The 110,257-nt window shown below is 39.8% G+C and overlaps 1 protein-coding gene and 1 long non-coding RNA gene across 3 annotated transcripts; one reads left to right on the forward strand and one right to left on the reverse strand.

The window, feature by feature from the left end:
- Positions 1 to 46,497: 46,497 nt before the first annotated feature.
- LOC308068261 lies at positions 46,498 to 56,047 on the reverse strand. The gene is made up of 2 exons (XR_013929916.1): positions 54,654 to 56,047; positions 46,498 to 54,107 (listed from the first exon to the last, which is right to left on the reverse strand). It is a non-coding gene; the product is annotated as an uncharacterized lncRNA (long non-coding RNA).
- A 130-nt stretch (positions 56,048 to 56,177) lies between these two features.
- Positions 56,178 to 108,807, forward strand: CLINT1 (clathrin interactor 1). Of its 2 annotated transcripts, XM_080398553.1 has the most exons (13): positions 56,178 to 56,364; positions 79,868 to 80,035; positions 83,778 to 83,882; positions 84,544 to 84,640; positions 86,135 to 86,243; positions 87,140 to 87,304; positions 91,273 to 91,447; positions 96,685 to 96,928; positions 97,465 to 97,546; positions 101,890 to 101,967; positions 105,347 to 105,639; positions 106,355 to 106,559; positions 107,041 to 108,807. In XM_080398553.1, exons 3-13 carry the CDS (start codon positions 83,791 to 83,793, stop codon positions 107,400 to 107,402), a joined length of 1,902 nt encoding a protein of 633 aa, XP_080254679.1. In that variant the 5' UTR covers positions 56,178 to 56,364; positions 79,868 to 80,035; positions 83,778 to 83,790; the 3' UTR covers positions 107,403 to 108,807. The 2 variants fall into 2 exon arrangements, with proteins under 2 accessions (XP_080254679.1, XP_080254678.1); XM_080398552.1 differs by lacking the exon at positions 79,868 to 80,035.
- The last annotated feature ends 1,450 nt before the right edge of the window (positions 108,808 to 110,257 follow it).

Below are 110,257 nucleotides of genomic sequence, written 5' to 3' on the forward strand. Positions count from 1 at the left end.
GACTCTCATGCTTTTTACCTTCCCTGACAACAGCGTTTTCTTTCCAGAGTGCTCACTCCTTCTGAGTGCATGGTGAGTGCACTGGAAATGCATACAATAATCCTACTGCATTGATGAAAGGGGCTGCAGGAACCCCCCTCCCTTATCTTGACTACAGCCCTGTCTTGAAATGCACAGCATGAAAAGCATCTACCTGGGATCTCAGGGAAGCACTCAGATGTGGCAAAAGAGGACCCTCACTCAAGAAAGACTGAAGATGGGTTGCAGGAAGGAGGTCAGCTCTGTGCCATCTAGCTAAGGACAAAAAAAACCAATACTTGTAGCACTCCTCTGCTCACCACAGCTCATCTTTGCTTAGGATGCAATGATCCCTTACAGACCCATCCCAAATGCAAAAGCATATGGTTAGGACAATCACTGTGGCTAATTGCACACACACACACACACATATGGCTCAGTGCTTTGGGACATGCCCACACCCCACCATCAGCCAGCTGGGGGAGTAACGTGTCAGTGAGGTTCAGATGAACCAGTTCATTCCATCCCATCACGACAGTGGACAGCAGGCTGCTATGAAACAGTCCCATCTCTGAGACAGACAGCCACCTTGGCTATAATTAAAGCTAATTATTCAAAGGCACCCTGTCCATGTAGCACTGCTCAGAAGCTCCCTGCATGAGCATGTAGGCAGCAGGGCTGTTTTTCTTCATAAAAACTTATGAGGAACGCTGTGCAGATTAACAGATTTAATGACAAAAATTACCGCTTACAACACTGACTTCAAATCAAAGAACAATATCTGCAGACAGATATTTTCATGGTTTTCATAACAATTCATTATAGGTGGCACCAAGGGATTATATTTTTATTTCCCTTGTGTCATTTCTCTCAGACTCAGGTTCATTTCTCTTAATGAGGCAGCGGAAGATAAAGGGCAGTGAAGGCTCCTCCAATGCCTCTGCAGAGTGTGAGGAGTTTAGGGGCAAAGTGATAACTGATCCTCTAAAGATAGAGGGAGGGCTTGGAAGGGGAGGGGGAGAAGAAGAGTGATGGGGTGGGATGCTCTCTGCCATAATGAACTAAAATTAAGACATAAATTCTCCTACCTTTGTTCTGACCAGATCTAACAAACGGGATTCAGCTTTTTCATGAAGAATGGATCAGTAGCAAAATTATTAGCTAATTAATTGTAAAGGGAAGGGAAAGAAAGAGGGAGGAAAATGCCTGAAAGGACAGGACTGAAAATTCTTCTTGTAGGCTTTCAGAATAGGAAGGAAGACCCTGAGCCTGGAAGCTTCTACGCAGACAACGAGGCCCTTTTTCACATGTAGTTTGGGATGGCAAGGCAAAGATTCAAACAAGAAGGAATAAGAACTAAGCTGAGCTCGAAATGGGCTCCGGGATTCCCCCTGGTAGTACCAGGCTCGTTAGAACCGAGATGATGTTCCCAGTGGAACTGGATGGAAACTCTCCTGTGAAATAGTTTTCTGTTGGAACATAGTGTGGAGACAGCACAACAGGGCCCCTGGGAGTGGGGGACTCCTGGCACAGCCTCAGGAGACCAGGCAGCTGTTTTGTTTCTAAAACCAAAAAACATCAACCCAAATGCTTCAAAGTCTTCTGAGAACAAAACAAACTGAGAACTGGCAATTCCAGTCCATGGAAAGCCTTCTCATTCCTGAGTTTTGTTCCAGCATTTGTTCCAACAATTTTGGTTTCCCGTGAGTGGGGCAATCTGCATTTCAGCAAGCTCTGCCCATCAGTTAGGGCCTCAGGGGTCCCAGCATTTGTGGCTCAAAGGGACTAAAAAAGAGAGCTCAGGGTTTCTTCTATTCTGGAGATCATATTGGCAGAAAAGATTCCGTTTGGACCTTCCAAAAGTGGAACAAAACTGAAATTGGGGCTATCAAAAAACCTCCAGTAAAGGGAATTGCTTTCTTTCGGTCAATTCTAATTCAGATCTTTCTGCTGCCTGCTGGAAGTAGTGCTTTCCTGAAAACGAGCATTTCAAGCACTGCTACAGTTGGGCAAAAGCCTGGGAGCCTGGATGGGTAAATATATCTGACAAGCCATAGAGACAGGAGACAAAAGGGCTAGACAGGGGAAAGGAGAAACCAAGGATAAATGAGATACAGTTAGTGGCATTCGTGTGTGTTTGGCTGTGGTAAAGGCAATCTTGAGAAAGAGGAAAGAAGTATTTTTATCGTAGCCCCTCTCTCTCTCTACTTATTCTCGGCTCCCAACTTTTCACCCTCTAAATGAAAAAGGAATAGCCATCCTGTTGAGATGGGTAGGCTAGACTGAAATAGAGACTTGCTTTATGAAGTAAATAACTACGGAGTATTTAGCCCACACTGTTTCTACCTCCTTCAAATGATGAGGAATCCTTCATGCCTTGGCAGGGCCCTGAGTCACACAAAGAGGTGTTTCACATCTGCCTTCCTGCTCTGCAGCAGCACGGGGAGCACAGACTTGCAGACTGAAAAACATGGGGCTAAGGACTTCCAAGGTCCCTTCCTGTCCTATCTCCAATGAGTCAGGCTCCAAGAAAGTACAAAGCTGACCTTCAAAGAAAATTTTACAAATAATACGTATATGTATTTATATATATATATATATATATATATATATATATCTCCAGTGGGTAATTCTTTGCCTTCTTCTTCCCATATTTTTCAGTCTTTTCACTTGAAATCAACAGGGCTTGAATCATCTCTCTCATTTAATGAAGGCTGAGCTTCTTGTGGACTCACATGACAGCAGGAGGTGCTGCTCACTGAAAAGCCCAGAATGGTGGGAGACTTTGATAATATCACGAGAGTTGGTAACACGGACAGAAGACTTTGAATAAAGCTGTCTGACCTCCTTGGCCCAAGTGCTTTTACAGCCAAGCAAAACAATTTCTCTGGACTCTAATGAATAGACTTCTGTCATTGTTCATCATAATAATGCCCCGATCCTGGCAAGATTACCTAGATGCTACCATAATCCTGCTAATAAGTGATGATTATAAAACACACACTTGAGGAAAAAGAAAGGTAGAATTTGGATCTTTTGCCCCAGTCTCTTCCCAAAGGAACGCAGGATAATAAATGATTTCTGACTGTGATATATGACAAAGAGCCTTACCACATCAGAGTCTGCTACAGCAAAATTCAGCCAGCTCACTCAAGTTTTGTCCATAAAAATACTACTCTATTCAGTGCGAGAGGCCTGATAAATGGGGGGGACCATACCAAAGACATCTAGGGAGATTATATTTTTTTCCTTTCTGGGGGAAACAGCCCGAGACAGAAAAATAGATTAATTGTTTTTGTAAAACAAGCATTTTTTCAAGCAGCAAAACTTCCCCACAGTACTACAGAAATATATGATTCTCCTATTATGTGTGACTTCCTATCCATTTTCAGCTAGTGACTTCTGCTTTCTGGCAAAGTCCAGTAGCAAATATTTTACCCACAAGCAAAAAAAAAGTCAAGTGGGCTAATTATGACATTTTCTTCTTGGAACAGAGCATGTGTAATGTACCTGCTGTCACGCTCCCTCTAAGCTGATGTCTCTTGACTGCAGAAGGTACTGCAGGCCAGTTATCATAGGGCAGGTGCTCAGAGTTCCTGTTTAAAACATGAACATGGGGGGGGGGTTGCTTCAGAATTTGGTCCATCATAACCAATGAGGGATGAGCAGAGTTTCTCATGCTTGCTTTATGTCTTGTTTAAATGTAACTACTGCTTCCAATGCTAACATAAGAGGACTGCTTCATTCAGAAGCATGAACGACGTGTTAGGGAGGTAAAATTCTTGCTGTATTCTGTAGTCTTAAAAGCAGGGGATGAGACTGGTGTATGCAATGAATAAAGCAGAGTTAAGATCAACCGACTGGGAGACCTCCACAGGTACAGCATAACGAGATCTGGGCAAATTCCAGCCCAGGAAACATTTAGGTACTCATGCAAGAAATGTGTTTCTACTGCACCCGTTATTATTCATTCCTGCTAACAATACATGTGTCACCTCATTTGCACACCACAAGTAGCTGGTGTGCAGCCTGAATTCAGAAAGCCAAATACGTATTTTGCAAAAAAATCTTGTTTTCACAATAAACTTATCAGCAGCTCAGCCACCTCCCAAGCTAAAAAAGCCGCCTTCTTAAGACGAGAGCCTTTCTCTTCCCACTGGATTAGATTTCAGTGGGAGCTAGGCCAGGAAATTGCTTTTATTTATATTCTCCACCCCTGGCAAAGTCAATGGCCTCATTAATCCGCTGATGGGCCAGCACCACGATGGAAACTAGAGATGCGGCAGGAAAGAGTGCCAGAGGAATTGCCGCTTTTCTTCTCTCCCCAGCCTTCACCTTGCTCCCACCCTAACCTCACCTTCAGATCCCTCCTGACAGCTCTCAGAGTGCTTGCCACCATCTCCTCCTTTCCACCTGGTTCCCTACCCTTCTTGGAGATAGAGGGAAGAATATAGCCCCAAATTCCATGGACACATCACATCTGCTAGGATGAATTGGAAAAGGTTGAAACTAGCACATTGCCTCTGGGATCAGGCCCAAATAAACCTTCACTTTTTTAAATGCGCAATAAAATAGTAACACAGCCTGTAGAAAATTAATTGCGACACTGACTACGGTGAATCCAGGGAACATTGTCTCTTTTTCAGACCACAGCTTAGATTCTTGCTGAACCCCTGTTGGAGGGGCTGTTACCCTTTCACTTCTTTTCAACACATCTTTCTGTGTTAAAAGTGTTTTTGACCATGGGTTTTAATACTGTGACTGGCTTCACTTTGACTTTTATTTTCCATATAATCTGTCTTGCAGTAGAGGGACCATTAACCAGTCAAACAATGTTCAATCCCAATAACATTATCGCTTAAAGGGAGCACGGCAAGAATTTCTGCTAACTAGTGGGCAGTAAATTTACTCTTCTAATAGGTTCATCCTTTATTAGGTATTTATTTCAGGAGGTTAAACCATAATTAGATTGCATTAGGAAGCCAAAAAAGAAAAGAATGGAGATTCCAGCCTGGGAATTTGTTTTATTTGCTCCTCAGATGTCCAAAGAAATTCTCAGCACAATCTGTATTCCTCCAGATAGGGGGTTGCACAACTAAACAGCTCCAATGTTTCTGCCAGGAGTTTGCATTTGTCTTTCCTGTACAAAAGTTATTGCCAAGCTGTAATCTTTCCCTGAAATACAGTGTGTGGAGCCAACGCTGAACCCAATTTACTGTGGCAGATGAATATAGCCAAGGTGGTGGTCTGAATGTTTGGCCTAAAGGCACAATCCAATTTTCAACTGTTTCAAAGCTATTATGTCAAAGACTGTTTGCATAAACATAACAATAGCCGAGATCCCAGGCGGAGGAAGGCAGCGGAGGGAAAGCCTGCCCTCTCGTGCCTTCTGCCGGCATGTGCCTGCGAGCAGATTTACAGCCACACGGAAAGTTTCCTACGTGGTTGTGATGGGAAGAGTCCGAACTACCGGAGAAGACGTGTGTGCAGGCACTGCTGTACCCAAAGTCCATCGCTGTGCCCATGCTTGCAAGCGAGGACTGTGTGCATGTGCAGAACTGAGTGCCGCCTGCCTGTGTGGAAGTGGATGCAAACACAAGCACATCATTTTAGCTGCAGGCACACACATGCACACACATTTTTTCACATGCACACGTGTCTACACTGCCGAGATGCCGATTAGGGAAAAAAAAAAAAAAAAAAAAAAAAGTAGATTCTGCCAATGATGTAAACGGGAGAATGTTAATGACTTTTTAAACTTTTCTCAAGCTTGAGAAACAGATGCGATTATTCAATTCATTACAAGAAAAATGTCTTGCAGCAGCATGCATGTGATGAGCTGACTGATGATGTGGGAACCTATGAGAAAGCTGTTTCCCTTATTAGAACTGGAGGATTTTCAAGACAATGTTCTATTTCTCTTTCCCGTTATATACACACATCCATGCTTTTTTAAATAATAGAAATCCGGGCTAAACCTTTAAATCCTTAACGAACAAAAGCAAAATAGCAGACCCAAAGATTCTGTAACCTGCATGGCTTTACACATGGACTAGAACTTTCCCCAAATCTGCCATGTTCAGTGTTTGGATTTGGGCCAAATATATAGACTGGACTGAGTACTGAGGCTCATCTCTAATTTAAAAGATGGGAAGAGGATACACTTATCAGTTTTCTGGAAGGTAGCTGGAGCAGGAAAATCGTTAAATGACAGAAGCTGCCAAAAATACACTTCCTCTGCTTTTAAAAATCCTCCTTATATAGAACCGTCAATGCACAGGGCTCATTAAGCCATCTGGCAAATTATTTTTTCTGATGGAGAGAATTCTCAAGGCCTCAAACCTAGAACAATAGAGGATTTCACTGCAAAACAGATTTGCAGCGTTAACGTCACACATCCCATGGCCATTTCTAAGAGTCTAAGTTCACTGGGGTCCAGCAGTTAAGATGGGGTTGAAGCAAACATCAAGGGACACAACCCCAGAACCACCCAACGACAAAGTCCTCATCCAATATCTGATCTCCAGTCAAAGCCAGCATTAGACAGTACTAACAAATATGATAGTGTGAAGTCGGATGTGTGCGACAGATACTGAATAACAGGGTTCAAAAATTAAAATTCTTTCTAAACTTGGATGCCTAGAGTCTTAGACCAAAAAACCTAAGTTTTTACATCGTTCCAGATTTCCATTTTTGCATTGACTACTGTTAGAAGCACACATGTTTTCTAGAGCTGTGAATGGACATCTCCATCACCTTTCTACATGGCCGAGAACTCTCCCTTATTTTTGGCAGATTAACAAAGTACGTCTCATAGAAGTGGACTTTTTGCTATCAAAATATCAGCAGTCTGAATAAAAGAAATGCAACGCATCATTATTGCAATTTGTTCAAACAGCCCAGTGATCACACAAATACAATAAAAAGATAAACAAAAGCATTTATCGAATCAAAAATAATAGATAACAACTGCAGAACATGACGGGCCTGCCAGGGTTAGAGTGGGTGTTAGAACATGGCATGTAATCAGCTAACAGAAGGCAGCCCTCGCCCTAGGAAGCCAGTTGCCTCAAAAAGATGAAGCAGATCAAAGCAAAGCAACAGATAGACAAGTAAGCAGTATGTTAGAAATATGAAAATAGTTCTTCTCTGTAAGTAAAAGCACATCATCTATTTCATCATATATTTCCTTCCAGAACCAAGGTAGGATTTGTAAATCTTGTCTTGTACTTAAGAGGCACACAAGCTTACTGAGATCAACAAAATACTGGTACAATACAGCAAGGTGTCCTCAGGGTTTTCCTTGCCTGTGAAATGGGACAATGACAACTGAGATAATTACATTTTTCATAGGACATTGTGATGATTAATTGGTTATGGAAGGAGCACAGCATACAGAAATTAAGAAGTAGATATTTTTATGTGACTGAAAAATATTTTTATATCTCTGTAAACACTGCCTGACATTCAGAAGTGAGAGCAGCGACTTTTTGAGCTATGCCCTGAATAGTCTCCTCAAAGAGAGATTCTGCGTGGAAGAGCTGCTCTCAGCCTGCCCATACAACCTTACACACACATGTAAACCCACCCACTACAGCTGCTGCGACTTGCATACATAAAACTAAGCATGAACACAAGCCTTTGGGAGTTAGGGGTGGTAAGAATCATAGGACAGGCGCTGAAAAGGAAAACGTGACACTGCTTTTGCCCAACTCAGTAGCAAAACTAAGTCTCCCAACTCCCAGCCTGATGCTTCACCCACAAAAGCATCTGCCTTCCAGGGAAGGGCTGTTGGAGCAGAAGGAACTACGATGCACTGAAGCAGCAGTGGGAATGGCTGGAAGAGACAGCTGAGAAATGGTTTAATGAAGACCAGCTTTGTTAGATACTTTTCTGCATCTTGTTGTTTTAAAGATGTATTCCTGTTTACATTGTTTCAGTTGCTGCTTCGTCCTTGGCTTTCCTGGGCTCACTGTTAGATCCTCTTGTGGAGACCAGGATGTTTGGAATTGCTGTTCTGCTGCTGTGACTCAGATGTTAGAAAATGCCTAGGCATAAACAAAGCCCACAACCTTCAGAGGCTCTCCCCCAAAGAGGGTTGTGACAGCTCGAGAAAGACATCCAAAGGAAGTTCTCAGCTCCACCATGACACCTTGGGCGCACCACCGTCAAACAGGGCATGTCCATATCCTCAGCATCATTCTCTGAATGGATGGGAGGTTTTTTGCAGACCGAAGTTTCGGTACTTTGCTGAGTAACTAAACCTCACATGTAAACATTTTGCTGAATTGCAAATTGATTGAATGCAAAGAAACAAGAAGCAACTGACTGCAGGAGGGAAAATACACAAAGTTGGTTTTTTTTGTAAAAGCCTTATTGTAAGACTGACAAGTTGTATTAGAGTCTCACATGACTGAGACTCTACAGGCTCCTGCCCTCATGCATGTCCCTTGGATGGTAGTTCAGCTCAGGGGGACAACTCCAGTGAAAGCAGAACTGAAAGGATGTGGGTAAAGCCACAGAACCAGGACTGGTTCTGTGTAATCAATAGTTCTGCCATAATTGGCTTCATGCTCGCTGCCAAGTCACTTCACTCTGCTTTTAACACCCCTTTGTTTTTAAGGGGTGTTAGCTTTCTGAAGCACGGCTATGTCTAGACTGGAGGAACCAAGAATATTCTTGAGCTTCTTTATCCATGCAGGCCCTGCTCCAGTCTCACTCCCTTACCCTGATTTTCAAAAGCATGGGTCAAGCAGGAGTTAAGACACAAAGCAACAGACTCCTGACCTAGATAGTGGAAGAGGCAGCCCCTCAAAAGCAGTGGCCAACACCAGGAGGTCAGTTTAACAGTCATAGAGACTCTGGAATGGAGAAAAGGGGAAATTAATAGAAACTTGAGGATCCTGCAAATCCACGATTTAAACCACTTTAAAACGAGGATAACATCTGCCAACGAGGTGCAGACACTACAGCATCCTGTGTGAAGACAGCAAGCCCTAGCTTTGTCTCATGCTGGTATTGCAAAGCTTCCTTAACATTTGTGAAATGGCTGGAGAGCCTCTTATGAAAGATGATATTGGACAGCAAAGTAGCATTGTTCATTAGTGTTAGAATTAAGCCTGCGTGCTGACAGCAAAGTAGATGGAATGAAAAATGTCAAAGTCTCAAAAAAACTGCAAAATTCAAGATGCATAAAGGGAGCAGCCTGCTTTTACCCTTCCCCCTTCTTCCCATCACGCTCAGATGTAATAACTTTCCCTAGTTCCGTGGCTCTCACATAGCTAATGCTGCGTTTGGTTGCTGGAGTCTTTACAGATGCAATGCATTAGCAAAGCCTGCCAGTCGGCATCCTGTTTTTCCAATCACTCTTCTGAAACTCCTCCACTTTTCTCAGAGGTTTTATCAGAAAGATGTTCCTCTGAAACATTTCAGCAAGGGGATCTGACAGCTCTTCAAACACCAGCTGAAATTCATTTGTTTTCCACTGCTTCCTGTTTTTACAAGTTCATTAGTGTTTCACCAAGATAGACTAAAGATTAGAAACTTTCACCAGCCATGCTGGATCCCTGACATATAAAGTCATGGGGGACTGTCTAAACCTCCACATTACATATACAAATACATGGCCTGTGTGCATGAACATGCATACTGTATACATAGGCCTAAACATACATACAAGCATGTATCAAAAACATGTGTGCAAGAGCCGGGTGTTTAAAAACCCCTTACACTGTCCCTGCATGTATCAAGGAATGCATGTAGCCGTGATGTGCGTACATACACACACCAACACACATACAGAGGAAAAGCAAAGGCCTCATTGTAGCCAGCCTGACACTGAGCCATTTTTCCAAATGGAATTTCTGAGGCCAACAAAGTAAATAAGTGCCTAAAGTATCTCAGCTGTGGTCCCTAGGTCAAGGCTGCTCCCAGGACAAGCAGGAGGCAGAGAACATTCCTGAGGACTCACAGGAGCTGAGTGTTGGAGCTCAATGAAGAAGGCGCTGTGTGTGCTCAAGCATCCAGGCTTTTAGCATTATCTGTCTGGTACATTAATATGCTAATTGTAAGAGAAGAAACGTGGAACTAATTCCATGTATCATTCATGTAAGAGCATCTAGGTAGCAGTGAGATACAGTTGTATCAAAACAGACATAATCACATTACTTTTGATGTATTCTAGACCAGGAATACATAGTATGTTCTCCTATTTAAATAGGTTAACAGGCTGTTTAGTTACAACAGCAGCAAGAAAATTGAAATCTATTTCTAATTTTCACACAGAAGGTGCTTTCTCTTGTATCCCTGAAATGCAGCCGGACAGCTTCTTCTTATAAATTGCACTCGTGAAGAAAACAGCAAGGAGCAAGAGAGACAGTTTTCAGGTTAGTAAATCTGTTTATTTCCAAAGCCATAAAACACTGTTTTGTTGTTAGCAATAATGATTTAACAGTTGGCACTTATACTGTCCATCTTCTGTTTAGTTTTTTTTATTATTTTTTATTACTACTTTCTCAAAATCTCCTATAATCGATCAATTCAGAAATTACGAGAAAAGGAAAAAAGGTGAAGGAAAGCACGTCTGCTTTGGTCTAGTGATTTTAAACAAGCCTGATGTGTCAGCCAACAGAAAGTACTGTTGATATAATCATGAAAGGCACTGGGTAACTTACTGTACTTTTACATTAAACTAAATTTGTATGATCTGGGAGCTGGAGCTTTCTAGTTGACTGCTAAGAAAATGTCAAATAACATCATATTTTTAAGCGGGTTCTGAGGCTGGTGGTGATTTACAGCCAAATGTTTATGACAGAATCAAAAAGCCTTCTTTTTGTTTGCTTTTTTGTTGCAGGTCAGCTTCTATGATTTCAGGGCTCCATCACACAAATAAGACCAGCCTGGCTTTAAAAATGGTTCCCCGGATGACCAAAACATGAAATTCCTTTAAAATTGTCCTGAGCCCTTAACACCACAGAGCCATTATTAACTTATTGCCAGAGACTATAAAAGACAATATTATTGCTTGGTTACACATTGTATTTGTTGTTTTGTCTTCTGTTTTTAAGAGAAGTAAAGCAACTGCTCCATATCAGCCTCATTTGGAACTATTTGCCATTTCATGCTATTATTAAAAGTAATGATTACTTTTAATGACTAATGAATACTCTATTATTATTTAGCTCACTACAGTGTTTGGTGTCTCCCTGTGTTTCCTCCAAAGTCTTTTGACCTGCCAAACAGAGCTGGAAACATAATCAAGTGTTTTCATGCTATTTTCATTACTGCTCTCTCCCTGGCTGTACCAGCACTACTGCAACAATATTTTATTTGATGTGTTTTACCTTCACCTTCAAAGTTTTGCTGAGACCATCACAAAAGGACACTAGAGGGAAAAGTATTAAGCAAGCTAGCAGAAGTTTCCTAGGCTAGGGGAAGGAGAAGGCCTACTGTCTGTTCAAGCAATGGGCAAAGGTGTGGATCATCACCAAGTTTATCATAAAGATAACAACCATCACCATCACACATCAGTGTGGTGTTTTTTTTCATCTGGCATCACTGAAAATTTTATCCTGACAGCACAGCCATGTAGCAAACAGACTGTAAGAACTTTGGCACACCACAAGCAGTGCAAGAGTATTGATGTTTTTGTTAGTCATCTGTTCTGTGAAAAAAATGCAAGTGCCTAGTCTGCAAAAGAAATAGCAAACTTAACCCTCCTACCTGTTGCCTTTGTCTAGTTCCAGCCAAACTACTTCATTATTCATGACCTACATAATACATGTAGCATGTTAGATTCTATAGACAGGTGGAGAAGAAAGTAATACCAGAGGACGCCAAGTTCACTGTTTACCTCTTCCTGGCTTTTTAGGAAGTTCTTCACAGAAACAGTGGGTTCCCTATTAACACAAAGGATAGGATGTGCTGCCTTTTGCAGAATGTACTGGCATGGTTACCAAGAGAAAAAAATAGCCTTCAGCACTGAAATAGATCAAAATCTGTTCTTAAGTCAGATTGTTAAGACAAAACTCTACCTAGTGGTTTCATCTATTCACTAGCTGTTGTAAATGAGCAACGTATCATATTCACTTGAAGATAGTCTTTTTCAGTCTCCTGGGCTCTTAAGAAATAAGTATCACCTTGGGGCTGGTATCCTTGAATCTGAGTAAAACCAATAGAAACATGGGGGAAGGGGAGGGAGAATGGTAGAACTAGAAATGATGGCAAAGTTAGCATGTTTGGAAATGATTTCTACTGTTTCCCTTTGAAAATCCCCAGATATTTAATGTGGAGTGTTATGAGTGTATAAATTACCTTTTGGAAGGAGTAAGCTTTAATGATGTGCTTGACAGAGGGGAAGCACAGGGGCATAGGAGAAGCCATCTGGGAGCGGAGCACAGCATGACTTCAAAGAAAAAAAGCCAAGAGCTGAGAGTAGGAAAATTCATCAGGCAACTTGGCCAAGGCAATGGAAGGCAGTGGAAAGAGATGAGAGAATGGAGACAAGCTTCAGTAGATCTTCTGCATTGTTTTTCTGTTGCTACTGACCCCTCCACCTCCTTTCTCTCCAAGCCAAGGCAAGGTGAGCCCGTCTGGTGTCTCCAGCCCAATTTTCCCCCCTCTCTTAACACCATCTGTGAATCCACACTCCTAATGGAGTTTCCAGATGTTCGTGTCATTCTGGCATTTGTGTCATTCTGAATCTGCTCTTTCAGTTCTGATCTCTTGTGTCTCTGCCATGGCATTGCACATGCATCAAAATGTCACACTACACAGCAGAAAGCACAAGAATCTTACCTAGATCAAAGCACGCTGCAGTTAGGGATAACTGAGCCTTCATTACTAGTGTTCACACAAGTAGTACTATCTCACAGATAGCCACAGACATGCTAAAGTATCTGTAGGGTCTATCACCTCATTCCCTGACAGCCTTTCATACTGGTCAACTTTCAGTGCACACCTCAATTATCACTACCGAGATGACCATTGCCTGGAACAGTTTTCCAGTAAACATAAATAATTCAACATACAAGACACCAGAAGGAACAACTTTATCAACTTGGAAAAAATTTCATTTAATAGGTGACTTGCACCTACAACTTCCATGCTGTAATCAGCAAAGTTATTGCACATAACAGTATTTTAGGGACCCTCCCCGAGTCTGCACATGCACTGCTTAAGCCAGAGCTTCTCCAAGACAGACCACAGGCTGGACATCGCTATAATTAACATCTACTGGGTTTAAAAACAGAACAATTACAAATTTGTTTCCTCAGACTTACGAAAATTTTCTGCAAGTGTCATTCAGGTGCATGTTCCCATCAGGACTTTAATAGGCTTGCTTTGCTCAGCAGCCATTCAGTGCCCTCACCCTTCCTGTTTTCAAGGTACTGCCAAACTACTTTGGCAACAGGTTTGCAGTAGACACTGCCTACAAGGCAGGGGTTTTTGAACCACAAAAGGCTACCATAGGAACCCTTAAATATCTCACTGTCTGTTTTACTAAAAGAGAACAATGTTTTGAGTTTATTCTGGCCTTTTAAAAGAAGAAAAAACGTAATATGATTTTCTGCTGCTACTCTAAGCAAGTATCAATGCTGCTGTAGTAAGGACTTGACCATATAGCAAAGCAGCACAAAATAAAGGGGGATGAAAATTTAAAACATAGTACCCATTTCACAAACTCCTGAACTATGACTGCCTTTCATGTGGTTTAAATTAATCCACTTGTAAAGCAGATCAACCCAAGTTGCACAAAGGCACTTTAGTACAGAAGAATATCCACTCTGGGAGTTAACACAGAACAGTTACAGTGCCTAAAACATACCCCTAAACTTATTCTGTACTAACTTCCTGCTCAGATAAGCCCTAAGAGTGAACTTTTTGCTCCTGATTTTCCCTGTGAAGCTATGCAAAACCCGGGATGGTGGGAGCATGTGCCTTGGAGAACAGGGGTCAGAAATAGAGAATTTATTCAATTGTTTTCTCATTTAAATTACAAAAAATAAAAAGTTCCCTTAAACTCCCAGCCAAGGAGGAAAGTAACTTGGCAAACAGATTTCTTCTGAGTTCTTTTACTGGAAAGATTTATATTTTGCTCACCACAAATACACAGAGCAGACGTATAACACACTACGTATTTGCCTGTGCTCTTTGTAGCAGAAGATTTTGGCAGTCTTTTCTAGGGTAAGGTTTAGAAAAATCACACTGCCAGGGGCAACCTGGTCACTGTAAAAGCCAAAACCATATTTAACTAGATAAGTTATAGATTCAGGCAGTTGTGATTTCAGGCCAGAAGGTACTACTGATCACCTGATCTAGTCTCCTGCACAACACAGGCCGTAGGGCTCCTCTAAATTAAATTCCACATCAAGTCCAATAGCTACAGCTGAATTCATGTATCTTTTAGAAAGCCATCCAATTGCTATAGAAAAGTTTCCAGTAATGGAGAACATACCACATCACAGAATGCCATATGTCCAGGATTTCTTGGACAACCTCACTGCGTGTGCTGTTTACACCCCTTTGTGCAAGTCAGAAACTTTCAGAAAGCTTCAGACCTGCTGTTCCCATGCAGAAGGTACTGCAGCCCATGTCTCTTAAGAGGTCAGCCTGCCTTTGGATGAGAGCTACCACCTACCTAGAAGCACTAGACAAATGCAGCCAAACCTCAGCTCAAGAAGAATTAGAGTCATTTCATTTTCCGTGCTCTGCAGAGGACACTCAGAAGAACAGAGATACACAATATCCTAATCATAGCCCTTAGTACTTCTAAAAGGAAATTATCCTACCTGTTAAAAGCATCTTAGAAACACCTTGAGTAAAGGCAAGTAAAAGCAGAAAGGGAAATTTAAACCCTCACTATGGTAAAAGGTTCTGACAAAGCCCCTGGCCTCTCTCCTTCCTTTTTTTAAGCTGTTTCTCTCACAAAGCATCTCATCTGCATCGGGCAGATTATGCCCTACTGCTGCCTCACCCCTTCACTCTGCTGTGAGCAGATTGTCTACCCAAAGGCATAGTGTTAACCTGTTCGCTGCTGACCTGTTGGGCTAATTTATTCTTTGGGGTTTGGGGCATACAGAAAGTGCCATAAACACTTGCAAAAACTCAGTTGAAAGCAGGAAAAAAATCATCATTTCTTGAAGCTATGCTGCTAGTGGCAATAAATTTTGCATGTTAAGGTGCATTTGTGTGTTCTGTGGAATACCGAAAGGAGGAAACTTCAATTGCATGACCATGATTTAATTCGTTTTGCACTTTGTCATGCTAAATTTTAGTGCCTCTCTTGAGACTTCCTGTTCTGCCTTGAGAGCAAGGACCTAATAATTGTTGAGCTTTACCTGCTTCATATAGTTACTCAAAAGTTTGACAGGGTAACTATCACCAGGCTTTCCAAAATGCCTAGTGGTTATGAGGACTTCTATTCTGAGGGCTCAAAACACTTAGTGAGTTTTCAAGCAGAGTTCAGCATTCATTTCCTGAAATGCAGTAATTTTTCAAGTATTTCCAAATACAATTTCTTTCTGGACAAAGAAGTCACTTTGGATGTCTCTCTCTAAGTGTCTGTCCTCAAGATAGTTGGTTTAAGGAGGGATGGTTCCAATCCAATTAGTAATGGCATAAAGCTGCCCTCTGTGGGAATTGTTCTCAGCTTTCACTGAAGGCAAAATGAAGACTTTGAAAAGGTGCATTCACTGAACATATACCTTGGCTCCTGTGGTAAAGCAGTAGCAACACAACTGTGCAATCCCTTTCCCCTTTATATTCTGTCTGCACCCAGCCCAGTGAAGTCTTCTGGTTTGTTAGTACTGGATTTATAGAGCACTACTGATGGTTACCAGGCTACAAGTGTTTTAGTTTGCATAAAACAGTGGCATACCTAATTTAACTACAGAAAACAGATAATTGCATGGCCCTACAATGCAGAATGACTATGCTTTGGCTTAACGCACTACAAAAGTCTTTTAAAAACATTGCTATATACTTTAGAGTGAAGCAGTATTAGGAATATGGACAGGACAGCATGTATTTTTTTTCTCTCCTTTTATCTTGTGTTTAGAAACAGAATTTTACAGGCCAACCAGCCAGCTGGTGCAACATCCATTATTTACTTCTGTTGAACTGGGAATCTGAACAAGACCCAGCACCAGTGACCTGACACTGCCAGCATAGAGAGTGGAGGCAAGAAAGATGCTCCCCAATGTCCTCAGCAGACTGTTCCTGCTGTCTCAGCCAGATGAAGAGCACTGCATGTTGCTCTTGTTTGGAAAATAAGAAAAAAGAAATTCTATTTATTTATTTATCAATCAGCATCTTAGAAGATTCATTCCCTGCTTGGTGGGCCTGTTTTTCCATTGTTGCCCTGTAAGATACAGTTTTTTACATCCATGTTGTAGTCTTTGTAGTGGTTTAAGTGCTGTTATTTTATAAAATAACATAATCATAGAATCATTTAGGTTGGAAAAGACCTTTACGATCATCAAGTCCAACCATAAAAAGTGAAGCGGTATAATACACAGAACAAAGGCATCAAATTCCTGCATGGGCATATGAGCTTTTCCACTTTTAGCTAGAGAATCATCTCCACCTCTCCTCAAATATTTGACATATACATCTCAACCTGCTAGGACCCATGGGGACTTCTGCCATTGATTTTACTGAGTTCAGTTGCACATACAGCTTCCTTTACCATAGCACAAACTGCACAGCCTTCAAGGAAAAAAATAAATGAAATAAAAGAAAAGCAGGAGATGGTATAAAAAAAGAAGTTAGTTGTCCACAGAACACTGTTGTTTGTTTTCTGGGTTTGTTTGTTTGTTTGTCTGTTTCCTAAGCTACTGCTGTCTCTGCAGGCCAAAGACTTCTTGGCAGGGAGAAGCTGAGAGCATTTGGTGCCATACCACAGGTTTAAATTCTCATTTATAATTCCTGATGGAGGAAGAAAGTGGTAAGCATACAATACCCTCCATGCCTGTGGATATCATGGACTTTTTTTTTAACCTTAGTATGGGTGGGTCTGGCCCTGAGCTGGTCAGGAAGCCATGGTGCACAAACTGCACCTGCAGGACAGCATGTGTGTTGCAAGAGAGCATCGCAGACCACAGGAGCTCAAAGACGCAAACATGCTGCCCAAATTCTTCCTCTGACTTCTTGTTCCAAGCCCACCCCATCCACACAAGGTCCAAACAACTGCTGGTTACAACCACACTTAGGTTTTTCATTTAATTTTGGTTTTATTTAGCAGGAGAATTAGCCTGAGAAGAAAGGGAAATCTAGCTTCTAGTCAAAATCCTTTCATTCACCCAGTGGTCCTCAGACCTGGGTGCATCCTAAGGGATCCTCAAAAGTTAACAACCAAAATTCTACTTTCCATATACTGAATTCAAAACGTAGTTGTTTGCCCTTCTCCTGAAAAAAATGGAGAGGTTCCTGATTCCAAAAACATCTAAAACTTGCTGCTTTTGGAAGTTGGTAAGAAGCAGAAAGCACAAACCACAGGCATATACCTCCAGTGTATAACATGTTACCAAACATATACATCCAATAAGCTCCAAAGTAAATATTCTTTTTTCTTTTACCCTAGATATTTTGCCTCCCAGCCCCCACCCCACAAAGGTTCTCTTGCAGAATGTGTCATTTGTGACCAGCTTTGGGTACTTAAAACATTTATAGGGGGAGAAAGACAGATTGATGCCTTTAGTGCAGCCTGCACTCATCAGGGCTAAAGACAGGTCAGGGAGATGACAGGAATACTAAGCTTAAGGTGACGGGCTTGGCGCCATGCTACATTTAAGCCGAGACTGAGAGTCCAGAATTTCTGGACATCATAAAGAATCTATTATCATTGTGGTCACTTTCAGCAACACTGGTTTCATTACCATCTGTCTTCATCCACCGATGCTTAGGGAATAAATATTAAATATGGAACTTTTCCTGGATTCAAGTCACAGAAGGCAGAAGGCGAAGCCGTTCTCTAGTAATACAGTCTCAGACCACCTTTGAGTAGGTGGAGGAAGATAAAGAAATCAGATAAGATCATTAGCTCTGTCGAGTTGAAAATAAGGGTTCGGTTTTCAGTTGAGCAATAATTCTCTTTTCAAGGTGGGCAATATTTAAGCAATCATCCCTAGAAAATTGGTCATTACCACTGGCTAATAACCGATTTGTTAGTTAATAGCCCAAGGTGAAACCAAGGGCACTAAATGCTCTGGCAAACCACCACTGACTGCAGTATTAACAGATTTCAAGGGCATCATTGCTATTATAAACCATGTTCATTGATTTATAACAACACTAATATGTTTTATAAAAGAGCGGTGCAGTGTTCTGGAAAAATTAATCATTTCTTGCTAACCCACAGCTGACTGTCCACTGCTTTCAGTCCTGTAGTGAACTGGATACCATCGCAGTTTTTTCTGTTTAGACTGCGGAGCACGAGAAATGGACTGAAGGAAGCGAAGTAAAGGAAGGAGTCTTTTCCAGAGTAAGGCATATATATCTGTGTCATCCTGGTGATGAGATATGTGGCTGCCCAGTCTCCACCATCCAAATTGTGTGGTTTTAGCATGGTCTTCCTGGTATCACATTCACACCCATTTCTTCCACGCTACCCTAAGAGCCATTCATAGATGGAGTCTCCTTCTGAAAGCCTTCACAGTTCTCTCAAAAAAGCAAAGACAGACAAGAGGCTCAGATAGATGTTCATGCCACAAATTACTGCATTCTGCTGAACTACGAGCTCAGCATGCACAAGCTCATAGTCTGTATCATCTGTGATGTAATTTGTTCCCACTTGACCTTAGGGAAAGGCATTGATGCTAAACTGCACTACTGTGCTGCTCGAGTGTGCTAGAAGTGCATGTGTGGATGTTACTACAGTGCAGCTGATGGGTTGTATCTTGTTAAGCAACTCTAACTCTGGCATATCACTGAATCCACAGATTCTGTAACTGAAGGCAGTAGCTATCACAAAGCTAATCAGATCAGAGCAAAGCCCAAGCATGCCCACAAGCAACACCGAGCTCAGAGGCTGGGAAAAACTGCAGCTTCTACTTGGTATGTGCTGCAGTCCCCCCCAGCAGTACCCTTCACCATTTGACCCCAGAGGACTGTGGGTGACATCTATGTACATAGAGTACATATTATTTACTATCCTTGTTGTCAGCTGAAAGTAATCTACAGTCCTGTGCAAACCTCCTGCCTGAGGATAACACACTAAGCCTGTATGCACTCGACTTTTGTAAGCAAGGTGAGGAATTCCAAGAAAAACACTTTGCAGGAGTTTTACCTCTGGATTAGTGTTACCACCTGGCATGCTGGCAATTCCAAGTGTTGTTGCAGGCCTGGTTGGGTCTTGATGGGACTAACTCAGAAGGAAGAGTGTTAAAAAAAGAAAACTTTCTGTTAATCCTTCCCTTTTGGCAAAAAGTAGGATTTTCCTAATTGCTGTAATGCTTGAACTGAAACTAGTCAGCTCACATCAGAAAACTCCAGGCAGGGCTATTCCTCATTAAGAAGGATACTGAAAGTTCATTCATCCCTTCTGTCAGTAAATCTGTTCTTTCTGCCAGCAATGACTATCAAGCCTGAAGGAGCCTCCATGCTTTCAAGGGAAGGACATGGCAGTCCATGGAAGTGTTCCCAAGCTGTAGCATGAAAGCCTCAAAGAGAAAAACTTGCAGGAGAATGAGCTCAGCTTCCAGATGGCCAGGAAAACTTCTATGATTTCTAGTCAACTAACACTCTTTAAGTAGCTAAACTACTTGAAGCTTCATTAGAACTGAAGCTGAAATGCCCAGCTCCTCAGTGCACTTAGATACTCTTGATCTAATATTTCAGTGGGAATTTGGTGCCTAAATACCGTTGAATTCTGGAGTAAAATCTCCAAGCAGAGAAGGACTTTACAACCCCTGCCTGTTGTTTCCCAAAGCAAATTTGAATCTGAACCCAGCTCTGCCAAAAAAGACAGATAGATGAGCTAGAGCTACTATATGTACATACCTGCCTGTATATAGATTAATCATAATAAGGATCTGGTGTGGACATTTCAACCCAGTAATTTTAATGGAAATGAGGCTCTAAATCTGTATTATCGCACCAAGAAAAATGGAGCTATTTTCACATCTCAGTTGCCTAATGGACTAGACACACATTTTCCTTTGTCTTGGGGAATGAGCTGTAAGTGACAGGCTCTCCCCTGGTTGTTAATGATGCTTTCTTCTATTGCCTGGCCCATGACAGCCTACTAGGTACAGTTGCTATAAGAAGTATGACTTTATCCCCCAAAGCAGTTTGTGCACGTGTGGTGCATGTGGTGTACAATATGCATGCATAAATGCACACCTCAGTGACCAACCCTTTCTACTTCTGAAATGAAAATGTCTGGTGGGCTAAAATTTCAATTCGATGCAGATGTGAACATTTACTTCGTGCAATAGTTAAGGACCCCATAACTTTCTCAGAGAACTTTCTCAGAGGTGAGTTTTTTTCACACAGAAAACCTGTTGATCTCATAGTTAGGATCAAGCAGAAACTGAATCAGAGTTTTGGGATCTGCCCCAGTTTTACCAGTCATTGGAAATGTGTTTCCATGTATTACACAGGCTCACTCTGAGATATGTTCTGAAGCTGGCCCTGCCCAACAGACCCAATAAAGATTGTCGACTGCAATAAAACTTCTTCAACAAGTTAGGAAGAACAATTGGAAACATAAATTCATGCTGTGGATCCAGCACCTCGGCAAACATTTACTGCTTCTTTTTTTTTTCTTTCCCACAGAATGTTTTTTTTTAAAAAGAAAGAAAGAAAAATGACAAAGAATTAGCTGTACGTTTGTGGTTTATTGGTTTTTCTAGAATTTATTGCGATGCCAGAAATTAATTTATGAATAATAGCATGCATGGGATCACAACGAACTTCATGCAAAGAAAAAAAACACCTAAAGAATGTTCTAGTTGGCAAGAAAAAGCTCCTGCGTCAATTTGAATGCCAAAAAAGGAGGGTAAATCTCACATACCAGCTTTGGAAATCATTAGGGGTTTGTAAATTATGAGACAATGTTACATTGTCTTCCCAAACATTTTTTCCCATTTACTTCTCTGTGTGCCTAAGCTCACAGTGTCCTGGAATTTTATTGCTTTATGGCCACCGATATGCAGAGATTTAGGAAAATGTCACTTTTTTTTCCCAACAGTTGTTCTTTCTTTTCCTTTGAATGGAGATTGCTATGTATTACTCATTCCTGCATCTCTTTGACAAGGATCATTACTTATGTTTATCATAAAAAGATGCTCTGTATTACTGTCATATGGTTTCAGGATTTGTTATTATAATGTTGCAGAGTCCGGAAATGGCACAAAACAAAGGCCAGTTTTATTTGGCATATTTGGGATAGTCTTTCATTGCCAAGCTCCTCCTTAGTTGCTTCAATACAAGCATCTCTAAGGTCTAAAATAGAAGAACTTATTTTGCATAGGGAAATAAAAAATGGGCCAATTCTTATCTAGGAAAAAGAGGTAAAAACTCATAGAAAACACATACAGGAGGTTACATTTGTTTATAGCACAATTCACATTAGCACTATATAGCCAAATATGTCTAGTTCTCCAGGGCTTATAGGTAGTTAAATCCCACAAGTACCAGGAGGTGTGTTTCTCCATCATGAAGCCCCACCTTAGGACTGGCATCCTTAGCAGAGCTCAACAGAGAGAAAAGCAGCAGGAGGGTGCTGTTCGAACCAGCTTAGAACACAGAGATAAATCGGTGACACCACAGGGAGCAGGACTGGAAGTCATACGCATGAGGGGAGTTTGCAGCTGTATGGGCTGTCCTCTATCTCACAACCAGAAATATGCCATGCACTATGAGATCCTAAGGCAAGAGGGGATACGGCCTCCTTAATGTTTCCTTCAACCTAGAAAATTTCTCCCAGAAAAAACTCTCCCATCGATGTGTAGTTACAGAAGGACTGGAAGCTGCCAGTGTATTGCGCAACACTGTACTCGAGAAAAAATTGGGAAAGATACAAGAATTTGCCAAGTGCTGATGTCTAAATTCTAAGGAAACGGTGAAGGAAAGGCTGGCTGGCTAGATAGATTCCACCACTGGTTCCTTCATTGCAATGTATTGACTCAAATTCCAATTTCACCCAGTCAGGAATCATAATATTGGCAGAGATACTGGATTGACAGGAGACATTTTTGTACAACATATCATCTATCGATTAAATTAATATAATACTTACCTGCCTCACAGACATGTTATAACTGTTAGCCAGCGTTTACGGAGATCTCCACTATCCCAGGTCAGTGTTATAATCCATTTGTCAAAATGGAGCTTTCTCAAGTATTTCCAGGTATGGTTATGGGCTCCTAAATGGCCCATATTTTTTTAAGGACAATTGTGGTCCTAATCATTAGGAAAAACTCAAGTCGCAACACCTTCACCATTAGATATCAATATAATAAACATTTGCAGCTCTTGGAGAAAATTTATATTATTCAAAACATAAAAATATGAAAAGAAATAGCAACATTTTAAAGATATGTTTCATTCTGAATTTGGAACAAAACTAAAAAACTCCAAACTTTCTGTTGGAATATTCTTCATTTATGCTGCATAAAAATATTTTCCATCAGTAAGGTCAAAATGTTTTCACACTGTATTTCCTTTTTATTTCATTCATGTATTATAAGAAATTATACTGAAACTGAAATGAAACGTCTTGGGCCTCTTGGAATTATAGGTCCTTTTCTTACCAAAGTAAAGCATTTCGGTCTTATCTAAGTGAATTTTGAAATATCTTCCCACAAAAATGTTGATAAAGCTGTTACATTTCTGAAAATATTTCTGTTTTATTAAATAGATATTTTCCAGTGGACTAATTCTAATGCATGCTACACAGAGAAATATCTTGCAGAGTAAAACAGACATAAAATTGAAGTTCTTCTGTTTTTCATAAAAGTAAAAAGTAGCCAGTGCCTCTGATAATTGTTAATTTGAGAAACGTATTATTATATTCTGCAAAACAATAAAATTTGTACTAGGCAGCAAAAGAGAAAAGTAGTAAATTTTTGCAGAAGTCTGACAACAACCTCCAAACAACAGCCAGGCAAAAATCATCTTGTCAAACTCCCTTACTGCAAAGCCACTCTAAAGAGGGTACCCTTCAACAAGAGATTTCTAGACTTCTTCTGCAAAATCTTCCAAATATGGCCAAATATTGACTCTGCACACACAAAACCAGGTAAAAACCTGCTAGATTTCAAGCTCCACAAGGGCTGTGCTAGAGAGATTTCAGCTCATGAATCAAAATTAGGTTTCACAGGCTTGTAGTCGCTGAATCCTGCAGCAGCTCTGCGGATGGCTGCTCTGAAAGCCAGGGGTGCTAATGAACAGAAAGCACAGTTAAGACTTCCTGCATTGGAAGTAAATGACAGAGGTGGTTTATCTTATTGTTTCCAATGGGTGCATTTGACAGGAGTTCAACTGGAGCAGAGAAGGAAAAAAGAAAAATGTTAGGTCTGGACCAAAATAATAATGACTGAGAATCACAGTGCTTTCTTTTCAAGTATTTCCTTTCTCCAAAGAAGCTGTCAACTTAAACAGGGATACGTCTTATCAGAAATGGAATGACAGCTATATAGGTGGTTGTAGTTATAAATGCTAGCCATAGGGTCACTGGAGTATAAAAATCACATTGAGAGGATGTTTTCATTATACATTTGCTTTTGTCTTCCTTTGTCAGGTTAGTGTTGTATTTGCTCTGTTGTGTAGTAGCAGTGACTTTTATTGATTTGTGTTTTTTATACTGCAAACGCTCCTGGTCAGGGGCTGTCATCATTGCTTGGCATGACTACATTCTGTATAGTACTTAGCATGAAATATATCAATAAAAATGGTGAAGCCCCCAGAGGATACAGCTGTGGAAGGCTGAGCATGTCCCTGACACATCTCACCTCGGGATCCACAAAATAAGGATTCACAAAGAAATTCAAAAAGAACCTCTTCCTGCGTGTTCTTTTCAGAATGTGTCTGCTCCTCTGTGGACCATGGAGGACAGGCACTGACATTTGGGAAAAAGGAGTCAGGTCTTAAATTATTATATCAGCTTTTTTAAAATCTTCAACTCTAAGAATTGGGAGGGGGGAGGAGAGGGGAGAGATGCAGAAATAGAGAGGTTTCTAAAATCCCAGGACCCCAGAGATTAATTTTTAAGGAAAAAGATCCATTAGCACAAGACTGCTACTAACATAATGGAAGCCAGCAATGATCTGTTCAGGGCTTCCCTTATGAAACCTCCTTAGAGAAACTTTTCATCTTTACTACTTCCTCATGACCCAGTTCAGGATTTTCACTGTTATTCTCCAGGGACCTTTACGCCACTGCTACTTGTCTAATTCAGGTCCTGAGTCAGCAAGATACTTACATCTCTGCCTAGTAGCCCCACTAGCTGTAGTGGGATTACTCCCATGTTTAAAAGTAGTATCTTGCCAAATTGAAATAGCATGCTCTACTTAAAATCACATAAACCGGGATCTACTGGGCCCAGACCCCAAAACCATCAGGTGTCTTTACATAACTACTGAGATCACTCACATGATCAGCCAAAACCCAGGAATCTTGTATCACTAGCTGGATGCAAGAAATGTATATATTTAAGTCTATCGCTTTTCACTTTCAGGTCCTTGGGGTACAGAAGATGACAACATTTCCCTGCCAAAAAGAAGAAAACGTCTTAACTGCTTTTAATTTAAGAGATTTCAATCCAGTTATTTGTTAGAGTGATGGAAGGGTAATGGAGCAATCCTGTTTTACCCAGATGAATTTCCCATGACAAATGATATTGGCTCATCATCTGTGGTCATGACTGAATTCCAGTATTTTCCTTGCTCTAAAGCATGGATAGGGCTGTAAAGAGCTCTTGTTTTCCTTGGGACATTTGTTTCCAATTTTGCGAACACTGAGAATGTGGTTATTTTTGTAGTGCTGTTATGAAAGCCTGGCATTTTCTTCTTCATGTTGGAGTTAATTATAAATCATTGGAGTTGCACTGCCCACAACAAAGTTCTCAGACCCAGAAACTGAATCATTGCTGATCACTGCTCTCCCACCCCTGCTTGCTCTCTCACTGTCAGTTACTCTTTGAGGAAGGGAGGGGGCGTTATTTTAAGATGTTTTTATTGGCTTTGGAATATAAAGTGTCAGTTCCAAGGTCTTTTTTTCCCAGAGCAAGATAAACTCCTTTGGGCCATATATCATGGGGCTTTCACATAACTTGACAGGACCTCACATTTAAATGCCTTCGCAATTCCATATCTGATGACTTATGGGAGGACTGTAGTTTTTCAGGGGATGTATCATCAAAAGCCCCTTTCAGTAGCATTGGGCTTAGTCCCAGGTTTGCTTCTTTAACACTTTCAATAGGAACTTTTCTTCCTTTAAAGAAAGACACGGGAAAAAAAAAAAAAAAAGCATACCCACAAGCACACACACATGCACAAACAATATCCTAACAGGCTGACTGGGTACGGTCCTAGGTTGGGTTTTAGGGTTTGTTTGGGGTGGGGGGGGTTATTGTTGTGTTGTTGTTGTTTTAAATTAACAGCTTAGCCCTTTTGTGAATTTTACTGTCGGTTTGGGTTCAAGCATGTCCTTTAAAGGAGATTAAGTCTGAAAATTCAGGTCAAGAGGACCACATCAAGTTCTGTTAAAGGAAATTTGTTAAAGCTCCCCTCCCACTAACCTACTTAGTGTCAAGTCTGATTTGAAAGTAGGGCACTTATAAGTGTAAAGAGTTTAATCAGGTTTCCTTTTTTTATTAGAAAAGATGAAAATCCAGCTTCTCTTTAAACGGCTCTATTTTAATTTGATTCTTGGTAAAGGCATTTGTGTTCATTCCTAAGGATGAATGCCTTTGCAAGAGCTCGTTGCTGCAGACTTGTGAAAAGGGTTTGTCTCTGGAAACAAAATAATCATATTTAACTTAATTGGGCCCTTGTTCAGCAAAGCACTTAAGCACAAGTATAAATCTAATCTTACTCAAGACAAGACTTACACAAGCACTTCAACCTGAAGTGTTTAATTTCCAATGGAGTCAATGGAGCATTCCAAAATCATGACTCAGGTCCTAGAATCATTAGACTGGCATGACACTGAGGAAAAAAAAGCGTACCTAGATGTTATTTTTCCCTGTCACTATGGTGGCTAGGAAGTTTCTTAAATATAAAGCTCCTTCCTTCAATCTTAACAGAACACTTCAAGATTATTTTTTTTTTCTGAATTAACAGATATGAAGCAGTATGTCAATGCATTGCAGTATACACCCCCCTCAAAGGAAGATCTTTCTGAGACCTGAGAAATATACATGTCATCAGAAGATGAATGCAGTGGTATAAAGAGATGTTTGTAGAAGACTTCACTGGAGGTGGGGTCAGAGACCAGAACCATTACATGGAGGTTACTATTTAGCACAATCCCCAATGGTGATAGTGAAAAAAACACAACCTCTCATGTTTAGACTGATGTGGATAGTGGCTGGGAATAATTTACAAATCTTGTCACTACCTCCTTTGAAATAAAAGAGAATCAATGTTGAATGCAAATACCAGTGCAAAATGCACAGCTATAAATGGTGCATTAAGTTCCCTTACATTTAAATGAACAGCTTTGTGTTTGTAAAGAGGAAAGACTGCAAAGACACATCTATTTTGCAGTTTCAGGTACACTGGTACTAAAAAATACCTTCTGGGAAATGAGCCTGTCAGCTTGCATACATCGTCTATTAAGGAAATAATATATTCAGTGTTAAATTACTTCCTGGCATAATATGTGGAATTCTATTGCTGGCCATACAGCTGCATGCTCATTTACACCAGTGGGCATATTGGCCTCAATTCTACTATTCAGCAGGCTCAGTTATTCCTATTTAAAAAGCTCAAACTCATGACAATAAACCTGTGGTTGTAGTAGTTATGCCTTTTCCTCACTTTCCCATAGGCCTAAGACATTTAATATTTCAGGCGACACCAATATGCTGTTTGCATCTGGGGTAAATCAGCTTGATTCTAGTGAAGACAAAAAGGCAATGGCAAGTCCCTCTAGCTGAGAATCTGGCCGACAGTGCCTGCTAACTTCTCCATAGAGGCTAATGGGGAAAATGCCTGTCATTTTGCGGCTTCTTTCTCTCCACAAACACATTTAAGACAAGTTTGGTCAATTATCCCCATGTCTCCTATATCCATTTAGTGTAATTCCTATTAAGTGCAGTTCCTCCTACAGCACTAATGGGAGAAATACTGATCAACCACAGGTCCCTCTTTGCTATATTTAGCTAACGTAAACACTTGTGATTCCAGTGCATTGCCAGGGGAATGAGATCGTTATAGACTATAGCATTTCCATTTGACTTCCCAGGAGGATAGACCAGCATGGGTGAAATCCAGAAACCTACTTCAACAGAAGTGCAAATAATAATAGGCATAAGTGACTGTACACTCTGCAGTCACAACATCGTGAAAGCCAGGCAGCTGAGCTGAAATAACACTAAACCAGGCACCAAGAAAGCTCAGTTCAACTTCTGTCACTATCCTGTTGTGTGACCCTAAGCAAACCACTCATCACTTTGAGGCTTTCTACCTTATTTCTTCCCTTCTTTGTTTTCTCTCTTTGCAGCAAGAAACACCCCAAGCCTGGAGCATGTTTTCGCTGTGTAGTTAGACTTTGGTCTTAATGCTCACCTTAGCTTCACCCTCAGCTTTGCCTGGCAGGTTCCAGGTTGCTTGCCTGCTGCCCCTGTACACGCTGGCCTAGCAGACAGGCTATGGAGGTGCTTGAGTAAATGGGGTGCTGTTTGCCCTTGGGGACACATACTGACTGCCCTGTCTGCAGGCTCTACATATGCACCTAGGGAAATCTGGTCCTCTCTCACAGTGCTCTGGGGTACTCACTTTTTCTGTAGCCACTGGTGCCTGGTATTCCCTGTGGTTCTCTGGGCTGAGACACTTTGGGATTACTTCTCTGATGCTGGCAGGAGAGCTATGGTGGCAAACCGAGGGAGAAGTTTTGAGGAAGAATCAACACACAAGTGAGTTCGCTCCTCCCTGAAATGAGCTCTGGCATGATCAAAAGCCCAGCCTGTGTTTTGACCCTTACGTGTTTGAGCAGACATGGGTACAAGTCACAGACAAGACCCTGCCTCAAGGCTCTGTGGTGCAGAGAAGTATCATCTGGCTGAACCCCACACTCACACCACAATCAAAAGCAAACTAGCCACCCCATTACTTGTGATATCCAACTTCATTAGGTCTGCCAAGTGGCAGGGTTCTGCCATAAGTGCAAATAAATAAGAATACTAACTCAAACAACAGTCAGTTAAATGTGTACTTACAGCTAGGGATATTTAAAAATCTTGTAGAGGTCAGCAGTCAGGCACATATGTACATCCGGCTCCAAAAAAGGGGTTTTATTGGGCAGGAAAAGGATGTAACAGATAAGCATGCAAAGTCAAGCCAGTGGTTAGGAGGGAAAGAGATAAGGAATCAGAACTCTAGAAGGAATGCAATGAAAATGTGTTTTCAAAAATTTTCCCTGTATCCATAGACCAGTGGAAGGCCTGGGCAGTCTGTTCACACACAGACACCAGGAACCTGCATAGTCATTTTACTGCAGAGCCCAGACCAGGGGAACAGAGATGTGTGGCAACAAAAAATACAAACCCAGGTACATTTTCTGTTTCCTTCCCACACTGAGCACCAGTAGTATGATTCTCAGGAATCACATACCTGCACAGTTACACAACCTTAGGTATATATACTCCTTCATTCTTACCCTCCCCCATAGCAATTATCCCTGCTACATGCTCATACGCTCCTGGACACCTTCTCAACGTTTCCTCAAACATAATCCACAGTGAGCATAGGGTTAGAGTAGAAATCACCAGATGGAGGAAGTCGGACAATTTTGGATAATGTGTTGCTGCTGCTTGATCACTCTGAAGTTAGATCTGTGAGTAACTAAAGAACAGGATCATTAACAGATAGTGTAGAGGGCGGGCAAGTAACCATGAAATCATAACTTGTTAGAGGCACAAAGCAGTAACGAAACTCAGTTCCCTCCACCTTTGTGTTCCACATCCCCTAAGCTGTTGCTGTGACCCTCTCCCTCCTGTCCCACACAGTAACTTCCACAACTGCCTCCTCCTCCCCTGTTTGGTAAGCACGAAGCAGCATGAGCTGTGGGTGTTTCATGGCTTCATTTGTGCCCAGAGGTTGGGCATTACATATGACCGGCCAGCTGGCTGCTGCCTCTCTGAATGAATAAGATGAACTATAACTGCATTTCTCAGTGGGGACACTAATTTGGGTCTTTCTTCTTTACCCAGCTGCTGATTTTCATGAATCTCTAGGAATTTAGTACCTCTGAGTTCAAACATGCTTGAAATTGGCCAACTGGCTCCAAAACTGTTGGGGAAGGGAGGATAGACAAGCAGAAGGGCTGTACAAGCACCATTTCCCCGGGAAATCAGTCTCAGATGAGGGCTGGAAAGGACCCCAAGAGATCACCTAGACTATCTGCCTGCCCCAAGGCAGGAGCAGCTCTGCCTACATTAGTCTTGACAGATGTTTGTCTGCCTTGTATCAGGCATTGAGCACTGGCTTGGGAGTGTGCCCAGGAGATGAGAAAACTGGCTATCTTCAAGCTACCTGGCAAGCTCTTCCATGAGCTTGACACAGCATTTCTCAGCACCTGGAAACTTGAGAACATCTGCTTTCCACATGGGCAGAGCAGAGCTCAGTTACATCAGATCCTAGCATCCATATTTTAATCTTATGCGGCTGACTACACTGCCATCAGTACAGCTTAGGAAGACTGGAGTTTAAGTGACTTCACACCCCTGCAAACATCCCTCAGTTCCTGCCCATGTGGCTGTTCTTCCTTACACCCAGTGCCAGTGAACTCTAATACATTCTACCAAGAGGCTTCACTGCACGGTAATGTTCCTTCTCCCACACACAATGCTAGAGTGGCTGTGGTCTAATGCATCTACTTGTTCCATTTCATCCACACTCTGGCCCCGAATCAGTTCAATACACCACAAGGCTAATTCCTGTAATGGCCATCAAAGAGTCTCTTAAGATGCTCCACCTTTCTCCTGCCAGAACAGTAGGAAATGGGAGTTATAGCCAGAGGAAAGGAGGCTTGGCTGGACTGTCCCTGGGCTGATGTTGGGTTTTCAGCACACCCAAGACAGACCACACATGAGACAACTCTGACCTGCCAGATGGAAGTGGCATCAGGATTAATGTGAGGAGAAGCTTCAAATCCTGCTTTTCCAGATTACTGATTTGCCTTTTATATTTTCTGTTCTTTTGCACCCTGAATTACAGCTCAGTCCATTTCAGTGCTTAACAATTAAAAAGAGAGGAGATCAGCCAGGACAGAGAAGTGACCTCTCTCTTTTCACGAGCTGCCGCATGATTGCAGATCCAAATCCAGTCACATGCTGGGTAGTTAGGAATCCATTTCAATCCCGAAGTTCTCATTATACACATGGGTCACTCTGTTGTCAAGAAGTGACCTGCATAATATCAGTAACTCAGTACACATCAGAAATATTCCTGACCTTATTAAAGAACCTCCATGCTTGGAAAAGAGGTTTTCGCTCATCAATCACCGTTTTATTCACGCACGATAACAGCCTCATCAAATCATATGAGAGTTGCAGAAGATTTTATATGCTAATTTAATACCAATGTAACCAATTACACAAACTTCACATAATATTTTTAAATAATCAAGTGGGTATTCAATTAGCATGCAGTGACCATTTATTAAAAACTCAATTAATTCCTTGTTTAAGACTTGTGCAGTGATTGAACTGCGCAAATCCTAAATAAACCCACCAGGAGAAGCCACGGCCCTGAGACAGCAGCACTGCCCAACGCGTTAGCAGCAGAAGTGCCACAGTTCTGCAGGAGCTCTCTGACACTGCCTCTCCCCCTACACAATGAGCACTCGGCATGTTCCCTGGCACTGAATGTCACTGCCCCATTTGATGGAGAATCAAGCAGCAGCCTCAAAAAGTACAAAAGCTTTGGCTCTGATTCTACTTTAGCTGTCTCAGATCAGATTCGTAGGGTCTAGACACACAGCTGAAAGCAGTTTAGTAAGTTGCCAACAATCAGCACAGCCACAGTAATCAGCTCTGTTGGCATCAGTAAAGAAGCAAGATGTGCCTCACAAGCAGAGTCAGCTGATCGGCAGTAACTTGTTACCAGGGCTAGTTGGTCGCTTGACCAGGCACTTTGAAGTGTGTCTCTGAGGAGTACTCCAGCCCTGGGCTGGAAGTTCCTGGGGCCATTTAAAGCATTCCTGACCCTTGTTCTGTGCCCCTGTTGGAAGTCTCTGCCCTCAAGCAGGAGCTAAAAGAATGAGTTTTGGCCTTTGTCAGGATATGCCTTGCATGTTGGAGGGCCACTGAGCCTGTATCCGAGCATGAACCCCTCAGACCCAACCCGTTTGCAGGGATGTCTGGCCATAGGAAACCCAATTTGTCTGTGATTGTGATCAAGCACCACAAATACACAGTCTCTAAATGTTACAAATAAAGATTCCTGTTGTACCTCAACAACAGCTGGTCATCTTTGTTGTCACATAATGCTTTCAACTTCTACACAAAGGGCATCACAAACATTCAACAACCTTCCGAGAGCACAAAACTGCATGTTTGTCCTCTCAGCTGAGATGAGGTATTTATACATTTCCTTATGAAAGACAATTGTGCGCATCACTTCCAGCTGAGCACTTGAAAAATTTGCTTTATATACAAAAAATGTTTCCGTGCACTGAGAGCTCCTTTCTCACCAGTGAAAACAGTGCACAGGTTGCATGTGCAAACAGTTGTACTTACAAGTGGCACAGATGTGTTCTGAGAAGCTGGGTGGAAAATTTAGCCTATAGCAATTTTGCATTTTTCACAGGGTTTATTATGAGCTTTCTGACAGTTTTACCCTATGGTCTCTTGGGATCGTGTCACAGTTGGTTTTCATTTAATGTTGTTAATCAAGAAGTAACTGTGAAACTGATGTTTGTCACCACTAGAAAACCATTCACCTGGCAGCAAAAAGTTCATATTTGGAGGAAAAGGAAAAAAGGACTACCCAACAGGTTTGCCCTTTGTTCATGCTGGGGCCTCCTCCTTTCTCTCACAGCAAATCCTTTGCCAGTAGTAAGTGCAATAAAAGAAACCAGCATACAGAGGAAATGATCGCTCCATTGAGCCTTGCAGTGAAGCCAGCCCTGATCTTTTCTGCTGATTCTTAAATGCTTTAGTGCAATTATTCCACTAGATGTCAGGGCCGAGCATGAAGCGACCAGGTAAGACCCAGCTCCGTGTTCAGCTGGTCTGGAAAACAACTGCTCTGCATCCCCTCACCACTTACAGGCAGCCCTGCGTGGCCTTGAGGGTCAGCTTGGAAGGCAAACCGTTCTGCATGCTGCCGAAGAAAGGCTCAGGAAGCAGGAGGGGGCCCCTCCCAGCTGATGTCCTGCCTTTCTTAATCTGCAGAGGAGATTTGCGTGTTAGAAAATTTAGCAAAAAAGAAATCTAGGAAAGCAGAGTTAAAAGTGAGACTGGAATGTGCTGATGTATTACTCTGGAATGTGCAACCTGCAAATGTTACCAGGGGTCCCTGGGAGGTTACTGGGGGTGCACCTCTGCAGCTGCTTAAGGCAGATCTAAAGCAGAAGGGAGGAAAAGATCCTAGGGAAAGAGTATTTGGCATGGTGGAGCATAACGGTTGTTCATCCTACTCACTCTGCCACACAGAGCAGCCTGTGACCTGTCACACATATCAGATTTCCAGATAGGGAATGTACAGAGCTCTCCGCTGTGGTGCAGAAAAGTAGCCCTGACAGAGATTTTAGGGTGCAAAAACTTCACCTTCCCTCTCCTGACCCTGAGCTGCCATTCACATCCTCACCTTCCTGCTATGACCACCAAGATGTAAGGCTGAGAACCTACATGACAAAGAGACAGTGGTGCACTGGGCTGCCTGTGGAAGACCATGACAGGGGATTCAGTCATGTGAGTCCAGAGCTCAAGGCATGAGACTCTGGGATATCTGCATTGGAGAGTGGTGGCTCAGAGAGTCAGAGATGTTGGGAGACAGGCTGTCTGTGTGTCAGACCCTGGGCTTGAGGTCTTGGACTGAAGACCCTTGGACTGAAGGTCCAAGATGCAGGACAGGATAACTGAAGACCGAAGCACAAGGAAGAGTCACACACCTGTCACTAGAGCAGCCTGCGCCCATGTCATGGCGTCTTTAACATCATGTTAGTATTTTACAGCTTCCCTTGGCAGGACTGGGAGTTACTGGACTCCCAGCTGGAATAAGTGAAAAACCTACACAAAGGTGCAAGGTTCCTTTCTCCTGCTAATGGGAGGGAACACTGGGGCCCAGTTCCATCGGAGATACTTGCCTGTAATGTCTGGGTGAGACCTGGGGGTAGGTGTGTCTGCTTGAATACATGAGCTTCTCTTTAGAAGAAAGACAGAGCCACCCTGACTGGTTAGGCTTGCTTTTCTCTGGATTTCTGACAAATGCTTTGTATTCAAAAGGTCAGACTGGCAATGGCACCTCATGCCCTGGAGCAAAGAGTCATTCCTCACTGTTTCACTCTGCTCACGGCTGGCTGCCCAAGCTTGCTCCATCTCCCTGCATCTGACATCCAAACTCCTCTCAGTGCAGGGGAGGTGTAGCCAAGTCCTGGCATCAGCTGTCAGCTCAAATAGAGGGGAACAGCACAGTGACATCAAAAATGTGTTGATGGGTATTAGCCCTTTACCCAAGTCCTGCCTGTAACTCCCATGCAAGGGAGTGAGTTTTTCTTTCAGCAAGGGCCTCACTCTTTTGCTGCAGCAATAGTCTCACAGTCCTAGTTTTGGAGGGGAATCAGGGAGGCTGTATTACTTTCCTCTACCAATCCCATAGTAAACAGCTGCAGCTCTTGCAAAAGATACCTGTCATGTCTTGCATACTCTTGCAAGACAGAAACAAGCAGAGATACAGTGCTTAGAAGCTGGGTATACTCCTAAAAAAACCCTCCCCTGCAGCAGTCTCTTCTCATGGGCTGCATTTCATGCTAGGAAGCATCCACCATGGTTTAAGTCTTTTCCAAGAGAAAATAATTTTCCAAGTGACCTGTTTTGATGATTCCTCCATTAACAGGTGTGAAAGCTCCTCTAGCAAGCCTCTTCTCTGTGTATTGGCAACCCTGGGGAGTCTGTGATGACTCTCAGCAGAGGGAAGTGCATTGTCAGCTGTCAGACCAGGAAAACTAAATGTCCCAGACAAGAAAGGTAGGTGTTTAAACAAAAAACACAAATACAAGTGTGTTTGCAAATGTATTGGGCAACCAAAACAGTAAAGTCCTAAGGCGATTGGCAGAGTCAGACTTCTTTCTCATGCTGATGGTCTCACACTCTTTACCCTTTTTGTTAAGGTCTGCCCTAGCAGATCTGAACTCTTGTGCACATTCCATTTCTTTCTTGGCTCAGGAAAAGGTGCTGTTTGGGCTTGCTCCTGCATGACCCTGTTCAGCTCACTAAGGTGGCAGAAAAGTAACACCACAAAAAGAAAAGTCATTATTTTCTACTAAGTTGAACTCTGAACTGAGAGTGAGTGTGGAGGGAACACACAACTAGACTGTGCCAGTCCCAGCATAGTCCAGTTTAGGCTGTTGTGAAGCCATGCCCCAAGTAATTCTTACTTTTCCAAAAGACCTGTCTCCATATAGAGATAGGAGGGCAAGACCAGCCCTCTTGGTATTGTGCTGATTTAGATCTGTTCAAGGTAACTGTGAAACTGCTTTCCAAGTCCCAAGGACTTTTCTACGGTATTCAGAATCCTTTGTAAAGATCAGGGTTGGTTGGTTCAAGAGGTATATAAACACACAAACCAACCGCACTGGGAGCTGGGAAGTGTCCAGTGTCCAGGCAGAGCTTTTAGCACAAGGAAGGCTGTCTCTATGACCCAGAATTCTTATAGACAAAGAAATGAAGGAGGTTAACCCAGCCTTCAGTGAAGAGGAACAAAGCTGCTCACCCTTTCTCCAGAGGATTAAAGCTGATTGCTTAACAGGAATCCAACTTAGGCAGTTTATTTTTCAAAACAGTTGGCAGCTAGAGTTATTACACAACAGGGTTTGAGACACAGACTTGTTGAAAGAGGGAACCTTGCACCAAACTGTTCAAATGAAACCTTCAGCATCTTTCAGCACTGGCAATATTTAACATAAAACTTCTTATGCCTTTAAAAATATTTTTTAACATTTTTTGTACAAAAATAGAAAAATTTCTCCCTGTCTCTCCAGCAGTACTTATTATTCTGGTGTTGAGGAAGCAAAATAAGGATAATGTCTTCATCAGCATTCCAGTTAAAAAATTGAAAAGTAATACTTGTGGAGGTGTATAAAAACAAAATGAGTATTTTCAAACTCTTTGAAGTGAGGGTTTTCAAATGTTGTATTTTTTCATTAAAATATTTTTATAATGATATAATACAATGTACAGTAAGCCTTGCAGAATTTGGGATCAGGTTCTCCTCTCACCTGTACCAGTACAAATAAGAAACAAAAGCTAATTTACATTGGTATGTATTAAAAACCACCTGGCCATCATCTTTTCATTAAGTATAGACATTTTGTCTGATACTAAACCAAAACACTGTATTACATTTGTTACAAATTAATCTTATTTGATACTATAATAAGTTCTGATTTTTTATATTATTATTTTACGTATCACTGCAGGATTATAATCAAAGTGAAATCTTATTTATAGTTTCCAATAACCTATGCCAAAATTTAACCCAGTACTTACAGATTTCAGCTGTAATATCCATCTGAATGCCAAAGACAGTTATAAGGACCAATACTATTACAGTGCATAGGAAATTAATCTAGAATTATGAGACTCTTCAGATAAATTACCACATGGCATTTTAAAATTACCTTCATTTCTCTTTTTTTGACCATCTTAATTGTTTTGTCATCTCCATTGGGTAAAAAGGACTATAGAAAAGTCGGTTTGTAGGATTACATGAACCTGTCCCAGACAACCTCTAGAAACCCAGAGTTTATTAATCCTTTAATCTTTATCACAGCAAGTATCTAGGGCCACTTTAATTCTCATTAGTGATATACCTGTAAAACAATAGATGCCAATGGCATTCACACATAACCACTGTTTGAAGGGTTAATCTAAATTCTTTTTGTTTACTCTACACGTCAACTTTCTAGATCTAGAAAATAAAGAAATAAATAAGAATGTGGGGTAGGAGCATACAAAATAATGCCATATTGCTAGCAATTGGCAAATACAGAACTGACCTGATCTGCCTCTCAGAGACTGAAATTAAGCCGCTGGCAAAAATCCTATGCAGGCATTTTATTATAGGCAAAACTACCCTCCTGTCTATTATCAAAGATAAAGTGTTGTATCTAGTTGTATCAGCTAACAGTCACTTTCATAAAATAGAAAAGATGAATAAGGTTGTCTTCAAAGTATTCAAGTTATGGTCATGGCGATGATGATGAATGGATGAAATCAGCACTCTTCTATCATTCCTAGGCAAAGTTTTCATGGAGTTATACTACACAGAAGTACTCAACCATGTGTCTGGCTCAGTGAAGAGTAAACATTCCCATTTTTTCCATTCATCTTAGACTGACGTATATGTGAGGTCAGACCATCCTATTGCTTCAGCTGGCTCGGGCTTGCCAGACTTGACTAAAGGCTGTGGGCTTCGTAAGCTGAACACATATGCATAATACATTCTTTTTGTGAAAAGATACACTGTGAGCCTCATCTTAGGTCCTTAATAGTAGCCTCACTAGGTTTTAGTAAAGCCAATCTCCGAAACTTTTATAAATGTAAATGTCATACAGGGTTGAAAATCATAATTATTGACATTCTTCATCAGTAGCAGTAATTGAACAACAAACTCAGCAGGCCTCCCTTAAATGGTTTAATGGCTTATTATATCTCCAGGCTGCCAATCTATCCCTTTCCCTCAATACTTCAGTCACTTCTATGTTTGTAGTCCACATATAATGCATTACACATTTTTTTATTTTTACAATGTCTTTCTTTTAACAAGCTACAGAGCCAGCAGGAACATGCTGTAAATGAGATACGACATCACAGTGTGGCCATCCTAGAAACATATATTCAATAAATATGCAAATCAGTTCAAGTATATCTCTCCTCAGGTGGGAAAAGGTATGGGAACATGGTCAAGAATCACTTTAAATTATCTTCTGAGTAGAAAACAATAACACTCTAAGGAACCAAAGAAAAGGGGAAGAAAGTAACTAAAATTAACTTCCTTTTTTTCCTTAAAAAGAGGAATTTCTTATGCACTTGGCCATAATCAGTACACAAGAACCTCACCTTCAAAATGCAACTAGGTATGATTCAGCATGAATTACATACACACCAAGCATAATGAACGTGTCATATCTTCACATTAGAGAAAAGCATGTAAAGCCAGAACAGCCGCACTGACCTTGGCACTGCTCAGCATGACTGAAATAAGTCTCTCACTCAGTGGGACTGCAGGGAAGCACATACTGGAAACTTTTGCCAATATCCACTTTTCCATTAATGGGTCAAATTCTGATATCTTCCTATTGACTACAGCTATAAATGAAAGACGGTGTTTGTGCCCCACAGTTTAATGGACGCCTCAGATGAACTTAATAGAAAACCAGTGGTATGATCTGGACAGCAGAATACTTGCTAATATTGCTATAAAGTCAGTGGGGCTGATCCTGCTTTTAGTTGCTGTAAATTCAGAGAAAGTTCTGCTCAGATAAATGGAATGAGTTCACATTTTATTAGGGTAAATGAGCCAACTTTTGACAAATCATTCACCAAGCTGCCATTCAGAAGATTTATTCTCCTTGGTATTTAAATAAACACATAATAAGTATGTACCATCAATGCACATGGGAACTGAGTGCAGTGTGGCAGACAACTGTCTCAGTCCTCTTGTTGTCACAGAGAGAGACAAGGCAGCCACTGGCAGGGACCAAGCTGCAAGGAGACATGCCAGATCATTGTGGCTCTGCTCCTAATCTGCTGTATAATTTTAGAAGTGTTTTTTTCCTTCCCCATGCCTCCATCTCCCCTTTTATCATGCTTAGGTAGATTGTCAATTATTTGGCATAATAACATTAGGGACTCAGTTTTGATTGTGACCCGCCAAACTTTAATCTAATAAGAACCTAAGAAATAAGGGCCCATTTTGAAAGGGAGAGAGGCTTTTATTCCTGAAAATCTCTCGGCTGTGACACACAGTTTGAGGCACATCATTTTCAGCAATTAACACCACAGATACACCAAGTCTCTAAGCCAGCATAAACCAGCACTGCTGCTAAAGGAAACGGCCCTTCCTTTCCCTCACCCCCAGCCCACATTCCTCTTCATTCCCTCTGCTACTCCCTGCCTTGTGCCAACACAAGTGTTCTTGTGGCCCCGCAATGAACCAGATCAGGGAACTCATCCAGGTTGAAACTAACCTGGGGAAAAGGAAATTGTTTAGTTTTAACCTGGCAGAGTTCCCTGGCCTGGTTCACTGCACAACCATGTGTGTGCTGGTGCCAGCATGGGGAAAGAAGCAGCCCTGGGCCAGGAAGGAGGAGACAGAGGAACAGGAATGGTGGACCTCCCTCTGAAAGAGGTTGTTGCAGAGCTGTTTCATGCCAGCTTAAAGTGTTTGTAGAAATGTGGCACATATTTAAAAACTCTCTCTTCAAGGAATATTTGTTTTCAGAGGATTAATGCTTCCCAGGATATTCCAGCCTTGGCCATCTGTGGAGCATTGCTTCTCCCTCTCTCCCCCCTGCCCAATATACTGGCATGGAATTAAAGCCCTGGGAAACATGAAAGCTACAGGCCTGGGGATTTTGTGACAAATGCAAAAATGTTCATATTTGTCAAACCATTAGCAAAGGGGCATGGCTGTTGTGAGAGTCTTGACCCCATGCCAAGTACGCTCAAGCCTGCTGAAGGTTGCATGCCTGAATCATACTCACTCTGGCAACTCCCATCGAGATCCCTTCTGCGTCTGTGACAGGTGCCCAGACAAGCACAGTTGACTCCAAGATGGCAAGAGGAAGATTACTGCACATTACCTGAGCCATAGATATTTGCCAAAATGCAGCACTACTTGTATGTGGCTACAGCACTTCCAAGGACAGTCAGGCTCCAGCGCTGCAGCTGCATTTGCCCAACATGGAGCCTGAATGCAGCAGCCCTGCCAGACGCGAGCCAGCTTCTGCAGGTTGAAGCAGGGCAGCTTGATGCTGCATGACCAGAGCCTGTGGGGCTGGAAAGCCTAAAACAGGAACAGTGGAGCAGCTCTGGATAGCAACAGCTCAGACCATGCCCAGGCTGGAGGCAATACAACAGTCCCAAATTTGGCAGAAGATAAAATGAAGCCACAGCCTTCACTCCACAGGGTTGGGAATGAGGGAAGAAGGAAAGAAGCAACCTTGAAAGTGTGGAGCAAGCAAAGAGGAGGCAGAAGTTGATAAATCCAAGGGTGAGGAACAGGTACTTCTGTAGCACTGTTTCAGGGTACCATATATTTGGTAGCTTCTTTCCCTAACCTCCTTTACCCTAGGAGAGCTAGTTAAAATACAAAGCAGACATCTAGGCTTTGGGTCTGACAATCTAGGCTGTGTCTATTAGAGACAAGGGCAAGGCTGTTAGGAATCAGTCAGGCTTCCTGCACTGAGCTGATGGGTGCTGAACTCTCACAGCACAGAGCTCCAGACACTCTGTTAATAGCTAAGCCCAAAGAATTTCATTTTGACTAATCGTCCAAAGTTCAGGGCTGATCCCAAAGTCCTTGGTCAGCAAATCTGGCTAGAAATGTCATACGATTTGGCCTCCACCAGATTCCCAGAAATCTGTGGGCTGGAAATGCCATGAGGATTAGGCAAAAGTGAAATCTTCCTCTTAGTTTATCTAGATATATTTGTCCCTGCTCAGCAGAGCAAATATGTTTGCTTTCCATATTTGCCTATCAGTTTAAGGCTTTTTTGTAACTGCTGCCAATTTTTGGCTACTTTAAAGCCTGACAAATCTTTCTTCTCTTCTGTACCATGTTATGTTTGCTGGGAGCACTGATTAATCCCTTTCCACCCTCATTCTTCAAGAGCAACCTTCACCGTATGCGTTTAGGAGGAGTGGCTTCAAGGCTACAGCAAGCCAGACAGAGCAATGTTGAAAATGGAGCTGCCTGCTAAAAATAATCAATTCTCATTCTGGCGGGTTTCCATGTCACTCTCTGACCTTTGGTCAGACTCTGCCTGCCACTTCCACGCATCCTCAAAAGATGTAAATTTTTCTTATCTCTAGAATTTGTACTCTGTTGGATGGGATGAGCACTAAACACTTTGTTTGCACAGTGTGCATAGAATGAGACACTTTCACAAGTTCTACTCTAACCAGCCCTGGTGACACAGGGAGGGAAGTGAAGCTGAAACTGAGGAAGGTTATGTTATGACTTAAGCCAGGGAGAGATGTCCTCTTCTCCATGAAATTGTACCAGTGTGAGACCCTGTCCCCAGCTATGTGACACTGACCTGCCTACCAGAGTATACCACCTTTTCCCGCACATGTGAGTGTGCTGTCATTTACTTCCTGCAAAACATTTGGCGCAGTTCATCCATCCATCCACCTGGTACTGCTTGAATTCAGGATCACTCATGGGATGTTTCATTGGCAGAATGGCTGGGGCAGTAACCTCTGGCAAGGTAGATGATGATGATCTCCTGGGAACAGCAACATCTTCTACCAGCACAGCTGTATTTGTCCACAGCTGTGTAAACTTTGACTAGCTAAATCCAGCTATTCAAAAATAGACTTTCAAATCAATCCCAGGCCCCTTGAGCTCAAGTTGAGTGAAGTCTCCTCTATGTCACACAGCTCTTCAACTTCTGGGAAGAGCTCCAGCAGTTAAAACTACTGAACATGAAACAACGGAGGAGGGGGTATCAGGCCTTGTAAAGCTTCCAGCCTAAGAGCTCCCTTCTCCAAACAGAACTAACACCTTAGAGCAATCTGAGTAAAAAGTATTAAAACCATTCCTGTGCTTTAAGAGACCTAACATGGGCAATGGTGAGTAAAGTTGATAAATACAGATGCCCGCACACAGATCAAAGACAAAGCAGAACTCTCAAATGGCAATAAATAAGTAATGTTATTAAACTCTCCCTCAGCCTCTGCAGCAGCGTCCTTTAGGACTTCTGGATATGTAAACTGCTCTTTACAGCTACAGGTAAGCAAGTTTATAAAAAAATTATCATGTCATTATTTCCCCCCCATATACAGTAACTAATATCTTTGCAGTTGTCAGTCAATGTGCTGTGATGTGCAGTTCAAACAGTAGAGCCAAGAAAGAGAGATGTTTCACGAACACACTACTAGCTACGCATACATGTATGTGCCATATTTACACACAGACACAGATCCTGCCGTGGGACTGGATGGGCAAATAAACACTTCTTCAAGGACATTTCCAAATAAAATGATGAAGAAAAACGCAGAATAGAGAAAACACAAGGAAATAAAACTGTATGGGCAGGTTTTCCCAGCTGTCATCTAACTTTTTCTCACTAATTAAAGGAGGAAGTGGAAGAAAATAAGAAATATGAAATAATTTAGGAAATACCCATATTTAAGAGGCATATTCAGAGGGAAGGTTATAAAACCCTTGTGAGGCAGGAGAATTAGTTCTGTAGCTTGCCAGTCAAGACTGACAAAAGCCAGGTAGAGTGAAAATTATTGCTGTGGTCATTATCAGGAAGGGAAGAGATGAGGAGAAACCAGAACCTGTGCTTCCTCTGTGTTGTGTATACAGCTCAGTCAGTCCTGGAGTCACCAGGAAGATGTCCATTCTTTTCAAGGGATGCTGAATCAGACTAACTGAAAAAAACAAACCATGCAGAGACTGGAAGGAACACGAACCACGAACCACCCCAAGTAAAACTCATCTGGAGCACACGCAGGGACAGCTGAAATTCCAGAGTCTTTTGTTGGAAAATGTCTACTGAAAGAGCAGGGGGCATTTAGTGGGAACTGGCTTTTTCATGACAGTATTCACCCACTATTATGCCAAGGATGATTTCCTTTTATTCAGAAAATGAAAAAGGATCTAAGAAAAATGTTGATGAAAAGGAAAAAAAAATTGTAATTGAAATATTTTCCACTGGAAATAAAGGAACTGAGCCATTTGCCTGCTGGCAGTCAATATGTTCTCTCATCCCACTCAGACTAACCCTCCACATCCCACCTGATGCCTCTGGAGACTGGCCTCCCAGAGTTGCAGTGCAACTCAACCCCCTGCCTGAGATCATAGGGAGAACAACCCAGTCTTTCCAGCCCGCCCCAGCTCCCCAGGTATTTTGGCACGATTTCACTGACACAGGCCTTTTCACTTGTAGAGGAACTCAGAACTGGAAAAACTTGAGATATTTGAGGTCAGAACCAAGCATGTCAGCAAAAGCTGAGCTGAAAGGAATCTTGCACAATGTCTGTGTACTCTGTGCCAGGAAGCAGTTAGTCCTAATACCCCTCCAGTTCATTAGCATCAAATAGACTTACAAGGGGTGGGGGTGGGGGGGTGGAAGAAAGAAGCTGGCTGTCCTTATTCCTACAGATCAATTCCCTTCTGTACATACATACCCCTCTCCTCCCTGTAAAGGCATATCCCCCTTGCACCTAAATGCCATTGCCTCTGGCAAGGGTGTCTCTTTCACATGAGGGATTACACTGCCTAATTGCCGTGAGCTATGGAAATCTAACATTCTGCTGGGTCTGCAGAGCTCCTTTAACATTCATCCCATCATCCTCTCAAGTGCAGCTGGTGTGTTTCTCAAGAGCCAGACTGGGCTGATCCCATTCTCTGGAAAAGGACACACATTGTTGCTCAGCAATGGGTGTGCTGGGAAGAAATTCTAGCTGTGGCAAGATTTCAGCAGGCAGTTGCAGTCTGCAGTAAAACTGAATTCAGTTGGCTATAGCCAAGCCTTGTGTGGGTTCCTGGTGACTGTTCAGACAATCACGGTCCCCAGGGCTGACTGCACCTAGGCACTTGCCCATTTTCACAGGGTATTCAGCTCTTTCTTTGCCTTGAAGTCTGTCAGTGGGCATTACAGCCACATTCAGCATGTATCTTTTTCTTTATGATTCAAAAAACTATACTGCACCTCAAGTGAGACCATCCTGTACAGCAGATTGGCTGTGTTCAGCTCTGAACGCATACAGATGCAGAAATGGTAATAGTTCTGGCCAGGAGATCACGAAATCTTGCTATGGAACATGTTCTCTGGCCTAATACATCGGAAAACAGCTGTCTGTGTTTTAAGTGTCAGGCTGGAATAGGCATATACTGGCTTGTTATAACCACTGTCTATATAAAATGCAAACAGGGACATAGTAAAAAGCAGCATTTGCAAAATTATTGTCAGATAGTCTGAAGTGCTGACTCACTTTCCCACACGAGAACTTACTATCTCTTCTAGCAGTCCTCAGGTTTCTTCTCTACCCACTACACACTCAGTAAGACATGACAAAAAGTGCACAATCACATGCTTAAAGACTTTGGCCAGATTTTCAGCCAATTTATGTCATTGTATGTAACAGCCACTAGCTACATGTATAAAGCATGCTGTCTGGTCAAGGACTCCACAGACTCTGAGCAAGGTTCTCACCCAGCAGTACATGTAAGATTTTAAGAGTTTTTGATTGTTAGAAATTTCAGTGTCAAAACAATACAAAACAGTATTTTCAAATTCCACCAAGCTCAAAAAACATGTCAACCACCTTGTTTTGTTCATGGAAACCCTATAATAATTAGTATCTTCTTGCAGCTTCACACAATATAGAAACCCATCCCAGCTATTTCCTACCCCAGTTCCTCATTCAGATCCTTTTGTATGCTGAACTGACTCTCACAACATAACTCTAAGCATGTAAAGTTAACTGGATAAACAATTACAAGAGGTTCAAATTGGGCTTAATGAAAACTCCATCATGTAGAAATCTAGGGAAATCAAACTTTTCACAGCTTTTGAAAAGTTGTATGGATAGGGAAATTTTGGTTATTGTTTGAGTCCAAGCCTGACAAGAAAAAAGGAAAGGAATAGACTGTTGTTTAGTTAAACTCTGCACTGCAGCCTGTGTCTGGGTTGCCTGAGCAAAAGAGGGTAACCAAAGAGTCCTTGTACTGCCCAAAGCTGTGAATTCTCTCCAGCACCAGATGGGACTTAATGCAGTCCATGGAGTGGTGAGGAGATTCCAACGCAGTTCTTTGCAGGAAAAATGAAACCCTTTCAACTGGCTAGTCACAGCCTCTGGGTACTTATGGTTTTGTTTTCTTTATTACTTTGCTGTGAGTGAGCAGAATTTTCCTTCACCAAGTCACTTGCATTTTTTAAACGACACACATTAAAGCCAAGCTGACCAATACACAAAACCCCTGGGAGCTCTATGGGCTAGTTGCAGGCACAATGGTGATATGAAGACTATTGCAGCAGCTCAGTTATTCCTTCCTGATGCTTCATATCCACAGCACCTATCTGTGCTTGGAGTCAAACAGTTTTTCTCTGAGCCTTCATACCCAGATCAGTTTTAGGAAATGAAACCAAGTATAATAATAATTCTATTCATTAAGGCTAAGGCTTGTAATGGTACTTAGCCATGAAAAGATGCAGCCAGTGGGATTTTCAAATTGCCCAAGTAGATTACACATCTAATTCCCATTGACAGCCAGTGGGAATTAGGTCCCAAACTCCCTTAGGCACTTTTATTAATCCTATTAGGTGTCTGTCTGCATCTTTGTATGCTTAAATACCTTTGTAAACCTGGGCAAAGGTGTACTCCCATGCTCCTTAGGTTGCTTTTTAGGGTTTTGGTAATAGAACAAAGTCAGACCTTCTAACTTACCTTGCAGATCTCAAGATTTGGAGTATGAACTACAATCAGGTCATTCTTTGCTACCCTTGGAACCTCTGACGTTAGAGCAGTAGACCTGCTGAGGTGTGTTCAGAGGTTGCTTCCTAGTGTTGACTCATTGCTGCTAGCGCCACTCTTCTATAGTCAGCTGCCCATCCCCTCAGCACTGCTAGAAGAGGTCAGGGAGCCCAGAACAGAACCAGAAGGCTCAAGCCTTGTGGCATTGAACCTAAACACTCAGAAGCACTTCCTCTTTATTTTATGTTGCCATAAACATAGATACGGGATATAACAAGACGCATTTCACCTGAATTTTGCTGTGGCCACAGCTGGTTTGTATTCTTCTGGCTGAAGGGCACATGGAATATGTGCAGAGTACTGATGGGACTAAGCCGATTCCCTGGAAGCACAATGGTGCAATTTTCAAAAGACCACAGCCGTGGTTTTTCTAAGTCTTTGAGAATGCATCCTTTACTGAAATGGCTTTGTCACAATGTGAAACTAAGTAGACCAAAGTGAAAGCAAACATTCCCCTTCTCTGAAAAGCTCCAGCGTGATCACAACAATACCAGTTGAACCCTACTCTAAGCTACAGTAGTGCTGGTGACTATTTAGAAAATAATTAACTGAACTTTACATGACATTCAGATGTTTCTTGGCTCAAATACCAGTCTATTCCTCTGCTGAATTCTAGGGATTCTGCAAACAATGAAAAATATTTGCTTAATGGTAGACTTGCATGCTATGTTCTTGTTGTGCTGAGTCACTGTATCTGTGAAGACAAATGCTGAAAAGAATATTAGATAGAAAAACAACTTTGCTAGATAGACTTTGAGTGTGATGAAGATCTGTCATAAATATGAAGCAAATAATGGAGTGTTTTTATGAAAATGTGTTGCTGGGTTTGAAGGCATTATTTTCAGTTCCCCAAGGAGATTCTACAAAAAATGTGGAATTTTTACTTTGTTGAGATAAAATTGCTAAATAGAAAGGTTAAATAGTCTTTGGCTCTTATTATATCAAGAAAAGAAGAGTAGGCTCGGAAGTGGACTTATGCTTGCTAGGCCATGTGTCCCCCTGCATTTCCATTTCCATTGCTGACTATGGATTGAGATCACTTAATGCTTCAGAACAGTCAAGTTCTGAACACCTACAGCTGAAAGAAGAGTTAAATCCAGTACCCTGTCCATATCCACTCACACCATATGAATAAAACTGTGCTAAACTCACTACTCGCTACCACTAAACTTGGTAGTGGGCTCAAACTTATGTCAGGGTGACAGCGTAAACGGATGTACTACATTGTTCCCTGAAAATCTTAATAAGGAGAAGCTTGTTGCCTGGCAGCCCAGAGAATGTTCCAAGACCAAATTGCCAGCTTGTAAAGAGAAAGGCGAACAGATCATGAAAAAAGCTTGGTTGAAACAATGAGCGTAAAAAAGAAATTAAAAAAAAAAGAAAAGTACAGCTTAGTCCCTCAGACATTTTCCCTTTTACTGCTGGGTGGGAGGGCTGATGTCTGTGTGCATGTCCACATATGTGTGTGTGTGTGTGTGTGTGTGTGTGTGTGTGTGTGTGTGTACACAGTGCTGGAATTGGAATTTCACCTATCTGAGGGAAACTGCATTCTGAAGTGTCATGAAAAACTGGATATTCAATTCATTGTAGAGAACAACATCTTCTAAAAAGCACCATGACAGATCCATGAAAACAGACAGACACAGCAGAGAACTAGATGTCTGGTAAAAGATGCAAAGGTTTCAAATTTGGCCATAGCCACTAAGTGGACTTACGAAACACTTGCACCTAATACCCATGTTCTTAAAATCATCTGTTGCCAGCAACTGTTGCCTGTTTTTTTGCAAACAACAGTTGCAGTGTTTCAGTTTCACAAAGATGTTTTTGTTACAAAACAAATATGTGTGCAGGTGCATCCTAAAACAAATGGCTTAGATGCCATCAGTGGGACTGGCTTTCATTTATGAAGCAGAAAATAAAAATGACCCAAAATAGCTCTTTCACTAAGAAGGATTTATTCATGATCATAACAGTGTCCATGCTGAAATCAGGAGGATGGCAAATAAAAACTACACAGATTGTGCAAAGGATAATGTAATTTCAAAAGAGAGATGGCACCTAGTAAATATTGGTATGGAAAGATAAACTGAGCAGCAGCTGCACACTAGACACTTCCTCACTCAAAATGGAAGACTGTCTTAATGACTTACAGCTTGCAAGCTTCTTACTGAATGAAGCCTTGACTGGTACTTTCTGGACTAAACCACTTAACACAATCCTTTTAGTATTAAATACTGCCAGTATCATAAAAATATCTCCAAACACAAAAGCATCCTTCATATGTACTAAATACAAACTGCAACTGAAAAAAGCTATGATGTCAGACATCTCCTCAGAAGGATTTGAGAAATTCTTTTGAATGACTTGTGCAAGATGTTTGTGCTCCGGAACAGCTCAGAATGGCTCAGCACTTCTAACCAGCTAGTCGAGGACCCAAGTAGGTTTGCAGGAAAGTACACGTCACTTATAGCAGGTATTCAGTGGTAAAGAGCTAAATAGTTTTTGAAAGATCTGATTACTAATCGGTTCCCTTTTATTGGCCATGTGCTTTCTCCATGGATGGATTCATTGGATGTGCAACAATAATTGAGTTTCATCCCATGGGTGAAGTCCATTTGGTGACTTAAGTGCAGTCACTTGTCAGGATGGATTTTTCCACAAACGTACATTTTTAAAGTTTGCATGTCCTTTGTCAATACCTCTGCTCTCCAAGGGACAGCATGTCAACTTCCTACACTCTTACATTTGACTGATACTGAAAATCCGTCTGCTATGGTTCTCTGATGTCCATTTGATGGAGAAGGCTTTTTGACAACTCCTTCCTCTCCAGAGCTCTTACCTCTTTGTTTTGTTTTGGGTTTGTGGTGGTTTGTTCCCCCCCGCCCCCCCTTTCCCAATATCAGAACCTTTTATTCAGGGTAGCAGCATTTTAATCTTCTTTTTCCATTCCCATCTTCCACAGCAAGCAGTTCCCAAACTGATAACTCTAATGAACAAGCACATTGAAGCTTTAAGGGCTGCTAATATACTCTCTCTCAGCTCATCCCTCAGCCTTCATCTAAAGGTAAGCATTAAGCTCATGACACAAGGGGAGACAGAAAATAAAAGCCGCACCAATGGGAACAAAAGAGGAATTGAAACTATTGCAAAAGAAGAAAGCAGTAGAACAACTGGTACAAGATTAACCAGGCCACTGCATTATGGTCTTGCACAACATACTTGTTTTACTGGGTGGTACTACGTGCAAGGAAAAATTTTAGATCTATCTGGCAATTATTCCAGAAGGAGGAGACAGGCAGTTGGAAATGAGCATCACTTTGTTCCCAAAGCTACCCTCAAGATCAGAGAAAGAGTAGATGGTAGCTCTTACTTTCTTTGTCAGGATCAAAGAACTGATGGTCCCAGACACAGTAAATTCAATGTTGAATGAGCTGTGAAGAACCTTACAGAACTCTGGACCTGAAGATGATAAATCTGTTTAAGTCACTGTCTTTACCTGACGGTGGCCAGTACCAAATAATCGTGAGAAAGAAACAGTGGATAAGGTTACTCAATGCTGCAAGAAAATGTCCACTTAAATCCCGGGAGATCAAATCTAGCTCTTGTAGACAGCACAAGAAATACATGCTGTTCATCTATGGCATTTTTTTCCATCTCACATTCCTGTCAACTTGACAATAAACCTCATCGGTTTCACCTTTGAGATTGATTTTCCTCTTTCAACTTTCCTTTTAATTCATTATAACCTCAGTAGCTTTTATGTTGGTGACGGTGCTTGCAGTTTGCTTTTGTAAAATACTAATAGTCAACAGCAGCTTTTAAAGCCTTATTTTTGTAAAACAGCATCAACCAAAACAACTACACTCCATGCAATCAACTGAAATAGAAAAGAAGGATTAGGGAAGCATGGAAGTACAAGTTGCTAAAGCATCACTTCCTCCCCCTCACAGGAGGTACTCAAGTGGGAAACCTTCATTACAGTACTTGCATTTGCACTGTTTTCCTGTTGATGCTTTTACTTATTACATGAACCGATATAGAGAAAAGAAACTCATTAAACAGTGCGCTTTTTTAATTTATTTGAATGTAGAAAAATAGGCAGCATTTCCATTCTTTTCTTCAGAACATGATCCAATTAAAAATTGGGGGTGGGGGGTGGGGTGGGGGGTGGCGCTGGAAGCAGCATTTTAAAGCATTGTCTCTCACTTTGAGATAGAAAGCCAGTTTCCCTGACTAAAACTGGCTGGATAATTCCAGGCTGGAGAGTCCCAGGCTGCCAGTCTGTGAAAATGTCTCCATCTACTGTGTTTCGATCGAAGTCCAGCTAAACATTCTGAAAAAGGAGTTTGAAGACCATCTTGTGAAGTGTTGCCATGGCAGTTTTGATTTCCAGCCAAATAAAAATGAGACTACTTTTTGGCTGTTCAAACACTGCTTTCATATCTCCCTGTTGTTTGGTTTTTAGCTTGCATCCATGAAAATATACATGTATGACCTTTAAGAAAAAAAGTTGCAGTGATTTCATTGACCGTGTTTTATTGGCTTACCAAACAGCAGCTGCCCTGGACCCCAGCTTGAACACAATTCTGATTTGCCATTTCCTTCACGTGTTTAGGGGGCTATTTAGTAGTGTCAAGAGGGAAGCATGACTACAATTCTGCCCCCTCATTGTTCACAGCTGATGGAAAGCCATGGTACTAGTCAATATATATGAGAATAGCCAGACCAAAGAGAAACAAGGTCTTCAGTGAGCAATAAAGGAGATCTGTTTTCTTGCAGTTTTGTGTCTCGTGGTTGGATTCTCCTGTGTGTAAGAACAAACTCCCTCAGAAGCAGGAACACTGGTAATAGTGCTCTCCAAGGGGATTCCTAGCTATCCACTTGAACTCCTACTACAGCCTCTCTACTCCTACTACATGCTTGCAGGGGCATTCATATGGTATCTCTCTCCATACAGCTGTGCATTTTCACAAAACATAACTTTATGTCCTTAAGCCTGCCACCCCTGTATTCGATTTGTTTGAAATTGGCCCAACAGTAATTGCAAAGGGACTGAGACACACAAATACAGAGACAGCAAGACCTCATAAGCTTTGTATCCTTAGGAAACAGGCAAACAAGACTTTTCTGGCTTGGGATTTGGCACAAAGCTAAGTTACTTGGACTACAGTCAAACTGACAACGTAACAAATGGAACACTTATGGGCTGCAACCGTTATGACCTCACTAGTCTGGCATGTGCTTCTGGTTCAGCCCTGTTCTGCTACCAGTTTTCTAACTCTGGCCACTGTCACAGGAATTTTGGAACTTGAAACCCAGACTGCTAACCAAGACAAACCTGTCAAGGGCTGACTGTTAACAAAAAGCAGACAGTGGCTTGCCCTTTTCTCCTCCTCCTGTGTAGTTTAAATGCTAAAGCGACATGGATTGTTGTCAGTGGACAAAAGAACTTACTGGAACAGCTGCACAACAGCAAATACCAGCAACAATCCAGGCTCTAGATTCTTAGAATATACTGGAGCTAAAACAAAAGGCTGAGGAATCTGGAGATGAGTTTCTGTGAGAAGAATACAGATAACATGTGATTCACGCGAGAGAAGAGGGTTCTACTCTGAGGATCAGTTCTCAAATACAAACTCCTAAATTTCCCTTGGAAAATACCACAGCCACTTGAAGGAGGCATCTAAGGGCATGAGAGACAGCTGTGACATCAGGATAATTCAGAGGGGTTTTCCCCATATTTTACACTTCTAACAGTGGGACCATTTACAAAACTGTGGCTCCAAAGCCTCCTCAAGAAGTGTCAGATAATGATGCCACATCATCAGCCTGAAGGAAAGCTCAGAACATCTAATTTCAACCATTAGATGGCAATCCCCAAACCCCACATTTTCATCTTAATTTGGAGCCCTACACACACTTCCAATTGCTAATGTGGGAGAAAATAAGAAACCAAAAAAAACCCCAAGTAGCTCTGTAAAAAGTGGAACTAATGAAGACTGCTTCCCTGGGGACATTTGTCTCACAGCTGATTGGTTTGAAAATTAAATGGTAATATTTTGGCAGCAGGAATCCACCCCTTTCTAGACATCAGTGAATCCACAACAAAGAGCAATATTGTGAATGCCCTAGGCACAGGAAAAGCCAAAATTTACTGCTTACTGGACAATGAAGAACCCTGAAAAGGGAACCTTGACCTCACCTGCTTTCCATTAAAGGCTGAGCTCAGCTTGCACTACGTTTTCAGGAGCAGTAACAATAAGGTCTCTCCTGTCATTTATTTTCAGGAAACTTGTATGAATTTTGCATACATTTGTAATTAATTTTGAGAACCAACCACCTCTGCCTCATGTAAGTGAAATGGTTCAACTCTTTCAAAAGACTGTGAGGAGACAGAATGAAATCCACAGTATGCCCACAGTATGGAATCAACCTTCATTTCTTCAGGCTAGAAAATAAAGCAGCATTAGGGCTGAATGCAGAACAATGTTCACATTCAATACAGCCTCCCTGCGGGGACTTCCTGAAAAAAAATGCTAGTGTTATCTTGGCCGAAGAAGCTGTCTGAGTGGCAGAGTAGTGCTCCCAGCTTCTGAGGTAAGTCATCACCTTTGCCTGACACTCCCAGTCTTCCACAAGCATAACATGGGCAGTTGTAGCCTTGGCTCTAAAGCTTGAAATAGGATCATTTTTACTTCTTAAAAAACTTTGAAGAAGTTTGCTACCTACATTCCTTTATAGTGAATCAGACAGGTCCAGGACAAGTAAATGGGTGTAACACCTCAGTGTAGCGGGAAAGAGAGCAGTGTTAGGATGAATAAAGTTGGAACAGCATACATCACTGCAAGAGTTTCCTTTTCACTCTCTCCACAATTTCCAAAGGGGATGTTCACTGCCAGTATTCCCTGTTACTGCATGCACCCCAAGATTCCCTCCTTCTGATATGTGTGTGATAATGGGCTCAGGTGCTGAGTTGTGGAAACTTTACAGGCAGTTTTACATCCATGGAAGTGACAGGAAGATTCTGCCATTTTTACCAGAGGCAGAACCATTCTGTGGCAGAACAGGAAAAGAGATTCTGAAAGAGCCCACCTAGCAACCTTCTGTCTGTAACATGGTACATTTGTGTGTATGGGATGTGTTACAGAAAGACAGATCTGGATTTGGAGAGGCTGCAATTGTTCAGAAAAGCCTGGGATGTTAACCAGCCTACAGAGAACATTATTTCCATGTTACTTCTGCCCTATTGACTAATTCTTAGAACAAACAGACTTTACGAAATTCAGACTTCAGCTGCGTAAGTGGGTAAAAAGTGGAGCTTTATGAAATCATGAAAACAAATACAGCTTTAAATGAAAAGCTTGTCTCAGTCTGTGCCACTGCCTCCCTCTCCTGCACAATGTGATTGTACTTGACATTCCTCTTTCAACCTCTACATTTTAATTGTAAATTAATCACTGACTTGGACATCTCTCTACTGTGCATTAATATGGTTGATATTAACAACAATATTGCTCTCCAGGCATTTGGAATGTGCAAGACTTTTTGTGCACCAAATGGCTCATATTAACTTGTGGAATAGCCAGGTGCAAACTCTATTGCGGTGTTTCAAATTAGTTCAATTTCTCTAACTGCTTCTCCAGTAATTGATGGCTCAAATTATAATAAAGTACAGTTCCTCTACATGATATATGTTACAACTACTACCTGTTATGCTGAATATTGCATTGCTTTGAAACTGCATTACCATCTACCTACACCGATCAGATCTTTCCTTTAAAGGAACTACTTATGAACCAGAAAGCGTCTTCACATCATTCAGAAATTATACATATGCTCACGCACTTTATCAGTTGCTGACAGAATGGGGATGGCAAAATTACTGTCAGTCATGTTGCATTCAATGTCACATAAAGACCTGCTTTTTACTATACCTTAAAATTGACAATAAATGCCAGTCGTCTCTCCTTGCCCCATTACTGCATCCAGACACAGCTAGTAATGCTTAAAAGATATGCACCTTCATCTTAACTGCTTTTAAATTCCAGTTTCATTCTTTCTTTCTTCTGCATACAGTTATTCTCCTATGCCTGCATCTAAAATACCCTCTACTATTCTCTTTTTCTGAAGTGCATGATTACAGTGGGTTGTATTTTTTTTCACATGGAAACAACATGTAAAAAACAAACAAATCAACCAAGTCCTGATAGCTTACTGACCCTTAACTGTTTCAGTTCAAATGTCATGCCTGTTGGGAAAACAGGGAGGAATGGGTGGATTTGACTTTGGGGATATGGGCACCTTGAGGTGTGGCTAGAGTCTGGACCCTGTAAACTGCCTCTTGCAGCCCATCATGAATTGGCAGATCTGTTTGGGCACTCTGAACTCTGGGAGCTGCTTGCAGCTGCTCAAGGAAACGAGCACTAACAAGAGCACCGATTTCCTGCACCACAGCCAAATCTGCAGTTCATCAGAAATATATTTAGAACTTTGATTTTGATCCAATATGGACTGAAGCCAAATTTAAAAATAACAACATTTCTAGCAAATCAGGTAAGTTGTGTTTCTGCAAGCTCCAATTATAATACTTTATATTATTTCTTCTTCAAACAGAGATTATAAATGTCCTCTTCTACTCCTGAAACCAATGTCCTCAGTTTATTCACAGAAAAAAACTGAAGGGCAGACATCAAAGAGCAAGAGTCCTCACCCAGCTCGCTTTGCCAGGTGTTACAATATGAAATTAAGGATATCCATCCTCCCAGTCTGCAATGCAAAGGGCACATGGCAATGTGCCCCACATTTGTAGGGGTCCCAAAACTGATGCTGAGTTCAGTTAAACACCAACCACAGTCACCATAGATGTTGTGCTGCAGATTAAAATGTCATCTCAGCATTCAGTAGCATTCAAAAAGGCAAACTGTGTTGAGAACTCTTGAGAGTAGCATTCAAAAAGGCAAACTCTTGTTGAGAACTGTGTTGGGAACTGAGAAAAAAAAAAACCATAAAACATCACTAGGCTGTTCAGTGTCTTCACTACTGCATGCAGTGCCGGTTCTTCCCGGTCAGTTTCAAAAACTACAGTAGAATTGGGATGGTACAACTTCTGAACAAGGAGAAACTGAGTATACTGCAAGTCTTAGGCAGAGGGAAGAAAACAGTGTAGTAAGAAATCTACAGATTTCTGAATTCGCAGCTGACAAGGAAAGGAGCAAAAGGGAATTGTTAATATACAACCTTTGAACTAGTAATGCTATTAAGCAAAGAATGTGAAACATACAAATTCAAATGGTTGTTATATCGCCGCATTCATTGTGTTGTGTAAGTTAATCTAAAAGGATTCAAAAAGCAATCAGTTAAACTCATAGAACAGAAGTCCATCCAGTGGTCCTAAAAAGAAAGCTTTAGCACCAATACTCCAGAACCAAGTCCCTAAGTTACAGAAAGCTGAAAATGGGGAAGATGTACCCAGGGACTGGTCCATCCACATTCACCAGTTCTTACATTCTTAACATGAACATTTAATACTTACCACTCTTGGGTGAGATGATGCTGGATTTGATGATGTGTCCAGGATGTTCTTATATTCAAATAGATTTCAATGAGATATTCAGGAGACAGAAGCCATGGAAATACCTATGTAAAAAGGTATAATGGGATGTCAGAAAACAGGCGGGTGATCAGCTGTTTAGCTTTCCTGAACAGTTCAGAGAACCACCAGCTTTTAAAAGAGGTGACTGTTATTTGAGCAGCAAGTGCAGTTGCAACTGGTCTTTCTCATGACTTTTTTTGCTTGCTTAGGCTAAACAATTAAAAGGCAAAAAGTTCAAAGATATATGTTGCCTTTGGGTAAAAGTTTGCAGAGGTGTAGCATCTTCAGGCAAAACATGTTCATTTATAACAGAAGCACACAAACAACAAATATATATCAAGAACATATTATGGACTAACTAATACCCAGGCACTCTGTTCATGTCCTTCAGCATGCAAAGAAATAGCCAACAGACTTTCACTTCTCTTGAGAAGAAAATCCCTCCATTATGACTGAACATTCCAAACTCACATTAAAAGCAAGTTGATAGAGGACAGAAGTAAATGTACATAATGAAACTGTCTGACAATCCTGATTATAAAATCACTTCACTGACTTCAGTTTTCATTATACCCAGGGAGCTGTGATTTCTGTTCAATACCCTGCATAGGCAATATTTGAAGATGGTCTTGAAATGTTTGTTGACAAGTATGTTAAACCATTAATGTTCTCCTGAGGCAGCTTTAATGTATGTAGCTGTTCCTTGGCATTTTGTCAATTGACTTGGTCTTTCCCAAGAAGCGAAGGCATGGTTCCCACACGTGCTGTGCCCTGATAAGGCTGTGCTACCTTAGTGCACATGCTGCACCCTTTCATGGGCTTTCATGTGTGGCATTTCTTGCAGAAATCCATGTCGACCTGCAGAAGGAATCCAGAAAGTCCACTGCAAATTCACTGTACTCTGTACACCATGATCAGCAAACAGGCAGTCATAAAGACAGAATGCTGCTCTTAAATGAGTTCTTTGCAATAAAGCAGGACATAAAACCATATTCTAGTCAGATATGAGTTTTACACCTGTGTTTTGTGCCTTAGACAGCTATTTGCATAGACCTTTCTCCCTCCTGTGCCTCACCGCGCTGCTGGTCAAGCAATTCACCACAGGCTAGGTACCACAGTGGTGTGAGGGTGGCTCAGAGCCAAGCTGTAACCTGCACCCCAAGCTGAGAAGGGCACAAAGCCTCGGTTCCACAGCTTGTGTGACAGTTTCCAGGGAGTCCCCTCGAAGCAGCCTGGCGAGGTAAGACCCACCCGCCTGCCTCCCGCTTCCTCTCAGGGACAGACGCAGCACTACAGCTCCCAGCAAACATTGCGCGCGGAGGCGGCGCCCTTCACTGGAGACTAAAATTCCCAGCAGGCCCCGCGCCCGGCTCCCAGCAGGCTTTGCGCCTCCCCGCCCCGCCGGCGGGAAGACTACATCTCCCAGCAGGCCGCGCGGCCACGAGATCCTCCATTTCCGGGAGCGGTGCCGCGTCCCTCGCTTGGCAGAGGCGGCGGCGAGCCGGAGCGGGCCTGGCGCGGCGGCGGCTGCCCGGAGCGCGGCGAGCGGGGCCTCCTGGGCCGGCGGCGGAGGGCAGCGAGGCCGGGGGGGTCTCCAGACGGTCGGCGCCATGCTGAACATGTGGAAAGTGCGGGAGCTGGTGGACAAGGCGTGAGTACGACAGGGCGCGGGCAGGCGGGCGGGGCGAGGGGCCGGGGGCTGCTTGGTCGTGGCCCCTCGGCCGGGCCCGTGCTCCCCCCACCCCCCTCACAACATGGCCGCTGCCCCTCCCCCTGCTGAGGTGGCTGTCTCACACCCATTCCGTGCCCAGCTGACCCCTTTCCCCGCTCCTCTCCCCGCCTCTGTCCCTGCTTCCCGGGTGACTGCCCGGTCTGGCCCGTGCTCGTCCTCCCGGGCGGCTTTGGTCCCTTCGGCAGGCAGGGGCCGCTTTCCAGGTAGCCTGTGGCCTTTCCATTATGGCTGGCTGCTCTCCCGCCCCTCTTGGGCTTATCTGGGCCCTCCCAGCTCTTGGCGAGCTGCACCACTTCTGTGGGTACCCTGTTCTCTGCCAGGGTCCCAGGGTGTGTGTGCCCGTTTTGGTACATGAGCCCTTAAAATCTGTCTGTGCTGGATTGGCTCCTGCCATTGGCCCGTAGGCCCCTTAGGAAGAAACAGAGAAGTCACTCAGAGAGAAGTAAAGAGCCACCTGTACAGCAGTGAATTTTCAGAGTGCTTCTAAAGTCACCACATACTCCCTAAGTGTTTTTCCCTCTTCCCTAAGGACAGGTTCCTGCTCTAACTGCCATTGATTAACCACCCCTGGGCCTTGCAGAGGGAGCATGACAGAGGACTGAAAGGCGCTGTCCCACCCCTTAAACATTTAAATAACTCAGTTACTTGCAACTTTGCTTCCTTGACTAGAACCACCTCCCACTGCAAACTTGGCTGCAATCTTGGTTATCATGATCACTGTGATGTAGCCTGAGTATGTGATGTTATGTTTCTCAGCCACTCCTTTATTATTTGGTATGGTGGAGAACTTAACAAAGATTATGTTTTGCTCCCTTAAATAAAAAAAATCTAGGGGGCAAACTTCGAGCACTTTTCCATGAATTGTGGACCACTTAGAGGAATAATTGGCTGAAGGTCTGTGCATTAGTATGTGCCAAATAAATTACATGAACTAAGAAGTCAAAGGGTGAGCCTTTCAAAATTTAGGTTCCATTTTCAACATTTTTATTTTTGGCCCTCTAAATAGTTCTTAAACTGGCCTGCTTTATATATAGACTTAAAGACAGCAAACTGAAGGGGAGTGACAGCTTATTCATGATAATCAAGTATTTTGCTTATGGCGCTGTATATCAGCTTGAGACTTTTTCTAGGCCAAGAATCAGATGACATTTAAAAACCGCTGTGAATAAGACACTTCCTGAGAAGGTTGTTTACTTTTTACAGCTTCTTGCATGCAGAGTCAATCCTTGCTAAAGTGGTCTTAATAATGGACAAATGAGGTGTATAGTAGGACAACCCAAATAGGCCTGTCTTGAGTTCCAGGACCTAAAAGGACACTTTGAGGGAAATTGAGTTGTTGTAAGTTTAGCTTGTGTATGTTTGTTTGTATAGGATTAATGATCACTATTGCATTGTAATATTGTAACTCTTTTTAAAATGTTTACTTCTAATGGTATTTCGTAAGTTACTAAGCCAAACAGTACATCAAAATCTTGTTTGGACAAGGCGTTCAATTTCCAGAGCAGGTGCAAGAAGTGGAGGTGTTTTGTTTAAACTTCAATTTCTGAGAATAACAATATCAAAATAAAACAGATTGTGTATGTAAACAAAAAACCCAAACAAACAAAAAAAGAGGAGGGGGGCGGGCAGGGGGAAAGTGGAGCTTGCAGAGTAAATAGTATTTAGAGACCTCAAAATCAATAGTCCTATTGTGTGTGGTGCAGATTTGTCATAATGTCTTCTGTCTTAAGGCCATGACTTACACAATTCTCTGAAGAAGAGACTGACTGATATTATCTACCTCATAAATATCTGCTGATGCTGTCAGGGACATACTGAACTTCAACAAGAAAGTCCCTTTCCTTAAAAAAGGAATATGGTTATATGGGGATTTTTAAAATGTGCAGATTGCTTGCAATTTTGCTAGTTCAAACTTTAATTGCTTTGTAGTGGTGGTTAGCTCTGCAGCTTGGTTCCATATTCAGCTGATACTTATCATCTTAGAATTTCAACTTATCTGGGGTTTTTGAACCTCATCTGGGCTTTGGGTGTCTGAGAGCTTGATTAGGTTAGAGGTATTTCATGGTGGAGGACTTCTGTTAAACAATTTTCAGTTTTTTTGGTGTATTGAAGATCAACAAGCGATGATACATAGTTAAGCTATTACTGTTTTTTCAGTGTCTGGACTACTTTAACAGCAAAAATACTAAGTAAAAATGATAACCTATTAAAATTCTTCAAAGTTTTAGAACTAAAAGTACGTTAACTGCAAAATGCACAAGAAAAAATCAAGTTTATATTTATTACAGAAGTACCTCGTATTTGTGTGTTCCTCAGTTTCATAGTATTTGAGCAATCAAGTTCATTAGGTCAGTTCTGCTCTGTAGTTCTCTTCGTGCTAATTGACCTCTATTATTTGTATTGTAGCGTTTTCTTGTCACTAAAAAGTATGGCTCTACATACTTTCGTGCGTAAGACGGGTATTTTTAATACTGAATGGTGGTCCTATTTTCTATGGGATCTAGGAAGAGTATGTGATAGAGTAATAGATTTAGACTGTTCTAAGATGTGGCAAGATACTTTGTGTGTTGTTCTCCTCTTTAACCTGATTGTTCTTAGTTCTAATATAACTACCTGCCCTTAAAATTTGAGTGCCTCAATTAGTTGAACAGTAATACCTTGTTTCTAACTGGACATTGTGAAGAAGTTTGGAGCTTAAACCAAATAAAAAGCCTGTCTATGCCTAGTAAAATTTGCTTGTCTTAAGCTTTATTCTTGCAGTTTCTAAATGAATGTTGATCTTCTTCCACTGTTCAGTTTCTTCCCAGGTGCTACAACATGTGTGAGTTCTTCAAATGTGTGGAATTATATTGAATTTCTGTTTCTCATTAACTTGTACTTTAGAAAGTGTAGGTCTACATTTTCTTATTTCTTCTGGAATAATTCTATTTCACATTATTATGTGAATAAATTAACTTCACAAGGCAGCATTTCACTTTTTTTTTAGATGTTCACTTGTTATGGGTTCCTTTTACCCAGTAGGTCAAAACTGAATTGGAAAGTAAACAAAAGAATTGGAAAATAAACGCAGCCCTCTGTGCACAACTTGTTTGCTCTGTAACAGTAAACTCAGTTGAAAGCCAGAGGTTTCTGACGGCTCAAGATCAGGGTGGTGCTTGATGCAAAGCTAGTGAGTCAGGTGGCAGTTCTGAGTCACTCCTGAAGTAATGCAGTAGACTTTTTTTTTTTTGGTTAGATTCTCTTTTGTCATAGACTTAGATCTGTGGCATTACTATATGCAAGAGGTAGCCAATTTTTCTCACCTAATGAGCTGCATACCAGCATCTTAACATGACGGTCTGCAGAGGCACACATCATGTGCTTCGGTAGCTGGTGGGAGTGTGAGCTCTAGGAACATTTGGCAGGTGGAAAGTGTGCTTGTCACCAGCTTTCCTACTGTACTACGAGTTCTGCAGCATTGTCTCTGGATGACCTGGTGACAGTAGTCCCAGCTGTTCTGCAGCTTCCCATAGCAGCGGATTCAGGTTACCTTGTGCCTGTTCGGAAACACCCTTGTAGTTGTGATGAAACTCGAGGGCAAGCATTGCATTTGAACTGCTTGTGAGCTGTATGAGACAAAGGATCTGTAGGCTGGCCAGTACTGTGTAGAAGCAGCCTATACAAGAAATGATGTGGTTTTATTGGTATAGGTGCATCAAAGGCTCCAACCAAGTATTTCCTTACTGCTTGATAACAGAACTGGCAAAAGCTAGTGTAGTCCCTGAGATATGGTTCTGGAGTCCTGGCAACGGAGATCTAGAGAATTATGCAACTCTAACTTCCTTTATTAATCTTCATAGACAAATACATGTTGTGTTTTGTGTTCCCTGTGAAATTTCTAGGGGAGTTCTACTAAGAAAACCCCATGGCTTTTTCAAAAGAAGGAATATTAAGAAACCCTGTTAAAAGATTTTTTAGTTTGGCAGAAGGAGGAAGGTGTTAACCTGGTCTTGTGGCCAAGTTCAAAAGCCAGGCCATCATCTCTCTCTCTAGTTTTGTTGAATTCTTTTTTCTTGAAGCAAAATCTGCTGATTATTTTCCTGACATGTTGCTCTATGTCGTTAACCTAGCACAAGGTTTAGCACAGATTGCTAAATATATAGTTAGCAAGGCTAGTTGGACTTCTCATAGCAGTAATACCTCTCTTAATATGTCATTGTAACTTAATGTTTTTGCTAACTGGTTTGTCACAGACATGTAGGACGTGCAGTAAGCAGGATGGAAGACTTTTGGGCCCATTGAGATGAGATCACTGCATGTTTCACGATGTGATGAGACTTTATGGCCACTTTCTTTAGAATTTCATTACCATTCTTAGCTTTTGTGATCTTCTACATGCATCAGGAGAGCTCCTTTTAAGTACCTTCCACATGTCAAAGAGTAAGAAACAGTCTAATTAAGAATTTGGTGGTGTCAGATCTGTGTGTAGTAAGGACAATATATTCCAGATGTTCATCTGAATTACTGAAGTTGGGTGAGAATTGTCACTGAATTTTTGAGCTTCTTGGATGTATACTTAAAAAGGAGAGGGCCTGTGTCTTTCTTGCCAGGATTAGGAACATGAGAGCACCACCCTCCTGTTTTTTCCATGCTGCTTTCAGTTCAGTTGTTTGTCCACCTAGTTGAGTCGTTACTTCTTTGCTAGTACTGTGCTTAGCCACACCTTTCTAGTGACCGAGCAGGAATGTATTTGCACTCCCTCATGTTGTAGAGTCGAAGTGTTACAGAGCTATGTTTTCATATGTTTTGCAAGCTTGATTAATTGCCCAAGTGTGTAATATTTTAAGCTGTTTTTAAACGGAGAGCAAATTATCTTGTTTAGAACCGATTGTAATGCTCGTATGGATACTAAATGTTGGAAGCATTTGTAATCCTTGAGAATTTATTTGTAGAGTTAAGCAGTAGAGTCCCCTCTTATTTGTTCTGATGTTACATCTCTGCAAGGAGGAAGGATTTTTAATGTTAGTGGAAAATTCATTTTAAAGGATTAAAGGAGCTGCTGTTATCTGCTCCAATGTGACTAGATAAGGGAGAAGTTCTCTTAGTTAATAAACCATGTTTTCTTGAGTACTTCTAATTGTAAAAGCTGTAAGGAGAAGGGTAAATTATTGGTAAAATAGACTGAATTACAGCTTTGATTGTCATTGCAATTCCTAGCTGTTAGTAGCCTGAAGCATGGCATGTAAATTAGACCTTCAGCTGATGAGTAGAGGTTTCTGGACTACCCTCACCTCATGGATGAGGAAAACTAAAAAGATAATTGTGTCGAGTAAACCCGAGTCACAGTGAGTTTATAACAGTTAAAACTCTGGATTTGCCTACTTTCAGTCTCATGATGTTGTGTGCTAGCTCATGCTATGTCTGCATTATGCTTATTAATACAGTAAATGCATACCAGTAATTTACCCTACAATTATGTGGCTTACAGTTCACTTTCAGTTGCTTATTGCCTGTAGTATGCCCATGTTTGACTAACATATAAGCAGGATCCTGTGTATGCTTAGCTGGGAGTTTAAATCCTCTTGCCTAACTAATTTCTTTCTTTTTTCGTGTGCCTGTAATCGTTCTTGTTTACAGGCGATTTTCTTATGGTTCATGGATTTGTCCACCCAGACTATTGAGCTCTTCTGTAATGAAGTGCTGTTTGCTGGTTTAATAATAGCAGGTATTATGGTAAATGATCCATCATATGATATATCCAATGAAAGGGTAAATAACTGTCTAACAAGTCCATTGCTATCTGACCTTCCCATAAACTCCCTTGCTTCAGTTCCAGGATCATTTAGTTTTCTTTATATTTAAGATTTATTTTAGTTTGCATAAGCAAGATCTTCAGAGCAGTGAATACTTCCATCATTTTATGTAAGGGACAGTTAACCCTCACTGCATGAGTTATCCTCCTATTGCTGCTTAAGAGATGTCCTGCTGATAACTGCTTTAAGAACAGCATTTTGTATCATTATTACAAGCAAGGTAATGATTATTATCTCCAGCCCTGTAAGGACTTGTCCTCTGCCTGGTTACCAGAGAGAGAGAAGAAATAGTCTTTGCAAAGGAAGACTGTATTTGAAAATATTTGGCTCAGCAGCAGTGTGTGGTGGTGTCTGCCAAGCACTTGTCACAGCACTTATTTCTTAGGGCCTTCTTCCTTTCTTTAAAAAAGCCTCCAAAAAGTTGCTGTTCTTAATAAGGGTTAGAAATAGCAATAGTCTTTGGGCCATATAATCTAGTATTGGTGATAAGCATCTTTGAAAGCATTATGCTCTCTTCTCTCCTGTTTGAATATTCAGCTGGTGGAGTAATCCAAAGAAGGCAAACGTTACAAGCTGAAGTATATACTAATAGTTAGAATAAGGTAGTTGTGACCAAACGTGCAAGTTCGATCAACACAGTCCTTGAAGTGTTGTTTCGTTACTGCTTTTCCAAATGTCTTATTGCCTTTTTACACCCTATGGAAGCTAACAATAGTTTGTGTTACATAGTATAAGACTAGCTAAGGTGTTGACCTTATGTATTTTCAGGGAATCTAAATGATGTGTATGTGTGACAACAGCTATGTCCTTGAAGTATTTTAAAACATAGCTTCGCCTCACCTTGCCAGAAATAAGACTAGGCTTCTGCTTGTAAGTAGAAAGGGAAGTAAATGAAGCTGGTCAAAGATAAGAGCCTTACCTACATCACTGTGTGCCACTGTGGTCAAAAAGATCAAGGTGCTTAACTCAGTTCATGCTAATTCCTCTTGGTCATGTTGCCAGCTAGTGTATTATAAAATAGTAGCTGATTTGCATGATTATTTCATATACAAGGTATAATTACTTCCAAAGCATTGTGCAAATGTGGAATACACTATTGCTTTCTCTCCTCAGGCTTGCCTATTTCAAGATGCAAATCTGCATTGCAGTGGTTCTAAAATGCAATCTTGAAATTGCAATCTGATTCTTGCATCTCATATTTGCCTCTCAATTTCAGGTTTTAAATTAATTTCTGGATTTATGTGAAAATGATAAGCTTTTGTAAAAAGAAATGAGATGTTAGAGAATGAGTAAAGCATTGTCTTGTAGGATGGTAGGTTTAGAACCCAATATATGATGATCTTAAGAGTAACATGCTTCAGTTTGGAACTTCTGGAATTTTTCTCATTGGTTTGTTCTGAAGTTTGGAATATAGCTTGTCCACAAGTCATAATATAAGAAATGCCATCTGAAGCTGGGAAACTCATCTCCAACATGCAAAACGTGACCTGTTGCTTCAAGTATGTTTCAAATACTTTGCTGGCATGTGCTTGATGTGAAACTTCAACTTCCAAGTTACCACTGCATGTTCCAAATTAATCCTAAGACAGTATTTAAAAAAGGAGGGCAGGAGATTGAGACTCCTTGGTTTTGGAAAAGGTGGGAGAGCTGTTCCCTTTAAGTGCTTTATTACTAAAACAAGTTGTACAGTATCTGTTTAAATGCTTATCTCAATTTTTTTTTTATTCATAAGGCAAAACTAAGGGCAAGAAAATGAAGAACTAAATTAGTAGCCAACGTACCAAGTGAATAAAGTACTCAGTTTTGTGGTTGATTTTTTTCCCAGCTCCTTATAGTGTGCTGGATCTTACTGAAATTGGTCAAGTATGGGCCCAGTTATAGACAAGGATTGACAGCTGCTGTTGTCTTTCATTTTACATGTTCCATTAGGAATAAACGGCTGCAGTATAGCTAAAACTTTCTTTTCAGGGTGCTTGGTAGTCTCTTTAGAAAAGAACAGTTGTATAGGAGAGCATAACTCTTTCATGACAAAACGATCCCTCTGTTCTGCCTTACTGAAAAATAAGGTCTGATTCTAACTGGAGTGCACTTTTTTTTTAAGGTACAAGTGTCTTTTAAGATAAGGTCATGGAAATTGTTACAAGTTGGTAGTTTGCTTCTTTCCAGAAAGCTGTGTAGACTGTGGTTCTCAGAGTATTTTTTCAATAACCATGTTAGAAAAAGTATTCATTATTTATTGTATTGTGTGCTGTGTAGGTATGGTGGTTTGGGTTGCTGTGTAGTGAACTGGATAGAGGAACAGATCTAGTTGGAAGCATTCTCTCTTCCATTGTTTCTTCCTCCCAAGAGGACTTTGTAGGTTATTTGTTTTGAAGTTAGATTAGTTCCCTAGATTGGTTTGCCATACAAATGCACAAGTGTTTGTGTTGTACATCTGCAGAAGCAGTGTTGAGATGGGAAGGAAAGGGAGAGAAGGGACCGTTAAAGCTGGTGTAAGTGGAGGACACAGCGACACGTGGCAGTCTTGCCTTGAAGTTGCCCTGAAGTCTCAAATGCCATCAGCACTATCACAAATATGAAAACATAGCCTAAGCCATGAAATCTTAGGTTGTAGTTTCACAGTCACTGTAAGCGTGGGCTGATGGTAAAAGAGGTTTCGCAGCCTTCCATCTGCCGCAGACTGCATGCTCTTCTCTCTCACTTTGGCTGGCACTAGCATACTTTCTACTTGATGAGAGAATGTCTTTCTGACTAACCAGTTGTTTTTGCCAGTTTAATTCTCTACTGGATCAGTTCCCTGGTGCAGTTAACTCCATGGTCACACAAATATTTGTACTGGCATAAAGGCAGGCATGGTATTTGGGTAAGAATAAGTGACTGGGGGCAAAGGAGGGCGAAGTACAGGTTTATTGATTGAAGTACACCCTTAGCATGTGGTTTCGCAAGCAGGTTGAGAAGCTCTAAGATTATTCTTCCATCACTAAAAGAGAATGTCCTGCTTTTATACCTGGCCATTCACTGTCTTTGCCTTCCTTATGCTGCTGTTGTGTAGTTCAGTATTTGCTTGTGCTATGTTGCTGAAAAAGCTGAGAAAAACCCCGTTTTTATGGTTTATAACTGGTTTAGCAGTGTGCTGCATGAGCAGCTGCTTGTGGCACCACAGGCACTTCTGTTGATAGGGGAAAGGACGGGAGGATAGCCTGACACTCTTGTTCGATGATGATACGTTTTATCATAACTTTATTATTTAAAACTGCACTTAGTGGATTGTTAGCTGCTAAACTGCTCTAAAAGTTAACAGTTTAATGTTCTAAGTTTAAATTTAAGATTGCTCTTCTATATTGTTTATCACTACTTTGAGCTCCTGAGCTAACCTTTCTGTGTTTGTATCATGTTGTGATGGGGGATATGCATCTATTTCTGGTTCCACGCTCAGGGCCCAAATTTGGGATAAAGAATATAAATTGAAATGTAGTTGTGTTCCTTGTATGGTGCTGCTTTGAATGATTCAGGCTGGAAGTGATCTCAGGATCCAGCAGATCTTCATATGAGATGCTTTCAATTAAATTTAAAAGTGCAGCTAATTATATTAGGAATACTGGTGGTATATATTTCAGTTATCACAAAGTGATGGGAATGGTATTCTGTGTAGACTGTAATTAATTAGATTAAATTTTTCTGAACGTTTGGTTTGCCACTAAAAATTAATGTGACAAAATAAGTATTATTAGTGTGTATTTATGTATTTTAAGGAAACTACCTCAAAGCTGTTGTATTCTTCCTTTCTCTCATCCGAATAGTGTGTCCTATCCTAACCAGTTACGTATTGACTGCATGCTTAATAGATATTAACTGGTTCATTTGGGATACAATTAGAAATATTAGTGTATGTTCAACTTGTTTAATGAGACTGACCTGCATTTTTTTTAATCTGTTGTAATAATAATGAGACCTATTGGGAGTTAGGGAATACATATTTTTTTTCCTCTGCTCCATACTGAGTGGTAATACTAAATGTTTTTCTTGTTGGTTGCTCTCCCTGTCCTGTCAAGCTGTTTAGAAGCATTCTAATGAGACTGTTCAATGTTTCCTCTCAAGACATAACTTTATATTTAGTAAACAAATACATCCCAATGATTCTTGGGAGGTGTGTGTTTTGTATTCTATGAGATTACTCAGTTGAACATTTTTCTAAGGCCATTTTGAATGTAAAGAGAAGAAAAAGGCTTTTGATAACATTAAATAATTTTACTGGAGTTGCAGTGAGTGGATGTATCTTCTGAAAAACAGATTACATTCTTGATATCTTACATCTGCAAATAGAGCCAATACCTTAATGATTACTGTCACTTCTAATTATTCTTTGTTTTGATGATTACTTAATTATTTTAACTATTCTTCCATATGATCATGCAAAGAGAGGTGGGGAAAAAAAGCCCTCTGTTCAGATGTGTTTGTCTAAATGAGTTAACTTCTATCACAGTGGCTTATCTCTCCTTGCCACCAAACAGATGATTGCATTTGAGACAGCTTGAAAATTTAGTGCTAATAGACTTCTAATTAGAAAGTGAAGTTTCTTAACCATTGAACTTCCAGTGTCGGTTTTTTGTTAATTACATGGTAACTGTAACTTCTGTGGCTGCAGGCATTAGATCATAAAAATCCAGTAATCTTAACCATTAGTGAGTAAATAAATAAATAGTTCCTGTATTGAACCATAGTGAAATTGTTTGTTGTAAATACATAGTGTAATTTGAAATTATCATCTATTTGTGGACCAGAACTAGAAACTGGGGCTTCAAGGCAAATGAAACCTCTCTTGTTACCTTTTTAGGAGGTAAGAGTTACTTGATCTCCTGGAGGAACCAGTTTAACAAATGATACCTATGAAAGGAGAGGAAACATTGTTGTCCTTCACAAATATGGCTTGGCATTTTGAAAGTTAATTTGTAAGTAATTTGCCAGACTCATTCTGCAAAAGAACGCTTGCTTTGAGTGAAAATCCATGTTTATGAACTTGTGGGGTTTTAGTTTACCAAGATACCTTTTTTATTTAATGTGAGATACCAATCTGAAAATTTTAATGAAATAATGAATGTTACTATAACATTGAAATCATAATACTTGTTCTGAATGGTGTATTCTTACTGCTTATGCCCATTTTTGGACAGTCTGCTGTGAACTCTGCCATTAACTACTAGCCAAAGTTAATTTGTCCAACTGCTTAATACAGTAGTAGAAGGATTTCTAGGTTATGACCTGCCTTCATAGAAAATGGTGTAATACCTGTTTTCTTTTGTTATTCAAATATAGTCTGTTTAGGATTATGGTGGATGCTTTTTATTCTTGGATACCTTGTACCAGGAAAGAAACATAGTAATTAAGGTTTATTAAAGAATAAACAATCTGAAGTAGGAAAAGATTATATATTTTTTTAATGCATTATACATCATAGGCACTGGAAATACGTAACTAATACAAAGGAAAGCTAACTTTTTGTCAGTCAAGCTTACATATATTTTTTGAGAAGTTAGTGCCATCCTCCCTGACCACCTAGCACTGAGTGGCTGGCAGGGATGTCAAGACCCTGAGTGCTTTAGGACCATTTTGGGCAGTTCAGAGCAGAGCATCTCTCCATCCTTTTGTTCTCCTTTGCTGTGGTGAGATGCATTTTTTTTTTGGTTAACTTACTGGCTGCAGTATAATAAGCTAAAAACTAAGTAATTGTGCTATTCCTTGGAACTGCGTTTGACTTAAATTCTATGTGTAAGTGTTTTTTTTTCCCCAGTGTGTCTTGGAACAGTGATGTTTGCTTTTCTCATGCGCTTTTTTCTTTTTCCTTTTAGTAATTTTTCTGGCATGGTTTAGTAAGAAACTTAAATTTTGTCTTTATAAAGAAGCGCTTGAAATCAAAGATATTTTTTTTTATAGCAAAAAAAAGACTAAAGCATCGTATCCCAGTAATAGTCCTAGAAGACACAGTAAATAGTAATAAAGCTTGACAGGACAAGAGGTAATGGGCACAGATTAAAACACATCAAATCACATCTGGACAGAAGAAAACGCTTTTTTTATTACTGTGAAGGTAGTCAGACAGGTTGCTCGGAACTGCTGCGGGGGCTCCATCCCTGGTGATATTCAGAACCTGTCTACACGTGGTCCTAGGCAACCTGCTCCTACTGAGCCTGCTTGAGCAGAGTGGGTGGGCTGGGATTACCCAGCCTCAGCTGTTCTCTGGCTCTGACTCGACTCTCTGGAACTGCAAGACTCTTTACAGAATACTAAAATGAAGATCAGCTAGAATATATCAAATGAAAGTGGACTGAGAAGGTATGATGGCCCTGTATTTCAGTTTCAAACCAGTCAGTTTTGGTGGGGAAAAAAACACTTTACTATTTCTGCCGGCAGAAATACCATAAGTGACACAATGTGCATTGTGCAGCCCTCCTATAGTATTTTGTTATTGTTTCATGTGCCATGAGCCTTATCTATAATTCTTGTATCAGTTAAACTATGTTGATGTGCTTTTGATTATATATGGAGTGCTTATCCCATGTAATAAGGTGTTAGAGAAAGAAATAGTGGGGAAATGGCTGATTGTCAGAACTGGTTGTCAGCATAACTTTGTTATGATTATACTAAATTAGCTTGATCAGATGAAAACTAAAGGGAGGAAAGCCTTCAGTTTGTGAAGGGTAAAATAGTTCTTGTGGGTCTATTGTATGAGGTGTACATCTGTTACAAAGGGTATCTGTCTTGGTGTAAGACAGATTTTAAAAGACTGAAGAATAAGGTGGAACCTGGAATATTTTTTTCAGAAGATTTTGAATAAATCTGTTCTGTCAGTGTCCCATTTTAAAACAGTGTGGTTAGCAGGACTCTGTTATAGGCCAAGCACAAAATAACACGGGCACGACTGAAGATGAGCAATACACTGAAGAAAACTTTTTCAGACCAAATTAACAAGCAAACTGTGTCAACCAGTCAGTCCCAATGAGCTGAAAATTCAGGACTAAAGGCATGAGGGCAGAACAAGAACAGGAAGAGGACTGTATTGCTTGATATCCTCCCACCCCATGTGGGTGGCAGAGAGGTGATGTGGGCAGGAAATGTGATAACGGTGGGTGATTTCATGTATCCTATGTAGGTTAGATACACATTGCATCAGCGTATTATACTGAGAACAGTACAAATTTGGATGATGAGTGATTGGTTCACCAAAGAGCTAGTGAAAAAAAAGTGGTAAGCCTTGACTTGATTCTGAGCCATGCATTGATTCTGGTTCAGGATACTGCTTTCAGTGCCTCTCTGTAATAGTGAACTTAAAAGTACTTGGATTAGAAGCCTTTTTGTGAGCAAGAGAGGTGATGTGGAGATAACAAAAATACTATATTGGTGGCCCATAATGATACTTATTGCTTCTCGAAGATGGTGATGAAACAAACATCATTGGTAAAGAGGAGGGTTAAGGAAATAAATCAAAGCGGAAACATGTTTCAGAAAGCTGAAGTGTCCATTTGAAGAACATGTAAAGTTCAGAGTTGCTGGTCATTCTCATGTGAAAACAAAAACAAGACAGGTGAGCAAGTTTGAAGAACAACTTGTGAAAGGCATACACCATAGTTCAAAACAAATTGGAACCAAGGTTGGAGAGCGCCTTTAGGGCCACTGAATGCTGAAGGAGCACTAGCAAAAGGGGAAGGTATAGCAGGAACTCCCCCTGAATTCTCTGCCCCTAGCTTTAAACTGTTGGGTACTCATAGCTTTTTCTGTGGAGTTACTACTGCGTAGTTGCCTTTTTTATATGATACAATAGACATCTTTTGACACTGTCGGAGATGACAATACCAAACAGGTTTACCTTTGCACAGTCCTATTTGTGCTAAAGAAGTACAAAGTACTCACTGGGAGACTGCAAAGTCTTAATTGTACTTCTATTTATAAGATGTTGAATTTCTTGTTCTTGTTAGCAAGGTGATGCAAGTAAAGGCTTAGTTTGATAGCTTCCTTCCTAGGAAAAAGGAGATACCCTTGGAGGCACTGAAGACAAGTTTCAAGGGCCGTGTGTAGTAAAATCAAGAAATAAGGTTCTTGCATCCAGATATACTCTGTGCAGTCTTACTTATAGACAGCATCTTCCTTAAGTCTGACAGATGTAATGGTCTTTTCTGGATGGAATTTCAGTATTGTGTATGAAAGGAAACACTGCAGGTGCGTTACAGCTACTGAGTGTAGCAGGTATTGTAGCACTGCATGGAATAGGGGAATAGTTCTTGCTTTTGGCTTCAAATAATAAGCAAGCAAACGGTAAGGAACCAATTTTGATAAGAGAAGCTGGCGAGCTTTTCTGTAGTGACATCAGTATTCATGTTCTGATTTTGTATTAATTCTTTTCAGGAAATAAAAGGCCTGAAATCTGAATGTTTGGGGTTTTTTGCAAACAACAGCAACTATAGAATTAATTCCAGTGTGTCTAGAAGTAAGATCAGCAAATGATAACGCAGTTCACTTTAAAAAAACAAAGATGAAGATAGTAGTCTCAAATGGCCGCCTCTCCTACTGAATACCTCCTGCATAGCAGTTCCACTGAAAGACACTTGGATAAATGAAGGAAAACCACTGATTATGAACATGTAATTTGATAAATTTGTGTAAACTATTGCTTCCTCTTTCTCCTACTCTGAAAAGTGCAGTGCAGCTTCTGCCTCAGTCCTAAGACATTTTCCAGGACACAAGGGTGTATTAAAACAAGAGTTGAAAGTTTTCTTGATTAGTTGCTCTACCTGCTACTTGTACCATTCTTCTAGATTCTGTTGCTGATGAGATGCTCATCTCAGGCTTTTTGAGTTAGTATGTTAACACTTTGCTACCTCACAGATGAAATGTGAAGCTGTACAGAGCCATAGCTATGTAGTTGAAGGTAGAAGGAAGCTGCAAGCCCTTCGAAGCTAGGCTGGGTGTTGGGGATAGAGGACAACTGGTGGTGTAAAAATTGGGCGTTTGACATGTATGGTTTACATGCTGTTGGGATCCTTTTGTCTGAGTCTGGTTGCCTTGAGCCTGAAGGAGCAAGGAGAGGAGCTGGCAGGAGCTGGAGCCCTTGGACAGGCTGGAGTAAACAGGGGTTGTGCTTTCAGAGAGGGACTCCAGACAGATCTGGTAACCATACCTGTACCATGCCTGTGGATCTGGTCAAAGAGCATGTGACGGGTGCTCCTGTTGGGGAGTTAACCTTACTCGGGTTTATTTCTCTCAAAAGAATTGCAGAAGATTGATACTGCAAAGTACAGGGGTGCATGGGATGTCACAGTGCCAAAGTGATTATACAGTAGCAGAGAATGATCAGTTTGTGTGTTAAAAGCTTCAGCGCCTGCATTGTTTAAACTTTAATCAGCCCTCCCTAGTGGAACAGCTAGCATGTGTTTAGAGTAATGCTTAATTTGTAATAACTGTGGAATTAGGGCAATGTTTTAATGGTGCTCGGCTTGCAGTGAAGGGATAGCTGAAACTACAAGGATCATTAAGTGCAGTCCATTAATGTTGGGGGGAGGTGTTTTTTGGCAATATTAAACTCCGTATTACTGCACGTGCCGCCTTCAGTCTACACCAAATACCTTGTCAGTTGACAAATATTTGAAACAATTACTTGATTAAGGAAAGTCTGGATTATTTAGAATATAGTGTGATTTGTGACACTGAATACACCATTCATAGGTATAGCAACTACCAGGCAGTGTTCCAGCTTTCCAGAGTAACATCTCTTATCTGTAACTCTTCAGCTAATACACTTCAAGCATATATAGCATCAGGAGGCTTCCTTGACTAGTTGTTGCATTACTGTAAACTCACAACTGGTACATGCTCTTCATGGTGTCAGAAAACCCTGGTATGAACTTTTTGGTAAATGCATTTCACATAAATAGTGAGTGAATAGTTACAAAGAGCACAGAATTGCAGAAGCTTTAGAAGTGAGGGGGACTTATCAAAGGAGTAATGCCTTTTGGGGATCATGCTAAAGCACTAATGACACAGCTCTTTTGATGCTCTGAAAACTAAGGTTTGGTTTGGGAGTAGGAGAGAGTCTTAAGTACAGAGGCCATTATGCAACATTCTGGAGGGTTTGGAGTGTTGTAACTATTGTGAAGAGTATTCCTTTTACTGTGAGGTTGTTTTTTTGGTGGTTTGGGGCTTTTTTTCTTTCCTCTCCCTATTTTCTGCTTCCATCCAGGGGGTCTCAAAAATGTTTATGGTCAAAAATACGAAGTCTGAGATGCACAAGTGGGTTGAAGTTACACAGCTTCAAAGCTGATTGCTGTCTCATGTTGAGCCTAACTACAACTTGCTTGTCCTCTGAAAACTTTTACCCCTTGTATTTATTGTTTTGAAAGCAGGATGACTCTTCATTCTTCTTGTAGATGCTTCTCTCAACATTTAAAATATTGTGCCCCGATCCTCAAAGCTCACTGACTGGGAGTACTTGAGTCTCTTTATCTGTTGAAGGTTTCTGTAAACACATAAAATACTTGAGCTGTGAGCTTGAATACGGTATCTTAATACTGTGTGCATATAAAGAAGCAGGTAACACTTGATACCTTACTCGGAAGGTGGCCTGTGCAAGACATTATGAACACCTGAAAGGAGCATTATGTTTTCAGGGGAAAGTTAGTCTTGACGTTTTATGAATGTAGTAAAGTACAAAGACACGCAGTTGATCGGAGGGTGTAAGTTATACTGAAGAATGTTTCAGTCTCTCCCACAGCAGTGTAAAGTTTGGTTGTGTGCTATAGTCTAACAGTGTTTATTGGGATTGACTTTTTTGTGCTGGTATATTATTCATATAAAAAGTGCTCTACAGAAAGTGTATTTTTAATTAGATTTCTCTTGTTCTTTGTCCGGCTTCGTTAAACGTTTGTTTTCAGCATAAGTAATGTTAACCTGACTGGACTACAAATATCAAAAAATTAATGATACAGCTCTTGATGGAAGATATGTTAGTGGCTCTTGCTGAGTCTTGAAGGAGGAAGTGCAATCTGACTGAATTCTGTAAAGAAATGTGAAGTCTAAAAAATATTTTAAAAATTGTTGTAGCTTGTTTGTTACAGAAGAAAAAAACCTGAAGTGTAGGGAGCAGAGTAAGTGAGAACTGAGCAAAAAATAAATTTAGTCATGTGATTACAACATACATACGGAAATCTCTTTAGTTCTGCAGTCACAAAAGGTTATCCAAGTTCTGTAATTCCACTTCTTTTTTGACTATATGGCTGCTATTGTTTCAACATAGCATATTGAACTTTGAAAGTAATTAAATCCACAGGAATAGGAGCTATGAAGCAGTGACTTCAATCTGATATGCCAGATGTATACTTACATGAGTGCAAGGAGACTGAAAACTTGCAAAGGGCAGTAACGGTGTCGCCTTTCTGTCTGAATCAAAACCAGAGTTGCTGTTTTAGCGTGTAACTATCCCACCAAAGTGTCAAATGTTGCCTGAAAGGCAGCTTTTTTCCCCACTTGTTTGTGAAATCCGTTTTCATGCTTAATCTTAATCGGATTTGTCACAAGAATGCATTAGGTTTAATTGTACTGTAATTTCAACTAAAAAATGTGACCTGAAAACTAATACTGAAAAACAATGGAAATACTGTTGTGGTGTTCTTACATTGTAAGTTAAAAGGAAGTATTTAAATTCACCCTATTTGCTGGAGTATAGCATTTATTTTTGGCAAGTCACCTTTTTAAAGAAGGTTGAATGAAGTATAGTAAGTGAATTGACAGGACTTACTAAGCCTTTAAATTGGAACTGCAGAAGTATATATTTGAAGTGAAGGTAGTCTATCCATTGAAGAACAGAGGATGCTAACTGCAGAATGTTAGGGTGGGTGTTTGGAGCAAAAAGATGATCTCATAAAGAACGGGGAAATAAAGAAATAGGCCTGGGCTTTAGATGAAGTACTTTATACAGAGGTGGCACAAACCCACAACTGATGGCAAAATCCTCAGTGAGTTCGAGAAGTTATTTACCACCACATATTGCCACTCTACAATTGTTGACAAATTCAGATGTTTAAAGCATCCATGTTAGTATAAACCACAAGGGATTGTTATATATAAGAATACGAAAGATTGATACATACTGCAGGGAATATGTAGTAAGAGAGATGAAATCAGTCTTAAGTCAGCTTGGGGGGGGGGGGGGGGGGGGCAGTGTTCATTCATTGCACGAATAGGCTTTGAAACTACCATAATATTACTTGCTTCATGTTCCCAACATCTGTAAAAACTACTTCAGCTGTATCACAGCAATTACAGAAACATTAAGAATATAGCAAAGTGCAATTGGGTAACTTTGAGAGAGAGGGAAACTTTGAAAGGGAAGACTTCAGCAATGTGCAGTGGTGGTTTCTGTGAGTGGGAGATCTTCTGAGTTCTCCAACAGACTTCAATTTAGTTCTTGAAGTCACTGTTCTTTTTGAAAGTATGTGTGTGGTGGATTTTGGGTTATCTTGTTTATTTGGTAGTCTTTTGTGATTAGAAGTTGTAAGGCACAGGAAATAGCTTTATAGTTCCTTCCTCCCACAAGTCGTAATTCATTTGTGGCCATCAGGATGTTTTTCTTGGCTTATCTCTTTCTGTGCAGTTTGCCTTGCACATCTGCCACGTAAATTATGAAACTGTTAACTTGAAAAGCTGAAAATGTATTTCAGATCCTACTGTACCATAATGAAGATGGTATTGTTGGTCAGAAAGAGCATAATTGCAAGTTGTGTAGAAGGTCTGTAATAATACCCAGTATTCATATACTAAACTGACCGATGTCATATTTGTAATGCTTCTGAGGAGTGGCCTAAAAATAAGTAACTTCAAATGGTCAAGCATCAGCTAATGTTGTGCTGTTACCTCTGTGTAACCTGAGGTATTTCACCAGGCATTTTGGCAGATGGGTACCCATCTGTTTCTGAGTTGATTGTGGACTGCTGGCTTCATATTTGGTATCCATATGTTTCATCTGTAAGTCTCTAAATCTAAGCTGCGTGTTTTATAACAAAAGTGACATTACTGACAGGAGCAAAATGAAAATGCATTAAGTCTGTTACATGTTTTTTAGTTTGTCTTCACCAAGCAAGGAGAGAGACGCTGGCTGAGATTGTACAGGTTCACTGAGGGGAAGAGCAGCACCGTCTTTATTTTGAAGGCAATTAACATCTTTCTCTCGGAATACTTTTTTAGGTACACTGAATGTCTGTTATATTATTTGGGATAATGGATGAGTAATATCTTATCTTTCTGTTCTGTCTATGAACCAGTCTGCATATTGAGCTTTCTAAGTTAGTAACACAGGGCGGTAAAATCTGGTGCTGAAATGCGTCTTTTGGTTTAACTTTGTCTTAAATCCTTTCAGTTTCTTGAAATGCAGGTTTGCACCAGTGATCAGCTTTAATCCCTCAGAGCCCAAAGGAAACAATACTAACAGAAATATACAAAGGGGCGTCGTGTATTAACTCTGCTTGGGGTGCTGTCCCTGCTTCTTGCCTGGGGTGCTGGCCCCTGTGCTGGTATGGTTTGGGAGGTGTTGCTGTGCGCATCGGGATAATTTCTTTTTTAGCTCACCAATTCAAATACTCGGTTGAACGTATTTCATGCCCAGATGGATAAGTATTAAATGTTTTTTTTAATTGGCAAAAATGTTTCTAGAAACTAATTAACAATTTCATAGATGCCAAGGTTCCTACACCTGGGAGTGGGGGAGGCGTAGCCTGTGCTCAGACAAGTTGCATAGCTTTTTTATTTACTGTGTACTCTCATTAGTTGAAACTAATTTCTGCACACAGTTTAAAAATGGATCATTTAATATTAAAATAACTTTTTAGCATTCTCAGAAAGCTTTCCATCTATTTCCACTCCTGCTTTACAGGAACCTATTAATCTAGATACTAAAAATAGTGCAGATGTGTGACTCATAGAAGTTGAATGGTGGGGATAAGGTGGTGTGTTCCCTCCCTCCAAAGGCTTCATCTTAAATGCATGGGTGTCTATGCTTGAGGGTCTTAGTATTGTGAAAAGGTTACTGGGGTCTGCCTTATATCTCTACTCCAGATGTTGAATGTTCACTTTGCTCATATTATTTTATAGTGTGTGTGTTTGTTCTTCTTTTTTTTTTTTTTTTTAAATATGGTTGCAGTCTCAAATGTCTAAAAGCAAAGCTACATTATACATATTCGTTCTGCCTTAAGTTGTCAGCCCCTCTACTGGTTTTTGGGAAATTGCTGTTGTGTTTGGATTATATTCCTAAAACGTGCAACACGGATCAGATGATCAATAGGTAGTGGGTCTTACAGTGGAAGACTGCTGGCTTCTCAGCTGAAAGGGAGCAGACAGCCTAACTGTTCAGAGAAAACAAGCTGCTGGAAGACAAAGCCAGCACTTTAACTGTAAGCCAGAGCTTTAGTTCAGCCTCCAGATGCGAGTTACTGCTGCCTTTGTTCAGAGGTTTATGTTGAAGCTACCACCACACTGGTAACAAACCATCCATACGAGAAAGCACTCTTGTTGTTAATCTGTGTGCCTTTCCATAAAAGTTATAGTGATGTTTAGATGGAGATACGAAAGATGAATAAACGAACCAGCTGTGCATGTTCTTCCTTGTTTAGTTAGAGTTAAGGCAAACTTCCCTTATGCTGTAATTTAATGATTTCTTAACTATTTTTCATATGCCATTTATGGTCCCTCCTGGTTGGACAATGCAATCTATTCTTCCTGAAATCAAAGCAGCACATCATAGGGCTGTGCAAGTGTATTCTTACTGGGTTTTGTCCATGCAGACATCAGAGACTGTTACAGTAACAATCTCCTTTGCTATGTCACCAAGTGGGGTGACAAGATTTTATTCTGAGTCAGTAACATCTGTCATGGACCAAATTTAAAGCTTCCTCTGTTTTATTCACTGTGAAAAAGTCATAGGAAATGTGGAGAATACTTTATAAAAATAAAAAAGCTGGTAAAAAAAATTGCAGAAAGAATGACATAAAAGTATTAGTATATGAGACTGCCTATTGAAAGGAATGTTAAACCCATAGTTATTTAAAAGCTAAAATTATGTCGTGGCTGTTTTGGCACCTTAAATAACAAAAGGTTAAAATACTTGTTTCTTGCAAGACTTTGGTAGGTACCACGCTACATAGTGCTGTATAGTAACAGCTTCTGTTGTCCTCTGTTCATCCAGACCCTTCCCCCTCTAACAGACTAGTTTTTTCCTTTAAAAATAATATAATTTCTTTAGTGTTACTATTTGTTTGAATAGCATTAATGTTCAAACTTTTATGTGTGATAGACATATATGTGTGTAACGCTTGCCTTTTTATTTTTTTCTTCTGCACTTAGTCTTTAAACAGATATTTGCAGAATGGTGTCTCATTGGAAACTGTTAATGGTGGTAAAATGTAGAAAGTTTCTCATCTCGGCTTTTAGTATTTTAGTGTTCCCAGTTGTAAAATTAAAAAAAGGAAAACAGAAGGTGCATAATCCAGTGATGTCCTTGGAGTAATAGTTAAAGGCATAATATTATGCACATAGGATTCCCATGTATACATGATATTGTAATTGGTTTGAAATATACATTGAAAAAAAAAATTTAACTGTGTAACCAGGTTTCTTGTTCCTGCTGCTCAGTCCCTCAGCACAGTGGGCAGCTTCCCAGAGGTTTGAGAAATGTTTCTAATTAGGCTTACCCTGTCCAATCCAATACCCTTATCATCACTATAAAGAAACTGTTGTAATGTACCCTCTCTGTGACTTCTGGTTATTTTAGTTTTCACAAGATTAGACATGGCATTTCACAAATCTTCTGTGGATCTCATGTCCAGAATTGTACTGGCTCCTCAGTGACACCACCCACATCAATAGCAACTCTAATCCTAATGGTGCTTTTAATGGAGTGGTCTGACTCTTGCCCCAGGGCATATTCAAGGCTTTTAAGTTTGTGCAGAAACATCGACTAAGATCTGTTAGGCTTTCTGATTCCTTAATATGTTTTAAAGTAAGTTCCACTTGGGATGGATGGATGGATAGATATTTATTATTCTTTCATTATCTTTAATGTATAAATACCTTCTTTTCTCATGGCACTTATTTTCTCTATTGTAGGTTTCCTATGCATATGCTATCTAAAGGTTTCTGCATGTTTAAGACTGCTGCTATTTGAGCATTAATACGAAATGCAAAGTTTACATGTTGTTTGAAGATCTGAAACTTTGTGAGATCATACTCGACTTTTCTGATGAATGTTTATCTTAGGAATACTTCCTTGAAAAGAACATTGCTCCCAAAATCTAGCAGTGAACTGTAAGCGTCCTTTGTGAATTGTGATTTCATGCACTTGAATGTACTGTTAGGGTGATGAGGGAACAGAACACCATTGACCATGGAAAAAGTCTGGAAGATACAGGAGATGCCGGGGAGTGTGAAGTAGAAATATCTGTGGTGTTCTTTTGGGAAGATGGTGGGTGTCGAAATATTTACTCTTACTGGTGTCATATGCTGCACCCAAGGTTCTAACAGAAATGTTGAATCAAATGAACAAAGACAAAAAATCTTGCACCTTTTTCTTTAGCAGGTTTGCTGGTAGTGTATGTAAATCATTGTTGTGAAATGTTTGAGGGTTAACTTTAAGAGTTAGGTGGTTAATTTCAGAGTAGAGATTAGTTTAGCAAATAGGCTCCTTCCATTTCTGTTGCTGACTATGTTCAGAGCCTTGTGTTTCCACTTCCATGTTTCCAAATTGTTCCTGGTTCAAGGGATATGATATAGAGAGATTTACGTGTGGTTTTAGCCCAGTGTAGAACCAGCAGTGATTGATGTGGGATAATTAGTTCAGGCACAAAAAAGCTGGTTGTAATGTTACCAGTCAGAAGCTATTACTAGAAGCAGTATAGTTATAGTTGTGTAATACTTTATAGGAGATGATAATCCCCTAACAGATAATTGAGCTGACTTCAGTTACAGCATATGAATCTGTAGAGAGCACCTTGTGGTCCTGAACAATGAAAAAATCTTCATGCTGAAACATTTTGATTTGTGATGTTGTGATTATTTAATTTTTTAATAGAATGTTGGGTGGAAACCCAGTGATTTTACTTTCCTGCATAAAAGTGATTTTCTGAAGTTTTTTTCTTACTCTGGAAGAGGAAAGCTTTCTCAAGTATTTATTTTGTGGCTATTCTATGGAAAAAAACACTGAAAAAGCACCAATACGTTACTGAGCAGAGTAAACCTCATCTTCACTAATACCGCCCTTCTGAGCATTACTAGTGTGATTCATGTATTGCTATGTACGTTCAGAAGCCCAAGCAGAGTAGCCAAAACAAATCTATTGTAGCCTTGTACCAGGGTATGTTGAAATTAAACACAAATAGAGGTTTTCTGCAGATATTTATCACTCACTAGTGTTCATGTGTATTTATTGTCCACGTCGTGGGTTACATTTAGTATCTGCTGATAAGGGAGGGGGAAGAAGACAGGACCCCTCTTAAAGCATGCCTTTTTTGTATGGCATCCTGTGAAGTGTTCCTTCAGTCTGTAAGGTTTTGTTTTCATGCAAGCCATCCACAAGCTATCTTTCATTTTTGTCTTTTAAGGAATAGTGCTCAGAAGACAGTCTCAGACCTGAGGATTTTAATCCTCTTATGCCTGAAAGCTGAAGTGGTTTTCACGCTTTTGCAATGGTAAAGGTTGAAGTGGCAGATTCTCGATAAACTTTTTGGCTGGACCTTGGTAGCCTCTCTGATCCCCTTAGTTTTATATGGGTAGGTACAGAACTTGTCCTGTCTTGCTTGTCTGCTTATTCTTCCTAACACCAACTAAACGTTAGTTTTGCCTCAAATGTACAATTTGAGATATGTGCAATACCTCCTCTTACCCCTCACCTCCCTCTCCTCTCCCTCTCTTGCTTATTTTGTGGGGTTTTTTAGCACACTATGGGATATGGCACCTGGATCCAGATGACAATTTTCTCAAATTTACAAATGTCAAAATGTAACTTAGAACAAAATTTGAAGCTATTTACAATTGGTCAAATTCTTTGAAAGGTTTTTCTTTGAAGAATGCAGACAAATTTGTGGGCAAAGTACTGTTTTTGGGGTATTTAATCTGTGGTACACCTATTAAGTTTATAAAAAGTATGTGAAACTACTTTTTTAAGAGGAATTGTGTCTTATTGTCTGCAGTCAGACATGACTGGATATTTGCAACTATTACTGACTTTTCACTAGCAATATGATGCACCTGGAGGAATTTAGTTTCGGACTTGAGCTACCTGTTCAGTGTTGCTATAAATTGTAGGTGCGAACATTTAAAGTTGAGGATTCTCTTGCAAGAAATTAAAAGCTAACGTTTTTCTCACTGCCACCATTCTTTCTGTTTCACAGAGGAGTGACAGTGCCCTCTCTTGGCTTTTCTGAAGTTTTGTTTTAAAAGAAACAATACTGAAATAATTTTTAAGGGCTACAATAAAGAGTAAAAATCATCTGTTGACACTCATCTGATTTAATAGACTTAGAAGAAATGCAAGACACAAACCGAAGAGAATGCAAAAGTTTGTAATGTTGATGTCAATCCATTTATTTGCTCTGCTGTTATTTTGGATGTAACTTTCCAAATAACACTTGTGTTTAATGCCTTTTTCCGTATCAGAAGTTTCTGTAAATGTGCTTGTCACAGGATTCCATTGTTCAAGGTTTCAGTTAACGGTTTGGGGTAAATCCACGTGTAGCCTTGCAGCTGGTAGGGTGTTGTACGCACTGACTGGGAAGATGCTTGCTGTCAGTCTTGACTGTTGTGTGTCCGTTTGTTTGCAAAGCAGCGTGTCCATGCAGTCCGGCACGGTTCCCTGGAAGCTGCCCAGTATAAGCTAATCAGAGAGCCCCCCCTGGTGTCTGAAAGGGTCCTCGGATATTAAATTTATATCAATCACAGGAAGTCTTGGCAATCAAGCTAGTCACTTTTTCCCTTCACATCTGGACGTAAATTATTTTTTTGTTGCAAAGGTCACAGGAATCATGGGTAGGGCATGGAATGAGGGCCATAGAAAACATGGGAAAGGAAGAATAAAACTGTATTTCCACCTTTTTAGAAATGGTTATTTTTAAGTGACCTGGAATGATGCCAAACTATACAACAGTTGGGGTTTTTTTTTCCTTGAAGTTTACATTTGTTGCTGAATTAAATGTGGCTTAAAGATACTTTGCTTTGGAACGCTTTTTGCCATTAGATCTCATCTTGGCATTTACAAAAGAGATTTCTTCTAGTTGCTAAGAACAATAACTTTACTACAGGAGGGTTTTAGAAATAGAGCATGTTTCTGTACTTACAGGGGTTTAACCGCACCTTCTTTCTTTTGGCATTCCTTGATTGCCCTTGTATTCCTTCCATTTCCCCCTTTCAACCCTAATGCCGCTTTAGCCATGCGCTCTGAGCTCTTCCTTACCTAATGCTGGCTTTTTTTTTTTTAACGGTAAGCTTGCATCTTTTCACACATTTTTCCATTCTTAAATTATTTGCACTAAGAAATTGAGGGAAAAGCTTCATTTTATGTTCTCTCCACCCCCACCCCCCCTCCATCAAGTCTCTCAAACAAGCGCTTAAGGAGGGGTTATAAAAACAAACAGAACCTTTCCATTCAATCCCTGCCTTTCCTTGCTTCGGACAAGGGAACTAGTGTGCTGAAAGCTGCAAAGCACTGGAGCCTGTAGCTTTGGGCTTGTGGGTGTTTTTTACGTTCTGTGCATATGGGAAATAAAGATGATATTAACTTACGTGTGTATGTATGGTAAAGAAAATGTCAGAAACAGAAGCTTGAGGTGTATTTGGTATAAATGAATTTGTAAAACCTTAATTGCTGTTGTTCAGAGCTACTGCTGTGATCCTACATGCTTTTTTTTTTTTTACGTAGATAGGTTCTGTTAGCTTACTGATTATTTATTCAGTCATGTAGCTTATGCTCTCTTTAGACACAAAGTTGAATAAAATCATACATCAGAATCTGACAGCGGGAATTTTCATGCTGAGAATCCAAGATTAAGTCCAGGAATTTTATTCTGTTATAACAATTACCTTCTGTGTCCCCTTTCAGACTTGAGGGGATCTCATTCTTGTTTCTGCTGTTTATAACTCCCAGTTCCAAGATCTTGGCTATCCTTATGCCAAACAAAATTGGACGGGTATTGCTTGAATGCAGCTTTGTGCCAACTCCTACGTGGACAGAGGGATGACTATTAAGCATCTTGATTTCTACCCCCTCTAGTCCTTTCAGGTTCAGAGGAGGTTTTTAAGCAGCAAATGCCTTTTCCATATTGTATTATAAGACCATTAGAACTTTCCTACAGTTTAAGCAATTTGACTTTATGGGATAGCTTGTATTGAACGCAGTCATCTTACGGGTTTTTTTTTTTTAGCTTCTGAAACCAGTTGTATAATGTATTTTTAACAGTTAAGTAAACTTTCAAGCTTCTGATACAATAGTTGTAAACATACTATTACAGATACACTGCAAGGTATGTAGGGAAGGCAGAGGCTGCTGGTTTTCCTTTGGCTGATGTTTTCGTTACTATTGTGTGCTATATTGCTCTGTGACTAGAGAGCTGGTTTGCAAACATTTTGGATGAATGTTTAGGACCTGCTTGCTCACCTTAAAATATGAAGAGAATCATGTTATGAAATTTATCTGGTGCTTTCAGGGATGCAAAGGAGGTTGATAAGCTTACAGTTGAAGGTTACCAGTTTGAGAGATTCATTAAAAAAAAAAAAAAATTACCGAATCTCGTATTTGTTATTTTAATATAACTGATATGGAAAAATTGCTTCCTTTTTCCAAGTTACATTTTTCTGTGAACTCTTGTAGAGACAGCCTGAGCTCCTTATATTTGCATTGCTTTAATCATAATACAGAGTGCTCTGCAGCTTTTCTTTTGCTGTTTTCCCTTAATTAAATAAATTCAAGCTAGGAAACAGACTTTCTAGTGACTCTCATCTCCCTTACTTCAGTCTTCTGTATGGATTTTTTAAAGTATTTTTTACTAACACCTTTTGGTACTGATATTCTTGAGTTTCTCTTGTAGCGCTTACTATTAAAAAAACACAAAAATCTGCTTATGATTGAGTTACAAAGTGTCTTGCAAATAACTGTACACTGTACAAACCTGTAAGCAAACAGTATCTAGTTTGGGAAGCTGTCAGCTTTGACTCTAGTGGTTTGGTTTGGATTTTAATTTGACCAAAAGCCATTTTTACTAGACTGAATCCAGCTGTAATGTAATCGCTAGTTTCTCATCTGTATTCTTGAAGACTAATAGAATAGTAAAACCTTCTTAAAGGTAACTTAAATGTGTTGTCTAGTGTCCTCAGGGTAACTTCTGCACTAAAGATGTTTTCTTTCCCACCCTGTAGAGGTATCTCATTAAGTGAGAAACACACTAGTGTCATTATTAAGTTTTCATGTGTTTCTCAGTTTTGATGCTAATCTTCATGTGTGTGAATTTTTTTCCTTTGCAGCACCAATGTGGTTATGAATTATTCAGAAATAGAGTCTAAGGTTCGAGAAGCAACCAATGATGATCCGTGGGGACCTTCGGGGCAACTCATGGGAGAGATTGCCAAGTAAGTGATAATTTGGCTCAGTGATGAAGAAAAGAAAGGTGCATTTTATACCAGAATGTGAAATTTGCTGCTAAATGAACTCTGCAATATGCTGACTGATAATGCTGAAAAGTTGCTGGAATTTGTCTTATTTTTTAAATGCATAATCTTATAATGTATTGAACTGTCAAACAAAAAATGAAGTAAAAAATATTTTTTTAATTCTTGATATTTTTTTTTGTTAGCCTTATAATCCTTTCAATATATCTGACTCTTTTGGAGTGTCTTTTTTCAAGCTGCTTTCTTGTGACTTTCCAAATAGAGCAAAACATGTCATTCCTCCTTGAACGTTTTTCTGTTAAAATGTGTTTGGAAGTTGCATGTTTAACTAGTTGCAATGGTTATTAGGGTATTCACGTTAAACGTTATTTTTGTTATAAATTGTAATGAAGGTTCTTTTACTGCCTCAGATTTTTAGAATTACTTTTTTCTTTTGTAGTACTGGTATGTAAATTACTTCTATATGAGTAAGAAGCAGGGATAGATTTCCCCTTGTAATGTCATCCAGCGTGAATGGGCTTAGATCAAGCCTGCCATCTACTGTCAGCCCTGAGTCTTAAGAAGCTATTGTGGCAAACCACGGAGAGTGAAGTATCTTTACTCTTTTTGTTTAATTCTTTAGGGCTACATTTATGTATGAACAGTTTCCAGAGCTTATGAACATGCTTTGGACTCGAATGCTGAAAGACAATAAAAAGAACTGGAGGAGAGTTTATAAGGTGTGTATGTATATGAGCTGGAAGTATTCAAGACTTTGTGTTGGTCTGCGAAGGACTTAATGCTTGTTGCTAGTGTAGTGTCTTGTTTAGATGCTGCTGTACTTACTCCACTAGCAGCCTGAAATTTCTTTCCTAACTATATGCTTTATAATTCTGTTACTGAAGTCAAAGATGTCTTTTAGTGCTGTATACAGAAAAAAAACCCACCAAAATTTCTGGTTTTAAAAGTTTGTCTAAGATGCTACTTAACGAACATAATAAAGCAATTACATTCTACTGATATTCAAGTATTGGAGTAGCATTCACATTTTGAATCTACCTAAAGAAGTTGTGTGGTGCTGCATGAGAAGTAGATAAGTTACTGTGCTATCAGGAAAATGGCTTTGAAGGTATTCAGGAATACCTGAAATAAAACAGAAACTCGTCTTAATTTTTTGCTAATTCATAATTCTCTAAAAATTATAGTTCAGCTTTGAGTGGACCAAATTTTCTTGCAGATCTTACCATATCAGGCTTTTATGTCCTACTGGCATTTCGTAAAAAGAACTGAATCATTTGCATTTTTCTTGTCGTTGGCTAATTAGCATGGTACAGAAACTTTTTGCTTAAGATTATATCATGCTGCACTTAAAGTGGTGTTCAGTGTTCACTGAATTATGCAAATATAACCTCATTTTTTAGTTTAGTATTAGACTAGTTTATATTTTGTTTTTCTTGATGCCAGGGCTGTAACAAGACAAAATTAATTCTAAGGCATAGTTTGTGCTTTTCACAGGTGCTTGATGTTTTGTATTCATAGTAATTGTTTTCCCTGAAGTACAATATAAATTAATATTTAATGCTATCACACATTGCTACTTAATGTTATAAAGACTGCCTGGAATTGCTTATCAGGTTTGGATAGGTTGAAATATAATGATAGTTTTAGCTGATAAAGGCACTACTTTGGAAAAAGCACACTTTTATTTTTTTTCTAGATAGAAATCCTCAACGTAAAAAAATTGCAATTAAAGTACTACTTAAAGTTCATTTGTTTTGTTGCTTGCTTAAACTTGTCCTGAAATGCAGTTTTGTATTCATTGCATCCTGCAGAAGGCTTCTTAAATTTCTGTAGGACTTACTTTTCAGTGAAAACCTTTGGAAAATTGTGAACAAAAGAGGCAAAAGAAAATGCTTCGTTTAGCAGAGTTCTTTTTTCTTGAGTAACTATGTGTTCTAAAATAAGCTGTAGCTGATGAAGGTAGCTACTTGTGATTTAGTAGTAACAAATCAGAGTTTGACAAATACAGTTTTGGTATTTGAAAGAGCAAAACGTGCATGTGGGGAAAATGTTTTTTTTCAGCGTGAACCCATATAATAAGCATTTATTTAAAAGGTGTAGGTCTTTATTACTTACTAATTTGGGGAGGGGGGTAGGGTTGGTTTGCTATTGCTTTTTTTTTTAAAGATAGAGCTTTTGTTCATGCAATCATAAGGTGCTTTGTATTTTTATAGTCTTTGCTGCTCCTAGCTTACCTCATAAGGAATGGATCAGAGCGTGTTGTTACAAGTGCCAGAGAACACATTTATGATTTGCGATCCCTGGAAAATTACCACTTTGTAGGTGAGCAATAGAAAAATCTTATAAGCAAATTAAAACAGTAGTTGGAGTTGTCAGTCACCTGAACCAGCTTAGAAGCTTCCCCAGTCTAATTAGAATGTGACTGTTGCCAGTTGTGTGAAGAGTGCAGAATCCAAGACGTGGGACCCTAGAGTATTAATTAGTGAAGACAAGAACTTGCAGAAAAGACTGGCTAATAACAACAGAACCAACACAACATGAGTGTTCGGGTTTATATTAAAATATGCACTAGAGACTGGTCCCCTGTGGTGTCCGTAAAGGAATAGCTTTAATCATATGGGAAGAAAAGGTTAGAGCTCCAAAACACACACATCTGTTTGAAGCTGGGGTTTTTTCCTCCCACCAAATAATATTTACAGTGCAAAGGCAGCAAGGCCAGTGTGTGTTTTGAATGTGAAAAAGGCTGGGAAAGGAGCACGTTTAGCTTGTAGTACATCCCAACTGAAAGCAATTTTTCAAAAATTCATATTTGCAATAAAACTGAGTTCTTGCAATTAAACTTGCAAAAACTATACTAAAAAGACTGAGGAAAAGGGGTTATATTTTGAAGAGTTTAAATCTTTCAAGTGGAGAATATAATTTATGTCTCAGTCTTGTTAATATTTTCAGTGTTTCAGCAGCATTTAGATGTTTCTAAATGCACCATTCAGTGAAAACCATTTATCTAAGGATGAAAGTTTGTGTTAAAACACGACATTTGGTCCCTTTTAAACAAATGCAGTGGACCTTACTAGCCATATAAGATCTTTCTTGGACTTTTGAGTTTGTAATTCAAAATTTCTTATCAGTTTGATGCTCAATATTGCTGCCTCTGATATATTCTTTTCCTTTTTCTCCTCTATTCCATCCATTGTCTCTATCCTGCATTACCTGTACAGATGAAAATGGCAAAGACCAAGGTATAAACATACGCCAGAAGGTAAAAGAAATGGTTGAATTTGCTCAAGATGATGATCGACTTCGGGAAGAGAGGAAGAAAGCAAAGAAGAACAAAGACAAATATGTTGGGGTTTCTTCGGACAGTGTTGGAGGGTTCAGATACAGTGAGTACTAGGCTTTCTTGGTCAAGGGTTGGCAATCCTGACTTGCAACTTTGCTTAGATAACACAGATAACTTAAGGAATTTCTAAGATGTTCTTTAGATGCTTTATATTTCTTTAACTGTCAGTGTTAACTATTATAAAAGGAATCTTGCACATTTTCCCCCACTAAAATTTTTAAGTGAATTACTTTAAAAATCTTTAAGTTAGTATTTTTTAGATAATAACTAGAAACTTATACAAATTATATTAATGTATTGGCTTAGCCAAAACTTAGCTGCCTTGCTTTTATCCATAGGCAGAGTCTCCTTGTGAAATGAATGCTGCTGTAGCAGAAGTAGATAAATGCATGCCCTTTAAGTCAGGGTTTCTTAGTTAAAAAAAGCAGTATTTTCTACCCACCACATCACAAAATTGCTTCACTTACCCATGCCAACCTCCTTTTAGAACCATTGATTAATTTGGCTTAGGGCTTTTAAGGGACTGATACTGTTTGGGTGAAACAATGTAGATGATATATGCTTTTAAACTTTTTGGTTTCTGGAGTCTGTTTGGACTCTTGAAAGATATCTGTGGATTATCTGTATGGATTCTGATGTCTGTCAGATCTGGCTTTAAATATATGCGCTAAGTACCTTCTAAGTGATGGAGTTTACATTTCAGGAGTTTACCAATACAGTTGTTACTGTCTCAGTTTGTGAGTTTTTAAAATCTTGTTTGATACTATAGGTCACATGTGCTTTTCAAAGGAGGGCTTTCAGAGGTAAAAAAATTTGCTTTGTGTAGACGTACTAAGCTTGCAGCTGGATGTTGGTTGCACAGCATACCTGACCTGTATGCAGGCTGGAAATCTGATGCACTGGTGTTCATCCCTAAACCCTAGGGAACTGCAGCTGCCAGTGGAGAGATCATAGCTAACAAAAAGCTTAGAACTTTCTTTCTGGAATTAAAAAAAAAATAAAATATATATATATATAAAAATATATATATGTATATTAGAAGATGATGTGTGTGAAGCGTGACCTGGTCATCTGCTGCCTCATGAAACACCAGAAAACCTGCCATCAGATTTTCAAAAATCAAAATTCCAAAAATCTTCCAAAATAATTCAGCTATCATTGCACAAGGTGCTAGTCCTATATCCAGCTTGGGTCTGGTACTTGCAATAGGACTTTCATTACTAAAGTCCTTTATTAAGAAACATACACATACAAAACAAACCATCCGAATGCTGTTGACAGGTAGTCTGATGTACCCTTGCTTCTGGAAATAAAGTCATTCATTTTGCTGAGGTAACTGATGTTCTTCATGTGTGCAATGAGTTCTGTCAGACTGTTTGCATCTTCAACATAGTGTGTTTGTAAGATCTTTGCTTTAGAGGATGAAATGCCAGCAGCTTGTCTTTGTTTAGAGAGGACATGACAGCCTTGGTTAGATAAAGGCACACAACCAATACTATGTTTTGCTTATCCAGTCCAAGTGTGCAACTTCTTCCTTGCTCCCCAGTCCCTGCCATAATGTGTAGCAGGGTTCTGAATTTGAACTGGCTTTCACATCTGGTGTATCCCAGCATGTTGTCCATGATCCAGCTGTCAGTCTCGAGATGTTTATCAGTGTTTTCTTTGGCCTGAGTAAATCCTTGGCCACTTTTAGTAAGGGATGAGTCCCAAAGTCACAATGGCACAGGGCTCTGGTTTGCTAGTCTGTTTCTTCAAGAGAAGGATTTGGTATAAGATCTGAGTAGTAACTGTGCAGTAGTAACTTAAACTTCACCTGTCCCTCTCTGGTGCCGTGTATGGTTTTTTACTCTTCTCTGTAAGCTTAAACTTAATTTGCTTTCTTCTGTTTATAACATGTTACTTCTCTGTGTTCCTCTGTTCTCTCTTGTTCCTCGTATGCAGAGGAGTTGAAAATCTCTATCTCCGTGGCAGGATGTGTTTTGTTTTATTATATTCTTCTAGGCTTTTGCTACCTGCTTGGAATTCTAGTGATTTTCTTTTTAGGAAATGCTTATGAGTCATTGCATTTATACTTAAAGCACTTGTCCCTCTGTTCCTTCACCGAGCCTATCTTTTGACTTGCTCTGTACAGAGTCGTGATCTATCCCTGCATGCTGGGGAGAAGTCTTTCTCCATAGGCTCTTTGTTCATCATTCAAGTTTTTTAATTTAAAGGACTCTCTCCTTTGTCTTGCATTTAATTTTTATGGTAAAGGGGTTTTAATTAAACCTTCACTTGTTGAGTATAAAGTTGTTTTTTTTTAAAAAAAAATCTTTCTAGCAGCATAAAACATACATTTTCCCAGGTCAGACTTCGAATGTAAAAGATTTGAGTTATTTAAATATAAAATTATTGTATTTTTAGAGCTTTCTATAGTTTTTTGGTCTGAAAATACCAAGGTCTCTATTGGTTGGTGTTTTTCTTGTTAGGTTTCCTTGTGCAATAGAAAGTATAAAACAAATGGAATCTACATTAAGATGCTTGAGAGCCTGACATAAACTGAAATAAGGCCATATTATTCTCCTGCAATATTTAACAGTAGTACATTTTTTTTACTATTGAAAAAGGAGAAATTGCTAAGGATCTCACTGATCTGTAACAGGTTCTATACTTCGAAAAAGTGTCTGTCTTTTATGGATCTAAACAAATGTCTTTGGAGACTTGCACTTATGTCTTGAGTAAGAAAATACATCCTCTGGTATATGATATTATTGGACAGATATAACTCAAATTTTGCAGCTTGTGGCACTGGAATCTATAGTTTTCTTTTTATTAAAAATTACTTAATTGAATACATCTTGAACGTTATCTGAGCTACAACATAATTTGTGTGTAACTTGAGGTAATTAATTTTTCACCATTCTTCCTTTCTGCTACTCAATTTTACTCAGCTTAAGTAAAAAAAAAATATCTAACTGGTGTTTCACATTTTTTCAATAATACAAAAAATGCCTTGTTTTATATGTGTGGCCCAAAATATAAAATGTTTGTCTAAAAGTGTTATCTAGAAACTGAGCTATATTGGGTTGTTTTAGATACCTATATTTTCAGCAGAGGGTCTGATACAAGATCATAATACAAGTTAGTAAAGTGTGTTGTGCTTCTGACAGTTAAGTCTTTGTTAAAATGTGTGATTTTTTTTCTTTTAAAGTAAATTCAGTTTAGCTGAATGTGTATAAATAAACCCAAGGTTAAGGTTTTTTTCAACTTTCTTAATGAGATTATACAGCAGAAGTACTTATTTCAAGTAAAACCATCAGCTGTTTGTAAGTTACAACACCTGTATGGAGGTCTTGAATACTTGATTAGAGAAAAAAAGTTTTTCATTCATGATTGTAGTGTTTAATAAAGATGTTCAGGGTACTCAGTGGCTGCTGAAAAAGTGAGTTGCTTTACTGCCTGTTTTTTTCATCTCTTTAAAATGTGTTTTTAATCACCAAGTGTAGTAAAGAAAACAAAGTTATCATGTATTGCACACCTACATCTTTCAACATTTTGGTACTATGCTTTTATGTGTTCATGAATGTCAGTGCATAAAAAACCCCCACTGATTTACCTCTGAGAACACAGCTTGGCCAAGAAAGGAATATCACGCATTAAGTGCCTGTTACAAAACTGGCACATATCACTTGTGATAAGCTGCTTATGCAGCCAGGGTTGATTGTGCCTCTTGTGCTTCTCCAGCAGAGTCCAACAGTATCCTGATGTGCTGTGCAGTGCATTAAGATTGTGGTGTTGTCATAAACAAAAGTCTTTGAATCTGCATTCCTGCCACTTAATGACTGGCATTACATGCTGTGCCTTGCTGTAATAGTGTTGATTCAGCACGGTGGGAGCTTTCAGTTTGCTTTGAAAACTTGGAAGGTTTTATGTATGTAGGGCAGGGGGGCTTGAGAGTCATTCTGGAAAGACCACAGGCATTTTTTTTTTTCCTGTTATCTTTAGTATTTCTTATCTTAATGCCTTACACAGGTGAAAGATACGATCCTGAGCCCAAGTCAAAATGGGATGAAGAATGGGATAAAAAAACAGCTTTTCCATTCAGCGATAAGTTAGGTGAGCTAAGCGACAAAATTGGAAGCACAATCGATGATACCATCAGCAAGTTCCGAAGGAAAGATAGAGAAGACTCTCCAGAAAGATGCAGGTACTAGAGTTACTTTAACATTAATTTCTTCTGTAAAATTGGTATTATAAAATATTATAAAACTCTTTAACATTGCTGATAATTAGTTACAATACTCTCTCATTCTGTCTGTCTGTATGGAAGCATGTTTGGGTTCAGTACCTGCTCCCAGGGCTTCCTACGCAGCTCTTCCTGGCCTTGGGGAATAACGTAGCTCTGTCAATTGTTAACTGCTCTTGGCTGCCTTCCATTACTGCCCCTAGCTTAGATAGCTGCTGGCAAAGCAGGGAATTTGGCTGAAATTTCCGAAGCTTTTCCTTGTCTCAGCAATTCAGTGGTCTTCCTTGCACCAGTACACTGAAGGCTGCCATTTAATGCTGCACTTACTCTGAATGCTGAAATGCCAAAGAAGAGGGAGATACAAAATTGCTTAGACCTACCTTGACACAGTGCTTCTTCCCTGAGATGATCTTGGGAAGAACAGAATACAAGTGACTTACAAAAAGCATTTTTAAAATTACAAGTCAATTTCAATTGAACCTTCTCATGAAACTCATTGTATTTTACATCTGGCCATTAATTTTTTTTTCAGTAAGGAAGAAAACCTACCCTGTGCTGTCTTCAGAAAGAGCTTTATGTACATTGCACTTCAACAAGTGCATTGGATTTTACTATCTGGAGATCAAATTTGTTTTTAACAGAATCTGAAATTTTTGTAAAGAAAGTGCACAAATATATTGAAATAATTCCCTTTTGGGGAACAAGTCCCAATTCAAATTTGCACTGAGATTTGATTAATATTTTTTGCAGGAATATCTTCAGATACGGTCACACATTTCTACATATATATTTGTGTGTATAGAAATAAACATGCACACATGTGTATATATTACAAAATTCAAACAATTTTGCACAGAAACAAAGTAATTATAATGGTAGCATCTCTGAGAAAAAGGCAGTATGGTCTTCTTGCTAGGGCATTAATAAATCATAAAACTGGTATTCTTTGCACACATCAGGGTTCCCTCTTAGAACTTACTATCAATAGACTACAAAGAGAAGGGATCAGAAGAAAAGTAAACAAATTTCAAATTTAACAATGTTATATTGCTGTGTGCTTTTCTGTACATACCTTTCAAGAGCAACTTGTCACATGATGTCCATAAAGCTCACTATTCACATTTCATGTAGAGGATGTACAGTAAACATTTTTTTTTTTAATCTTATTTCCTTTGCTCTATATCTGAATGAGCTCCTGGTCTCTTACTTGTGCTGGTATAAAGTTTTGCACCTTCCAGTGTTTTAGACAGTCCTTTCTACAGTCTGATCTTTATCAAAAGCATTGTATCTTGAAGACTTATCTGCAGGTACACATCTCTACCCCAAGTAACACTAGTTCCTTCCCCCTCCCCATCCCCACTCTGGCTTATAGTATATTTTTCATTTTTGTTTTGCTCTTGTAACCCTTGTCCCTTGTTTCTAAATTTCCCCCCATTTTCTTGGTAAATGTCAGGCGCAGAATTTGTCTCAAAATTGGTGAAAGTAATAAAGTTGGGACTTGAAATAAAAGAAGGATTTTTTGGGACAGACATGAGCAAAACCAGTTTGGTAGTTACAGGTTATCCTGCCTTAAGCAGGAATCCAAGTTGCAGCAGTATGGCTTCTCCAATATTGCTTCAGCTACCAGCCTGGAATTTCCTTTTGGCTTTTCTTGGCATGGTGATTTGACAACATGGGATGTATTTTATCAGTGTATTGAAGTGAAGGGGTTTCTTCCTACAGAAGACATAAAAGGATTGAAGAAGATTGAACTCAAGATTATGGAATGCCTGTGTATTTATATTTAGAGATACTGTAAATACAAACTTTATTCACATTGTATTAACAGAATAGGATATTTAAAATATTGAAACTGAAAGAAACAGGAAGTTTTATCTATTGTGACAAGCTCATAACAATGTAACTTTCTCTTGTAAATACTTCACAAAATCCATGCATTTCTGTGTTTTCACACTTACACAATTCTTTTTTTCTAAAACCAGAAAAAAGCCTCCAAAAATGTATTATTTTTTGTAGCCTGCTGCTATATAACAACATTGAATTAAGTTGCCATTTCCCTTGAAAAAGTGACTAAATGGTGATACTCGCTCAGCTGGCAAATCTGCTGTAGTATGTTCTATTGTGTCTATCTTAATAGCTTTATAAATCATTATTACTTAGTACTGTAAAGGCAATAAAGGTCTTGAAGCACAAAGAATAAATGTGACTTGCACATCTTCTCAGTGACTGATGAAGTTTGGATGACATAATCTTTACTTCCAGCATACACACAAGAAGAACTTGACCAAACTCCTGTATTTCTGACTCTACTTGCAAAGCTTATAGTTAGCATAGAAGAAAAAAAATGCTTGAAGTAACTTAAGTACTTAACCTGTGATATAGCTGGCTTGAATTCACAGTAGATTTCAGTGAAACTGTGGTTCACACAGCTAACTGGAGAAGCCTAGTTGGGAGAAAAATGTTAGTGCTTCTATGGGGAAATTGGATTCTTTTTTCCAGTAATATATCCCTTGGAAGTAGGTATGGTCAGAAACAATACCATGTGGCGTTGGAAAACCTTAGTTTTTCTTTCATTGTGCTTGTTAGTTCTTCAGTCTTAGGTGAGTGAATAAACCAATTGCTGCCCTGAGTCTAGCCTTGTATACTGAAGTTCTATTTTCAGATATACAGAGGTTTTTCTGAAAACACTACACTTTTTTCATAAGAATTCTTAAAACTGGCAATCCTTTTTTCTCCAGTATTCAGAAAGGTTGATGCAGGTAACAGAATAGAAAGAAAGCAAAACTTTTAGTATGCCTATAAAAGGATGCAACAGCCATGTTAAAAGGCAACTTCCATGGAAAATATTTTGTACTAGAGTATAATTGGGATAGTCTTAAAGTATCAGTAAAATATTTTTATTGCGTTAAAGAATGTTCAACAAAACCCCACACCACAAAAACCTTAAGGCAAAGAAAAAGATAGTTTGACTTCTGGAAGTTGCAACCATGTACTTCCTTTGCAGAAGTGTTTTTTTAATTATTTGGTACAATGGTAGCTATAATTTTTTATTTCATTCTGCAATTCTCAGATAAAGCACAGCAATTTTACTATTTTGAGCACAATAAACACACTTAAAGGGAACATTAATCTGTAATACTTCTTTCTTTTTGTTAATGTGACCATTAAAAAAAAAAAACAAAAAAACAGATCTCCTGAGACAGTCTGGAAGCAGTACAGGTTGTCACAGAAAATTGAGTGTAGTAATATTTGCCCTGCTTTTTGGCATATGTGTTTAATTTCTTATCTCAAAAGCTTTTAGACATTTATTTTGCTGTAGGTCACCAAAGACTCACTTTTCTCATTCTTACATTAGTGTGATTGGTCTGTACCGGTTCCTCAACCCACAGATTGTGTTTATGGACTAGGCAGACTGTGTAGCGATGACAAGAAATATGTTGCAGCAGGTTTTAAGAGACTGAGCCCTAGTTGTGATTGACCTGGTCTTGGGTATTTTCATTACGTGTCTAAAAGGCAACGTCATCCATGCTCCTCTGAGGCTTTTAGGTTGGATGTGCCATATATACCATGCTAATGTGATCAGTCTTCTCTGGGGGCTTATGTTAATATCCTGATGTCACAAATGAAAATGTGGTCAGTGGTCCCCTCTGTACCTGTGCTTGTAGGTAGGCTATCTGCAGAAATCCAGAACGGGAACAGCAGGCCTGTTGTTGCAAGTTGGGGTTGAAGTGCCTCGGAAGGATAAAGTTAGGTTGATACCTTTTGAGCTCACTTGTCTCTGTAAGGCTGGCTCAAGCAAATGCCAGTAGTCACTAGGTTGGCTAGCAGCTATGATATTTTTCTTTAAAAAATAAAAAAATGAAAAAAGGGAGTCAGCATTTATATTCACTGATGTTAATGAATTGAGGCATCCCCAGTGGTGAGTAGGTAATGTGCATAGAGGAAATGACACATGCAGTGTATTCCAAAAACCCACTATTGTTAACTGAGAACAAAGGCTACCCTCCAGAGTATATTGCAGTTACTGTCATATTCCCACTGACAAAGGGACAGCCTGTCTTAAATTTTGTGCAGTTTTAGTATTCTAATGCATTATTAACATACAAAACCCTTCCACTTTCAACTATGTTGCTAAGGAAATTATTATATCAAAATACATTTCAATGTATTTAAGCTTTCTCTACAGCAATTTTCAATGTTATGTATAAATCTTACCTTGATGGTAAGAAGCAATGTGACGGTTGGGGGGGAGGGCAATTGGTTGGTTTGTGAAAGATTTAAAATAAAAAAGCAGAAATATTATGCAGGGACATCTGATTTTTTTTTTTATTTTTTTTTTTTTGCCAAAAATGGTGATGCTTTTGTTCTTTTGCATGTTAAGAACATCACAGAACGGTTGGGGTTGGCAGGGACCTTAAAGATCATCTAGTTTTACACCCCCTGCCGTGGGCAAGGACGCCTTCCACCAGCCCAGGTTGCTCCAAGCCCCGTCCAGCCTGGCCTTGAGCATCCCAGGGATGGGGCACCAACAGCTGCTCTGGGCAGCCTGGTCCAGTGCCTCACCACTCTTGTAGTGAAGAACTTCTTCCTTTATATCTAAGCATATGATAAAATAAATGTGTGTTCTCTGAAAGAAAATAGTACTGTTGCAGTGCCTAACTCTGTAAACATTCTTTTTCCACAAATATTTTAAAGAATAATAAAGCCTGTTCGTCTGCAAAGGGAAATGAGCTGAAATAGGCATGGAATTCTTGAAACCTGAAAGATAGTACCTGTATTTGGCTCACTGCTTTCTGTCTCGTGGTGTAAGTACTTGGCAGACCTGCTAACTTAACTTTTTGTTGCTGAAGTGTTACATAACGTGTGGGGGAGTTCCTGTCAGAAGGTAATTAAATGTACTGGATTTAAACACTTATTTCCTATTATCCTTTGCCATGGACTTGCAGTTAATGTTTAACAGAATAACTGGCTTTTATTCATCACTTTTGTACAATATGTGCAATGCTGTGTTATGTAGATGCATTATGTCAGGGTAAAACATTTCTTTTCTCAAATGTACGAAGAAGCAGGTTTTTTTATTATGAACCGTTGCTACAAGGAACTACAGTAACCAAAATTTTTGTGGCTTAAGCCAAATGTTCACTTAAATAACTGAGAAGTCCATCACAAATGGTATTCTGTTGCTTTTGTTTTTCTAGTGACAGCGATGAGGAAAAATCAAGAAGAGGTAAATCTCCTAAAGCTGAATTTAAAGATGAAGAAGAGACCGTGACAACAAAACACATTCATATTACACAAGCTACGGAAACTACTACCACCCGACACAAACGCACAGCAAATCCTTCAAAAACCATTGACTTGGGAGCAGCAGCACATTATACAGGGGATAAAGCAAGTCCAGAACAGAGTGTTGCTGCTCATACTGCACAGCCAACAGCAAAGGTGAGACAGACAATAAAACATGATTTTGGAAACTGTTTTCTTCTAAACACAGACAGTTTCTGGTTTAGGGTCAAATTTTTGTTATGCAGCCTTCAAGGGAACTATTATCAAAAATGGGGTTTTCAAAGGCTGTGGAACAGTTTAATTGTAATTAATTATGTGATTGGTTTAAGATGTTGAATTTTTTAAATATAGTCATTACCATGTTTTACTCTCTTTAGGAAAGCAAAGAGAAAATCTTGGCCTGAAGTGTGAAGGATTCTCTGAACCTGCACACTTATTGAAAAGTTATCAAATTCATGTTATTGTAAAAAAAAAAAACAAACAAAAAACACCAAACTGAGCCACTAGCTTTTCAGTATGTGGTTTCGAATTTAGCTATGCTCCAGTGATTGTTAGCCTGAAAGCCAGATCTGCCATCTCTCCAAAGCAAAAGAAAACAAATAAACCTCCAAAAAACCAGACAGCTTCTCAAGGTCATTTAAGACGAGTGATGATATCATGAGATGAGATCTGTTGTGTAATTTCTTCTTCAGGCTTCCGTACCCTCTAGCAGCAAGTCATCTAGTGACCTGGTTGATCTGTTGTTTGATGGATCTAGCCAGCCAGTTTCAACAGGTAGGCGCGTTTTGATTTTTATTTTCTTAATGCATATTTTGTACTGATTCTGAGGCTAAGCTTGTTTGTTGTTATCTATATAAAGTAGTAGAAAAATTGAGAAATGAATGCTCAGAAAATTTATAGAGCGGCCTGGAACCTTTTGTAGCAAGGTAGTGTATGTGCTATTGCACAGGACTAATAAATGTTAGCAGCACAAAGATTAAATGCCAGGTCAGTCTGTCAGAAACTGTGTTTGTAATGCAGTTATTTATAATTAACTCTAAAAGCAAGTGCAAGCCATTCAAATTCAGGCGTTTCCCATAGTGCAGTTCAAAGGCTATGCAGCGGGAGATGGATGATCTTCATATAACCTGGCATCTAAAGTATATGGCAAACTTGTTTCTTTTTAGCTTATTTTGTCTTGGCACTTGGTTGATCCCAGCCCTAATACCAAAATGAAATTGCTACCTAAAGGTAAAATGATTGTTCTAAAACACATCCCTTTGCTCTCTAAATATGCAGTTGAATTTTAAGTCCGTTAACCTTTGTATGGGCTTACCCTTATGCAGCTTCCCTTTAGGAGTGTGTTAAATTCCAGTGCATTGCATACAGGATTGATAGAGGAGTTCAGGGGTTTGGTCATTTGCTTTTCAAAACCTAAAACTTTAAAGACTTACTGTTGTGCTTACAGGTTCGTAATAGCAACAGTTTTGATTGTGGCTAGCGTGGAATAGAAAAGGGATTTCCATGCTGCTGTGGTCTAATGGCACAGTTGGGAGTGAGGTAACTGTGGGCAGAGTTTTAGTTTAGAGTTCACTTTGAATAGCAAATAAAATATGAGCATGTGCTTTTTCATAGATAGAAACCTCTCACGTAACTTCTCTCCATTCCAAATAAACAAATTCTCTTATATGGTGTCACTCACGTTGGTAGAAGTGTGTGTGTATCTTGGGGATGACAGACATTCAGCTCCAGTCTTTGTTTTAAAGACAATGTAAAATCACCAAAAAATGGCAGTCCAGAGTGGCTGGAGGTCCACATGTGTGGCAGTGTGGTTGTTTTCATGCATCTGTAAAGACTACTCTGACTTCTCTCTGAAGTTACGCCACTTCTGGGTGTACTGTAGTGGGAACCCCTGTAATACGTCACAGTAGGTATCTTTATTAGAATGTATAAGCAAAGCCAGTATTACAAACGCTCTGTGCGACACAGTTCCTTTCATCACTAGGCTACCAAAACGCTACCTCTGTAAGTATAAAATACACCAAAACTCTATTGATGGGGAGAGAAATTGTCACGGTAATTTAGTCTCAAAGATGTGTCTCAATCTTATTTTTCTTATTTCTGGTAGATCTTTAAAACTTTGTTCACTTTTATCTTTAGTAAAGTAGATAAAGTTTACATGTCTGTTCTGAAATATGCGTTAATTCTAAATGGTTAAGAAACAAAATTCATTTCATGCACCTGTTCTTTCATGCACAAATGCCCCCAGATTTAAGGAACAAATTTTTTTTCATTATTTTCTATTTTAGTAACTCCATATACAAAGGTGTTCACTGTATATTGGAGTTACCACAGTTCCATGGAATTTTAAGAGCCTGGATCAGAACCACTACCCCAAATCAATACTGAAGCTTCTCCTATCCAATTATTGTGGGAAAAGAGATTAAAGCATTTTTTGGTTTATTTAAATACATATGAGTATGTTTTTATTTTTGTGTATAAAAACAAAATCACGTGGAGAATAGATGTTTCCACTTCAAAGTGAGCCTTCTCACACTTGAAACAGAACTATGGCAGCTTCCATATTACAGTGTATTTGAATCTTTCATCAGTTTGGTTCTTTGCTGTAGTAAGCCTTTTTTCTTTTTGCCTTTTTTCTTCTTTTTCCAAAGCAGCATTTAGAAATGGTGTTGAGAAGAGACATATTACTAGCTGGTCCTGCTAAATAACCTCTTTGCTGACCTGGGAAGGCAGATGGAAAGGGTTCATTTGTAGTGACAGATCTCGCATGGGAATCTTTGAGGATAGCTCATGTTGAGAAGATTAGCACTGTCCTTCACGTGCAGGTCACTTGTTATGACCACTGTTCCTTGCAGCACAGGGTGTGGGAACATTCCCAGTGTCAGGCAAGGCACAGGGAAAGGGTCAGATGCAGCCTTTGATCTGTCTTGTGAAGCAACTGGCAGGGAAGTCATGTGAATTCAGGGAACTCAGAATTTGCTTATCTATGTATTTTCAGGTGCTGAGATGTGGAATAAGGTTGGTGAGGCTTGGGGGGGTTACACATTACTACAGAAACACAGTTTGTACATGAGGGGGGGCGGTTGGTTGCCATAAAGGAACAATCAGTTTGAGAAGGCATAGAATCCGTGATTAGACCTGCTGGAAGGAATTTTTTGTTGTTACTGGAGATGAGGTTCTTTAATCTTAGCTGGTGATACCTTTCTTTAGAGTGCTACTGCATTCAGCTTAAGCTCTGCCAACTCTCTGTGAAACTGTTTCATTTGAAAACAGGCAATAGAGGTGGAGGAAAAGTTGACTTGACTGAAAATGTTAAGGAGTTATTTTGGGTTTGAACCCAGTTCTGTTGTTAGAAGTAAATTAATCTCCAGATACTTTATCAAACAGCCCAGGGATAATAGGTGTAGCATGAGAGCACTAGTTTTGGGGTTTTTTTGAGGATGTGGTTGACAGTATGTTATCTGTCTTACTCTCTTTCCCTATAAACTCAAACCACTAACCTGTTCTGAACTCTGTAAGGACACATGTAATGAAGAAAATTATGTCAAAATGTTTGTTGCAGTAGGCAGAGTAAACATGATCTGGACAGGTTTTTTAGTTTGATCTTTCACTGGCTTATCTTACCCTTTTTCATTCTTAGGTTGCAGTCAGTATAAAACTTGTATATAAACCTATTTAAGATGCTTATTAGACCAGTTCAGAACTTGTATTGAAGTAATTTCTTAACTTTGTGTGAAATCTTCCTCCCTCTTGAAAAGGAGGTAAAAGGATTTCAGTAGTGCTATATTTTGAAAAGTCAGAGAGACCATCCTTGCATTCCCTTCTCACGTTTGATATCATATGCTACATGCTCGGCAAGTAAAGATATTTCCCCTTGGAAGAACAGTTGCCTTCCTGGCAATGTCTACAGTAAAGTAACATTAAAAAGAAATACAAGTACACATGTATTAGAAAGTGAATGGTTCCTTTTATTACTGCTAGCCATTTATTAAAAAGGAGATGGTTCTAGTTTAATTAACCCAGTTGAGAGTAGCAGATGGGGCAGAATGTCTTGCAGCGATAAGACAATTCAGAAATGGCACCAGATGTTGGAAGCTGTCCCTGGTGGTGTTTGAGTGCAGCACAGATGTTCCAGTCCCACCTGGCTAGTTTCTAAGCACTGCAGGCTAAGCAGCTGTGATGTAACCTATATAATGTATGCATAACACTAAAAGCAAAATAATTGAACTGCTGCAGCTTCTTCTAAGGGTGGGACTGCTTGGAGGTGAAATCTTTGAGGACAAACAATTAAGGTCAACTTAGCTTTCTCTGGTCAGTGGAATACTTATTTAAAAGCAGTATCAACAATAATCAGATTATTTTTCTTTGTAAACTTTGTGTGTGTGTGTTTAAAAAAAAAACAAACCAGCTTTCCAATATAGTTCTTAAATCTTTCTTCTGTTTTTATACCTTGGCTGTATTTTTAGTGAAAAATTGTTACTGTGCTGTATCCAGAAGTTAATAATTTATATGCTGTATATAAATGTCTGGTTGAAAAACTTAATGTTTCTGCTGTAGAAAGGAAGCAAACTTATAAAAAATGAACACAAATGCAAGCTCTGTCCTTGAAATCCCAATTCAAGATCATTGCAGAATCATTCATGCTTTAAGTAACACAAAAACTAAATATAAGGCGACATGTGATTTTTCATAGCAAGCATAATAAATTAACTTTTATACAATAAGAATGTTTGGCTTTTATATATTATGCTTCCCAAGTTTTAATTTTACAAACTGCCAAACTAGTAGCATCCCTCAGTATTTAAAAACTTGTTAGCCTTCTTAATATTTCTAAATGCATTTTAAAACTTAAAAACTTGCGTCTTTTAGTTCTTCCCTAGGAAAACAAAATTCCAAGATCTGCAAAGCAGTTGGAAATAATCCAGTTTATTGTTGCTCAGGCTTGTATAAATATAGTATGGTGATGAACAGGAAAAACAGTGCCGACTTAAGGAGCAGAATCAATAAATCCATTTTACTGAATACGGAGCAGCTTTTAATCGTAAATCCTGCATGTAGTTGTTGCAATGGATCTTTGCACAATCCTGTAACAGCATTTGCCTTCCTTCTGTTTCTAGGTGGATCAACTGACCCATTTGGAGGATTTGCTGATTTTAGTTCAGCTGCTGCTTCAGCAAGTTTCCCATCATCACAAGGTAGGATTAATTTACAGATTGAGATGCTGTTTAAGGGCAGAAAGAGGGGAAGAGATGCCACATGGCATTATTGAAAGTTACTTCCCTTTCCAGGGCAGACTGTGTTCATGTACCATGAGTGCTGTATTTGAGTAAGGAAGACACCTATTGTCTGGCACAGCACACGTCTCATTGGACCTGAAACTTTTCATGAATTTTATTAAAGAAAAATGTTAGTAGGAGTTAAAAATACATCACTGTTCATCTAGTAATATAATAGAAGCATATAATACAACTTAAAGCATACCTCTGAGTCTAGTTTTGAAATGCACTGAAATATTATGTTACTTTTGGAGTGGAAAAGTAAAATCTGAAATAAACAAGTGTGGGTCTGAATGCTAGCTGAAGAGCACTCAATAACCAATTGAATAAAGAGCCTACCTAGCACATCCCAGTTTTGCAATCGTGGGCAAGGAGCTATATTAATTTGAGTTCTACAGCAATGAATGCTTCAAGGTGACAGTATTTGTGTTTCAAAAATGATTGGAAAATTGGCTGTAGTGATAGGACCATTCACGTTAATAATCATCATAGTCTTCCCAGTGTTTTATGTAAGGTTATTCAGCTATTATATTTGCAATAAAAAGCAGTCATTTTTCTAATACTTCAACTAACAGTTTGTAAGTTTTTCAGATACAGGTAGTTATTAATTATTTTTTAAAAGTTAGCTGATCTGGTGGGATAAAAAGACTTGCTTCATGTGCTTGATAGTCTGGTTTGCTTGCTTGTGATAATGCTGCGAACTGGAATGTTGTTAGAAGGGTTTTATGCTGTTTTTTTATAGTTACTGGACATTGCAGAGGGTCCAGATCAGTCTTAAGAATTTTAATGTTATGGGCAGGACAGTAAATTAAATGGGTGAATTGAACAAAACCAAAAGATGGGATTATGTTCAGTGGAGAATAGCAGCCCACCTTGTGCTAGAAAAAGAAGAGTCCCTGAAGATCTCCTCGGCAACCTTCCTTTTGGTGGTGTGCTTTTGGAAGCTTACAGCGCTACCCAGACAGAACAGTGCTGCAGACAAGCACGGAGTAGAGGGAGCTGGCTGGCTATCTTTTGTGCGGTTAATTTGGGTAGTAGTGGTATTGGTGACTGGGGGTTCTCAGCCAGGGTGCAGGATTAAGTCCAAAATATGAAAAGAGTAGCAAAAAGGTTGATCAGCAAATCGACCTGTGAGTCAGCTTTTAGTCAGCATGTTTATATCTCCTCCTCTGTTTTGCTGTGTTAGGAGAGCTGTACTGGGCATCGATTAGTTCATATACCTTTAATTTGCTTGGCAGGAAAGAACTGCTCTAATTTTTTCACAGGCTTTCTTATTCAAAACCAAGTTGTTTTGCAAACAGAAAGCCTCCTACTATGCAAATAATTTCTGTGTTAATACAGTCTAAACTGATACAATCCTTTATCTGCATTAACATGATTAATCTATTCCAATCACCATTATGCAAGGGACAAGGAGTCCTGTGAAATGATTAATCATTCCTGAACAGCATAAGCCCCTCTAGAAATCTTTTCCTTCTTGATTAATCATCTTTGAAGTTGTACTGAAGGGGCAAAATGTGATCCCTTTTACCCCCGCTTCCATTATTGGTGCTCAGTGCACAGGTCTGAACATAGAAGGAGCACACTCAGCATTTACTTATCTATCAGGAATATTTAAAGTAGGTTTTAATTTTTAATATGTGATACTAATTGAAACATTCTAATATAGCCCCTCTTTGTGAGGGAGATCAAAGCAAACGTTCGAGTAAGGCCCTAAGCTAATGGATATTAGTCCAGTTTTGTGCACTGAAGTTATTGGCAATACTTGGATTTTGTGAACAGATTTACTCTCCTTCTATTCGTTAAATTCTAATGTATTGGAAAAGTTAAAAAAATGAATAAATGTTGAAGGTGTATATTGATGAATATTTACATGAAGTGTAAAAGACTACTGTAGTTACCTTTTGAGTGGGTAGAACACGGTTGTAGAAAATTGCTATGGATGGCCAGCGTTGAAGTAGCCGTCGTATAGGTTAGGAAGTGGAAACTGGCACCGCATTCATCAGTGTTTGAGTCTTCATTCACTCATCTAAAGAAATTCAAGGGATGATTTAACTGTTCGTTAGAACTCAAAGTACATTTCATATGGTAATGATGCTGCTTGTGATTTAGCTAAAGTACCAAAAGTATATCAGTGACATAATCAAAAAGCTGACCTGTACAATGGCCCAAACTTGGAACACGATTCACTGTGTAGCAATGAGAGCTGTTTAAATGGTGTTGCTTTATTTTTAGCATCTCATATAGATGTTTTTGTAAGCTTTTCTTCCCCTATCACTCCTGCAAAGTAACCCTTTTCTTGTTAATAGAAAGGGAGATAACATCTCCTCCCATTTGACTCAAAGGTTACAACATACTCTCAGTTCACTGGTTTGTGTCTCTGGACATCTGTGATCCTGAAATAGGTACCCTTGCAGTTGTCTGCAAACCGCTTATACTGTTAGTCTCTTCACAGTAAGATACAGAGAGAGCTGTAAGTTGCTGATTTACTTTATATGTTTGTCTACAAAAACCCCGGTATATTGAAATGAAACAAAGCTTAAGTGGTGAACTAAGAATTCAGCAAAGCTTCTGCTGAGAGAATCGCTAGATCCAAGACTGAATTTCTGCTTCAAGGCAAAGCATTTAGGTCAGGATTCAAATATAAAAAACGTAATGTGTTTTACGTGAGTGCTTCATGGGATGGGAAGAAATTATTTCATACCACCTCAAATAAGAATTTTCCTGGCAACCTGCTTCCAAAGTTCTGGGTTTCATTCTCTGCAGCATTGTTCAATACAAAGATCTATTAATTGTATATAACCAAATTCTGAAGTAGTCGTCTTTGTTTTATTGTGATGGAATTTGATTTATCAAGCAGCTCATTCCTGATAACTTTTCTCTTGGCAAATACCAGAGTGCTGAAATAGGAAGTGGATAAATTATCAAAGTTCCAGGTGGTGTTTTGACTAGAGCCTCCAATCTACCCTCCTAAGTTATCTTTTGAGTTGTATTTCAACTAAAGAAAACCTGTCCCTACTTGTCCTGCATCCACAGGTGACATGTTATCAAACATCCTTCTACTTTCTGTGCATAGATATTCCATATTTCCTTTGCTACCTTGTAAAAATTGTTGGAATATTCATGAGAGGGAATGATGTCCAGATGGAGGTTCTACCTGCAGATGTTAATCTGGACGGACACAGATCAGCTCTCATTTGTTTCAGTTCATAGAGTGTGGCATTTGCTCAGTGTCTTTCTCTTAAGTCTTCTGCCTTTCTTCTCTCTGTCTTCCTTTTTCTCACACTGTCACCTTCAGGTACAGCAACAAGTGGAAATGGTGACTTTGGTGACTGGAGTGCCTTCAACCAAGCTTCTCCTTGTCCCAGTGCTTCATCTGGCGAGCTCTTCAGCAGCACGGCACAGCAGCCAGCTATAGAGCTCTTCAGCTCACAGCCATCTTCTGGACAGCCTCCAACTGCTTCAAATTCTACCGATCTTTTTGATTTGATGGGCCCCTCTCAGACAACCATGACCTCTTCACAAAGTATGAATTTCTCTATGATGAGCTCCAATGCTGTGGGCATCAGTTTACCCATGTCAAGGTCACAGGTACGCTGCTATTTGTACAGTTTGCTAATGACCTTCCTTAATTAAATCTTTTGCCTTCTCCTTAATCACAAAAGTGAAAATTAAATCTGTTCCATTCCTGGAACCCATACCTAGTCACTCAGAAGTGATCAGCATTTTGTAAGAAAGTTTTGTCCAAAAATGTTTGAGTAGCCTCCTAAAAAGGTGTCAAATGTTCTTGAAAAGCCTCCTTTTATAAGTTAGTGTTCTCTGAGATGGTCTTCATTGTTCTGTGCTTTGTTGGGGAAGACCAAGTTGGTATTTTAAACCTTAAAGCCAGCCTCCAGAGAATGTTACAGGTTTCCAGCCTTAAGTAGATGGAGGGGACGACTGGTCTGTTCGCCAAAACACAGAAGGTGCCTGCTTCAGTGGAGAGTGTTTTTGGAAACCATAACAGGTCAGCGTGGTGTTAGGAGGCAAAAAACAGTATGTTTGAGTCAGATCTTGACTGCAGATGATTACTGTCATTCCACATATTGATATGAGAGCTTGATGCTAGCTTAAAAAAAGACTCTTTTAACCCACTAATGGTGTAACAGCACACGGCAACACTGCTTTGGAAGCGCTGAAGTTCATAGCTTAAAAATCTCATTGGCTTTTTGTTGTCTTCTGTGGAAAAATTAACACTTACTGTATAGTCCTGATTCTTACTGGTGATTTTTTTTCAAGCATATTCCAACAAACTTTTCTTTTTTAGCCACTGCAAAGCATGAACACTATGATGCCGAAGCCTAACCCTCTTTATAATGCAAGCACAGAGATGGTCCAGAAGAATGCAAGCAAAACTCTACCCTCAACTTGGTCAGATCCCAGTGTAAATATCAGTTTGGACAATTTAGTACCTGGGATGCAGCCTTCCAAACCCCAGCAGCCATCACTTAATACCATGATGCAGCAACAAAGTGAGTGATTATTGCACTGTTTTGCATGTGTGCTGAGTCCTGTGTGTGTTCACTAGGTTGTCCTTGAGCTGGTGTATTCTGTCAATTACTGTTTTCCTATATTTAGTCATAACTGTTTCTTAAAATACTGTGATGGTTCTGACAAGTGGTATTTTCTAAATGGAGACTGACATACTAGGAGACTGTGTGCATGTTTTCACTGTAGTTTGCGCCATTGTTGTACCTTGATTTCAGGCTTCCTAATCTCTAGCACTTCTCTAGAATATGCATAGTAGCTTGTATTGTTATAAAATGCATTTGAAATGTTTATAAAAGTTTTCTGAGTCTTCACATAGAAACAGGGAAATGAGCAAAATAGCTATGGTTTTGGCCATCATATATTTGCTCATGGCAGTTACCACATCAGTTTCTTAAAACGCATGAGCACTTTCAGCATCACATTCTGATTAACGATTTTTGCATCCTGTTCTCTTCTTTGCAGATATGCAACAACCGATGAATGTCATGACTCAAAACTTTGCAGCAGTGAACCTCAATCCTCAGCCCAACATGATGCCTGTTCGACCCCAGACAAGCCCACTGATGGGAGGGCCCGTTCCTGCAGGGATGGGAATGCCCAGTGTGATGTCAGGTACGATGGGAATGACCTCCGTGGGACCCATGCATATGATCAACCAGGGAATGATGGGATTAAGCGTGAACATGGGAGTGCCGGCTACAGGAATAGGTTTGACAGGCACAATAGGAATGGGGTTACCCAGTATCCCTATGACCTCTCTGACTCCTGGGACTGTGCAACCCAAGCAAGATGCCTTTGCAAATTTTGCCAATTTTAGCAAATAAAGATTGTAAAATAAATAAATAAAATGAAATAAGAATAAAATCAATGGGCAGAGTGAATGAAGGATTTTTAGCTGCACAAATATAGCTGGGAACGGGATGGAAAACACTGATCAATACTTTTTTTTTTTTTCTTCTTTATCAGTTAAAGTGTCTACATAAAGAACCAAAAGCTATTTTCTAAGTGTTGAAATAACTAGTGTTCAAATTCTGGAGAGGTGAAAGGTTCTTCGAAGGAATGTGTTAGATGATTTTGCAAAATAATTTGTATTGAGACCATAAAAAACCTTTCCTACATAGAAGAACCAATTTTAACTTTGAGACTTGATGGAAGACTGGAATTGCGGGTTGGGTAAAAATGTTTGAATCTAATTTTATACTTTTCTTTTTTCTTGAAGAGCTTGACTTTCTTTTTCCCTCCTCTCCCTGATCGCTTTGTCATAATTGGATCATTCCTTTTACTACCGCTGAGTCCACAATTGAAGTCACTCAAGTACTATGATCAGTTTTTTATAAGAATATATATTTTTGTCCAAAAATGGCTTACATATGTGATTATGGCTAATTCAAAGGGACCTGGAATGTATATATACTTTTGCTAATGTTCCAGCCACACTGCTATATTACCCAAATTTTTATTGTAAAAATCCTCTCTTAGCAATTTGGTGATCAAAGGATTTTTGGAGTCTTAACATGCTTCTAATGTTATAACTGATATCCTGTGCAAGTCTGGGAGAAGCTTTTTCCAAGACTGCTGGAAGGTTTCCTTTCAGAAAACTCCAGAAAATGCACTTCCTTGCAATTCTTTTACAGTGGCACTTGGCATCCTTTGTACCACCAGTATCCCTATGGAGCCACTGGTCTAGGGCATTGGCAGCAGTCAAAAAGCAAAAATAATTACTTTTTGCATCGTTACAAAAAAATAACATGAATTACACTTAAGTTGTGTAAATCTATAACCCTGCCTAATCCAACAGCATTGGATCTTAGCTTTTATACAACACTTGGTGATTCTTTTGTGTAAATATGGCATTAGCAGCTGTGGAATCCAATAGAGGAGTAAAAAAATATATATATTAATAAAGGAAACCTGTAGCAGTCAAAGATTTTACTGATTTACTGAAAACAAAAGAATGAATTGAAGTTTTTGAGGTTTTTGTTTTTCCTTCTGTAATTCTGCATTTAAGTTCACATGAATCATGATTCTAGAATCTGGAATACAAAGGCATTGTTATATTCACAAGCTGGGAATATTGTTAAGAATAAGCACTATACTATAGGTATGAAATTTATTGCCTCCCTTTTCTTATGTTGGATTTCTTTTTTATTATTAAATTGATAAAACTTTGTTTCCATTGTATTCATAATGTTCTGTTATACATAACATTAAAATGTTCATTAAAATCAATGTTGGGCTGCTTTTCCTTTCATTTCATTTGACGTTTATGAGAGCATTTGGGAAAAAAAATAATTATAATTTGGGCAAAGTAATTTTTATAAATAATTTAAAATTGTTTAATGACTTCTTATCTGAAGCCTTTCCTATCTGGCTCTACTGTTAGGAATTAAAAATGAAGCAGGCAAGATATCCTGACCCGCTCCAGCCTTGCTAATGCTCCATCTACAACATTTCTAATTAGGCAGAAATTCATGTACTTCAGCTAAGTGGTAATGAAAAGTGATTCATTTGCTGAATAAGAGATGAGAGTGAGTGTAATTAGCTGACTGCGGTTTTTAATCTTTCAACAATTCAATGTGTTTAAATTAGTTTCAAAGAATAGGAGCTTTCAAGTGTTGTTACATCAAAGTAATCAAGGCAGGCTTTAACGGCTGAGTAGGGCGATCGCTCTGGTTCCTGTTCTGAAACCTTTAAACTTATTTGGAATAATCATCTTCGAAACCTCTTGTTCTAGCAGATGGGAAGCCTCAAACTGGTTCAATACATGTAAAATTGTGGTGGGAAGAAAGCTGGTTCCTAGGGTGGTAGATGGGTGGCAAGGAAAACGAAACCTGTAATCGGTGTTGCGCTCTCAGTCGCGCTGAAGGGTGCAGTGCTTCTCGGTAGTCTTTAGAAGGTTTTCTGAGGAGCAGATATTCATAATGCTGGCCTTTTAAAGTAAGTCCAGCTGCTTAAATAATCAGCTTGCAGTTGAAAGATCGTGTCCTTGTTTAGGTTGCTCACATCTCTTCAGAGGGAACCCGTGATTTAGCTTCTAATCAAGAGATTAATTATAATGAAGCATATTTGTCAGGGGTTAGAATAATTCCAGTGGAAAACATATGGTCAGTTCAGAGTGGATCTCTGTGATTGCGGCCGTTATATCTTAGCCAAGGGAACAGAGGCTTACGGAGCAGTTGTGGTACTGCACTGATTCATTGCCCCTGCCATACATTGTTCATCCCACAGATCAATATCCTAATTATGAGGAAGGTTGTACGGAATGTGAAAGTAAGTTTTTTCAGCCAGCCAGGATGTCTGCAGGTAGATGAGAACTAAGTCCTTTGAACCAAAACAAACATCGGAAAAGAAAACCAAGAAAGATTCTTCAGAACGTGGGCCAAGAGCATCCCCATGCCGCTTCAGCCTGCAGTGGTGAGAGCCTGTTGCATGGAAGTTTTATCCCGTTCTCCCCCAGTTAAAGGACCTGGATCATGGGTAGCAGTGCCTAGCAGAATATATGGCTTACATCTTTAGATAAAAACAGAGTATAAAATGTGTTGTGTTTGCTTAAGTCAATACTGAACTTAAGATAGACATCATAAAATGTTTCCACCTCTGGTACTGCAGGTACGAGCAAAGTAATATATTAAAAATACAAATTTATTTTTCCAGGTGAAAATACAAGTGAGCTACCATG

Source organism: Falco punctatus (genome assembly GCF_963210335.1).
Source record: "Falco punctatus genome assembly, chromosome: 8".
NCBI lineage: Eukaryota > Metazoa > Chordata > Aves > Falconiformes > Falconidae > Falco > Falco punctatus.

Coding starts and splice junctions, on each gene's coding strand:
- CLINT1 (XM_080398552.1), top strand. CDS start 56,324: ATGCTGAACATGTGGAAAGTGCGGGAGCTGGTGGACAAGGC. Junction 91,448..96,684: donor GACTCTCCAGAAAGATGCAG/GTACTAGAGTTA, acceptor TTGTTTTTCTAG/TGACAGCGATGAGGAAAAAT. Junction 96,929..97,464: donor CTGCACAGCCAACAGCAAAG/GTGAGACAGACA, acceptor TTTCTTCTTCAG/GCTTCCGTACCCTCTAGCAG.